Consider the following 119,284-nt stretch of genomic DNA (forward strand, 5'->3'; position numbering starts at 1 on the left):
GGACTTACTTATTTTCAATTCATTTAGGTAGATGCCCAGAAGTGGAGTTTTCTGGGTCGTATGGTAACTCTATGTTTAACTTTTTGAGGACCTGCCAAATAGGATTTACAGAAATTTTAAATTCTACCACCTGCAAATGTATTTTATCATTATTCTATCACTGTTACTAACATAGAAAGAAATATTAAACAGTTCCAAATTAGTTCATAGCTCTCAAATATGGATATATTTTAAATTAACATAAATCTCTCCATTATTTTTTTTGTCTTAAAATTGCCCCTCAGAATTTGATTTCATGTGAATAGCTCCAGTTTTGAAGTGAGTCACATTACTATTCTCTTTTTGGTGCAGTGAATCTATAACTCTTCTTTCTCTTCATTACTTTCCCATAATAATATTCCTAATAGCAATAACGATGATAATAGCTATTATTTATTCATGTAAGTACCTTAGGTATATTATTTCATTTAATTCTCATAACCTTATGGTTGTCAGATTGGGTTTTTTTGTCCCAAAACAGCAAAGAGCAGAATGTATATTCTGCATTTTGCTCATTGTTTGAGAAAATCACTGGCAGCAGTCTGTTTAAAACCACAATTCATTACTTGATATTCTACATTTAACCCCAGTTTAACTCAGTTTTTGCCTCCTCAACAAGGCTGGAGAATGAAACCTTAAGACTCCAATGAACAGTCTCAGACATATCATTAGCATTGCTTTTCAGTTGTATTGATTTTTATTTCTAATCAATGGTCAGCACGTCTGACATCTGGTACTATTCCTTCCAGATGTCTTCTGTATCCACTGACTTGAACATGATGCTTTCATGACCATGAGAAATGAATCTTCAAATATTGCTTAATTAGGTGCCTGTTTTGCTCTTTGGTTTTGTTTGTTTGCTTTAATAAGCTGCTCCAATGATCCTTCCATTTCTCAGTTATATCCCATTTCCGAGTCTGTTCTCTGAAGTGCTCACTCTTTGAACATTCTACTGGTTCCCTTAGTATTAAGTTACTCATCACTGACACATGCCCATATCAATATGTCTAAGAAATGCATTTCCCAGGTTAAGCATTATCATTACCCCTGTTGTGCAGATAAGGAAACTGAGACATAATGATGACACACCAAGGGACTAGTAGAAGATTTGCACACAAGCAGTTTGACTCTAGAGCATTATCCAATAGAAACATACATATTTTGAGCCACATATGTATAATTTTTAATTTTCCAGTAGTCACATAGAACCAGTAAAAATAGGAAATATCCATTTTAATAGTATTTTTATTCAACCCAGGGTATCCAAAATATTATCATTTCAAATGTAATTAATATAAAAAATGAGATATTTCTTTTCTTCATACCAAATGTTCATACCATACATGCTTTTCTTCACACCAAGTCTTTGAAATTCATTGTGTCTTTTATACTCAGGGCACATCTTATTTCACATTAACCATATTCAAGTGCACAGTAGCCACATGTAGCTCGTGGCTACTGAACTGGACAGCAAATCTTTGAAATATGCCTTTTTAACCTTTTATTCTGCCTCCCCCAGTATTCTTCTATACTGTTATATCTTCGTTATGAATTTTTAAAGTTTCTTTGTATTTCCTCAAATTTTATATATTGGAATTTAAATAATCCATAACTTGGGCATGGACATTTTTTTAATCACACCATTCAGAAGGAAAATTTTAAGTACCCCTTCCAAACACTTAGAATGCTATTATTGCATTTATAATTCATTTGTGGCGGAAAATGTAGTTTTTGGTATCTTTTAGTCTTTAAAACATCATAAAAAATTAATTAGTATCTATGGGTTCAAATTTAGTATCTGTGGCTTCCCTGCTGGCTCAGTGGTAAAGAATCCGCCTGCAGTGCTGGAGCCGCAGGAGATATAGGTTCGATCCTTGGGTCAGGAAGATTCCCTGGAGGAGGAAATGGCAACCCATTCCAGTAATCTTGCCTATAAAATCCCATGGACAGAGCAGTTTGGCAAGCTATAGTCCATGGGGTCGCAAAGGGTTGGACATGACTGAAGCAACTCAGAGTGCATGGGTTCAAACTGGAGTTTAACTCACTCAGCATCTGTTGGACATCTGCAGTGACACAAACTACCAGTCCGCAGAAGGACGACAAAGATTCCTTTGAAGGAAGGAATGCATACGGGAGAGATAGAACCTGAGTGTAAGCACATCTGTTGCCTGCTTCTCCCAAGTCTCCTGCAGAGGGAAATTCCAATCTTAATTGTCAGTGTGCATGGTAAGTCTTTAAAGTACATTGCAGGCAGACATTTTTCCCCTTCATTTTGAACGTATATTGTGTCTTTAATCAGAAGGTAAAAGAAAACCCAGATCCCCAAGAATCTATATAGCATAATTGACATAAGAAAATTAAGAATGTAACTGTTTCCTAGATTGCTTCTTGTAAGTCATACAGAAGAGGAAATTATTTTAACACAGCTTGTTTTTAGCCAGAATTTGTTTTGATAAGTGTATTAGTCTTTCAGGTTTTACATAAGCAATTACAACTACAGTTCATGTTATCAGGGACTTTAAACACGTACAATGGAAATGTCTTCATGCTGTCTAGAGATAGAAAAAATGGCATTCACTTTTACATAAATTTATAAACACTAATTTTAAAATTATAGTTCTGTTGAACTTCCGTTTGAGCAATTGTGTAATCATATAACTATAGCAGAAAAACTAAAGAGAACACTGAAGAATACTTTAGGGGGCAAAATTATTATGTTTTCCAGTATCAATAGAAGAGACTTGTTAAACAGCAATATCAAAAAATAGCATACTTTATGTAGAAATTGAAAAAAAAGGGAAGCAATTTACAAATAAAACTCCTATTCATACAATATATATTTCTAAAACATACTAAGAATTATATTGTGCTTCCATGTGAGCACTTCTATATCACCTAACTAATAGCAATGAAATTAAAAGAGAAACTAGTCAAATTATTAATATACTAGATTGAGAGCTGCTGCTGCTGCTGCTAAGTCACGTCAGTCGTGTCCGACTCTGTGTGACCCCATAGACGGAAGCCCACCAGGCTCCCCCGTCCCTGGGATTCTCCAGGCAAGAACACTGGAGTGGGTTGCCATTTGATTGAGAGCAAATGACTGTAAACACAAAAACCAGTGGCCAATGATAAACGCATGGAAATATCCAGCTCTTTACTTGGGGCTAAAAGAGATACTCTGAGGAGAGATCTAAGCATTAGGAACAAGTTTGACATTACAAGAGAGACTTGATCTTTGAAAAAATGCACCAGAACATACTCAGTTGCAAGTAGCTGCAACCAAAACAGCCTTAAAGTATACATTGGCTAGTGCATAATTCAAGGCGGCAATAAAAGATGGTTTGGATCAAAGCGCCTGTCCTTAGGAAAGCATACTGTGCTTTCATGGGAAGCTAAAGAATGATAAGAAAGAATAAAATAACTTAATTAACAGGAAAAGTTAGAGAAGATGAGAGAATGGACTGCTGTTATTGAAAAAGAAAACATGGACAGGCTATTGGGACTGAATATAATGAATGCTTCAGACAATGAGATTTCATAGTATATTGACAATTTTTTTTATTGAGGTAAAGTTCAAATAACAAAATTTAAACATAATTCAGTGTCTTTTACTGCACTGAAGTAGTAGTATCCTTTGCCCATCCTTTGCTGCAACAATAAATATCTCTTAGACAAGTTCTGGATTTTGGTTTTTGTCCACACAACTTGAAAACAGAAGTGATGATGCACCTTCTAATGAGTCTATTTTTGAAGGTCAGAATCATAGAAAAAATGCATCTTTGCTTTCTCCTAAAGTAATTTGTATATTTTCTCTTTTAGTATCATTCCTATTAAGCAGTCATTCTAAGACTCAAATGGAAGATAGAATTATAATAATAATTGTACTAATTCTTAAGGTATTGTTTTATCAGTTCAGTTCAGTTGCTCAGTCGTGTCCGACTCTCCGCGACCCCATGAATCACAGCACGCCAGGCCTCCCTGTCCATCACCAACTCCCGGAGTTCACTCAAACTCATGTCCATAGAGTCAGTGATGTCATCCAGCCATCTTATTCTCGGTTGTCCCCTTCTCCTCCCGCCCCCAACCCTTCCCAGCATCAGAGTCTTTTCCAGTGAGTCAACTCGTCGCATGAGGTGGCCAAAGTATTGCAGTTTCAGCTTCAGCATCAGTCCTTCCAATGAACACCCAGGATCGATCTCCCTTAGAATGGACTGGTTGGATCTCCTTGCGGTACATATGAAAATGAAGTGTTTACTTTTTAAATTTTACAAATTAAAATTTGTAATTTATAAATTAAAAGTTAATTGATTCCATTTCATTCCTTTTGTAGGTAGGGTAATTACAGTATTTTGTTGTTGTCAAGTTCACTAAAACAATCCAGAAACACAGACAGAACTTTACCTTCTAAAATATTGCTATTAATACATTAAAGAAGATTGAAAGTCTCCAAATTCTATCTGAATGAGACTAAGCTTGTAAAACTATTGATCTTTTCTTTTAGAGGTGCAAAAATTCCAGTGATCAGTCCTTTGTTTTTATTTGCATGAAGTTGTATTCTTAGTTGCTAAAAAAATCTATGACTGCAGTTCCTGTTGTATCTCATGGCGATTGATGGGTATCTGCTCCAGTATGAGAAGCATTGTTGCAGTTAACTTCATTCTTCAGCAAGCCCTTACCTCAGGAAGGCTTTTGTGAATTCACTTAACTCAGGTCCTTGATTATAAATTCCAGAGAAGCACAGTCCTTTCCTTCAGAGACTCACTGTAGTTTGTAATCACCTGCCTATTTCCACCCAGAGGTAGCCATCATCCTGAATTTTGTGTTAAGAACCACTGCTTTATTTTAGAACTCACAGTATTTGTGTGTGCTTCTGATACAGAGGTAAGCAGTAAAGGACAGGGAAGGGATCTAAGCACTAAACATTCTCAACATCCTTTAGATATTGGGATTCCTAGGATTCTGCCCTTGGTCCTCTATCTCATGTTTCTGGGTGACTTTAGTGGACAATTTCATCCATCTTCATGACTTTCAGCTTCCACTTTAGTAGTGATGATTCACAAATGTATGTCTTTCCTAAACTCCAGACCCACACATATAGCTGCTGATTAGACATTTCCACTTGTTCCATAATGCTTCAGACTCAGTTTCTCTAAAGCGTAACCACCAAGCAGACTCCCTCTCATGGTATAATTTTCCTGTATTTTATTCAGTTGCTCCTGGCCAATATTCAGAAATCACCCAACACTACTCCTTTCTTCTGATCCCTTTCCTGATTATAATCAATCACCCCAAATCCTGGCAAAGCTACCTTATTTACATCTCTCAAAGATGCACTCTAATAATTTATTAAACATATATTAAAAGTGTTAAAGATATGGTGTGGGTTGAATTGTGTCCTCTTAAATTTCTATGTTGGTTTTCACATCTGTTATCTAAATGTCACCTTATTAGGAAATAAGGTCATTCTAGATGAGGTCATACTGGAGTAGGGTGGCAGCCTAGTACAATGTGACTATTTGGACATGAACAGGCATGAAGGGAGAGTGCCACGTGGAGATTAATGCCAAGATTGGGGTGACGGAGCAGAAGCCAAGGAACACCAAAGATTGCCAGCAAACTAGCAGAAGCTAGGAGAGAGGCATGGAGCAGATTCTCCCCATGGTCCCCAGAAGAAACCAAGCCTGCCGACACCTTCATCTTGGACTTCAGGCCTCCAGAACAGTGAGACAGGACATTTATCTTGTTTAAACCATTCATGTTGCAATACTTTGTTTCAGCAACCCTAGAAAACGTATGCAGTATGTGTACCTTGGACCAGAATTTCACACCTGGTAGTTATTCATATGCAAATTATTGCACAAGTGAACAAAGGAAAACAATAATGTTTATAATTGGGTAACAAGGGAAACTGGAGAAGGAACTGCCAACCCACTCCAATACCCTTGCCTGAAGAGTTCCATGGATGAAGGAGCCTGGTAGGCTACAGTCCATGGGGTCGCAAAGAGTCGGACACGACTGAGCGACTTCACTTTCTTTCTTTCTATAGTTTATTTTGGAGAAGGAAATGGCAACCCACTCCAGTGTTCTTGCCTGGAGAATCCCATGGATGGAGGGACCTGTTGGGCTGTGGTCTATGGGGTTCAAAGAGTCGGACATGACTAAGCAACTAACACACACACACACAACAAGGGAAACAACCTAAGTGTCTTATAATGGAAACAACGCTCATAAATTATAGCATATTCAAACAGTGGAATATCATGTAGCTCCTAAAAATGCTGATGTGCATATAAAGCCTAAGAGAGAAAGACAGTCATAATATAGTTAAGGTGCTTGAATGTTGAGGGGCTTCAAAACTATATATAATTTTATGAGGCCATTTTGTCATTTATATGTTGTGTGTTATAAATGGGGAAAAGTCTGAAAGTGTATCAACATGTTTACAGAAGTGGAATTTCAGGTAATTTACATCTTTCTCTTTTTACTTATTCATATTTTCTTGAGATGTGGTTAAGAAAGTAATTTCGTTTGTTAATATGTGTTTATTTGGCTGCACCAGGTCTTTGACCCTTGGGGTCTTTGTGGCCGCATATGGGATCTTTAGTTGTGCCACATGAACCCTTAGTGCAGCTTTTGTGATCTAGTTCCCTGAACAGAGATCAAACCCGGGCCTCCTGCACTGGCAGAGCAGAGTCTTAGCCGCTGGACCACCAGGGAGATTCCAAGAAATTAACCTTTAGTCTTCTGTTTCCCAACTACCCTCTCATAAAGAGGTTGCTCCCTTTGCCTGCGTAGATTCACAGTCCTTCTCTACCTTGGGAGGGAGGAAGAAAGAAAAAGGAGGAGGAGATCAAGAAGAAAAGGGAAGTTAAACCAATCTATTAAAGAACTAAGTTAGATAGATTAGGGAATTTAGAAAGCGAAATATCAGTGCAAACTGTAGGGGAAAAGTTTTGGGTAGGTAGAGGTGTAAATGAGAGGATTCAGAGTACTATGGGGTGTGAGGAGCACGTAGAAAAGAGAGGAGGGCAGAGGAAGAATGTTCCTGGGGGTAGAAATGGATCCTCTGTGAAGATTTTTGAGCAGTGCAACTTAAAGCTCAGAATTTTATTTGCATTCTTTTTAGCTGTTTGCATTGTACTTCTTTAAATGAAGTATCATATAGAGAAGAGACCCAGTGAGTCTCAGATTTACGAAGTTTATGTTATTTTTCTATAATAATAGACAGACTCCATTTTACAGAGTTAAGTATGTAAGAAATGACTTTTTTTTTTAATACCTGGAACTTAATTTTTTTGTTATTATTCCACCTGGTGACAAAAGCTTAGATAATGTGAGTTTTTTCTGAGATTTAAGTGGAGGCAAGGGTCAGGGGCACAGTCTTAAGTAATATTGAGTCACACGTGAGGCACATCTGGGCCTCAGCCCTTGGAATAATGGCATCTTTGAAATGTGCCTCATCCCACCTGGTCTTTGGTCATTATCCAGGACCCTGTCTTTACTGGTCTGGTGAGTCTCTTTGCTGGGCACATGCTGTTTTTAAATCAAGGGGGACTTTCAGTGGGTTCTTGAACCACACTGGGTATGTCCACTTTACTCTCTTACACACTGGGCTGCGGGTAAACTCTGAGATCTTGTCACCTCCCTGGCTCAGTATGGGACTTGGGTAGCAAAACCGCGGATCCACTTAAGCCATACTATAAGAGTCTGTAATTCCCAAGTCCTTCTGGGGTTTTGCTGTTGAATTCCAACAGTCTAGCCGTCTCATCCCCCAACACAGATACGAGTTTGACTTCTTTCCTCAAGAACACTTGCTAATATTTAATTCTTTGGAATTATCTCAAGTTCTCTTTCTCCCCTTGGTCCTGGAAAGTCTTGCCACAATTTTGTGCCATCCACATTTCTTCTTAAGCCTCTGAGTATCCCTTTACCATCTCTTTCTTGAACCGTTGTTCCATCTTTTGCCTATGAAATATTCAGCTTCCCAGTGTTCCATCTTCAGCCCACTGTCTTTCTCAGTTTTCCCAGGTTACCTCTTCTACTCCCAAAGATGTGACTACCATCTCTAAGCTAATGATGCCCAAATCTTCACTTCCAGCCCGAAATCAATGTCCAGTTGCTGTATATCTCCTCTTGATCTCTCACAAGCTAATAACAACTTAAAGAAAGTGAAGTCGCTCAGTCGTTGTCCGACTCTTTGCAGCCCCATGGACTGTAGCCTACCACGATCCTCCGTCCATGGGATTTTCCAGGCAAGAGTACTGGAGTGGGTTGCCATTCTTTCTCCAGAGAATCTTCCCAACCCAGGGATCGAACCTGGGTCTCCACATTGTAGGCAGACGCTTTACCATCTGAGCCACCAGGGAAATGGTAATAACAACTTCAGTTCAGTTCAATCGCTCAGTCATGTCCGACTCTTTGCGACCCCATGAATCACAGCACGCCAGGCCTCCCATCACCAACTCCTGGAGTTCACTCAAACTCATGTCCATCGAGTCGGTGATGCCATCCAGCCATCTCATTCTCTGTTGTCCCCTTCTCCTCCCACCCCCAATCCTTCCCAGCATCAGACTCTTTTCCAGTGAGTCAACTCGTCGCATGAAATGGCCAAAGTATTGGAGTTTCAGCTTTAGCATCAGTCCTTCCAATGAACACCCAGGATTGATCTCCTTTAGAATGGACTTAACTAGTCCCAAACTATGTATGTATCTTCTAGAAGCCTTTCTCCTGCATTTTTGTTTCTCTGTCCCTTTCTCATTCATTTGATAGACTTGATAATAAACTGCTAAAGTTACCAAGGAAAAGTGCTTAATGTTCTGAGAATATTTACTGGATGGGATGGCGAGTGAAGATATAACAAAAGATCCTCTCACTGAGCTATTTTTGCCACCAGTATCTCGGTATCTGCACAGATCAGGAAGCTGACTATGTCACTTCCTGGCCCCAGATTTTCAGGAAAAACATGCAGAATGCATTCAGTGGGGGTGCCCACCTTGACAGAGGGGAGTGTTTTATTACTGTTTAGAATTGTTGTCGATTTAGTCATTATCGCTTTCAAATACCCCACAGAAAGTGCACTCCCTTTTTGCCTGCACCTGGGGCAAAATGCTCCAGTTGCCCTCTCCTTAGTATACCATTGAACATTTGGAAGTCTCCAACTTCCTCGCCTTATTCCCATCTATAATACCTTTCAGGTAAGGATCTAAAGCTGAGTTAGGGGCTACCTTGGTGGTCCAGTGGTTAAGACTGTGCACTCCCAGTGCTGGGGACACAGGTTCCATCCCTGATGGAGAGTCCCTGCTTGGTGGAGTGTGCAGCTAAATAAAAAATAAAGCTGAATCACTGTGCCACTTCTCACTTGTGTCTTGTCATGCTTTCCCTTCTGCCTGAAATTCCCTCACTCCATGCACACACTTCATCTGGTTTCCCCCTATCTGTTAAGCTTCAGATTAATATCATTCCCCCAGTAGCTGCCTCTATTCCTCCAATACTGAGTTGTGTGCCCTTCTTGAATTTCCATAGCATCTTCTAAATACTACTGAATTCCTGCATTGTCCAGTTTGTCCCCTAATCTGTTTTTGACTTTATCTGCCCTAGCTGGTCTTCCCCAGTGGCTCAGAGGTAAAGAATCCACCTTCAATGCAAGAGACACCATAGACATGGGTTTGGTCTCTTGGTTGAGAAGATTCCCTGGAAGAGGAATTGGTGACCAACTTCAGTATTCTTGCCAGAGGAGCCTGGCAAGCTATAGATTGTAAGATTGCAAAGAGTTGGACACCACTGGGCACACATGTTACCCCAATGACTGCCCAAGTTATTCACTTTATCTCCAGAATCTAGGGACTACTTGTCACATAGAGTGCCTTCAACAAAGGTTTGCTGAAAGAGTGAAAAATAATGAAATCATTGTTTTATTTCATTATTTTTTTTCCAGGTCCTTTGAGATATAGTTGACCCACAGTACTGTGTAAGTTTAAGGTGTGGAGCATGATGATTTGACTTAAATAATCATTAAATGATGACCACAACAAGTTCAGTGAGCATCCACATAGATGCAAAAGAAAAGAAGAAAAATTCCTTGTGATGAAAACTCTTAGAATTTATTCTCTTAGCAACTTTAATGTGATGAGCAGTGCTCATCATATTAATCACCTTGTACATTATATCCCTGGTACTTAGCTTATAACTGGAAGTTTGTACCTTTTGACCACCTTCATCCAGTTTCCCTTTTCTCCCTGCCTCTTGTAATTACAAACTTGATCTCTCTTTCCCTGAATTTCTTTATATTTAACGTGTACTTGATCTACCGCACTATGTTAGTTTCTGATGCACAACATAGTAATTCAACATTTCTGTACATTACAAAATGATAACCCTGATAAGTCTAGTTACCGCCTGTCACCATACAAAGATAATACATTATTATTGACTGTATTCCCCATGCTGTACATTTCATCCCAATGACTCATGTATTTTGTAACTGGAAATCTGTGTCTCTTAATTTCACTCACCTATTTCACTAAACCCCCTCACACCCATCTCCTCTGGCTACTACCTGTTTGTTCTCTGTATCTAGGACTCTGTTTCTGTTTTGTTATGTTTGTTCATTTGTTTTGTAGATTCCACATGGAAGTGAAATATTATGTTTGTCTTTTTCTGTCTTATTTTACTTAGGATAGTACCCTATGAGAGTCATCCATGTTTTTCCAAATAGCAAAGTTTTGTTCTCTTTTATAGCTAAGTAATATGCATATACCTATATATATAAAATAGGTATTATGTATACACACACACACACACACACACACACATATATATATAATAGGTAAAGGAGATGTGGTATATATCCATTCATCTATTGGTGGACACTTAGTTGACTTTCATATCTTGGCTGTTGTGAATAATGGTGCAACCCACAGGGATGCATATCTTTTAGAATTAGTATTTTTGTTTTCTTTGGATAAATAACCAGCAGTGGAACTGCTGTATTGTTTGGTGGTTCCATTTTTAATTTTTTGAGGAATCTCCAAGTGTTTTCTATACTGGCTGAGTCAACTTGCATCCCACCAACAGTGTGCGAGGATTCCCTTTTCTCGTCGTCCTGCTGCTGCTGCTGCTGCGTCACTTCAGTCGTGTCCGACTCTGTGTGACCCCATAGACAGAAGCCCACCAGGGTCCCCCGTCCCTGGGATTCTCCAGGCAAGAAGACTGGAGTGGGCTGCCATTTCCTTCTCCATTCTCGTCGTCCTAGCCAACACTTGTTTGTTGTCTTTGTGATAATAGCCATTCTGACAGATACGAGGTGATATTTCATCATGGTTTTGATTTGCATTTTTCTGATGATAAGTGATGTTGAGCATTTGGTGGTCACCTGTGTGTCTTCTTTGGAAAAAATGCCCATTCAGGTCCTCTGCCCATTTTTTAATTGAGCTGTTCGGGGTTTTTAGTCTGTTGTATGAGTTCTTTATATATTAACCCCTTATCAGATATATAATTTGCAAATATCTACTCCCATACAGTAGGCTGCCTTTTCAGTGTTTTCTTTTTTTGCTTGTTTGTTTTTTAATATTTATTTTTATTTATTTGTTTTGGCTGTAGTGGGTCTTAACTGTGGCATGCAGGACTTTCAATCTTCATTGCAGCCTGTGGGATTTTTTTAGTTGCAGCATGCAAATTTAGTTGTGACATGTGGGATCTAGTTCCCTGACCAGGAGTTGAACCAGGGTCTCCTGCATTTAGAGTGTGAGTCTTAGCCAACGGATGCTCAGGGAAGTCCCTGCCTTTTCTTTTTGTGGATAGCTTCCCTCACTGTGTAAAATCTTTTTAATTTGATGCAGTCTCATATGTTTGTTTATGAGTTTTTTCGCCCTTGTCTGAGGAGACATATCTAAAAAAAATATAGGTGAGGCTGCTGTTAAAGAATGTATTGCCTATATTTTCTTTTAGTTTTATGGCTTCAGGTTTTACATCTAAGTCTTCAATCCATTTTGAGTTTGTTTTTTAATTTTTTATATATTTATGCTTTCATATAATTACCTTTTTAATATTGATTGTTAAAGACATTTAGTACTTCTAAATGCTAAATGTATGAGCTTATAATAAAGGGTATTCAGTATTATTCTTGGGACATAAATTTTCAATCCTACAGACCACTTATTTTCATGTAAGAAATATATTTGGAGCAGTCCCTCAGTATCTCCTACTTTCTTTCCTGATGCCCTTTAGAAACCCTTCTGTGAACTTACCACACATCTATTGAAAGCCAGGGTTGGTCTCCACCCAGGCTGCCTTGATTCTGCAACGTTCACAAAGCGGAAGATGTTTTTTAGTTTTAAAGAATGTCCTTCAGATCTCTGAAGAGCTTTTGTTTTGGCAAGACAGTTACACTCAGTGACTGAGAGTTTGGGATTCAATGAAATTCCGTTTATTTAATTCCACTAATAAATAGTGATAGAATTCAGAGCTACAGTAATGTGGAATTTTAAAAACATACTTGAAATCCTTGACAGCTGAAGCAGGAACATTTGAAATACATATGACAGGGAACCAAATTGTGAAATGTTCTCTCTGCTATCTTCACCAAAGAGATGCACTCTGGATATGATTCCTTATTCCAGCAGAGAAAATACAATCTGCTCCTCTCTTCCCATTGCTGCCATTTATAAACCATCGGGTCCTACAGAGTTTTTTCTTCCCTGTCTTCATAACTATCTCTTTCATTTTAACTATAGCAGCCTAGTGAATGTTCCATAACTTCATACCATTTAATTTGCAGCAATTCTTTAAATAGTATTCTAGAGTTGAAACTTCAAAAAGGGCCAGTACTCTGGTAAATGTATCACAACCAGCTCTCTGGAGAAAGAAGCTTTCTTTGTAGCATTTGCCAGTTTTCATGGTTTAAATACTCCTACCAAGGCAGATTTCAGGCCATTAACTTGGTGTCACCGAATGATGGATTAGGGAGAGGTACACACGATCAGCTTTTATGAGCCTGCGCCTGGTACTGTAGGTTAGCTCCAGCTCACTGCTGGCTGGAAGACTGATTTTGCTTGAGCACTATTTAAATCAAGCTTCTCTCAGATTTAGGAATATACCTGAGCCTCTGCTGCTTACCATGGAAACAGCAAGCATGATCTTTCTGCAAATATTATGCTAGGCCACTTGATTGAAGATGGGATGAGCCATTTAAATGATCTCCCTGCTTCCACTCTGGCTATAATTCTTCTCTATGCAGCACCCAGAATCTTCTTTTAAAAATCTACTTTGGTGACTTCCCGGATGGTCCAGTGACTCGGGCTTCTCATTCCTAATGCAAGGGGCCCCGGTTCAATCCCTGATCAGGGAACTAGATCCTGCATGCCCTGCCACAGCCAAGTAAATAAATATTTTTTAAAAATCCTTAATTTGATTGTGTCACCTGCAGGGAGGCAATGTTATGCCACACTAGGAACTTTGTCAGCAGTGTCTCATGGAGAAATGCAGCCCCCATACTCAGGACCTACGATCTCTTTAAAATCCTCAGTGGTTTTCTGTAACACTTAAGAACTTGTGTCATATTTGTATTTGTATAATAGGTGACATAATATGACCTGTGGGGAGCTGTATGATCAGACCCAAGCTTCCTCTCCCTCCAACCCTGTCTGTGCTACTCTCGCTTTGATTCCTTTTGTTCCAGGTATTCACTGGACCCCTTCAGTTCCTCTATTGTATCAGCTCTTTCCAGGCTCCTACCTGAAACTCTTTTCTCTCCCTTGTTCTTCCCTTGGTAATCCCTTTTACCAAGAGAACTCTGTGCTCACCAGACACTTTCTTAGAAAAACTTCCTTAAACCCCTAATCGAAATTAAGTCCCTTCAGTTAGTCTCTTTCATGGCATCATATTCTTTGCCTTCAAGGTGCTATAGTGGGTACTGTCAATATGAGTTTTTGGTGGCAGTTTTTATGTCTGGAAAAGTTTAGCCATGATTCGTTTGGTTTTAAAATTTAATATTCTGCCACAGGTTATAATAACAAGAATCTATTCATTCTTAAGTCTATTGACTTAAGAAAAATGCACAACCTAAAAGTTGAGAGTTACGTTTTATTTGGGGACCTTCCTGAGAACTACAGCCTGGGTTGACAGCCTCTCAGGTAATTCTGAGGAACTATTCAGAAGACATAAGGGAGGAGCCAGGGTATATAGAGTTTTGACTGGAAAAAAATAAATAGTTGTCAAACATCAAAAAATTGCTGCTAATCTTAAAAAACCTCCAGACATTTAAAAAGTTGGTGATGTATGGTAAGATGCAAGAGTGTGAGCTCAGTGAAATCATTCCTTAGATACTTAGATATGCATCTTAACTATCTTGGGCTGGTATCCTGTTTATCTCCATTCTGAATTCCCCTTAGGGCATATCAGAGGCAACTACAGTGACTGATGGCTTGACAGTGACAACATTTGCAGTTTACTGGAATGGAATGGCAACCCACTCCAGTACTCTTGCCTGGAAAATCCCATGGATGGAGGAGCCTGGTGGGCTGCAGTCCATGGGGTCGCACAGAGTAGGACACGACTGAAGTGACTTAGCAGCAGCAGCAGCAGGAATGGCAGACAATATTTTTTATTCACAAGCCTCTGAATCCAAAATAAAAACTACATTGTTCTCTTTATAAGTAGATAATACATTTCACTTTTAAGGAGACCTTCATTAATGCATGAGGCTATTTACAAACTTAATTTTAGTTTCTCAAACATTTAAAATTGTACTTATAAATCTAATGTAATTGTCTTTAAGTCATTCAATTGTCTAACAAAAATAATTTAACTAATATGTTAAACACATAAATATGGTGAATATTAGATTCTCATAAATATGTCAATACTATCTTTAACTTCAGTAAAATATTCTTATTAATTGGACTTAAAATTGCAAATCAAGCGATTGTTCAATTTATAGTATAAATTGAAATCACAAGGCAATTCTGTTTGATTCTTCAAAACAAGCACTCCAAACAGCAAGCATACCTCTATTATTCCTCTACCTAAAGATCCCCTGGAGAAGGAAATGACAACCCATTCCAGTATTCTTGCCTGGAAAATCCCATGGACGGGGAGCCTGGCAGGCTACCAGTCCATGGGGTCCCATGAGTAGGACACGACTTAGCGACTAACCCACCACCACAAATATATCAATGTTATAAGTTTGAATTAGTTATCATCATTTACTCCATTATCTGTAATCTCAATTGTAAATCTTCTCAGTTAAAATGGACAGGTGAAGCAGACAGTGATACTAAACCAAACAACTCGGGGTTATCTTTCAGGCAGGATGGCGATGAGGATACACATTGACACGTGATTTGCCTGAAGATTAGTATTTTGTGTTCTCTCAACACACTAAGGCCTGTTTGTTCATTATAACAGGAATTCCATAGCCAGAAAGGGTCACATATTTACTTCACTAATTCTAGTCAAATTCACATCTATAATCCCTCACCTAGGTTGTTTAACTTTATAACTGGATTTATTTAATCTCTTAAATTATCTTCTAAGTTAAATTATTTCGAAGTTAGCTTATTCTTCCAAGCTAGTCCAGCTCATCTCATATTGATATTTAAATAGCATACAGTTGAATTTTCACGTATCTCTTATAGTTTCTATAGCCCTATTTAATGACAGAGATGGATCTGAAGCCACAAACTCAGTTCTGCAAAAACTATCACTTTTAAAAAATATAACTCACCTTAATTAATAATTTGAGCCTGCATTCAACCAGAAATTAAAAACAATATTAGAATTGGTACTCACTCTCATTTTCTTCCCGGGGTCCCAGGATACTTAGTACCATGACATTAGGGGAGAGGGAGTATGGTTCTTGATTGTCATTCATTCAAGCTGATGTCTGCTGTGAAGTCCCCTGTCCCCTCAGTTTCCCAGTGACAGCCTACACTGGCCTCTTCTGTCACCTTCTGGCTCTAATCTGTAGGACCCTCCAGGTACAGGTCTGCCTTGCTGCTTCCATTTATATCTTAGGCCGGGGGCAATCCATACTGCTGCTCTTGCACCATGTTGAGCTTCGGAAAACTCTATGTGTTTTATAATACAAAATATATATATTTGGTTTTTGTTCATGGTTCCTGGCACTGAATTCCTAAAACCCTGGGAACTTCCGATAGGAATGTCTTTTAAAAAAAACCCAAAACATTATTTATTTGTACTTCTGGCTGCCCTTGGTCTTGGTTGCTGCTCTCAGGCTTTCTCTAATTGCAGCTGGGGGAAGGAGGGGCGCTATTCTTTCTTGCAGTGTGAGAACTTCTCCTTGTGGTGGCTTCTCTTGTTGTGGAGCGTGAGCTGCAGAGTATGGGCTTCAGTCATTGTGGAGCACCAGCTTCCTGTCTCCCAGCATATGGGATCCTCCCAGGTTTGAACTGTGTCCCCTGCATTGGCAGGCAGACTCCCAATCACTGGACCACCAGGAGAGTCTAATCATGTCTTTTGTTATTCATAACAAGCCCCTTTCATTCAAACCTGAATTTATGCTAATGAGGTGATTCTTCAGTTCTCAGACATCTTCAGGATGGGGGCTGGTCACTAGAGGTACCAACCAGAATTGCTTAGTTGCTCAGTCACGTCCGACTCTTGTGACCCCGTAGACTGGAGCCTGCCAGGCTCCTCTGTCCATGGGATTCTCTAGGCAAGAATACTGGAGTGGGTTGCCATTTCCTTTTCCGGGGGGTTCTTCCCAACCCAGGGATCTAACTCAGGTCTCCTGCATTGCAGTCAGACTCTTTACCAACTGAGCTGTGAGGGAAGCCCAACAACATGATTAAAAGGTTGGAACTTCCAGCCACACCTCTACCTTGGGGAGGGGAGAGGGGCTGTAGATTGAGTTCAGTCACCAATGGCCAGTGATTTTACCAATCACAGCTATGTAATACAGCTTTAATAAAATCTTCAGAACAGTGAAGTCTGGGGCTCTTCTAAGTTGGTGAACAAATACATCAATCTGTTAGGAGGATGGTGCACCCACAGAGGATATGGAAACTATCTACGCTCCCTACCCACTTGCCTTGTATATCTCTTTAATTTGGCTATTTCAGAGTTGTATCTTCATAATAAAACTGAAATGCTAAATATAGCTCTTTCCTGAGTTCCATGAGTTGTTATAGTGAATTATTGAACCTAAGGGAGGGGGAATTGTGGGAACTCCCAAATGTGTAGTCAGCTAGGCAGATGCAAGCAGCTTGGGGATCCTGCTTGTGACCGACATGCAAAATAGAGGCATTTTTGTGGGACTGAGCCACAAACTCTTTTAACTTGTGTGTTGGCACTACTTGCATGTAATAGGATCAGAATTGGTTGAATTGTTGAATACCCTGTTGGTATCAGAGAATTAGAGAACTGGTTGTTGTTGGAAAATGATAGACTTGCTGTCAGCAAAACAATACCAAGCTTTTTTGGAATTTTACTCTTCTGTGCCCTTGGATCGCTTTACACTTTCTTTACCAAAGAGAAGCACTGGTGACTCTGTGGGGCTTCAAAGGTCAAGTGCCTAGACCTATCACAAATCCATTTTTACTCTAAGGCTGGTCGTCCTGCTGGGCTGCATGTGAGAAGCGAGCTCCATTCTCTGCTTTCATGCACCACAGGCCTACTTTGGATGCCTGTCATTCACTGGAGCATGGTATGGCAGTGAAAGAGGATAGAGGCTCCTTTGCCCAGAGATCCAGCAGCACCTAAGCTCTAATCACCTCCCTTTTGACACTCCTCTTCTCCAACCTGGAAATTTACTAGTCTCTGGGCCAGGAAGATTTGTTCTGACTCATCGGGTATTTTCCAAAAGTACTCTCCATGCCAGAGTTACATTCTGTACCTCCTAAAGACTGGGATTTTAAAGTCAAGAGCTGGGGCAAGATTCCTATTAGTTATTTATTGGGTTCTGCAGTGTTGTACTTTTCTGAGTCATTACATACAGAATACTAAGCTGAGTGAATGAGTAAGGGCCAGAGGGGGACAGTAAATACTGGAAGCAGAAACCACATTAATTCATGTTACGAGAATATTAACCCAGTACACACTTTGGTTGGAGAAGGAAATGGCAACCCACTCCAGTATTCTTGCCTGGAGAATCCCATGGACAAAGGAGCCTGGTGGAATACAGTCCATGGGGTTGCAAAGAGTTGGACACGACTGAGTGACTAACACACACACATTTTGGTAGTTTGCTTGGCAATAGCAGATGTTTCTGGAATATTATTATTTGATGTCCTTCTTCCACTAGATTGTAAACACCAGGGGAGCAGAGATTATATCTCTCTTGCTCATATTGTATGAAAATCACCTAGATTGTACTTAGCACCCAGTAGAAACTTGATAAATATCTGTTGAAGGTATAAATGAATTTAAACTTCTTAAGCTGACATTCAATATGTTTAACCAAATAATGATGACTCCCTGCTCTGATAAATTAATTTTACTCTGGTATTGACCAAGTTTCCACATCACCTGAATTAGTATAGTTACTGGCCTCTGCCCCTTATTCAAGACTGGATCATTTTGTTTATTCAAGACTGGATCATTTTGTTGACTATATTCTTTGCTAAGTGTCCTTTCTCCTCTCTAATAATTTATCATCTCCTCTACTTTCAGACTGTGTCTTAAAACTGACCTCCGAACAGCCTTCCATGATTGACTTTACTTGTGTATTCACTCATTTTCATTCATTCATCTATTAAAAATACATACAGAACAATTGCTATGTATTGGATACTCTTGGCATTGAGGAAATAACTGTAATTAAGACAGAAGTCTCTGCTCAAATAAATGAATACATAAATAAGGTATTTTCAAACAGTGACAAATGCTATTAAAACACAAACATAGGGCAGTGTGATAGAAAGTGGTTGGGGAACAACATTAAATAAGGGTTCAGAAAAGGAATCTGAGCTGAGACCTGCATAATTAGATGATGTGAGGGTGGAGCATTTATGACAGCATTTCCAGCTTGAAGACGAACAGGTACAAAGGACCGTACAGGCACAAGGTTAGGGTATTCTGGGAAAAGCAGACGCGAGGTCATGTCCAGAGCTATGTGAGCAAAAAAGAGAGTGGGAGGAGTGAAGGCAGAGAAGTGAGCAGAGCCAGATCAAGCAGGGATTTGTGGACTAAGAACCAGAGTATGCATTTTATTCTAAATGTAAGCAGGTACTTTGAAGGCTTTGAAACTGGGTGTGTCATTCTGATTTATGTTTCCAAAAAACTCATTTAGCTGCTGGGTTACAGATAAACTACAAAAGAGAAAGCAGAAAGACCAGGTGGAAGGTAATTGCAGTAACTTGAGGGATGATGCTAACTCAGTGTGAACTAGGATGGTAGTGAAAATGGAGAGAAATGGGCAGATTGGGGATTTATTGATTTATTAATTGGCTCACTGATGGATTTGTTGGGGGTGGGAATAGAGGCAAGGATGGATGAAGGAAGAGCAGAATCAAATTTGATTTCTACACATTTTAGTTTGAACAACTGGGAGTTGGTGGTACCATATACAATACTAAGGTGTTGCAAACAGGGAAGGAAAGATTAAGGTGGTAGTTTAAGATTAAGGGGTATTCTGTTTAGTTCATGTCCAGACGTTTATCAACATCTAGTTGCAGATATGAAATATGTAGTTGAATATGTGATCCTGGAGCCCAGTAAAAAGCCAGAGTATAAAGTGGTCAAGAGAGAAGGCTTTGGACCCAGTTTACCCAGTTTCAAATCCTGGCTCCTCTTTGCTATGAGGGCTTGAACAATTTACTTAACTTCTTTGTGCTTCAGTTTGTTCATCTGTGAATTAGGGATAAAAACAGTGCTCAGCCTGTAAGCTTGTTGTAAGAATTAAATGAGTTAATACATATAAAGCACTCTCTACGTGGCCTGGCACATGGTAAATATTCAGTGAGTGTTAGTTATCATTATCAGTGTGTGGCTAGAATTTGAGTGTAGGTGAGGACTGGAGCATAAATTTTGGGAGTCATCAATGAAATTTCAAAATCATGATATTATTAGATATTATTATTATCTCCCTCAGGAGATAGTGGGTTTAGAAAAGGCCTGAGGACCCTGAACAAAACCTTGGGTGGTTGCAACATTTTGAGGGAAGGCAGGGAAAACAAAGGAGCTACCAAAGAAGAGAGAGGAGGAGCCAGCCAGGAAGCAGGAAGAAAGCCAGCAGTGAGCCATCACAGAAACTGTACTGTGCTGAATAATGTATTTCCTGCTCCCTGGCCCCTACCCCCTGGATTCATGTCTACCTGTAATCTCAGAATGTGATTATATTTGGAAATAAGGTTTTTGACATATAATTCGTTAAATTCAGATGACATCATTACTGGGTTATGGTGTACCCTGGGTCTAAAGACTGATATTGTGTATGGATGCCATGGATGATGGATGCATCATCTATAAACCAGGGGACACCAAGGATTTCTGGGAACTGCCGGAAGCTAGAAAGAAGCAGGGTATGAGTCCTCCCTAGAGCCTTCAGAGGGAGCATAGCCCTATTAGTACCTTGATTTTGGACTCAGCCTCCTAAACTGTTAGAAATAAAATTTTGTTGTTTCAGTTCAGTTCAGTCACTCAATCAAGTCCAGCTGTTTGCGACCCCATGAACCGCAGCACGCCAGGCCTCCTTGTCCATCACCAACTCCCAGGGTCCACCCAAACCCATGTCCATTGAGTCGATGATGCCATCCAACCATGTCATCCTCTTTCGTCCCCTTCTCCTCCTGCCCTCAATCTTTCCCAGCATCAGGGTCTTTTCCAGTGAGTCAGCTCTTCGCATCAGGTGGCCAAAGTATTGGAGTTTCAGCTTCAACGTCAGTCCTTCCAATGAACACCCAGGACTGATCTCCTTTAGGATGGACTGGTTGGATCTCCTTGCAGTCCAAGGGACTCTCAAGAGTCTTCTCCAACACCACAGTTCAAAAGCATCAATTCTACTGCGCTCAGGTTTCTCTTTATTGTCTAATTCTCACATCCATACATGACCACTGGAAAAACCATAGCCTTAACTAGACGGACCTTTGTTGACAAAGTAATGTCTCTGCTTTTTAATATGCTGTCTAGGTTGGTCATAACTTTCCTTCCAAGGAGTAAACGTCTTTTAATTTCATGACTACAATCAGCATCTGCAGTGATCTTGGAGCCCCCAAAAATAAAATCAGCCACTGTTTCCGCTGTTTCCTCATCTGTTTGCCATGAAGTGATGGGACCAGATGCCATGATCTTAGTTTTCTGAATGTTGAGCTTTAAGCCAATGTTTTTCACTCTCCTTTTTCACTTTCATCAAGAGGCTCTTTAGTTTTTCACTTTCTGCCATAAGGGTAGTGTCATCTGCATATCTGAGGTTATTGATATTTCTCCTGGCAATCTTGATTCCAGCTTGTGCTTCTTCCAGCCCAGCGTTTCTCTTGATGTACTCTGCTTATAAGTTAAATAAGCAGGGTAACAATATACAGCCTTGACATACTCCTTTTCCTATTTGGAACCAGTCTGTTGGTCCATGTCCAGTTCTAACTGTTGCCTCCTGACCTGAATACAGGTTTCTCAAGAGGCAGGTCAAGTGGTCTGGTATTCCCATCTCTTTAAGAATTTTCCATAGTTTATTGTGATCCACACAGTCAAAGGCTTTCGCTTAGTCAATAAAGCAGAAATAGATGTTTTTTTCAATGATCCAGCGGATGTTGGCAATTTGATCTCTAGTTCCTCTGCCTTTTCTAAAACCATCTTGAACATCTTGAAGTTCATGGTTCCTGTATTGCTGAAGCCTGGCTTGGAGAATTTTAAGCATCACTTTACTAGCGTGTGAGATGAGTGCAATTGTGTGGTAGTTTGAGCATTCTTTGGCATTGCCTTTCTTTGGGATTGGAATGAAGACTGACCTTTTCCAGTCCTGTGGCCACTGCTGAGTTTTCCAAATTTGCTGGCATATTGAGTGCAGCACTTTCACAGCATCATCTTTTAGGATTTGAAATAACTCAACTGGAATTCCATCATTTCCACTAGCTTTGTTCGTAGTGATGCTTCCTAAGGTCCACTTGACTTCACATTCCAGGTTGTTGTTTAAGTCACCCAATTTGTGGTAATTTGTTACAGCAGGCATAGGAATTCAATGCAGAAAACAAGAAATGGAAGTGTTTTATGAAGGAGGTTTAATGGACCCATGGTATGCTGGCTGAGAGGGAGACTTAAGGTGAGGACGGCAAGGGACCATTGGATATGACAGTGAGGAAGACTTTGATGACCTTTCTGGGAACAGTTTCAGCTGAATATTTGGGATAGAATTCTTATTAGAGTGAATCGGGGGGAGAAGGGGGAGGAAGGAGGTTTAGGTAGTGGCTATAGACAACTTTTCAGAACATGTTCAGAGTGTGGAGGATGGTTGTGAGGTACAATGTCAGGGGAAGTTTTTTTTTTTTAACGATTACCATCCTAAGTATGTTTATATGCTAGTGACAGTCATCCAGTAGGGAGAAAAGTTGATGGTACAAAGGAGAAAGGGAATTACTACAGATTCAGGTCTTTGAGAAAGCCAGAGAGGGTGAAATTCAGATCACCCAGTGGAGGATCTGGTCTTTGATAGAAGAAGGGAACTTTCTCCTACTGTACAAGAAGGAAGTCCCAGAATATCATTCTAAATACCGGTAGATTCCCTGTGGAAAGATGAGGAATTTGACAGACTGCTTTTGTTTTCTCAGCTACTCACTCAGCTAAAAGTGAGTGGAGGAGAGAGAGGATGGGTGTTATTGGAGGTTGGAGTAGAAAGTAGAGTGAACCACTCTTGGGCATGGAGAACAAACTCATCAGGACAATGCAGCAGTTTTGTGGAGCAGTGCTGAGGGCTAAGCTCTGAGATTTGTGATCAGTTGTGTGGTTTATCCAGCCATACCAGCCGTGCAGGTGCAGGGCAGATAGAGGGGAAAGAAAGTTAAGGACATTTACAAGCAAGTACATTTAAATGGTAGACTGTAGAATCTGTGGGCTTCCCAGGTGGCTCAGTGGTAAAGAATCTGCCTGGCAAGCAGGAGACGTGGGTTTGGTCCATGGGTCAGGAAGATTCCCTAGAAAAGGAAATGGCAACCCATTCTAGTATTCTTGGGAGATCCCATGGACAGAGAAGCCTGGCAGGCTATAGTCCATGGGATTGCAAAAGAGTTGTACACGACTTAGAGACTACACAACAACAACAATAGAATCTATGGTGTGTAAAGAGAGATGTAAAGACCTAAGAGAGATATGTAAAGAATTGGTAGTTTCAGTGAATTGGAAGCTTGGTGCTGAGAAGAACATGAGTGTGGGCACCATAAAAAACAGAATCAGCATATTTGTAGGAGAGACCAGAGAGAAAGATGCTCAAAATAGAAATTTTAGAAGTTGATGTTAAAAGACAGTTTGAGAGGTAACTATGAACATAGGTGAGTTGGAGGAAAAGATCGTTTAAGTGAGAGGGTTGAACTAGGAGACTGGGAAGAATGGGAAACATTACTTAATGGGTACAGGGTTTCCTTTGGGGTGATGAAAATGTGCTGGAACTAGGGAGAGATTAGTTGTACAATATGGTGAATTTACTACATGTCACTGAATTTTTCACTTTAAAATAATTGATTTTATGGTATGTAAATTTCACCTCAATAATAATAAAGAAAGAATAAAAAAACACATGGATTTTCTATGTGGTTGCTGAAGTCACCAAGAATGAGGACACAAGCAGAGATAGAGAACTCAGTGAGCCAGGTAGAAGGTTGTTAGTGAACTGGGGAGAGTGACTAAGCATGAAGTCATACCATGCATACTGCTGCAACAGTGTGTCATCCTGTAAATTTGTTTCTGGCTTGCTCCATGTTCACTCAACCAGATTTTAAAAGACTTAACTATATAAAGTATGCTAAACAGAAGGGAATGAAGGTGAGAGGGTAAAAGAAAAATAAACATTGACTCATACCATGAAAGCATTTATAATTAAGCAAAGGAGAAGATACACACAAGGCAGCTTTAAAGCAGGATAAGTAGTCCATCCATCTAACATCAGTAAGAGGTTTGAAGGCAGGAATTATCTGTTTTATTTATATCATACTTAACATCTTCAGAAACTATGTGTTCCGATTCATTTAGCATCTAACATCTATCTGCTGCTGCTTCTGCTAAGTCACTTCAGTCGTGTCCGACTCTGTGTGACCCCATAGACGGAAGCCCACCAGGCTCCCCCGTCCCTGGGATTCTCCAGGCAAGAACACTGGAGTGGGTTGCCATTTCATCTAACAAATGCTAAGAATGTGCTTTATAAATATTGACTGACATTTAGTCTCTTTAGCATCGTTAAATAGTGAAGTTATAAGCATGGTAAGCCAAAGTGAAAACAGCAATAACAATAGGTAATGTTGCTTTTCTTGTGCCCAGAATTGTTCAAAGCAATATATGTTGTGTGTGTGTTTGTGTGTGTAAATGTAATCTACGAGTAAGGTGTTATTACATGGGAAATTAGGCACAGGAAGGTTGAAAAACCTGCTCAAACCCACACAGCGAGGAAGTAGCAGGACCAGACTGTGGACCCAGACAGAGTAACTCCTGGCTCCACTCTTTTAGCTACCGTCTCCCTCTTCTATTTAAGAAAAGGAACTCTCCCACTGTACACTGAAGTCTGTGTCCCAAAGCAAACTTTCTCATTTTGTGCAGTCTTGTACAGACGTCAAAGAGTGCTCACAGGAAATATTTCTGAAGAATTATTCTCCTTCTTGTTTGTATAGGTAAGTTCAGGGAAGAATAATGACAATGTATTCATTACCAAAGGGAGACCAGTGGAGTTTGAGTTCTAGACTCTGAGAGGTGGCTCTTTGTACAAACTCATTACCTCTCTGGAATGGTCAGTCTGACAGAGGGCAGGGTACAGTAGTCAGGGACGCAGCGCAACCAACCCAGATGTGTCTGAGTTGAATCTGAGCTCTGCTCTTGACTAGTTAGTTGTGTGACTTCTGGTAAGTTACTTAACCTCTCTCTACCTCAGTTTCCTCATTTTAAAGATGGAGATAATTATTCTACCTACTTCCTAGGGTTTTTTGTGAGATTAAGTGTGATGATTCATGTAAGCCACCTCGTACAGAACCTAGAGCAGAGTGAAGGCCCAACACAAACTCCTCTCCTGCACACACTCTTCAGTGCTGCTCCATTTCTTTTTAAAGTCTGAGCTCCTTAGCATGGCCTGGAAGGTCTTTCCTTAACTCCTGAACCGACTCCAGTTTACCTCATCACTCTCCACTTTCCCTCTGTAAATCTGTGTGTATGTGCGTGTGCGTGTGTGTGTGTGTTAGTCGCTCAGTTCAGTTCAGTTCAGTCGCTCTGTCGTGTCCAACTCCCCGCGACCCCATGAATCATATAGCACACCAGGCCTCCCTATCCATCACCAACTCCCGGAGTTCACTCAAACTCATGTCCACAGAGTCGGTGATGCCATCCAGCCATCTCATTCTCTGTCGTCCCCTTCTCCTCCCACCCCCAACCTTTCCCAGCATCAGAGTCTTTTCCAGTGAGTCAACTCGTCGCACGAGGTGGCCAGAGTATTGCAGTCTCAGCTTTAGCATCAGTCCTTCCAATGAACACCCAGGATTGATCTCCTTTAGAATGGACTGGTTGGATCTCCTTGTGGTACAAGGGACTCTCAAGAGTCTTCTCCAACACCACAGTTCAAAAGCATCAATTCTTCGGCAATCAGCTTTCTTCACAGTCCAACTCTCACATCCATACATGACCACGGGAAAAACCATAGCCTTGACTAGACGGACCTTTGTTGGCAAAGTAATGCCTCTGCTTTTTAATATACTATCAAGGTTGGTCATAACTTTCCTTCCAAGGAGTAAGCGTCTTTTAATTTCATGGCTGCAATCAGCATCTGCAGTGATTTTGGAGCCCAAAAAAATAAAGTCTGACACTGTTTCCACTGTTTTTCCATCTATTTCCAGTCATGTCCAATTTTTTGCGACCCCATGGACTGTAGCTGCTCAGGCTCCTCTGGAGTGGGTTGCCATTCCCTTCTCCAGGGGACTGTAAAGCTGAGATCCTACCAAAACTGTATGCTTGTCATTCTTGCATGTACTTCTTACTCTGGGGGTACCTAGCAATATCCCTAATGTAGTCAAAACACAATACAATTCTGTCACCCACTAGCCCTTAGCATTTTTATTCAGAACAGGTAATTTTGCCCTGCCTTCCAGTGTAAACATGGGCAGATCCCAAGACTTCTCAATTAGTGTGGAGTGCTACTCATTTTATAAGTCACAAATAACAGTGACTTAATCCCTGGTGGCTCAGAGGTTAAAGCGTCTGCCTCCAATGCGGAAGACCCGGGTTCGATCCCTGGGTCGGGAAGATCCCCTGGAGAAGGAAACGGTAACCCACTCCAGTATTCTTGCCTGGAGAATCCCATGGACGGAGAAGCCTGGTAGGCTACAGTCCACAGGGTCGCATAGAGTCGGACACGACTGAGCGACTGCACTGAACTAATTTGTAGTAAGAATGTGTCTAGTTAAGGAATTAGTTGAACGCCTTCATCTCTGTTCAAAGAGTGAGAGCTCTCTCCATGCGTGAAGGCCTGCGGTCACCTTCTGTTCTCTCCTCACTCACTTCCTGCCTGTGCAATAGCAGCTGCATCAGACTCCACCTGCGTGGAAGCCACCTGAAGCAGGGCAGGTCAGGGAGAGGCTATTCTTACTTGTTAACATGTCTTCAGTTTCTCTGGATCTGGCAGGTGGCTAAACTTGAATCTTTCTTTTCTAGTGCCTCATGCACATCCTTTTTTTAAATTATAATTTATTCTTTGCTTTTTAAATAGCAGCGTATTGAAAAGGATATTTGCAGGGGTCCTCAACCTCGGGGATCTAATGACTGATGATCTGAGGTGGAGCTGATGTAATGATAATAGAAATAGAGTGCACCACAAATGTAATGCACTTGAATTGTTCCAAAACCATCCCTCTACCCCAAGTCCGCGGAGAAATCGTCTTCCACAAGTTTTTCTGTCTTCCACAACCGAAAAGGTAGGTGACCACTGGATATATAGCAGAAAGTGATATAATTGATAGCAGAGGACCCACAATATCTAATTACTCTAATTGCTCTGAAAACTACTCCATACAGTGACTAGAATGGGGCCCTCATTGCAGAGTGCACAAGTTCCTTCCACACTGGCTACTAGTTATTTTATAGAATCTGAACAATCACACCCTACTTCAAGTAGTGGAAGCTAGCTGACTTTTTGGTTTTGTTTTTTAATTGAAGTATAGTTGATTTACAATGTGTTAAATTCAGGTGAACTGTGCCAAGTCGCTCAGTCATGTCCAAATCTTTGCAACCCCATGGACTGTAGCCTACCAGGCTCCTCTGTCCGTGGGATTCTCCAGGCAAGAATACTAGAGTGGGTTGCCATTTCCTACTCCAGAGGATCTTCCCTACCCAGGGATCAACCTGGGTCTACCGCATTGCAGGCAGATTCTTTACTCACTGAGCCACCAGGGAAGCCAAATAATATAGCAAAGTGATTCAATTATACAAATATATATATATGTACATATACACACATACATATACATATACATATATATATATATATATATATTTAGATTCTTTTCACTCAGCAGTGGCCAAAGGACTGGAAAAGGTCAGTTTTCATTCCAATCCCAAAGAAAGGCAATGCCAAAGAATGTTCAAACTACCGCACAGTTGCACTCATCTCATACGCTAGCAAAGTAATGCTCAAAATTCTCCAAGCCAGGCTTCAACAGTACATAAACTATGAACTGCCAGATGTTCAAGCTAGATATAGAAAAGCCAGAGGAACCAGAGATCAAATTGCCAATATCTGTTGGATCATAGAAAAAAACAAGAGAATTCCAGGAATACATATACTTCTGCTTTATTGATTATGCCAAACTTTTGACTGCGTGGACCACAGAAAACTGGAAAATTCTTCAAGAGATCGGAATATCAGACCACCTGATCTGCCTACTGAGAAATCTGTATACAGGTCAAGAGGCAGCAATTAGAACTGGACATGGAACAACAGACTGGTTCCAAATTGGGAAAAGAGTATGTCAAGGCTGTATTTTGTCACCGTGCTTATTCAACTTATATGCAGAGTACATCATGCGAAATGCAGGTCTGGATGAAGTACAAGCTAGAATCAAGATTGCCAGAAGAAATATCAATACCCTCAGATATGCAGATGACACCACCCTTATGGCAGAAAGTGAAGAGGAACTGAAGAGCTCTTGATGAAAGTGAAAGAGGAGAGTGAAAAAGCTGGCTTAAAACTCAACATTCAGAAAACTAAGATCATGGCATCGGGTTCCATTGCTGCTGCTGCTTCTAAGTCGCTTCAGTTGTGTCCAACTCTGTGCGACCCCATAGACGGCAGCCCACCAGGCTTCCCCATCCCTGGGATTCTCCAGGCAAGAACACTGGAGTGGGATGCCATTTCCTTCTCCAATGCATGAAAGTGAAAAGTGAAAGTGAAGTCGCTCAGTCGTGTCCGACTCTTAGCGACCCCATGGACTGCAGCCCACCAGGCTCCTCGGTCCATAGGATTTTCCAGGCAAGAGTACTGGAGTGGGGTGCCATTGCCTTCTCCACCCGGTTCCATTACTTCATGGCAAATAGATGCGGAAACAATGGAAACAGAGACAGACTTAATTTTCTTGGGCTTCAAAATGACTGCAGATGGTGACTGCAGCCTTGAAATTAAAACACGCTTGCTCCTTGGAAGAAAAGTTATGACCAACCTAGACAGCAAAAGCAGAGATATAACTTTGCTAACAAAGGTCTGTCTAGTCAAAGCTATGGTTTTTCCAGGAGTCATGTATGGATATGAGAGTTGGACTATAAAGAAAACTGAGTATGGAAGAATTGATGCTTTTGAACTGTGGTATTGGAGAAGACTCTTGAGAGTCCCTTGGACTGCAAGGAGATCCAACCAGTCCATCCAAAAGGATATCAGTCCAGAATATTCATTGGAAGGACTGATGCTGAAGCTGAAACTCCAATACTTTGACCACCTGATGCGAAGAACTGACTCATTGGAAAAGACCCTGATGCTGGGAAAGATTGAAGACAAGAGGAGAAGGGGATGACAGAGGATGAGATGGTTGGATGACATCACCGACTCAATGAACATGAATTTGAGCAAGCTCTGAAAGTTAGTGATGGACAGGGAGGCCTGGAGTACTGCAGTCCATGGGATCGCAAAGAGTCGGACACGACTGAGTGACTGAACTGAACTGAGTATGGATATGTTCTGGTTTATCCCTCCCCTGCCCTTCCCCTTTGGTAACCATAGGTTTTCTATGTCTGTGGGTCTATTTCCGTAAAACGCTAGCTGCCTTTTTATTACTGGTCAACTATGGTAAGAAGCTGGTGGACCTCCATGTGTTGTTTGAGAATTCTTAATTCTAGTATGAATGACCTGGGTGGGTACAACTCTGTTCTGGGTGATCACATGTGACCCTATGAATAGGATCTTTACCTCCAGCTTCTCACTACTGGGTCCTTCTTTCCTTGTGTTTAGTCCTATGGTATAGGACCCTGGACAAGCAGAACCAGCCCTGTTTCTCATACATCAGGTCCCTGGGAAATACACACACTAACAAACTCGGGCAATGCTCATGCATCCCAAAGCAGCCACTTCTCTTCGGTAGCCATGGTAGCTTTCACTTTCACAGGGGGGCACCAGGCACCAGCCGTATGCAGGGAATACATTTTAGCCTCTGTGAATGGTCCCTTGAAAGATCATGTCATCCCTAGACTACAGCAGGAAGTATTATCTCCACCTCCCCCCCTCGCCAGAAGCCTGCTTTCCTCAGAAGTACTGACAGCAGCAGCTCCCTCCAAAGAAACCTTCCTAAAATTCTATCCCCACTCACCCTTTTACACCATTTGATAACCTTATCTAGCTAAAGGAGCCCAGGAGTATTGGAACTAGTTTGCTCACATTCCTTTTATAAATTATGGCCACTGGGGAGCTTGCCTCATACTTATACAGGTCTCTGAACCTGATTTTTTGGCACTTCATTTGACACTGAGATTCCATCTTATCATCTGAAATGTGTGTGTCACGTGTGTGCTCTCCTCCCCTCTATTTGCTTACTCTTGACTCACCTAGCTGACCCTTGTCTATTTTCAACACTTAGAATGTCTCTCCCTTCCTCCCACCCCATAACCCCATAAAATGGGTTGATCTCTTCTATTTGTATTTCCATGGTAACCTTTGCCCACCTTTATCATAACCAGTCCAGTTCATTCTGTATTAAAACCATTTCTATGTTCGTCTGTAACCTCATGAGACTGGAAGTTCTGGAAGACAAGCGATTCTTGAAATTTACTGTTATATCCTCAAAGGCTAACAAAATACAATTTAAATTCCCATTAGCAATAGCATAAATATCCTCAAATATCTTAGGAATTTATGTAATAAAACAGATATGCAAGACTTCTATGTCAAAAACTAAAAATCTCAGTGGAGTCTTGGAAAACTCAACAAGCCAAAATTCCAAATCTGATTCCATAATCGATCAGAAAATGCAAAGAGCCAGGATCCTCTTGAAGAAAACAAAACAAAAGAGAGAAAACCAGGAGGGGAGACTTGCTCTACCATATATTAAGACTTCTTATTTAGTCAGAGTAACTGAAATTGTTGTTATTGGCACAAGTAAAGACAAACACATCACTGGTTTGGAATAGAAAGTTCAGGAACAGATCTCCTCAGACACATAGATTTATGACAGTGAAGGCACCACAGAGCAGTAGGAAAAACAGGCTGAAAACAACCATTAAACATAAAAATACGAAATTTAAATTAAGAAATTATATTCATAAAAAAAACCCCAAAACACTAGAGAATGAAAAGGGAAGCTGTAGAATAAAAGACTTTTGCAGCGTATGTAATTGAAAAGGGTTTGCAATTCAGAATATATTGGATTGGCCAAAAAGTTCATTTGGGTTTTTTGGCAATAGGTGTTATGAAAAACAACTGGATGACCTTTTTTGGCCAGCCCGATACTAAGGATTACAAAACAAAAAGCAAAAGGTAAATAAGACAGGAGAAAATTGGGTAACAGACTAGAGCGATTCACAAAAGAGGAAGTACAAAAGGCCACCAAACATGAAAACATACTTGACCTTGTCAGCAATTAGGGAAATGCCAAGTTAAAAACTCTACTAGAATGGCTAAAATTAAAAGGACTGACAATCTTCATTGCAGGCCAGAATATAGAGCAGTATGAACTCTGATAGATTGCTAATGGGAGTGTAAATTGGTATGAACATCTGGGAAGACGTTTTGGAGTTCTCTGAGAAAGTTGAAAACAGGCAGACCCTTAGGCCAGCGGTTCTCTTCACGAGAACTGTCTGCACACGCACACCAGGAGACAAGTGCAGAAGTGTTGATGTTAGCATGCATGGTAGCCTCAAACTGGAATTTGTTCATGAACCCAGAGGTTCACAGATAGAAGATGGAATAAATGACTGTGTTCTATTCATAAGACTGATTCTAGACTGTAGTGAAAATGAACTGCAGTTTCACACAAGAATGTAATTGAATCTCAAACACAATATTAAGCAGAAAAAGCTCATCACAGGACAGTTACCATATGACTTCATTTATATAAAATTCAACAACAGGCAAAAGAAAATATAATATTTAGGGATTCATACGTCGTCAAACAAATTTAAAAAAAAGTCACTATATTAAATCAGAAAAATGGTTGCCACAGTGGTTAGTGAGACAGTTGTGAATAGGAAAGAGTATGTGGGAGACTTCTGAGCGTATTATCAAACTTTTATTTCTGGATAGTAGTTAAATTGGGTCCCTAACCTCTAGGATCTAATGCCTAATGATCTGAGGTACAGCTAATATAATAATAATAGAAATAAATGCAATGGGCTTGAATCATTGCGAAACCATCTCCCGACCCTGCCTACCTTGGTCCATGGAAAAACTGTCTTGCACAAAACCCGGCCCTGGTGCCACAAAGGGTGAGGACTGCTGAGTCGAAAGGTTGTGTTTTATAATAACTTGCTCAGTTGAACAGTTGTGTTTCTTTGTGCTTATCATCATAATTTTTTTGGTAATTACTTCCTCATCTTCATAACAGCATATTTTACTGACTAGCACACTGAAAGGATTGAAGGCCTTGGGACTCTTTAACTGCAGATAACAGAAAATGCAACCCAAACTGGCTTAAGGAAAAAAGATAATTTTATTGGCTGATATAATTAAAGATAGAGTATGGACATACTGGCTTCAGATGAGGCTTAGGTTGGGGCTCATACATGGTGACTGGGTCCTGGTTTCTTTTTCTCTCTCAGGTTCTTTTACTTCCTTTGGTAGATTTTCAAATTGGCTCTTCCCTTTTGGATCTAGGATGGCCTCCTGTAGTCCATGAAATTACAGGAAATAATATATATGACAATCAATAGCCATTTGTTGGGATGGCCAAAAAGTTTGTTTGGGTTTTTCTGTAAGATGGTATGGAATAGTTCAAATGAACTTTTTTGGCCAATCCAGATTTAGTTGGGTATCATCATGCTTGAAAAGCAACAAAGTTTTATTTTGCTAACCATCTCAGACTTAGAATCAAGACAAAGAAAGTGACGGCAGGACAGAGGGCCACCAGTGGAGCTTAAATCTGAAGACAACAACAGAACATTTTTTTCCTTTGCTGATGTGAGAGATTCAAAATAGTCATAGGCACTCAGACTAATTAAAAACAAAGCTGGCTTGTAAGACATAATAATAGCATAATGAGTGAAACTTGATTGGATCTTGGTTAGAAAAAGTCTGCAAAAGATATTTTAAGGAGAATTGGGAAAAATGGAGTATTGGCTGGACAATAAAAAGATTTAGGGAATTACACTTTGTTTTCTTCAGTGTAGTAATAGCATTTGGTAATACTGGAAAAAGCTCTTATTTTTATAAAAGGCAGGCTAGAGCATTTAGGGGTGCAACATGTTGATGTCTGCAACTTACTCTCAAATAGCTCAACAAAAGACACACATATCGATAAAGCAAATATTCAAAACTTTAACAAATGTTGAATGAATCTAGATGGTGAGTATATGAGTGATGATTCTAATATTCTTTTAATTCTTGTATGTATTTGAATCTCTTCAAAATAAAAAGTTGGTGAAATAAAAAATGTTTGGGGGGGAAAAGCTAAAAACTGCTGACTAAACAAAAAGCTAACATATTACTATGTTTTTTCTTCCTGCAGCCTAGGCATTACTTGCACAAGAGGAAGAAAAAGATAAATTAATTTTTGTATACAAGCAGTATACAAGATCTATTGCTTTTCCAATTATCCACGAAAATATTTAACACCAAATATGTGTACGCATATCTGAGGTTATTGATATTTCTCCCAGCAATCTTAATTCCAGCTTGTGCTTCTTCCAGCCCAGTGTTTCTCATGATGTACTCTGCGTATAAGTTAAATAAGCAGGGTGACAATATACAGCCTTGATGTACCCCTCTTCCTATTTGGAACCAGTCTGTTGTTCCATGTCCAGTTCTAACTGTTGCTTCCTGACCTGCATATAGGTTTCTCAAGAGCAGGTCAGGTGGTCTGGTATTCCCATCTCTTTCAGAATTTTCCAGTTCATTGTGATCCACAGTCAAAGGCTTTGGCATGGTCAATAAAGCAGAAATAGATGTTTTTCTGGAACTCTCTTGATCCAGTGGATGTTGGCTATTTGATCTCTGGTTCCATGATCCAGTGGATGTTGGCTATTTGATCTCTGGTTCCTCTGCCTTTTCTAAAACCTGCTTGAACATCTGGAAGTGCATGGTTCACGTATTGCTGAAGCCTGGCTTAGAGAATTTTGAGCATGACTTTACTAGCGTGCGAGATGAGTGCAATTGTGCGGTAGTTTGAGCATTCTTTGGCATTGCCTTTCTTTGGGATTGGAATAAAAACTGACCTTTTCCAGTCCTGTGGCCACTGCTGAGTTTTCCAAATTTGCTGGCATATTGAGTGCAGCACTTTCACAGCATCATCTTTCAGGATTTGAAATAGTTCAACTGGAATTCCATCACCTCTACTAGCGTTTTTCGTAGTGATGCTTTTAAGGCCCACTTGACTTCACATTCCAGGATGTCTGGCTCTAGGTGAGTGATCACACCATCGTGATTATCTTGGTCGTGAAGATCTTTTTTGTACAGTTCTTCTGTGTATTCTTGCCACCTCTTCTTAATATCTTCTGCTTCTGTTAGGTCCATACCGTTTCTGTCCTTTATTGAGCCCATCTTTGCATGAAATGTTCCCTTGGTATCTCTAATTTTCTTGAAGAGATCTCTAGTCTTTCCCATTCTGTTGTTTTCCTCTATTTCTTTGCATTGATCGCTGAGGAAGGCTTTCTTATCTCTCCTTGCTATTCTTTGGAACTCTGCATTCAGATGCTTATATCTTTCCTTTTCTCCTTTGCTTTTCGCTTCTCTTCTTTTCATAGCTATTTGTAAGGCCTCCCCTTACAAATAGCTGTGAAATAGCAATAACCTCAAATAGCTATTTGTAAGGCCTCCCTTTACAAATAGCTGAGAAATATCAATAACCTCAGATATGCAGATGACACCACCCTTATGGCAGAAAGTGAAGAGGAACTAAAAAGCCTCTTGATGACAGTGAAAGAGGAGAGTGAAAAATTGGCTTAAAGCTCAGCATTCAGAAAACTAAGATCATGGCATCTGGTCCCATCACTTCATGGGAACTACATGGGGAAACAGTGGAAACAGTGTCAGACTTTATTTTTTTGGGCTCCAAGATCACTGCAGATGGTGATTGTAGCCATGAAATTAAAAGATGCTTACTCCTTGGAAGGAAAGTTATGACCAACCTAGACAGCATATTAAAAAGCAGAGACATTACTTTGCCAACAAAGGTCCGTCTAGTCAAGGCTATGGTTTTTCCCGTGGTCATGTATGGATGTGAGAGTTGGACTTTGAAGAAAGCTGAGTGCCAAAGAATTGATGCTTTTGAACTGTGGTGTTGGAGAAGACTCTTGAGAGTCCCTTGGACTGCAAGAAGATCCAACCAGTCCATACTAAAGGAGATCAGTCCTGGGTGTTCATTGGAAGGACTGATGCTAAAGCTGAAACTCAATACTTTGGCCACCTCATGCGACGAGTTGACTCACTGGAAAAGAGTCTGATGCTGGGAGGGATTGGGGGCAGGAGGAGACGGGGACGACAGAGAATGAGATGGCTGGATGGCTTCACCGACTCGATGGACATGAGTTTGAGTGAACTCCGGGAGTTGGTGATGGACAGGGAGGCCTGGCGTGCTGTGATTCATGGGGTCGCAAAGAGTCGGACACGACTGAGCGACTGAACTGAAATGATGTGTATACATCTCATTGTTAATAGGGAGTTATAATTTTATCTCTGTCTGACGTTATTACAGATTAACTGTTGCCAACCAAATACCAAAGATGGGAGGAAGGAAACTTATAATAACATTTACTAAGGGCTTACTTTGAAAATAAACATTAGCCTACATCGTTTATTTTTTGTTATAATCCTGTGAAGTAAATACTGTCGTTATCCCTGTTTACAGATGGTAGATGGAGTCATTTGTATACTTGGCACAGACAGGATCCTGCATCTAACAAGTGGGGGACATCAGAACCTAAGAGTAAATCTCTCATCATACATTGCTGGTTGGAATATAAAATGGAGCGGCCACTTTGGAAAACAGTCTGGCAGTTTCTCAAAAAATTAAATATTGAGTTACCATATGCATGCATGCTAAGTCGCTTCAGTTATATTCCATAGATCCTATGAACTGTAGCCTTCCAGGCCCCTTTGTCCATAGGATTTTCTAGACAAGAACACTGGAGTGGGTTGCCATGCCCTTCTCCAGGGGATCTTCCCAACTCAGGGATCAAATCTGCATCTCCTGTGGCTCCTGCACTGCAGGTGGATTCTTTACTGCTGAGCCACTGGAAAAGCCTTTGAGTTACTGTATAACCTGGCAATTTAATTCTAGGTTTATATCCAAGACAAATAAAAATATGTTCACACAAAAGCTTATAGTACATAAATGTTCATAGCAGCACTATTCATAAGAGTAAAAAAGTGGAAACAAACCAAATATCCATCAGCTGATGAATGGATAGACAAAATGTAATATATTCTTACAACAGAATTCTATTTGGCAATTAAATGAAGTACTAATACATGCTACAACATTTACGGAACTTGAAAATACTATGCTCAGTGAAATCAGACATGAAAGATCGTGTCTTATATTTCTTCATTTATATGAAACATCTAGAATAGGCAAATCTGTAGAGACAGAAGTGGTTGCCTAAAGCTAGAGGAAGGGAAAATGACTGCTAATGGATACAGGGATTTTTTTCTTTAAAAGGGAGATGGTGAAAAAATGTTCTAAAATTGATGGTAGTAATGGTTGTACAATTCTGTAAATATACTAAAACCCACTGAATTTTACAATTTAAAATAGGTATAACGTATGGTAGGTGAATTATATCTCAATTATATTTCAAAAAGAGTGACTCTACTAAACCATGTTGCCTAAGAAAACTATAGATTTTCTCTCAGAAATGACTTTCAAAATCAAACCATGGAGGTAGCCAGGTTGAATAAGATTTTATATCTCATTAAGGCTCTTCTATTCTAGAGAGTTAACTCTTTTTGAACTGGACAGAGAAAACCCTCCAAGTGCCCAGAAAATACTAGGAATGAACAGATGAGTGAATAAATGAATTCATGAAAATGCTCCTTTCCCTATATTTCCAATGTTGGCTCTCCAGGTTCTTTGGATTTTGGCCCCATTCTGTGAAGTCTGGTATATGAGATTTTATCTCTGGATCTAAAAGGCGGTGCATAACTGGCCACCGTTATCTGCAGATTCAAAAACAAAGGACTGTTTCTATGTAATCATTCAGTTCAGTTCAGTTCGGTCACTCAGTCGTGTCCGACTCTTTGTGACTCCATGGACTGCAACACACCAGGCCTCCCTGTCCATCACCAACTCCTAGAGTTTACCCAGACACATGCCCATTGAGTCGGTGATGCCATCCAACCATCTCATCCTCTGTTATCCCCTTCTCCTCCTGACCTCAATCTTTCCCAGCATCAGGGTCTTTTCCAATGAGTCAGATCTTTGAGTTTCAGCTTCAGCATCAGTCCTTCCAATGAATATTCAGGACTGATCTTCCTTAGGATGGACTGGTTGGATATCCTTGCAGTCTAAGGGACTCTCAAGAGTCTTCTCCAACACCACAGTTCAAAAACATCAACTCTTTGGCGCTCAGCTTTTTTTATAATCCAACTCTCACATCTATACATGACTATTGGAAAAACCATAGCCTTAACTAGATGGACCTTTGTTACCAAAGTAATATCTCTGCTTTTCAATATGCTGTCTAGATTCATCATAACTTTTCTTCCAAGGAGTAAGTGTCTTTTAATTTCAAGGCTGCAGTCACCATCTGCAGTGATTTTGGAGCCCCCCAAAATAGTTTGCCACTGTCTTCACTGTTTCTCCATCTATTTGCCATGAAATGATGGGACCAGATGCCATGATCTTGGTTTTCTGAATATTGAGCTAGCCAACTTTTCCACTCTTCTCTTTCACTTCCATCAAGAGGCTCTTTAGTTCTTCGGTTTCTGCATATCTGAGGTTATTGATATTTCTCCTGGCAATCTTGATTCCAGCTTGTGCTTCATCCAGCCCCATGTTTCTCATGATGTACTCTGCATATAAATTAAATAAGCACGGTGACAATATACAGCCTTGATGTACTCCTTTTCCTATTTGGAACCAGTCTGTTGTTCCATGTTCAGTTCTAACTGTTGCTTCCTGACCTGCATACAGGTTTCTCAAGAGGCAGGTCAGGTGGTCTGGTATTCCCATCTCTTTGAGAATTTTCCAAAGTTTATTGTGATCCACATAGTCAAAGGCTTTGGCATAGTCAATACAGCAGAAATAGATTTTCAATGATCCAGCGGATGTTGGCAATTTGATTTCTGGTTCCTCTGCCTTTTCTAAAACCAGCTTGAACATCTGGAAGTTCTTGGTTCACATATTGCTGGAGCCTGGCTTGGAGAATTTTGAGCATTACTTTACTAGCGTGTGAGATGAGTGCAGTTGTGTGGTAGTTTGAGCATTCTTTGGCATTGCCTTTCTTTGGGATTGGAATTAAGACTGACCTTTTCCAGTCCTGTGGCCACTGCTGAGTTTTCCATATTTGCTGGCATATTGAGTTCAGCACTTTTACAGCATCATCTTTTAGGATTATTCAGTCAGTCAGTCAGTTCAGTCGCTCAGTCGTGTCCGACTCTTTGCGACCCCATGAATCACAGCACGCCAGGCCTCCCTGTCCATCACCAACTCCCGGAGTTCTCTCAAACTCATATCCATCGAGTTGGATCATTCAGTTCAGTTCAGTTCAGTCGCTCAGTCGTGTCCAACTCTCCGCGACCCCATGAACCACAGCACGCCAGGCCTCCCTGTCCATCACCAACTCCCGGAGTACACTCAAACTCATGTCCACAGAGTCGGTGATGCCATCCAGCCATCTCATTCTCCGTCGTCCCCTTCTCCTCCCACCCCCAACCTTTCCCAGCATCAGAGTCTTTTCCAGTGAGTCAACTCGTCGCATGAGGTGGCCAAAGTATTGCAGCTTCAGCTTTAGCATCAGTCCCTCCAATGAACATCCAGGATTGATCTCCTTTAGAATGGACTGGTTGGATCTCCTTGCAGTATAAGGGACTCTCAAGAGTCTTCTCCAACACCACAGTTCAAAAGCATCGATTCTTCGGCGATCAGCTTTCTTCACAGTCCAACTCTCACATCCATACATGACCACGGGAAAAACCATTGCCTTGACTAGACGGACCTTGGTTGGCAAAGTAATGTCTCTGCTTTTTAATATACTATCAAGGTTGGTCATAACTTTCCTTCCAAGGAGCAAGCGTCTTTTAATTTCATGGCTGCAGTCAGCATCTGCAGTGATTTTGGAGCCCAAAAAAACAAAGTCTGACACTGTTTCCACTGTTTTTCCATCTATTTCCCATGAAGTGATGGGACCAGATGCCATGATCTTTGTTTTCTGAATGTTGAGCTTCAAGCCAACCTTTTCACTCTAAGAGTTAATTCTGTAAGGAACTCAGAAACTAGCCTTTTGGAATGGCTGAAACTGTAACAAATATACACTGTTGCAAACTCTGAGCTGACTTCTTCCTCAATGTTGAATGTGGTTAGTGGACAGTAAGATAACCTTAGGGCTTCCCTGATGGCTCAGTAGATAAAGAATCCTCTTGAAATGCAGGAGTCTTCCTGCAAGGCAGGAGACCCAGATTTGATCTCTGGGTGGGGAACATCCCCTGGAGAAGGAAGTGACAACACAGTTCAGGATTCTTGCTTGGGAAATCCCTTGGACAGAGGAGTCTGGTGGGTTACAATCCATGCAGTCCCAAAAGAGTCAGACAGGACTGAGTCACTAAACTGCTACCAAGATAACCTTCAGAATCCTGAACTGCCTGCCATTCCACAAACATAAACACTCCACTTATTTCCTTCTAGCACATTAAGTTAATTCCTTTTATGACCAAGATATGGCATTTGGGTATATCCTTAAGCTTGGTTCCAGGTACTTACCATGTTTTTCTCCTGACCTTTCCTGATTTGTGGGCTTTTGGGTGTCTCTCGAAAGTACTTGCTCTCTTTTATTTGAGATTGTAAAAACAGGAAAAATGTCACATGAGATTGCCTCATTTATTTGAACAGTCCTCTCTAATACCCCACCCCCCACCCCCTGCTCTTTATCCCACTGCTTTTCTCTTCAGTGTGATTTGGTTACCTGTTTCTGGCTCTTTAGAGCTTTTTCAAAACTAGATTAGCAGCAATGTAATAGCAGTAACCCTTTAATTACGGGAGTAATTTTCTTTGCTTGTTTTGAACCCCAGCATTTATAGGCAGCTGCTATAAAAACCAAGTGTGACTTTTTTCCTGCTTTTACAAGTTCAGGGAACTTACAGTAAAGGTTATAGGACTTTGAACCCAATTTTTCCCTTTAAAAAAGGAAAGGTCAGAGCTGAGGTAGACTTTGCTTCCATTTAAACAAAACACACAAATCCAGTATCAGTGCTGAAGTAATACTTTCAAGATTCTATCATTCACCTGGGAAGAATAAATAAATCCAGTTAGAATCTGTTTATGTAGTTTTGCCTTCATGGTAATCTTGTTTGTGGCCTTACATTTTCTTGACTGAGTCAGTAGTAAAATTGTGAAAACAGGAGGAAATCAAAGGAAAGGCCTTGCTGTCCTGGGCAGTTTCCTATTCCAATCATTAGTCATGTGGCCTCTGTAATTCTGTGTGTGTGTAATTTCTCATTTACCAGGCTATATTGAGAGACTCATAAAACTGCCTCTTTGCCATGTAGCAGGCTTAATGATTATTCTTAAGTAGTCTAAGTTGCCAATTCCCAGAAATTTTAAAAACTTAAATTTCTTTAGAGATATCAAACTGTTTGAAGGGAAGTTACTCTGAATTTGATTGATTGATGCCTCCAGAAATTACATTTTCTAAATGTAGAGCTTGTGTTTAGTTTTAGCTAGATACAGAGGTGGGCTTCCCAGGTGGTGCTAGTGGTAAAGCACCCACCTGCCAATGCAGGAGACATGAGAGATGCAACTTCAATCCCTGGGTTAGAAAGATCCCCTGGAGGAGGGCATGGCAAGCCACTCCAGTATTCTTGCCTGGAGAATTCCATGGACAGAGGAGCCTGGTAGGCTACAGTCCACAGGGTCGCAAAAGAGACAGACAGGACTGAAGTGACTTAGCATGCAAAGGTGTCTCAGAATTGGGGGTTTACCGTTTAGCATACCAATGCCAAAGGCTTGAATTTCCAAGGAGGGCCTCCAACACAAATCTAGGTGGAAGGACCTTAGTTTCTTTTCTAACAGGCAGGGGTTGAGACTTTACAATTTCAAGATGATTCAATCTAGTGGCAACATTTTATCCACTACTGAGTGTGTGATCTTATGTGTGTGTAGGCATTGCCAACCTTAAAGTGACTGTCTAGGAACTAACCAAAGACGAAGGAACGATGTAGGACTTTTCTTTCTTTCATTTTTTGGAAGGGGCTGAGGGCCAGGGAATTTGTTGAGGGGTCATTGAGGCAAGGAAGTAAATAAAGCCCAGAAGACCAGTAACATTCTTGATTCATTCTTGGTACAAGCAATGTGTTTCAGGTTTTTTACTGTGGGTAAATGGGGAACAGTTCCTGCCCCACAAGGTATGTTAACATTTGTCAGTTCTAGTGATTTGGACAGAACAAATGGATTTCCTAATCTTGGGAAGTGCGACGGTATGTTAATCTTGTTTTTAACCTTAGACTAAAAGACAGGACACACACGTACCATTTAATTACATACTACAGTAAAATTCTTTGAACAAGTTCTTTAAACCAGAGTTGGAATTCTTAAAGATACCCAATGCATAGTTCCACTTATTCATATATCCACTCACTTATTCAACAGACGTTTTATTGGGCGCCTGTTCTGTGCTGGCAGTGCTGAGCCATCACAGATACGGTCTCTGACGCCAAGAAGTTGACAGTCTAGACCAGTCAGTAGGGAGTTAAAAAAAAAACAATCTGGCCTCTTTGCTACTGCGGTTGCATCGGGTTAAGGATCAGCCTCTCCAATTCTCCCATGTGGTCCTGGCAGGTAAGTGTGGGTGTGAGCGCGTGTGGCTCCCGGTGTTTGGGGAGTGTGAGAGCTCACGTGTGTCAGAATGGTGCGTGTCACAGTGCGTGTGCAGATGTCGGCGTGGCACGCGTCTCCATAGCGGCGGGAGCCTGGCTGTGTAGGCTGCGGGAGGCGTGTGTCTCGCCCGCGTGTACCGGAGGCGGCGCGGGAACCACCCGGCGGCGCGATTGTGAGTGAGCGCGCGCCCGTGCGGGGGAGGGGCGCGCCGCGCGCAGGCGCAGAGCGCTGAAGCCGGGCCGCCGCCGCCGCAGAGCGCCGGGGGCGGGAGGAGTGAACGCAGAAGGCCATGGCTGCCGCCGGCTGCTGAGGAGCTCGGCCCGCGAGCGCCTGCCGCCGCGGACGATGGTGACCGCACGGGTCGGGCTGCCGCCGCCTCCGCTGCCGCCGCCTCCCGAGACGCAGCATCCAAGGCCCGGCGCGGAGAAGCCGCCGCTGTGAGCCGCGCCGTCCCAGCCCCTGCTGCCGCCGCCCGAGAAGAGTGGGAGGGCAGGCGAGCGAGAGCGCCGGGGAGTTGCGGAGCCCGTCTGTCCGCCGGCGGCGCCTCCCCGCGGGGAGGGAGGCCGCAGCCCGAGGTGAACGAGCCGTCCTCCCGGGTCGGCCCCTTCTTCTCCCGGCGCCCTCGTCCGCATCCCGCATCCTCTCTCCTCCCCTCCCCCGGCCTCCTCACTCCCTTCCTCCATCCCGTCGCCCGCTCCGTCCCCTTCGCCCCCTTCGCCCCTTTCCCCGTTCGCCTCCTTCCTCTGCTCCCATCCCCGTCCCCACTTCACCCGCAGCGCTCCCTCCTTCCCAGCCGCCAGCCCCTCCCTCGGCCCTCCTGGCCCCCGCTTCGATGCTCTCCGCCTCTGTCCTCCCCTCCCGGGGCCCCGCTCAGAGCCCCCTTTCCCTGCTCCCGGGCCTTGCCCGGCTCCTCTCCAACCCCACCCTCCTGGAGAGGGCCCTCGTCTCCCCAGCATTCCTAAGATGCCCTTGCTCCGAACGCTGCCCCATCGCCCCCCAGGACCCCATTTAGGGCCTTTTCCAAGCCCCTTCTGTGCTGCCCCTTTTCCAGCTGCTCCTTTCTAGCTCCTTACCTCCAGTTCCCACTTCCAACTTTCGGTCTTTTGCGTCTTTGTCCACTTGGCTCACGAGGTTCCCTCCCTCTCTTATTTCACCCTACTCTTCTTTGCTTTACGCAGCCCCAAACTCAGCTTCCCCCCTTTCATTCGGTTTGAGGTGGTTTTGGGGTGCAGAAAGGCCTGCCAAGTCATTCTTCAAATGGGGACCCGTTTGCACTATATCATGTCTGTCAGCCCTTTTTTTACAGTATGAGCGGTCCTCATCCTTTCCTTTTTGTTCCCATCGCTGCTACTCTCGTTCGCTAGGCCTTCTGCATCCCTCTCCACTTTTGCTTTTCTCAACCAAGGATCCCAAGACCCTTGCCCGCCCTTTGGGAATAGATCCCCTTTCTGTTCAGGGATGAAGAACTTAGCCCGCGTCTTCCTTCAGAATCTTTTTGGTGCGTGGCACGGCGGAGCCAGCCTCCTTGGCCAGAGGGGAGGGGAGCTCCCTGGCACGGGCCTCTTTCCTGGCAGAGTTTTTGTGGACGTAATCCCCTAGCCCCGCGGCGGCAGCGGCCCCGCTGCTGCTGCGCTGCTTGCTGTGCAGCGAGCTGGGCTGGGGTTACTATAGTTCAAACGCAGCTGAGATCAGCAGGCGTAGGGGGCGGGGGAGGCGGTTCGGGGAGAGAGGAAGGGGGCTCTGCTGTGAGAAGCCATCAAAGATTAATGGATGGCTTTGCATCGCAGTCTGCAGTAAACAGGAAACTAGTTTGAAAGGAAAGGAGAGGGACTGTGTGTCTTTTTATTTTTTAAAATACGGACTGTGCAGTTCTGGTGAATCTTGAATCCTGCCCAAAGGATGAGCTGTCGGTGCTGCAGTCGTGACCCAGGCTGAGCGCCCAATGGCAGAGATAGCAGTTTTCTATTTCCTCTGGCTGCTTAAGTTGAAAGATGGCCCTTGTATTCAGAGTGGATTCCCAGAGTGGATGTTTGCTGATTTGGAGATGACCAGAAACAGCAGAATCGCTAGTAGTTTACGTGGAAATCAGGTACATACACAAAGTTAGCTAGCAATGAGTGGGAGTGGGAAGGATCAGCTATATTTAAAACGTGTGCCAATGCTTATGTAAGAAGTGCGTTCTTCTCCCCGGTATCTGAGTTTTTGGCTGAGTTTACTTATGATTTTAGGGCTTAGCTGTGCCCTCTAACATTTTCAGGGATTACCATCCTAACATCCGGACAGCCAGAAAATGTCTTTCTTATTAAGGTTGGCTTTAGCTGATGGTAGAGTTTTTTCCCCTCCAAATTGGATTGGACAGAGAAAGGAGACTGATGATGAATGATAGTTTTTTGTTTTTCTCCTTATGCTGAGGAGGAAAGGTGTAAAAACTTTCCGAGTTATCTAATATTGTACTGAATAATTTTAAATCGGGTTATAAGGCGTTCTTATTTTTGTTTTTTCTAGGAGATGTGAATTCTGTTTCCTTTTTGGGTAAGAACATTTTCATTTCTTATTTTTTAGAATAATTATTCAGCTGATGAGAAGAGCTCTGACGTTAAAAACTTAATTTTTCATATTGTTGATGATTTGTTTGATTTCTTCATATTCAAAACTAAAATGTAGTATTTTCTGAAAAGTGTAGAATGAGGTTCCCCAGTGTATCCTAAACCACAAAAGTGAATGATGAATTGTGCAGCGTTATGCTGGTACAGGACATTCTTGTGTTCCTAGGTAGCAATTTGCTGCTTCCAAGCCTAGGAATGTTATTTAATGAAATCCTGTGGTCCTGTTTTTGGTTAGCTTTTGTTGAGCCTTTCTTTTTCTGTTACTGGAAAGGGATGGATTTTTTTTTTTTTTATATAAAGCTGTTTTACTGTGCAAAGCATCTTTGAGTCAAATTTAGTTTTCATTACTTTCAGAGACAATTTGTTGGAATGTTACTTTCTCAGTTCTTTCCACATTTCAAGGAGGAAATCTAAAAATTATGCCCAGAAGGCAAAATGTACATAACTGAACAAAGCAGGAAGTATCTTATATATTTGGTTTTAGAGAGTGTCAAGCCTTTGAATTTTCTTTGCCTTCAGCTCTTCTGTTTATTTTTGAGGGTTGGTTGATATTGTTTGGTTTTAGGAGAATTTTGAGCTTTCTCTGACTTAGAGTATGCTCCCTAGCTCTGTTTAACAAATCTTAGAAAAAGATAAATTAGGCTTGAACCAAACATCTTAGAGGTATAGCAGTCTCTTCACCCCAGGAGAGAAGGCTCCATTTTTATTTATTTCATGTTTTTAATTTAGTCTTTTAGCAGATGTGAGTGATTTGGCACATGTGAGTAATTTCAGGTTTCAGTAAATAAAATATATTTCAACATTTTGTTTATCTGTTTAGTGTGTGGAGCTCCAGTGTAGTGTATGGTATTTATTTGTAATGGTCACACCCTATCATGTGGCATTTCTATGAAGAATGATCCACAGTGGTTCCCCTCCACCCCCGTCTTTTTCTTTCCATAGCTCTTCCAAAGCTCTTAGATTGAGCTTTCTATGTATTAAATTTTTTCCTCCACGTCCCTATACATGGCCAGCTTGCCAATGACTTACTGAAATGTCACTCACATACAGAAATATGAAATATTTAGTAAGCAATATACTTGTTGTTAAAGGGGATATTTCGTTCCATCCAGGCAGTAGAGTTTAGATGTCTGTCTTGGATGTTCTTCTGTTATCAGTAGGTTTAGGAACCCAAGATTTTCTTTTTATTCTTGTTCCTTTTGTGTTCTGTTCTTGTCTGTTTGTGAAGTAGTGGTAATTTAAGGGGAAGCATATACTATTCTGCTAATGGCTTTCTTTTGTAATAGAGATATGGTCCTTTGTAAGAATTAGGGAGTTTTTCTTCCCTTAGCATTTCGGACCTTGATTGGTTATTTTGTTTAGTTTTTTTTTCCTTTACCCCTTTAAGAGCTATGATAAATGGTGAAACTGGGCACATTTAAAAACAAGAAAACATTAAAAACATACGAAGGCTGTAAGTCAGATGAATATGGACCACAAATGTTGACTCAATAATTGTCCCCTTTTTTGTTGCTTACAAAAGCAGTATTGATTCATATTGGAATACAGAATATGGAAAGATGGTTACTCTTCCGTTACTGAATAAAGCCTGTCAGTGATATTTTTATCTTGGTACATGGTAATTTTCACACGTGATTGGTGGTTTGTGAGAAAAAAAAATCTATCATTTGTGTACTTTGAAATGAACTCCCAAGAGTGCACTGAGTTATCAGGTTGACCACCAGAGTAAGTAGTTACTTCCTGTGTATTTCCTTAAGGTATCTAGATAGCTTAGGCACATTATATTACACTTTTCCTTGTAATATATGGGTATGCTGAAACATTTGTCAAACAGAAAAAGATAGAGGGGAATAAAAATCACCTCAGGGCCACTGTTGAAAAGCTGTTAATGTGAATATTTCCTAGAATTTTTTTTCTTAATAATATCATGAACTTTGAGAAATGTAGGCTCCTAAATGGTATAATTTGTCATGTTGATTCGAGATTATTTTTCAGTGCTTTTTTTTCACGTTCAGTTCAATTCAGTCGCTCATTCGTGTCCGACTCTTTGCGACCCCATGAATCACAGCACGCCAGGCCTCCCTGTCCATCACCAACTCCTGGAGTTCACTCAGACTCATGTCCATCAAGTCGGTGATGCCATCCAGCCATCTCATTCTCTGTCGTCCCCTTCTCCCGCCCCCAATCCCTCCCAGCATCAGAGTCTTTTCCAGTGAGTCAACTCATCGCATGAGGTGGCCAAAGTATTGGAGTTTCAGCTTTAGCATCAGTCCTTCCAATGAACACCCAGGATTGATCTCCTTTAGAATGGACTGGTTGGATCTCCTTGCAGTCCAAGGGACTCTCAAGAGTCTTCTCCAGCACCACAGTTCAAAAGCATCAGTTCTTCGGCGATCAGCTTTCTTCACAGTCCAACTCTCACATCCATACATGACCACTGGAAAAACCGTAGCCTTGACTAGACGGACCTTTAGGACACAGCTATTTGGTTATGATTCTCTGACAATATTCTGTTTAAAAAATTTTTTTTCTTGAAGTAGAGTTGATTTATAATGTGTTAGTTTCAGGTGTACAGCACAGTGAATCAGTTATACATATATGTAAATTCACTTTTTTTAGATTTTTTTCCCCAAAAAAATCTGTTAAAGAATTTTGAGAATATAGAGTTCCCTGCGCTGTGCAGTAAGTTCATATTAGTTATCTGTTTTATATGTAGCAGTGTGTCAGTCCCAATCTCCCAGTTTATCCCTCCCCTCCATTTCTTATGTATAAAAATTATTAAAGCAGTCGTGTTCATTTAAAGTAATAAGAATTACAGTATTTATTTATAAAAATGTTAATTTTGCATTATTGGTAGGACATACATAATATTTGAGTAGTGGGAATGATATATATAATAAATCAGTTCAGTGATGGGAAAACTTATATTAATGGTGTGCCAAACTGAGCAGCATTTCCCCTCCAACTATCTGAGCTAGGAAGCTATGAAAATTAGAGGGTGAAATGGAAATACTGACAAATATTTAACCGTAGCATAGCAATCTGTCACTATAATTTTCTTTGGAAATAAATGTTTTCATTTGTCCTGTAATGTCTGAAATTACTGCCAAAGCTAGAAGTGTATTTTGCTTTCTCAGCAAAGTTCTTAAAAGGATATTGTCAGAGCCAACAATCTAGAATTATCGTTACTCCTAAAATTATCCTTTACCACTTTACTTCTATCTTTTTTTCTGTAATTCCTTGGATTAATTTGCAGCTCTGTCATATAAAGCAGTATTGCACTAAGTTGTCCTTTATATAGTAGATTGTCTGGCAGATCCTTCGTTGCCTCCCTTCCTTTTTTTTTTTTAAGCCCCCAATTCACCACTGCTAATCAACAGCTAAGCAAAGACAGAGGCTGCAGACTCACAATGCCTGACTTCTTCCATGTGCCAGCATGTCTGTGTGTCACAGGGAAGAATTTGATGAGCTTTTTCCTAACTTGAAAGCAGATGGTGGGAATTTCAGACTAAAAGGTTTTTTTTTTCCCCCTTCAAGATTTATTTATTTATTGGGCTCTGTTGGGTCTTTGTTGCTGTGTGCAGGATTTCTCTAGTTGCAGTGCATAGGCTTCTTATTGTGGCAGCTTCTCTTGTTGCAGAGCACAGGCTCTAGAGCGCAGGGGCTTAGTTGCCCCATGGCATGTGGGTTCTTCCTGGACCAGGGATCAACTGGTGTCCCCTGCATTGCAAGGTGGACTCTTAACTACTGGGCCACCAGGGAAGCCCTAAAAGTTTAATTTTGTTTATTTTTTTTAATTAATTAATTTATTTTTTAAAGTTTAATTTTAATGATACAAGGAAGCAGTATTGCAAATCAAGTTGCCTTTACCTGTATCTTGAATTCTCTGCATTGTATCTGTATCATGTAAATTAAGTACTTCAGTTTTGATTTTAAGTAATAAGGAACAGGGTAGACTGTGAGATGCTGTGTATACTCAATGTGCACTTATTAAATTTTTATTAAATAACTTAGGCTTTTTCATGTAATAACTTTAAAATTTGCTCTCTTTTAAAAAAGCTGCATGAATCTCAAAGAATTTTATAGGAGTGAATTTTTCTCAAGATAATTGGACAAAGGCTACAGTATTCTTACAGGCTGTTTTGTTGAGTGCCTAGATTTGGAATTAGAAGCTTTTTAAAAAACAAATTTTGAGGCCCGAACATTTCCTCAGAGCCTGAAAGTTGAGCAGACCCAAGAGAGTCCATGTGAAAACATAATAGAAAGCTTATTTCCTAAATATCTGGAAGTAGTAAATGCGTCTAAGGAGCTTTTTACATTATAACATAGTTTTTGTAGTATGTGATCCGTTAGACTCATAAAAGCATATCTAAAAGCTATTTGAGGTGACTTACTCTTTTATATTGTATCTCCTGAATTTTAGGTCTGCTCCAAGAAAAAACATGGCTGCAAAGGAGAAACTGGAGGCAGTGTTAAATGTGGCCCTGCGGGTGCCAAGCATCATGCTGTTGGATGTCCTGTACAGATGGGATGTCAGCTCCTTCTTCCAGCAGATCCAGAGAAGTAGCCTCAATAACAACCCTCTTTTCCAGTACAAGTATTTGGCTCTCAATATGCATTATGTAGGTAAGTGTCTACATCCTGTTTCCTACGCTTTTAGTGAGCATTCTGATTTATGTCTTTGTATTTTGGGTAAAATCATGTTCTTTTACATTGAAGTGACAGTGATACAGCTGTTGATAAATGTTTATGAATCATGTTTATAGTCTTATTTGTCTCACAATTGCATATGAATTATTAGGGGTAGAGGAAAATAGAGTTGGATTTATTCTGCTGTGAAATAAATTTTGATGAACCCTGGAAAGCAGAAGAAAACATTTGTTTTTTTAAATTTATTTTTTGCTTCTGGTTTATTACATGTAATTGACATGTATAAAAGAAAACATGTATTAGATTTTAATAAAGTAGAGTTAAATAATGGGAAATAACCTTTCCAGACATTTGCTGTGCTGTGCTCATTTGTGTCCAACTCATTTGGTGACCCCATGGACTGTAGCCTGCCACGCTTCTCTGTCCATGGTATTTTCCAGGCAGGAATACTGTACTGGGTTGCCATTTCCTACTCCAGGGGATCTTCCCGACCCAGGGATCAAACCTGTGTCTTTTGGGTCTCCTGCATCGGTAGTGGATTCTTTACCACTGCGCCACCTGGGAAACCCTTTCTAGTTATTTGGCCTGTTAAAACTTGTCATTAATTTGGGTTTTGGTAGTAATTCAGAATGTAAGCTTTTTTTTTTTTTAAGATTATTTATTTATTTATTTTTGGTTACGCTGGGTTTTCATTGCTACATTCAGACTTTCTCTAGTTGCACTGAGCAGTGGCTTCTCTTGTTGGGGGCCACATGCTCTAGGCGCATAGGCTTCAGTAGTTGTGGCTTGTAGGCTTTAGAGCTTGGTTGGGCTCAGTAATCGTGGCTCATGAGCTTAATTGCTCCTCAGTATGTGGAATCTTCCCAGACCAGGGATCAAACCTGTGTCTCCTGCTTTGGCAGGCAGATTGTTATCCATTGTAGTACCAGGGAAGTCCAGAAAGTAAGCAATATTCTTTATTCTTCAAAAACATTAATATCATTTGAAGGTAAAGTATTCATTTTAGTTAAATGAAATGTGGAAAATTATATCATAATATTTTTTTAAAATGCTTGAAATATATAATTGATATGATTTTTTTGAATCAGTGGTAGAAGTAATATGAAGAAATTTAAGAAATTAAAGTCAAGATATACAGGCAGGGACTTCCCTGGAGGTCTGGTTGTTAAGATAATGTACTTCCACAACAAAGGACATGGGTTTGATCCCTGGTCATGGAAGATGCCACATGCTGTGGAGTATGGCCAAAAATAAAAAAATTAGGAAGCAGATAAAATCCATCTAGAATAAAAGTCATGACTCTTAATTTTTAGGTTAATTTTTGTTTTATATGTAATAATAGCGATAGTATAATTTCATTTAACATCAGTAACTCAAGATGTGGCTTGAATGATGTGCTGCAGTGGTTTTATTAATATTTTTGTTATTAGAATTGCCTATCAACAGTATATCTTTTTTAAAATTTGAAGGTTATCTTTTATAAAATTGTTAAGGGTTGTCCTGTCTCTGAGATTTATTTTTTATCTATAGAAGAACTTTCTAGGTTTCAAAGCTTAGCCCTGAGAACCCCTTGTAGCTCTGAGAGATTACCAAGTAAACCATTGTGGGAAAGAGTATGGTACAGTAGAAAAGACTGCACTAGAGATAGAACATCTGAGTACAGTAGACTTAAATGTCTCTTAGTAGGCAGTACCTTGGAAAGCCTCTGAAATGAGAAGGTTCTTTTATGCTGCAAAATACTAATTCTCAAAAGGTTTGTATGTTAGTCAGTTTATGGAAAATAATTCCAGTCTATTGTAGAAGAACAATTGGGTACTTGATTTAGATGTTTTTTCGCTTAATCCAGCAAAAGTAGTTTGTTCTGTGATCTTAAAAATGTACTTATCACATATATTATTTCTGAATATATTGAAGTATTTCTTAGAAAAACAGCTACCTAATAACAGAAACATTCATTTTAGAAGTTGTATGGGTTCTCGTACAGTTGCAGTTTGTACTCTTTGGCTTTGGGAACTCAACTGAGCCTTCTTAAATACACTTATTATATGCTATGGTAGAGTAAGCTCAGTGATTGCACAAGTAGATATTTTCAGCTTGAACAGATTTTTGGTTACAGTAACCTCTGTGTCGGAGCATTATGTAGTATTTATGTAGTGTTCCAATTTACAGAATTTCACCCTTGAATGGATTTTAGAAATTGTAATTTATGTTCAGAAACCAGAAAGCATAAATAGTATACATTGAAAAGTGCCGTCCTCCTGTCTCTGTTCCTCATCTGCTGAGTTCTCACTTTGAGTCTCAACAAGTAGCTGTTTCTATTTTCTTGTGCATAATTCTGGAGCTATTTTATGGATATGTAAGTAAATATAAAGATATATTGATATATAAATGATAAAAATATAAATATCTTTCCTCTTATTTAGTACAGATGATAACATAGTACATTACTCTTTTGAGCCTTTTGTTTCACTTAATGATGTATCATAGAGCTATGTTATTTTTAGATATTCACTGTTTTTTCATGCTGACACATTCTGATCTGCCAGATCTTAAGATTCTGATGAACTGTTGAGGCCTCACTTTCTTCCCCAGCCCTCCAGTTCTGTTTCATAGGGTCATAGTACACTTGTATGGCTGTACCATAATTTATTGCATGAATTACTTCAGTGGAGGACATTTTAGATAGCTTTTGTCTTATACGGTTTCATTCAGTGTTGTACTAGTTTTGTATAGCTATCATTTCAGCAGGTACAAAGATAGCCATGGGATGAGTTATTAGAAGTGATTCTGCTGGGGTAAAGAGTATACATACATTGCGACTATTGATTGATACTACTCTATAGACTATTTTGTACCTATGTAAGCAGTTGTTGACACTTCCTGAATTCCTACATCCTTATCCAAACAGTATTATCCAACTTTAATATTTGGCTGCTCAGTGGGTTTCTCTGATGGTTCAGCAGGAAGAGTCCGCTTGCAATGCAGGAGACACAGGAGACGCGGGCTTCATCCCTGGGTTGGGAAGAGATCCCCTGGATGAGGAAAATGGCATCCCACTCCAGTATTCTTGCCTGAAAAGTCCTGTGGACAGAGGAGCCTGGTGGGCTACAGTCCAAAGGGTTGTTGACTGAACTAGTAAACATGACATGGCATGTAGGTGAAAAATGGTTATTTTAACATGTAGTTTTAATTTGTGTTTCTCTTATGAATGAGATTTAATTTATTCATGTGTTTAAAAAATTTGTAATTTCCTCCTTTGAGAGTTGTTAGTACTTGTCCCTTGCTCACTTTTCTATGGGACTGTTAACCTTTTCTTACTAGTTGGTGGGGTTTGATATATGTTAGCGAAATAAGCCCTGTGTGATGAGTTGGTATTTTTTCCAATTTCAGTTCTTTTGATTTTGCTAAAGATATTTTTGACACGCAAAAGTTGTTTTTAATGTGATTGAATTTATCATTTTTTATTTCGTATATCTTTAGGATTTTTAATCAATTAAAAAAGCCTTCTCTGTTCTTAAGTTTATAAAGATGTATGTCATGTTTTATTGCATTCTTTTTGTTGTTTTGTTTTTGCATTTAAATCTTTGCTGCATTTAGAATTTATCTGCATTTACAGGGTGTCTTATTCCATTTCTGAACTTTTTTCCTATTCATTTCTTATTGAGGATTTAGATTTTATTTTACTGTCTGATAGAGTTAGTCTCTGTTTCTTTATTTCCCTCTCTGAGTTTTTTTTGGTTGTTGTTAGTTTTCTATGTGAACTTCACAGTTATTTAATCTTCCAAACACAACCCTGTTGACCTGTTTGCTGAGATTGCTTATTATTAAAAGTTAGCATGAAGAGAGAGCTTAAGGGTGCTAACTCTTCTTTAGGAAAGAACACAAGAGACTTACTATGTTCATGATTTCTTTTGCGTCCTTCTGGAGTGTTTTAAAGTTTTCTTTATATAGACCTTAGATTTTATTTTTCAGTTAATTCCTAAGTTTTTGTTTTTTTTTTACTATTGTGAGTTTTTTTCCCTTTTATATCCTCTAATTGTTATTAAGAGCTTAAAAATCAAGGTGGGGAGTGTTAGTAACTGTGTTAATGGAGTATAATTGTACCTTTGAAATTAGAAGCTTTCCAGTGCAGGTTCTGTCTGAGGACAGCAGAGAGTAACTATTCAGATGTTAATTATAGAACTGTTTTCAGGGTGTAGGATATATAAAGGAGAATAGAAATAATATTGAAAAGGAAGAATAGGGCCATTTGTGCAAACCCCTGAATGCAAATGTTATATATTGTACTTAACATGATAGATAGTGGTGGGTCAGTAAGGGATTTAGAGCAGGTGAGCTGCATCTTAAGATTGGTTGAAAAGAAAGTGAAAGTGAAGTCTCTTAGTCGTGTCCGACTCTTTGCGACCCCATGTACTGTAGCCTACCAGGCTCCTTGGTCCATGGGATTTTCCAGGCAAGAATATTGGAGTGGGTTGCTATTTCCTTCTCCAGGGGATCTTTCCGACCCAGGGATCGAACCCAGGTCTCCCACATTGTAGGCAGACGCTTTACTGTCTGAGCTACCAGGAAAGCCCTAAGATTGGTTAGGCAGTATTGAATAGGATAGGATAGTGGATTGGGGAGGGGAGAAACTGAGGACAGAAGGCCATTTAGGATTTTTGGCAACAGGTAATCAGAAAGTGAAGAGGAACTCAAAAGCCTCTTGATGAAAGTGAAAGAGGAGAGTGAAAAGGTTGGCTTGAAGCGCAACATTCAGAAAACAAAGATCATGGCATCTGATCCCATCTCTTCATGGGAAATAGATGGAAAAACAGTGGAAACAGTGTCAGACTTTATTTTTTTGGGCTCCAAAATCACTGCAGATGCTGATTGCAGCCATGAAATAAAAAGACGCTTACTCCTTGGAAGGAAAGTTATGACCAACCTAGATAGCATATTAAAAAGCAGAGACATTACTTTGCCAACCAAGGTCCGTCTAGTCAAGGCTATGGTTTTTCCTGTGGTCATGTATGGATGTGAGAGTTGGACTGTGAAGAAAGCTGATCGCCGAAGAATTGATGCTTTTGAACTGTGGTGTTGGAGAAGACTTGAGAGTCCCTGTACTACAAGGAGATCCAACCAGTCCATTCTAAAGGAGATCAATCCTGGGTGTTCATTGGAAGGACTGATGCTAAAGCTGAAACTGCAGTACTTTGGCCACCTCATGTGACAAGTTGACTCACTGGAAAAGACTCTGATGCTGGGAAAGGTTGGGTGCGGGAGGAGAAGGGGACGACGGAGAATGAGATGGCTGGATGGCATCACCGACTCTGTGGACATGAGTTTGAGTGTACTCCGGGAGTTGGTGATGGACAGGGAGGCCTGGCGTGCTGTGATTCATGGAGTCGCAAAGAGTCGGACACGACTGAGAGACTGAACTGAACTGAACTGAATGAGATCCAGAGCTAGCATGGGCTTGTAGCAGTTGCAAAGAAGAGTGGATATGAGAATAGTTCTGTTGTAACTATGATCACTAAAATCATTAGTGACCTAAAAGGGAAAACTCAAACTTCATTGTATCCCTGTTTTGCACACCTTTCCATGTTTATGAAACTGTTAACCACGATCTCCTTCTTAAAAATCTTTCTGAATTTTTCTAGATTATTAATCGTTCCTTCTGAGTCTTTTGCTGTATCTTTGGACTCCTTCTTTAGTGTTGATATTCCTAGGATTTGTGTTTAATTTTCATATTTTGTTGTTGGGGTGGTTTCACATAGTTTTGGCTACAAATGTCTATCTCCACTTTTCACTGCTTTTGACCACTTTAGTCCACTTTAGTCTCCTTTATTTTTCCTCCTCTTTGATGGCGTGGTATCCAATTCATACCTCCACCATGGTACTTACTATACAACATTCTAAGGGTCCATAAGCCTAGCTGTCTTCCCAACTAGATAGATAACTCCCTTAAGGTAGGAATGGTGTTGTCCGTTATCTCAGTATTATCAGTACCTAACTAGTGCCTGGTGATAAATAAATGATTTCTAACTATCATCAGTTATCTCAACCTAAATATTTTACAAGCATCTCAACTTTTCACTTATCTCATCACCTTTACTTAACCTCAAACCTCTGTTCCCTTATGTATTTCCTGTCTTAGTAGCAAAGCCATGCTCTCAGTTACCCATGCTGGAGCCATCAGAACCATCTTCACTTCCTTTTTCTCAACCATTCACCAGTAGATCACCATTAAGACCTATTTAAGTGTATATCTCATAAATGACCCTGCTAACTTCATAACCGAAGCTACTATTTTATTCCATGTCCTCATTTTTTTTTCCCTCCACTACTAAAATAACCCTTTAAATAGCAGAAATTCTTGTATTTTGTTAGGAAGTTTCACCAGTGTTATTTTAAGCAGATCATTATTTTTAAATGCTGCTAGTCTTGCTTTTTTTAATTACAAATTACTGTTGAGTTAGCTTTATCATGGGGGTAGCAGAGGATGAGATGATTGGATGGCATCACTGACTCAATGGACACGAGTTTGAGCAAACTCCTAGAGATAGTGAAGGACAGGGAAGCCTGGCATGGTGCAGTTCATGGGATTGCAAAGAGTCAGACACGACTTAGCAACTGAACAACAACAAAGCTTCATCATTATCAATTTAGTTTGTTTTGGTTGGTTCAGTTAATCCTCTGGTCTGAATAATGATGCATATTTCCATCAGCAGTAGTTTTGTATTTTTCAAATAATTAGATAATGTATACAGTTGACCCTTTTACTCTGTAGGGTCCTTGAGCTCTGTAGGTTCGGAAGGCTGACTGTAAAGTCATGCTTAGGTTTTATACCGTGAGGAGTGCTTGGTGCTCCTGATCCCTGTGTTGTTTGAGGATCAACTGTGTATTGTAGTTCAGATGACTTAGTCATACAGCTCTTAACATATCAGCATAAGTATTCATAATCTCTCAAAAATTTCCTTGTGCAATATATTTTATCACAGTTATTTTTTCACTGGAATGTGAAAATGGGGATATAGGTGAACCATAGGGGTTTTGTTACCATTTTGTTTTTCGTTTTCTTACCTCACCTATATGTTTTTCATTTTCTTACCTCACCTATATGTTTTTCATTTTCTTACCTCACCTATATGGTATTTAAAGGATCTGAGAACATAAGCCCATGCTAAATTCCTTAATTATTGTTGTTCAGTCACCAAGTCATGTCCAACTCTTTGCGACCCCATAGACTGCAGCACACCAGGCCTCCCTGTCCCTCACCATTTCCTGGAATTTGCCCAAGTTCATGTTCATTGCATCGTGATGCTGTCTAGCCATCTCATCCTAAGTTAGTTATGAGTTAGTCACTCAGTTGTGTCCGACTCTTTGTGACCCCATGGGGTGTAGCCTACCAGGTTCCTCTCTCCATGGAATTCTACAGACAGGAATACTGGAGTGGGTAGTCATGCCCTTCTCCAGGGGAATTTTCCCGACCCAGAAACCGAACCCGGTTCTCCTGCACTGTAGGTGGTTTCTTTACTGTCTGAGCCACCAGCTCTATCAGCAGCATCTTCCAGTTCCCTCCTAATACTCTTTCTACTTACACCAAAATCTAGTCTGGTCTACAGTTTCCTGTCTCCTGACAATTTCCTTTGTACTTCTGTGGCTTTCAGACCTGCTGTTGCTGTTCTGTTAGAATGTTTCCCCTTTCTCTTAGCCTGGTAAAGATCCATTTACCCTTTGAGGTCCAGGTCAAACAATCACCTATCCATAGCCCTTTTAATTTTTGTTTATGAAACTACCAGGGATGTATCACACTTTTGTCCTTGTTTGTTTTTTCACGAGACTGTGATTTATTTTTTCTTGTTCGATTTTCCATGCCTACAAGTGCATCTGGATCATACTTTACACATACTAATGTTGATTGATTGAATGAAATGAATATGTTCAGTCTAGAGAATTTGGCAGCTGATTTTATGAGATACACAGGAGAAGGGAAAGATAAGGATGTCTCGAAAGGAAATGATAGTTTATTAAATGTCAGAAAATCTAAGGAAACGTTTCATGCAATAAGTAGAGTGATTAGAAAATCCTTCAGCCACAAACTGGAGAAGGAAATGGCAGTCCACTCCAGTGTTCTTGCCTGGAGAATCCCAGGGACGGGGGAGCCTGGTAGGCTGCCATCTCTGGGGTTGCACAGAGTCGGACACGACTGAAGTGACTTAGCAGCAGCCACAAACAGTGAAAATGCTTGCTAAATATAATAAACATCCTTTTAAATAATTCTTAAGTCCTGTGAGAAAGAGATTAACAAAATTAATTGGAGGAAATTATTTTACAAAATGAAGAACAAATAGAAATATGTATCTCTAGCTTCCCTTGGATGGTTCTTAAAGTTAGGATGTGTGGAAAATATGCAGTGCCTAGCACAGCTCCTGTTTCTTAAACTTGAAGCATGATCGATTCAGCATGAGGGACACATTAGGTGCTAAGAAGGGATGTCTGTGCCTTAATGAAGACTCATTCATGAGAGGACAATAAGCCAGGGCCAGATTTTTGCAAGATGTTTAATGTTACACTGAGAGGTTAAAGAGGTTAAAGTGTCGCTCAATTGTGTCTGACTCTTTGTGACCCTATGGACTATAGCTCGTCAGGCTCCTCTGTCCATGGAATTCTCCAGGCAAGAATACTGGAGTGGGTAGCTATTCCCTTCTCCAGGGGATCTTCCTGACCCAGTGATTGAACCTGGTCTCCTGCATTGCAGGCAGATTCTTTAAAACTTTTGAAAGTTTTAGAGTGGGAGTTGTCTAAATGAAAGTGATGGTTTGGGGAATATTACCCTGGTAACAAAGCATAGGATGGATGATGAGGGGAAGAGACTGAAAGATAAATAGCAGTCAGCATATATTATTGTATTACAGAAAGGGTTAGGTAGGGGCATAGGGACTGGAAAGGAAGGGTAACATATGAGAGACTCAGTGGGATTGGGTGATCACAGGTGACTCAGATTTGAGTCAGAGTGAGTGGACGGGGAGGTGAGCCAGCCTGTTGAGGGAGGAGGATGGGAGCTTCGTTTGTACTCCTATATGGGAACATTTAAGCGGACTTTATCTCAGACATCATGAGCTATAATTGTCTGCTTGGAATTGGAAATGATTAAGGTTTTTATGCGTGTGCAGTAGGTTCTCAGAACTACTGTTGTATCATCTAGAATGGTATATGTGAAGCAGGAAAATAGATTCTTTGAGTTAGATACTTCCGTAAAGAGTAGAAGTTATTCAGAAACTGAATTTCCTATGTTCATTTGAGAAGGGTGAAAAGAAAGCGGAGGGGAGAATTATTTAGAGGGTGAATGGAAATCCATGTCACAGAGCCAAAGAATGATAGATTTGAGGGTAGTTGCTTCAGATGCTGGGGCAAGGATTTAAATAGGAGTCTTAGATTTGACTTAAATTTGAGTCTCAGATTTGACTCCTATTTAGTATGTAATTGTTCACTTCCAAGTTTCTTTAGAGAAAGCAAATGGGTTTGTAGAGGATCTCAGATTGTAAAGGGAAAAGAGGGAATAATAGAAATTAGAGGCTTCAGTACAGATAGTTTATAACATTTGTCACTGGAATGAAAGAAAGGTAATAGGAAAAGGAGAAATGAGTGTGGTGACGAGTTTTTCTTTACAACTGGGGAAAAGAGCCCTGCATGTTCTTTGAGAGATGAGGATGGTGTCAGAGGAATGCTTGAAGACATAGAAGATAGAGGGTCTTTCGGAGTTGGGTAAATAAGATCTGAGTCACACCGGAGGTGCAGTGGTAGAGGGACAGTAAGACCCCCTGTTCCTCCTCTGGGACTAGAGAATGAAACAGTTGGTGTAGAAGAAACAGGGAAAGGTAGTGATGAGGAGAATCCTATTGTACTTTTGTGTGATATATTCAATTTTAAAGTAGCGAAACCTACAAAGGAAGTGAAAAATGCTTTATATTTTCCATAGAAAAATCCAAGTGGTTTTACTATGCTAAGCTTGCTTTGGTAGTGAAGTAAAAAACCTCAAAGTTGTTGAAACCTAATTGGAAAGTAATTTACTTCAAGCTCTTTTTATTAGTGTAATTAACTGGAAGACTAAATTAGAATCGAATTTTATTTACATCTCTCTTCACTTCTACTACAGGTTATATCTTGAGTGTTGTGCTACTAACCTTGCCCAGGCAGCATCTGGTTCAGCTTTATCTATATTTTTTGACGGCCCTGCTCCTCTATGCTGGACATCAAATCTCCAGGTAAGGAGGTGACCCATTTTTGAAATGTATGACTGAATTTAAAGTTTTCCTTTACCAGTAAAATACTTTTCATGAACACTGTTAGGAAGCTGAGGCTTTGATAGGTATCCCAAACATTTTTAAAAAAAACTGATACTTGTTTTCTAAATAAATATCATACAGGATTAGTAGCTGGGGTTGTGTCTCAAATTTTATTTCTGCTTTTACAAATGGTCTTACTGTGAAATGGACCATAAGGGTATGTTTACAAAAATACCCATGAGCTTTTCTATATAACATGAGAAAAGAAATTTCCAAAGGCAGGCTGCAGGAACTAGAGCAATTATGGATTTCATTGCTTTCATTATTTTAGGAAGTTACTTTATGATGCATGAGAATCAGTGTAAGGTGCGACTTTGTATATAATTGATGATTGATATAAATTATTTCATGAGGTTAATTGTGTAGGTCAGAACGTCTGTTTGTCTTGGTCTGCTCGTCCTAAATTTGAAGACTGGTCTGCCAAAAGAATATGAGCTTCCAATTTTGAAACAATAATAATAAATTACAAATGTACCAAAAACCCGTACCATAAATGTAGTGGGGTATAATAAATTTTATGGGTATAATATTTCTTTTGTTTTGATTGAAATGTATAACTGTAACAAAACGTACTCCCAGTTATAAGAAGAGTGGCAATTACTTTACATATATAACAGGTTGTAATTTTCTAGAGGTTTGAAATACAGATTTTGGTGTAGGCTTGAAATTTAATCTTAGAAATAGCATTTTTATATTACTGGAATTGATTGGTTGACTTTTTAAAAACCTTTTTTCCCCCATGATTATAAAATACACTCATCGCTGTAGGCAGTTTATACAGAAAATTTAAAGGCAGTAGCAATCACCTGAAATTACATCACCATGTGACAAACTTGTTAGAATTCTGTTACTTTCTTCCAGTTTTTTAATAACCTCCAATTTTCTTCACTTCAGCAGATACAAAAGAGTGAAAATTACTAACAGTCACTGACTCTTGGTCCCTTTTGTTGAAGCAAGACCTCCACCTTCCTTATTTCATCTCGTTATGTCTTGAAGGCCCCAGAAACTCAGTCTTCTCACCTCCTCCTGCTCCTATCTGGTTGTCTCTGTGCTCAAAATGGTACTTGGAGGTAGGGAGGTCTGCCGCTATCCTTGCCCAGGGAATGTCCTTGGATGTCAGAATTTCAAAATAGGGAGCTGCAAGAGCGGTGCTGCATTTCTGTAATTGTCTCAGTGTTTCAGATCCAACTCTTCACTCTAAAGTGGAGACGCTGACTTTTCTGATTTTGTATCACGCAAATATTGTCCCTGGGCACTTAGCCACCTTCACAGGAACAACTTAAGCCTTTTCCCTCAGCATCTTTCTCCATTGAACCTAGAGTAGGAGTCCACGAGCCAGTATTAACTCAAAGAGGGTCCTTCCCATTCTAGGACCACTAGCTCCAAACCCTGACAGAATTTATTGCTATGGTCTTACCTAGACACTTCTGAATCTCAGCTCAAGCTTAGGGTGAAGACATTTCCCTAACTTCATTTATACATTTTTAAAGAAAAATGAAATGTATGGCGTATAATGCAATAGTTAGAGTGTAGGCTCCTGAGTCACCACATTAGTGTGTAAATAAGTTCCTGGGCACCTAAGGATGCCATTTGGAAAAGTGGATGGGAATTGGATAGATTTAAATCCTTTGTTTCTTATTTACTGCTCTGTAACCTTATTGTCATTTATCAGAAAGATTCATCTCAGTTTCTTCACCTGTAAAATGCTAATAGTATTTTAAGGAGCTGTTATAAGGATTTATTATGATTAAGCACAATTTCTGACATGTAAGGGCTCAGTGGATTTTAACTTATTCTATTATGTCTCATTTTTATTATGCAGCAATGTTTTGTGAGCATTTTCTTGTGCTGTTAATCTTTAAAAAAATTTTTTTTCATGGCAGAGTATTCCATGCTTTAGCTGTGTTAACGGTAGCTTTTTAGAATTGAAAGGATTTTGCTGATCAGTCAAAGAAATCTAAAAGTTGAAGGCAGAACTATTAAAATTAATTTTATTGGTTACTATAATTCTGGGTGAAAAGGCAATGAACCTGCTTTTTCCCTTTATGGTTTTTTGGTTTCTGTGTGGTTCAGTGATGGCCGAAACCATGTAGCTATATTTTCATCTGCAGTATCATCATCCAGGCTTTTCTAGAGAGGTCAAAATTCTATCATGTAGTGATAAAGGGGACCCTGCAGTGTCAGAGATAAAGAAAAGCCTTTTACTAACCACTCTTCTTTAGCAATTTCGACTTACTACTTTTAGTTTATGGGAATATTTTTACCAGTATTTAAAGTTTATTTTCATTATCAGAACGTTTGTATCTATTTTAAACAGTAAAAAGAATTGTAACAATTTTACAGTGTAGTAAAACATTTCTTATTTTTTTATGTTATTTTGATCCTTTGAGATTTACAGGTGAAAGAACTGAAATGTGCAAACAGCTAGGAGGGGATGATCCCAGACTTTAACTTGAATCCAAGTTTTCTGATTTTTAGTTCAATTTTCGGGAGAGGGCATGGTTCATGGAAAGAAAATTAGTTTTAGAATTAGTAGGGTATAAAATAGTTTCCCTACTTAGGAAATATGTTACCATGGCAAGTTATTTCTTTGAAACTATAAAGTAAGACAATGCCTATCTGATGGAGTTGGTTTTGATGTTAAATTAACAAATTTCAAGTTGGGGCATATTTTAATGTTTTTCTTTCTAGTGTAATTTACCCAAAATGGTGCTATCTCAAAAAGGTTAGCAAAGATGTGTTAATTCTTGAATCATTAATAAAATGTCAACGTTTTTAATAAAAATTGAGTCTTGACCAATCTCATAGAATCTTAAGGCTGAATTTTTTAGTTTTAAAAAGCTTAATAGTTCATATTTCATGTGGCAGCTTCATAAACAAGTATCTTTAAAGAAAATGACTTTATTAAGATATAATTCACATACCTATTTAAAGTATACAGCTCAGTGGTTTTGAATACATTCCCAGAACTGAGTAAAGCATCACCACAATTGATTTTAGAACATTTCCATAACTCCAGAAAGAAGCTCTGTACCCATCAGCAGTCACTCCCAATTTCCTACCAGCTGCTCTCCACAGCCATAGGCATGTCAATCTGTTTTCTATCTTTACGGGTTGGCTCATTCTGGACATTTCATTTACACTAAATTGTACAGTATGTAATCCTTTATGCCTAACTTCTTTCACTTAGCATGTTTTCAAGCCTCATCCACACTGCAGCGTGTATCAGGACTTCATTTTTCTGTCCAAATCATATTTTGTTGTATTTTTTGTTTATCCATTCATCTATTGATGGACATTTGAGTTGTTTCTACCTCATTGCCTGTTAGAATAACACTGTGAACATTCATGGTTTTGTGTGGACATACTTATTATGAGGGGGTACGATGCTTTTGAACTGTGGTGTTGGAGAAGACTCTTGAGAGTCCCTTAAACTGCAAGGAGATCCAACCAGTCCATTCTGGAGGAGATCAATCCTGGATGTTCATTGGAGGGACTGATGCTAAAGCTGAAGCTTCAATACTTTGGCCACCTCATGCGACGAGTTGACTCACTGGAAAAGACTCTGATGCTGGGAAAGGTTGGGGGCAGGAGGAGAAGGGGACGACAGAGAATGAGATGGCTGGATGGCATCACCGACTCAGTGGACATGAGTTTGAGTGAACTCCGGGAGTTGGTGATAGACAAGGGAGGCCTGGCGTGCTGTGATTCATGGGGTCGCGGAGAGTCGGACATGACTGAGCAACTGAACTGAACTGAACTGAACTGCTTATACATTGGATTGGGATTGCTGGATCATATAATATGTTTAAACTTTTGAGGAACTACTAGACTGCTTTCTAAAGTGGCTGCACTATTATATTTCTACCAGCAGGGTATGAGGGTTCCAGTTTCTCCACATCCTTGCTGATACTTGTTGATCTCTGTCGTTTTCAGTATAGCCATCATAGTAAGTGTGGAGTGGGATTTCATTTTGATTTTGTTTTACATTTCACTGATGGCTAATGATGTTGAGCATGTTTCATATGTTCATTAACCCTTTGTGAATCTTCCTCAGAGAGATATTTATTCAGGTTCTTTACACATTATTTAATTGGTTGTCTTTTTTAAAAAAATTGAGTTGTAGGAATTCTTTCGGAGAAGGCAATGGCAAGCCACTCCAGTACTCTTGCCTAGAAAATCCCATGGATGGAGGAGCCTGGTAGGCTGCAGTCCGTGGGGTCGCTAAGGGTCGGACACGACTGAGCGACTTCACTTTCACTTTTCACTTTCACACATTGGAGAAGGAAATGGCAACCCACTCCAGTGTTCTTGCCTGGAGAATCCCAGGGATGGGGGAGCCTGGTGGGCTTCCGTCTATGGGGTCACACAGAGTCGGACACGACTGAAGTGACTTAGCAGCAGCAGCAGCAGGAATTCTTTATGTATTCTAGATAGAAGTCCCTTATCACTTACATGATTTACAGATATTTTCCACATCACTCTAGTCTAGTTATATCAAAGCAGAGTATAGTATGGTCCTGAGAAGGAAAGTCAATACTTGGATATTTTAAATAGTTCATTTGATACTTCAAAAATTGGCTGTTGAGAAAGACATTTGCAAATATTAATTCCTTAAACAGAAGATTCGTACTCTTGAAAAGCTGGGTGTCTCTTTTCTTTAATTCATGTGCAGGCATACCTTGCTTTGTTAGGCTTCCCTTTGTTGTGATTTGCAGATACTGCGTTTTTTACAGATTGAAGGTTTGTGGCAACCTTGTATCAACCAAATCCATCCTGTCCTGTTTCTAACAGGGATTGCTCACTTCCTGTCCTGGTCAGGTTTTGGAAATTCTTGCAATATTTCAAACTTTTTTCATTATTATTGTATTTGTTATGGTGATCTACGATGTTACTATTGTCATTGTTTTTGGGGCATCGCAAACTGCACCTATGTAACATGGCAAACTTAACAAAGGCTGTGTGTGTACTAGCTGCTCCACTGACTGGCTGTCCCACATCTCTCTCCTGTTCCTTGGGTCTCCCTATTCCTTGAGACACACTAATATTGAAATTAGACCAATTAATAACCGTATGGTGGCCTCTAAGTGTTCAAGTGAAGAGTCATGTCTCTTGTTTTAAATCAAAAGCTAGAAATGATTTAACTTAATGAAGAAGGCTTGTTGAAAGCTGAGATTGGCTGAGTGTTAGGCCAGTTGTGCCAAACACTTAGCCCAGTTGTGAATATGATGAAAAAGTTCTTGAAGGAAGTTAAAGTGAACACAAGAATGATAAAGCTGAACAGCTTTATTGCTGATGTGGAGAAAGTTTTAGTGATCTGGATAGAAGATCAAACCAGCTACAGCATTCCCTTAAACCAGGGCCAGAGCAAGGCCCTAATTCTTTTTAATCCCTTGAAGGCTGAAAGAGGTGAGGAAGCTGCCTAACAGAAGTTTGAAGCTAGCAGAGGTTTCATGAGCTTTAAGGAAAGAAGCCATCTTCATCACATAAAAGTACAAGGTACAGCAGAGCGTGCTGATGTAGAAGCTGCAGCAAGTTATCTAGATGATCTAGCTAAGATCATTAATGAAGGTGGCTACACTAAAGAATTGATGCTTTTGCACTGTAGTGTTGAAGAAGACTCTTGAGAGTCCTTTGAACAGCAAGGAGATCCAATCAGTCCATCCTAAAGGAAATCAGTCCTGAATATTCATTGGAAGGACTGATGCTAAAGTGAAACTCCAGTACTTTGGCCACCTCATGCAGAGTTGACTCATTGGAAAAGACCCTAATGCTGGGAATGATTGAAGGCGGGAGGAGAAGGGGATGACAGAGGATGAGATGGTTGGATGGCATCACCTACTCAATGGACATGAGCTTGAGTAAGCTCCGGGAGTTGGTGATGGACAGGGAAGCCTGGTGTGCTACAGTCCATGGGGTCACAAAGAGTCGGATATGACTAGCAACTGAAGTGAACACTAAAGAACAGATTTTCAGTATAGACAAAACTGTTCTGTTGGCAGAAGATGGACTTTGTACCTAGAGAGGAGAAGTCAGTGCCGGGCTTCAGAGCTTCAAAAGAGAGGCCGAATCTGTTTGGGGCTAATGCAAGCCAATGCTCTAACCATTATGAAAATCCTAAGACCTTAACAATTATGCTAAGATCTACTCTACCTGTGTGCTATAAATGGAACAACAAAACCTGGATGACACCATAATTGTTTACAAAATGATTTGTTGAATATTTTAAGCTCACTGTTGAGACCTACTTCTCAGGAAAAATGATTTCTTTCAAAATATTACTGCTCAATGACAATGCATTTGGTTGCCCAAGAGCTCTGTCAGATGTATAACAAATTTGAATGTTTTCATGCCTGCTGATATAATGTCATTTCTGCAACTCATAGATCAAGGAGTACTTTTGATTTTGATTTTCAAATCTTATCATTTAAGAAATATACCTCATAAGGCTATAACTGCTGTAGATAGTGAGTCCTCTGGTGGATCTGGGCAAAGTAAATTGAAAACCTTTTGGAAAGGATTCACCATTCTGGATACCATTAAGAACATCTGTGATTCATGGGAAGAAGTCAAAATTGCAATACTAACGAGCTCGGAGGATGATTCTAACCCTCACAGATGATTTTGAGGAGTTCAAGTCTTCTGTGGAGGGAGTCACTACAAATGTGGTAGAAACAGCAAGAGAACTAGAAGTGGAGCCTGAAGATGTGACTGAATTGCTGCAGTATCACAACAGAAACTTTCTAACAGATGAGAAGCTGCTTCCTGTGGATGAGCAAACAAAGTGGTTTTTTGAGATAGAATCTACTGTTGGTGAAGATGCTGTGAAAAGTGTTGAAATGACAACAAAGGATTTAGAATATTATATATTACATAAACTTAACTGATAAAGCTCTGACAGAGTTTGAAAGAATTGACTGTAGTTTTGAAAAAAGTTTTACTATCAGTAAAATGCTTTCAAACAGCATTGCATGCTGTGGAGAAATCCTTCAGAAAGGAAGACTCACTCAGTGTGGTACACTTTTTTGTCATCTTAAGACATTGCCAGTCACCCCAGGCTTGAACAACCACCAATGTGATCAGTTAGCAGCTGATTGAGTCAAAACCCTCTATCAGCAAAAAGATTTCTTTTTTGGCAATGCAGTGTGTCATGTTGAATCCTAGTTCTCTGCCAGGGATCCAACCCATGCACCCTGCTTTGGAAATGCAGAGTCTTAACTACTGGGCTGCCAGGGAAGTCCCAGCGAAAAGATTATGCCTTTCTGAAGGCTCATATGATGGTAAGCATTTTTTAAATTAAGGTATGCACATATATTTTAGACATGAGGCTGCTGCACTCTTAGACAACAATGTAGTGTAGCATAACTTATATGCACCAAGAACCCCCAAAATTCATGTGATTCACTTTGTTATGGGATCCACTTTATTGTGGTAGTCTGGAACTGAGTGCACAGTGTCTACAAGGTATGCCTTTAATTCACACAATGAAGCTGATTCTTCTTAAGTGTTTAGAATATGTCTATAGAACGGTCATAACCTGTATAATACTGATTATATGTGGAATCTAAAAAATTGTACAAATAAACTTATTTGCAAAGGAAAAATAGTCACAGATGTAGAAAACCAACATGATTACCAAGGGGGGAAGGTGTGTGTGGGATAGAATTGGGAGATTGGGACTCACATATATACACTACCTTATATAAAATGGATAATTTATGAAAACCTACTGAATAGCACAGGGAATGCTACTCAGTGTTCTGTGGTTACCTAAATGGGAAGGGACTCTAAGAGTGTGTGTGTGTGTGTGTGTGTGTGTGTGTGTATATATGTATATATATATGTCTAACTGATTCACTTTGCTGTACAGCAGAAACATAACATTGTAAAATAACTACATTCTAAAAGACAAAAGACATTAATAAAAGACAAAATGGATGTAACTTTCACTTCAGAAAAATTAAACTTTAGAAAATCCCATGGGCTCAGTTAGTATAAAATTTAATATTACTATTCGGATTGAACTCACTAGAATCTGATAAATGTCAGGTTCTTTAATTCTTAAAATTCTAAGCTATGCTTTTCATTTTGAGTGGTCTAAGGCAGGGGTCTCCAACTTCTGGGCTATGAACCAGTACCTCCTGTCAGATCAGCGGCAGTGTTAGTTTAGAAATACAGTGCACAGTACATGTAATGTGCTTGAATCATCCTGAAATCATCACCCTACCCCTGGTCCGTGGAAAAATTGTCTTCCATGAAATCAGTCCCTGGTGTCAAAAGGGTTGGGGACCGCTGTTCTAAGGAATATATTTTCCAGTACCAATCCTACTTTAAAATTGAGACTCTCCAGCACTACTGTGGAAAAAAGAGAAACTGTACAAACTGATATGACCATTCCTGTGAGGATGTTTTGATGGTTTTCCTCCACAGTTAAGTGTTTTTCTCTAAAACTTTTTAGAGAAAAAGTTTTTAACTTCATTATTTTTTAATTCCTTGTTTTCTTGTTAGGTTTATGAACCAGTGCATCAGTTTTGTATGTGTATGACTTTAAGAGCCTATTGGATTCAAACAATAAAAGTTTATTGTCTTTCATCCTTGTCCTCAGTGTGTAACTGACTTCACATGTAAAACTTTCTCAGAAGTTACTTATATGTCTCATACAGATAACTAGCCCTCCATTTTAGGAAAGCTTGTGTCATTCAAAGCTACAGATGAGGGTTTCTCTGTATTGGAACTGTTAGCATGTTGGGCTGAGTTATTCTTTGTGGTGAGGCAGTCGTGTGATTACAGGATGTTATCAATACTGTGTCTCTGCTCACAGATTGCAGAGCACCCCTTCCCCACAATTGTAAAACCAGAAACTATCCCTAATTGCCAAATGTTATGACCTGGGGAATAAAATTTTTCCAGCTGACAACTACTGCTGTTAGATAACAGAAATGAAAAGTGAATTTTTTCATTATATATTTAACTTTTAATTTTGAAAGGAATAAAATTGACCCATTTCAGTGTGTGATATGTTTTCTTCTTTTGGACATTATCAGATCCAGGCACTAAATAGTTAGCAGGTAGTCAAAAACTGAAGAAAGAAGCAGGGTGGCTTTGTAGCACAGAAGATTTAAATACTAAAGCCCTGGGGAAATGAACTTTTAAATTGCTCTTCAGTGCTTAGGGTGTGATAGTACTCAGATCTGCAGTGTTGGAACATCTCAGGGTAATCCTTGGCCATCCAATGATTAAGTGAGCAGTGCGTTTTTGTTTGCACACATTGCGAAAGATAACTTGGAGGGCTCACAGCTTTGTTCTGTGTACAAATAGATTAGGTTTCTTTGGAATTAATATTGTTTGGAAGCTTTAAGTGGCCAGAATGTGCAGATTGTTCTCGGTTGTCCAGCGACCCAGCCAGGTTGCTTAAGAGACTTAGAAAGAAAGGTCTTTGATCTGCTGATGAATTGATAAGCTCCTAGGTTTTGTTGTTGTTATTTGTTTTTTATAACTCCAATGCTTCTGTTTATAGCAGAAACTTTTCCAGTTGTAAGCCATTCTTGGGGCTCTTGGTATATATCTTACACATTCCTTATTCCCCAAAACAGTTGCAGCCACAAGAAAGAAGGCTACCATGGGGAATGTAGAGAAGTGGGATTTCAAAGTGTTTAGTGTATTGGTGCTCTGTGTTAATTGTCAGCATTGCATAAGTTGTGTAAGTGAAAAAAGTGGTTTAAGAAGGGGAAAATATTACTCAGTTACAAGTAGAAAACAGTAATTCTTGCTTTTGACCAACTTGATACATTCTACTCTTTAAATCTTTAAATTGGAAGATTCTCATTCTACTTTTGAACTTCTCCTTTGATTCAGTCTTAAAATTTTTAAGTATAAAATTCTGTTAAAAATCTGAATTTCATGACTCTCGCCTCAGACTAAATTTTGGCCTAAAATGACTCATGGAATTTTGGATAATTCCTTCTCTGAATCCTTCTTCTTTAGGCTTACCGTTGTGTTTTTTTCAGGTTGTAAGTGACCAACTCTGTTGAGACTGAGTAATAACCAAGAGTTTTTATTGCCAGCATAAGATGTCCTGAAGTTATATGTAACTTAGATGTAGAGATCTTTGTTAATGTTTTGTTTTTTGATCTTTGTTTTATTTCTTCTTCCAGTTTTTCTGTAATAATAGTTTGGGAAACAGTGCCCAGATTCTTCTCTCAGAGGAGACAGCTCAGTAGTGGCGGCTTGGCAAGACCAGTTTAGTCCCCACCAAAGTCACTGCCCTGGCTCTGGCAAGCCAAGCTCAGCTTGCCCCAAGAGGACTATAAGCTTTCTGGTCCTGGGTGTCTTTATTGAAGTGGGGCTTATTGATGAGTCAGCCAAACAGAGAGATTCTGAAGGCTATCTTTGAGAGAGGGGAGCTGAGCAAAGGAGTGAGGGTCTAAGGTGCCTAGGAAAGATGTTAATTTCTGGGGTAGGATGATTGCTCCCCTGACAGGTCGGGCAGTCTTTGAGGGAGATTGAAGCATTGAGAGAGCTATTCAAGAGGGTAAAGTGGGAGAGCTAGTAGGGAGGAAACTGCTTAACAACAGGGTGTTGTCATTGTGGCTTAAAGGTGGTGATTATTCTGAAATGTAGACATCCCTTGTAGTGCTTCCCTGGTGGCTCAGCTGTAAAGAACTCGCCTGCCAATGCAGGAGACACAGATTCGATCCCTGGGTTGGGAGATCCTCTGAAGAAGGACGGCAGCCCACTCCAGTATTGTTGCCTGGGAAATCCCGTGGACAGAAGAGCCTGGAGGGCTCCAGTCCATGGGGTCACAAAAGAGTCAGACACAGTTTAGTGACTGAGCACGAGCATGAGACATTCCCTAGGGTCCTATAATCTCAACAGATCACAGAGTAGTGAAACATGGAATAAGAGAAAGAACCAGAAAGAAAATCATGAAAAGAATTGGAAAGTTGAGAGGAGACTTAGAAAACACCAAAACAATCAAAGGAATATAGAGTAGGTTAAAAGAAAAGGAAACTGTTGCTTTAAACCTGTTATAATAACCTTATGAAATAGAATGAGAGCTAAAAAGCAAGCTAAATAGAAAGTATAAATCTAGAAGTGAAGATAATAAAAGATAATTTTTAAATAAACAGGGCTGTGAATATAAAAATTTAAAAAACCATGACAACATTCTATATTTTTTTCTTCCAGCGTTTGTCACAATTGTAATTAAATAATTGTTAGGATAAGTGTTTAATTAATGTGTATCTTCTTCCTGGCTTGTGAGCTTCATCCTCACAACAACTGTGTTTTTCTTGTCTACTGCAGCGTTTTCAAGGCCTACCAATGTGCTAGCAACACAGGTATACAGCAGATTCCTTTTGAGTTAAAAAAGTGTAAAAAAGGTTAATTTGCCTTAGAAGTTTTGTTATGTGAAATTAGAATTTTGGATAAGGGACTAAGGAAAAACAAAGAGGCTTTTAAAAAGAGGATAAACTGAAGTAGGCTTGGAAATAATACAAAAACAATTAGCAAATGTCTCAGCAGTAAGAAATTCTTGATAATGTTGAGTTTGCTGAGTTTTATTATGAAACACCAGTAATATGACAAAAGCAAACGTGGGAGAAAACATGACAGGGAACCCAACTCTGCCATCTCCATCCCTTGCCCTCACCAGGAGAGAGCTCCTGGGACTGAGGTCCTCTTGGGCGGCCTTCTGGCTTTTCTCCTGCTTGCAGTTGGTGCTCCCGCAGGCTCCCCTTTTTTGTAGAGCTGAAATTCATGTAACAGATTTAACCTTTTAAAGTGAACAGTTCACTGGCATATAGTGCGATCCTAATGTTGTACAACTGTCACCATTATCTAATTTCAAAACATTTCGTCCCCCTAGAATAAAACCTGTAACTCTTGAGTACTGATTTCTATTCCCCCTCCCCACGTCCCCTCCAGCAGACACCAGTCTGCTTTCTCTTTATGGATTGTCTCTGGTTCCTTTTTTAAACTGGATCTATTTGAAAGAGATATGCTTTGGCCAAAAAGAAATTACTTGACTTTAAAGGTCTAGGTCCTACTGGGACTCAAAAGTTGTGTGCTGCGTGCTAAGTCACTTCAGTCTTGTCCAACTCTTTGCAGCCCTATGTACTGTAGCCCACCAGGCTCCTCTGTCCATGGTATTCTCCAGGCAAGAGTACTGGAGTGGGCTGCCATGCCTTCCTCCAGGGGATCTACCTGACCCAGAGATCAAACCCAGGTCTGTTATATCTCCTTTTATGGTAGGCACATTCTTTACACTAGCGCCACCATGGGAACTCAAAATTAGATCTCTTTTAAACATAAATTTATTTATTTTAATAGCATTTTCAAAACTTGATAAATGTAAATGGTACTTATATGTGTATTTTATTTAAAACTTCATAATTAACTTCTCATTCTTTAGCTTTCTATCCTAAAACTATATAAAAAATACTAATTATATTGATCTAATGATCAGATATTTATATGTAATTTGCACGTGTAGCGTTTGAGTCTCTTTACATTAAAACAGGGCTTCAACCACTGACCTTCTGGAGTGGGCAGTTCTTTGTTGTGTGGGCTGTCCTGTGTGCTGTGGGATGTTTTGGAGGCATCTTGACTTAGGTGCCAGGAGCATTCCTCCACCCTTTGAAGCTGTGACAACTAGAAATGTTTTCAGACATTGCAGAATATCCCCTCAGGGGCAAACTCATACCTGGTTGACAACTGCTACGTTAGAAGCATGCCTCTTGAGGATTTGATTTTCTCTGTCAATAGAAAGACTGTTAATACATTATTTGTTAGAAATAATCCTCAAAGAATGATAGAGAATTGCTAAATCACCCAAGAAGCCTAGTCATTCATTGATTTTTATAACTGTTCCAAAAACTGCTTTAAAATTTTTTAGTTTTTAGTTTTGATTTTTGGCTGTATTCCCTTGCTGATTATGTAAGGATCATTTCTTGGTTAGCTGTGTTATGCTAAAGGAATTCCACTTGATTGCCTAATAGGAAGTAATTTCATGGAAAAAGTAAATACAACCATATGAGTTTTTCAGAAATACTTGAAGTAAAGGAGAAAAGGAAAGATATAAGCATCTGAATGCAGAGTTCCAGAGAATAGCAAGGAGAGATAAGAAAGCCTTCCTCAGTGATCAATGCAAAGAAATAGAGGAAAACAACAGAATAGGAAAAACAAGAGATCTCTTCAAGAAAATTAGAAATTCCAAGGGAACATTTCATGCAAAGATGGGCTCGATAAAGGACGGAAATGGTATGGACCTAACAGAAGCAGAAGATATTAAGAAGAGGTGGCAAGAATACAGGGAAGAACTGTACAAAAAAGATCTTCATGACCAAGATAGTCACGATAATGTGATCATTGACCTAGAGCCAGACATCTTGGAATGTGAAGTCAAGTGGGCCTTAGAAAACATCACTACGAACAAAGCTAGTGGAGGTGATGGAATTCCAGTTGAGCTATTTCAAATCTTGAAAGATGATGCTGTGAAAGTGCTGCACTCAATATGCCAGCAAATTTGGAAAACTCAGCAGTGGCCACAGGACTGGAAAAGGTCAGTCTTCATTCCAATCCCAAAGAAAGGCAATACCAAAGAATGCTCAAACTACCGCACAATTGCACTCATCTTCCACGCTAGTAAAGTCATGCTCAAAATTCTCCAAGCCAGGCTTCAGCAATATGTGAACCGTGAACTCCCAGATGTTTAAGCAGGTTTTAGAAAAGGCAGAGGCACCAGAGATCAAATAGCCAACATCCGCTGGATCATGGAGAAAGCAAGAGAGTTCCAGAAAACCATCTACTTCTGCTTCATTGACTATGCCAAAGCCTTTGACTGTGTGGATCACAATAAACTGTGGAACATGCTGAAAGAGATGGGAATCCCAGACCACCTGACCTGCCTCTTGAGAAACCTGTATGCAGGTCAGGAAGCAACAGTCAGACCTGTACATGGAACAACAGACTGGTTCCAAATAGGAAAAGGAGTGCGTCAAGGTTGTATATTGTCACCTTGCTTATTTAACTTCTATGCAGAGTACATCATGAGGAATGCTGGGCTGGAAGAAGCGCAAGCTAGAATCAAGATTGCTGGGAGAAATATCAATAACCTCAGATATGCAGATGACACTACCCTTATGGCAGAAAGTGAAGAGGAACTAAAAAGCCTCTTGATGAAAGTGAAAGAGGAAAGTGAAAAGGTTGGCTTGAAGCTCAACATTCAGAAAACAAAGATCATGGCATCTGGTCCCATCACTTCATGGGAAATAGATGGAAAAACAGTGGAAACAGTGTCAGACTTTATTTTTTGGGGCTCCAAAATCACTGCAGATGCTGATTGCAGCTAGGAAATTAAAAGACGCTTACTCCTTGGAAGGAAAGTTATGACCAACCTAGACAGTATATTACAAAGCAGAGAAATTACTTTGCCAACAAAGGTCCGTCTAGTCAAGGCCATGGTTTTTCCCGTGGTCATGTATGGATGTGAGAGTTGGACTGTGAAGAAAGCTGATCGCCAAAGAATTGATGCTTTTGAACTGTGGTGCTGGAGAAGACTCTTGAGAGTCCCTTGGATTGCAAGGAGATCCAACCAGTCCATTCTAAAGGAGATCAGTCCTCGGTGTTCATTGGAAGGACTGATGCTAAAGCTGAAACTGCAATACTTTGGCCACCTCATGCGACGAGTTGACTCACTGGAAAAGACTCTGATGCTGGGAAAGGTTGGGGGCGGGAGGAGAAGGGGACGACAGAGAATGAGATGGCTGGATGGCATCACCGATTCTGTGGACGTGAGTTTGAGTGAACTCCGGGAGTTGGTGATGGACAGGGAGGCCTGGCGTGCTGTGATTCATGGGGTTGCAGAGATTCGGACACGACTGAGCCACTGAACTGAACTGAACTTGTTTTAAAGTACAGTGAATAAAGTATTCAACAATAGAAGAAAAGGAGAATTTTTTAACACAAATTTTCCTACTTTGATGTCAGAAGAATTTAAGACAACCATTTTCTATTACCACTGAACTTAACTGATAATAAATTCTTCCTTTCTGCCTCTACCCTAAAAGTTCTGTTTTCTCAGAGCGTAAAGTCTCTTTGACCACTAATTAAATCTCGTTATTTCTCAGTGATCAATGTTAAATGAATTATGTTTTATAAGAAATAATTTGATTTGATTTAAAATTTATCTCAAAAATTTGTAGCCTACTTAAATATTATAGTTCTAATTATAAATTTCCTGTAAACTTGAAAATGACATCTTTTAAGGATTGTCGTGCTACAAGCCAGTTTTCTAACTAGTTTGTTTTAAGTAGTAGGGTTGAGAGGTGGCATCTCAATTGGCTTTTTCCTGGGCATAAATTATTTAATGAGACCGTGGGAAGAAAGAGAATCCAACAAAGTGAAGTTTTGGCTGCTTCTCTGCAATTAAAAATCAGTTTCAGTGAATTCTGTTTTCATCACATGGGTGAAGGAGATGAAGGTCATCCCTCTATAATTTTTTGTACCTAAAATTTTCCTTCGTATAGATGTTAAGTGTTATTAACATAATATTTTTTTTATAAGAATACTGTGCGTTAGCTGCTTCTCTCTCCTCTATGTGCTTCAAATGTATCTAATACATTCTTATCATTTTACTTATTTAGGGACTATGTTAGGAGTGAACTGGAGTCTGCCTATGAAGGACCAATGTATTTAGAACCTCTCTCCATGAATCGATTTACCACAGCCTTAATAGGTAAGTATTATAAGAGAATTGAAAGTGTAGGTAGGAACCAACCAAGTATTAATTACTATCTTATAAAATTAGTTCATACTTAATACAAAAAAGTTGGAAAACTTGGAGTTTTTCTTGATGACTCTTTCAAAACACAGTTATTGTTAAATGTAACATTTTCTTATTAATCTTTTTCTCTCTAAATAAGGTGTTTCTTATTTTACATGTTTATAATTATATATAGCCTGTAGTTACTTCTGTTTTTTAAGGATAATTTAAGTATTTGGGAAGGTTAGTTTTTAAGTAAGGCCTCTTGATGAAAGTGAAAGAGGAGAGTGAAAAGGTTGGCTTGAAGCGCAACATTCAGAAAACTAAGATCATGGCATCTGGTCCTCACTTCATGGGAAATAGATGGGAAAACAGTGGAAACAGTGTCAGACTTTATTTTTTTGGGCTCCAAAATCACTGCAGATGCTGATTGCAGCCATGAAATTAAAAGATGCTTACTTCTTGGTAGGAAAGTTATGACCAACCTAGATAGCATGTTAAAAAGCAGAGACATTACTTTGTCAACAAAGGTCCGTCTAGTCAAGGCTATGGTTTTTCCCGTGGTCATGTATGGATGTGAGAGTTGGACTGTGAAGAAAGCTGATCGCCGAAGAATTGATGCTTTTGAACTGTGGTGCTGGAGAAGACTCTTGAGAGTCCCTTGGACTGCAAGGAGATCCAACCAGTCCATTCTAGAGGAGATCAATCCTGGGTGTTCATTGGAAGGACTGATGCTAAAGCTGAAACTGCAATACTTTGGCCACCTCATGCGACGAGTTGACTCACTGGAAAAGAGTCTGATGCTGGGAAGGATTGGGGGCAGGAGGAGACGGGGACGACAGAGAATGAGATGGCTGGATGGCATCACCGACTCTGTGGACATGAGTTTGAGTAAACTCCGAGAGTTGGTGATGGACAGAGAGGCCTGACGTGCTGTGATTCATGGGGTCGCAAAGAGTCGGACACGACTGAGCGACTGAACTGAACTGAATAATTACTTTGTAAGATTAAAATGAAATATGTAATGTCTTAATATTGGTTCAGTTCAGTTCAGTCGCTCAGTCGTGTCTTTTTGCGACCCCATGAACTGCAGCACACCAGGCCTCCCTGTCCATCACCAACTCCCGGAGTCCACCCAAACCCACGTCCATCGAGTCGGTGATGCCATCCAACCATCTCATCCTCTGTCGTCCCCTTCTCCTCCTGCCCTCAATCTTTCCCAGCATCAGGGTCTTTTCCAATGAGTTAGCTCTTCGCATGAGGTGGCCAAAGTATTGGAGTTTCAGCTTTAGCATCAGTCCTTCCAAGGACACCCAGGACTGATCTCCTTTAGAATGGAATGGTTGGATCTCCTTGCAGTCCAAGGGACTCTCAAGAGTCTTCTCCAACACCACAGTTCAAAAGCATCATTTCTTCGGCACTCAGCTTTCTTTATAGTTCAACTCTCACATCTATACATGACCATTGGAAAAACCATAGCCTTGACTAGACGGACCTTTGTTGGCAAAGTGATGTCTCTGCTTTTTAATATGCTGTCTAAGTTGGTCATAACTTTCCTTCCAAGGAGTAAGCGTCTTTTAATTTCATGGCTGTAATCACCATCTGCAGTGATTTTGGAGCCCAGAAAAATAAAGTCAGCCACTGTTTCCACTGTTTCTCCATCTATTTCCCATGAAGTGATGGGACCAGATGCCATGATCTTAGTTTTCTGAATGTTGAGCTTTAAGCCAACTTTTTCACTCTCCTCAAGAGACTCTTTAGTTCTTCTTCACTTTCTGCCATAAGGTTACTTAATATTGGTTACTGTTGTTGAAAGCCATTATCTTCTAGTCTACAATAAATTACCAGAAACATCAGGAACTTGAGATGTGATTGAAACATTCAGATAGCAGAATGTTTATAATGGATGGCTTAGGACCCCAGAACAACATAGATGCAGCCCAAAGTGAAGTATCAGATCTTACCATTCCAAAATTGCAAAAAGGAAGTGAGAGGAATCTTGTGTGTTTCTTAAACTCACCCATATAGAAGGTGTTAAGAGATTTAATGTTGGAATTTGTAGGAGAATTTCTTTGGATAGCTGTTTTCAGTGAAATACCTTCCCAGCCCTTCTCATGTAGAGAATTCAGTGGGGGACCATTTGGCTACTCACAGTTTTTGTGTGTGTGTGGCTTAGGAGGGATCCTGCAGACTGGTGTCTGACCTGGGTGTGCAAAATTAAAGCTGCACCATCCAAAACAAGCCACAAGTACCTTATGAGGCCTTGAAATGTGTCTAGTCCAAATCAAACTTAGTACAAAAAGGATGCAAAATGTTTTGTTCATTTTTTGGTATAGATTGAATGTCTCTATGATAATATTTAGGATCGTTGTTATTGTTCAGTCACTAAGTCGTGTCACACTCTTTTGCAACCCCATGGACTGTAGCCCACCAGGCTCCTCTGTCCATGGAATTCTCCAGGCAAGAATGCTGGAGTGGGTTGCCATTTCTTCTCCAGGGGATTTTCCCAACCCAAGGATTGAACCTGAGTCTCCTGCATTGAAGGTTGATTCTTTCCCACCGAGCCACCAGGGAAGCCCCTCATATTTGTGATGCATTAGGTTAAATAAGATAATTGTTAATCAATTTTACCTTTTTTTTTAACTTCATAAAATGATGCTACCAGAATACTAAAACATTGCATATATGGCTCATATTATAATTCTAATCTGATATAAAGGCCACTGCAGCAGCAGCAGCAGTGGGCTGGCTACTGTTGAGTTTCTGACTGTGGAGTGAAAATGTCTTGTGAGGTTCTCCTGTATCATCTAATCTCTGTAGGCAAAGAATGTTAGTTTCCTGTGGACTAGATAAGGGTCCCAAGAGTCAACGGAATTTTCTTAGGTCCTTCCAAGAGGGCCTTTAAAAAGATGAGAAGACTCCAACAGGCATTGTACTTCCAGATTCCCGGGAGCTGAGGAAAGATCCAAAAGCAGCCAAAGAAGGGTATATAACAAGCATGAAAAGTCATGCAGATAAGAGATCCATGATACTGGGAACAATCAGGAAAACACTTAAAAATGCCCAGGAGAAAGGAGATCCATTTTAAATATCTCAACTGCAGAGAGCACCAGTACCATATCATTGTAAGAAAATAGTCCAGTAAGAGTTTTCTACTTCTCTCCCTCTCCTTGCCTCCCTGCTTCAACTGTGGGTAAGTCAGTCAGGAAGAATGCAACTGTGCTAGCAGAGAAAGAGGGAGAAGCTTGCCATAAGCTCTCTACTCCCTCTCACAATTGCTGGTTTTCTGTGACCCCAAAGGAGGTCTCTTGCCCACAGTAGTAGATGTAATGGTCATCTGAATTAAATTCACCGTTCTTTTTAGTTCAGCTATTCCTAAAATATTGATAGTCACTGTTGACATTGCCTGCTTGACGAAGCCTGATTTACCTTGATTCATGGACCAAATAGTCCAGGTTCCTGTACAGTATTCTTTACAGCATTGGACTTGACTTTCACAACCAGACACATTCACAGCTTAGCATCATTTCTGCTTTGGCCCAGCCTCTTCATCCTTTCTGGAGCTATTTCTCTGCTCTTCTGCAGTAGCATATTGGACACTTACCAACCTAAGGTACTCATCTTCCAGTTGTATCTTTTTGCCTTTTCATACTGTTCATGGGGTTATTGAGGCAAGAATACCGAAGTGGTTTGCCATTCCCTTCTCCAGTAGACCATGTTTTGTCAGAGCTTTCCACCATGACTCTTTTTCTTGGGTGGCCCTGCATGGTGGGCTCATAGCTTCATTGAGTTACATAGGTCTGGTCCCATCATTTCATGGCAAATAGAAAGGGAAAAAGTGGAAGCAGTGGTAGATTTCATTTTCTTGGGTTCCAAAATTACTGCGGTTGGTGACTTCCACCATGAAATTAAGATACTTTCTTCTTGGAAAAAAAGCTGTGACAAACCTAGATAGCCTATTAAAAAACAGAGACATCACTTTGCCGACAAAGGTCTGTCTAGTCAAAGCTATGGTTTTTCCAGTAGTCATGTATGGATGTGAGAGTTGGATCATAAAGAAGGCTGAGCGCCAAAGAATTGATGCTTTTGAACTGTGATGCTGGAGAAGACTTGAGAGTCGCTTGGACAGCAAAGAGATCAAAGCAATCCTGAAGGAAATTAATCCTGAATATTCACTGGAAGGACTGAAGCTGAAGCTCCAATACTTTGGCCACATGATGTGAAGAGCAGACTCACTGGAAAAGACCCTGATGCTGGGAAGGATTGAGGACAGGAGGAGAAGGGGGCGACAGAGGATGAGATGGTTGGGTGGCATCATCAATACAACGGACATGAGTTTGAAGAAATTCTAGGAGATAGTAAAGCTCAGGGAACCCAGGCGTGCTGCAGTCCATGGGGTCACAAAGAGTCAGACACAGTGAGAAACTGAACAGCAATAGTAGGAACCTCAGCTGGAGTAAAGGAAAACCTTCAACTTTAAATCAGAACTTTGTTTGAGTCAACTGAGATTAGATCAGATTGTGGAAACTGTACTGGTTTAGAAAAGTTATGGGCCTTGCCTTATGGGGGCAGGAGAACACTTAGTTTCAAAGAGTGGCTTTTTAAGAGAGTAGAACACAAAAATAATGTTGCTTTATGGCCATATCCCATGGCTGTATTCGGTAGTGGTAACATCCAAATATTACCACATATTCAATAGTGGTAATATTTTCATCCAAGTATGAAAATATTTGCCTCATTCAAAAACTCAAAGTGTTTTCTTTCATTCCGTGATGGATATGATTTAGTGTTCAGTTCAATTCAGTCGCTTAGTCGTGTCCGACTCTTTGCGACCCCATGAACCACAGCACGCCAGGCCTCCCTGTCCATCACCAACTCCTGGAGGTCACTCAAACTCATGTCCATCGAGTCAGTGATGCCATCCAGCCATCTCATCCTCTGTCGTCCCCTTCTCCTCCTACCCTCAGTCCCTCCTAGCATCAGACTCTTTTCCAGTGAGTCAACTCGTCACATGAGGTGGCCAAATTATTGGAGTTTCAGCTTTAGCATAAGTCCTTCCAATGAACACCTCCTAAATTTTTCCCATCGGTACTTATGATAGTGTGTTCACCCAGCCAAGATTCAATTAACTGGAAATCCATAAATTATTAAGTAGCATTTTTTTCTTTAGACTTTGATTTTAAAGTAGCTTTCTACTCCTTTTCTTCCATTTCATTAGTAAACTTTTAATGAAAAATTAAGTAATATGAGTATCCCATTCTTAGGGTTATGGACTTCTTGGAGATAGTTCTTAAGGAATCATGAAATCCAGAGTACATTGTGATTTTGTTTTATTCAGAATTGTCAGTTGGAATAGGTATATCAAGTTGAACAACTTCCTATTCTTCTGGAGCTATCGGAAAGATTTCCACTAACAGTACTACTCCTTTCTTCTTTCACCTAAGTAAGAGAAGTGGTCTTCCCTTCAAGAGAATCGTAGCATATGAGTCATACTCTTCTGTGAAAGAGGATAATTGAAGTCTCAAACTTCAGAGCTGAGAACTGAATGTGCTGGCCTAGACTTACGGGAACTTTCAGAGCTTAGAGGAAGTTTGCATCATGCGGAACAAGGAACTTTAAATATCATAGCTATGAGTACAGTGAAAGTAAGACATGCCAAAATGAAAATTCCTAAATATTCCTAGTATTAAAGCACTTTCTCTTAAGTATTTTTTCAGAGTTTCAGCTAAATTTTTAATGAAAGAAATATACTTACTTTTAAAAGTCAAGAAATAAACACAATTTAAAAAAATTATTGGGGATGATACCACAGTATTATGATGAAAATCTACTCTTTCCTGTACCACTCCTCTCCTGTCAGGCATCATTCTCCAGAGGCTTCTCTCCTTTCAACTTACCATAATTTCTTCCCTGCTGTTTTCTCTTTTGTCCCTTTCTGGAAATCCTTTTAATTGGATAAGCTTTCTTCCACATTGAACCCCTAACTTTCTTACTGTTCTATTTTCCTTTTTCTCTGTCTCTCTCTTTGTTTTTTGTTTTACTTTCTGAGATTTCCCAACTTTTTTTTGTTATATATTTAATATTCTGGGATTTGTTTTCTTTCGATTGTGACAGCCTTTTTAATTTCTTAGATATATTATTTACTTTGAAGCTTTCTTTTATTCCTTGCATTCTTTCCATTTTCTCTGAGATTCTTTTTGTCTTTGTTTTGGTCTTTGCCTTACATGGGACAGCAGTAGTTCTTAAGCCTGAATTAGAATCACCTGGTTATTAAATGTCCTTCTGTTGTCATTTGTATTAAAGTAAATTATTAAGTTGCCAGTTGTAATCTCTTTAAGGCATACCAACTGGTGTTTTTCAGAGTTGATGTTCGGGTGCGACTGACCCTTACTGGGGGGACCCCCTAAGTGTGCATATTGGTAGTCTTTTCACTGGACTTGGGTCAGTTTCCTGAAGAAGAATCTATCTCCTGTAGCGGGGACTGGTGCCAGGGACAAGAGCTGAACGGCAGTAAATGTGGCTGCAGTGTTTGGAGACCTAGGGAGCTGTCATCTTTGTGGGTGCAGACTTTTAATCTCCTGTTTTCATTTGGGCAACGCACCTCACTTCTGCCCTTGGTGTGCACAGTGTCCAGGAGCCTGTTTCAGCCTTTCCAAAGAGCAAACTTCAGTCTTCCCGGGGTGGGGAAAGACTAGTGGCCTAATCATTGTTTTCTATCCCCTAAAATTTTGTTAACTTACTAAGTGACCTCTCTTCTCAGTTTTCTTCATTGTTATGAGTTTTTCTCTTTTTTCATACCTTTATGAATGTTTTTTGTGATTTGAGTATCGGTTCTTTAAAGACTAAAATTAATACTTTGTGGGAGAAAATACCACATATGTTGTATTCAGCATAGTAGATTGTTAAGAAATTTTCAGCTTTGTTTAAAAATGGTTGCCAATTTTTTATTCTTCTAACAATAATTTGAATAGAACGCAAATTAAAATATAAAAATGTTGATTTGAAATCAACATGTTCCAAAAAAATGTTTTTTTAATGGAATAAAGGATTAATAAGGACTTCACTGGTGGTCCAGTGGTTAAGATTCTGTTCTTCCAGTGCAGGGGGTGTGGGTTCAGTCCCTGCTCGGGGAAGTACCACATGCTGTGCAATGTGGCCCCCTCCCCCCAAAAAAAAGCATGAATCAGATGGTAAAAAAGATATATTTTGTTTTGCTTTTCATTGGCAAGAAGGAAGAGAATTTGACTAATTCTTAATTTGGAAGATAACGTGTTCGAGAAATTCTGAGAGGAGTAATGAGAGACTTGTCCAGTCAATGAAATGGAATAGTGTGTACTGTCATTAGAGAAGATCACTGAAAAAAGAAAATAGCAGATGCCAACGCAGACACAAATACACTGATGATTCTGCAGTATACCAAAATGGCATTTCAAATTAATGAGAAAAGAATTGGTTGATTCCAGTAGCTAGTTTTGAGACAGCTAAGTGCCCATCTGAAAAAACAAACTTAGAGCTTTGCTTTTTATCTTATTGTTAAACAATTTCCAAATATGTTAATTTTTTATTAAAGAAAAAAAGAAAATATAGGTGGTTACCTGTATAACCTTGAGTAGGGGGAGCCATCTAATTAACCATGGCAACAAAAGTAGAAACCATTAAAAAGGTGGATAGATTTGACTCTTTATAATAAAAACTTCTATATTATAAGAGAAAAAAGTTACTAAAACATTCCAATGTCAGATAGGGAAAATACAATTATATGATAAAGGAGGTTAGTATCTTGTTCAAACAATAGAAGTCTACATATTGTAGTAGAATAGGCAAAGAATGTGACCAAGCATTTTGTCAAAAATTGCAAGTGCTTTTATATACTTACTGGTATTGTTCAGTGCTACTGGTGATGGACAAAAGACAAATTTAAAAAAAAAAGGAAATATTTCTATCCTTCCTTTTCTTAAATTATTTTCACTGTTGGCAGATAGGTGGTAAAAGGGGCACCCTGTACACTGGGTGTTTTGTTTCTGTAGAGCAGTTGACATGTGTGTCAAAAGCTTTAAAAAATGTGTGTTAGAAGCTTTAAAAATTACTCTGACTCAGTAATCCCGCTTACAGGAATTTAGTTTAGAAAACATTAGGAAATGTCCTCCAAGTAGTTTATACAAGGATGTCATAAATGCACAAGCTTATTCATAACAAAGCATTTTATAATTGTAAAATATTTGAAGGTAGTCAAGTGCTAATATTATCATATGTGTTCAGTTTTTTTAACTAAAAAAAGCCCATATATATTTACATACACACACACACGTATATATTTATTAGTTTGGTATATGCATAATATGTTTTAAATGAAAAAAGATGATTTTATATACATTATAATATTTATGTAAAACATTTGTGTATAATCACATGCATAGAATAAACTGAAAAGGTAATAAATAATATGGATAGCTCTTTTTGAGCACTGCCTAGATTTCAGATAAAATACTATAACTTTGCATGCAATGTTTTATGTTATAAACCGAAGACCTTAACAGTGCTAACTTGGGTGACAGGATTGTAGGAGATGGATTGTTTTTTTCCTTTTTACTTCTCTGTACTTCCTAACTTTCTATAATCATGCACAGTCCTCTGTAAGAATTTGTTGTTTAAACTTTTTGAGTTTTAATTTTGCATTATTGAGCCATACAAGAAGGCTTGCATGGTAGATTGAAAACCTCAGAATAAGTCTTGTCACAGCATGATTTTAGACAAGTTATTGTATCTCTTGGGTTTTATACTTTCACCTCTAGACTAGAACAGTTAAATATTGAGGACCTTTGTAAAAGGAGCTATTATATTTAGTAGTAACTGAATTATTGTAATATTGAATTAGAAATTTAAAAGAATTTCCATGTTATATATGCCATCTGGAATGTGATAAAGACCAGTGGATATTTGTGCTGCTTTTCTCAGATCAGTCTTAGGGAATTGGTGCTCAAAATTCACAGGACGTGTGAACATTTAATTACGGTCAAGTGAAGTTAAAATTTGATTAAAACTATTATCTAAGAGATCCTAATTAGACTCCTTCAAAAGCTGTGTCATCATCATTATCGACAGTGTTTTTATTTTGTGGATACCAAGTCTCAATGCCTTCTATCCCCCTCGTTTTAGGTCAGCTGGTGGTGTGTACATTATGCTCCTGTGTAATGAAAACGAAGCAGATTTGGCTCTTTTCAGCTCACATGCTTCCTCTGCTAGCACGCCTCTGCCTTGTTCCTCTGGAGACAATTGTTATCATCAACAAATTTGCTATGATTTTTACTGGTTTGGAAGTTCTCTATTTTCTTGGGTCTAACCTTCTAGTACCTTATAATCTTGCCAAGTCTGCATACAGAGAGTTGGTTCAGGTAAGACTGTAGATAAAATTCTGTGTAAATATTAAGTATATTAAAGATTTAATTCACTTTTATTTCACAGTCATTGTTGTGATAACATTATGTTTGACACTTGGAAAATAGTAACTATTTTCAACATAATTAGGAGCATCTGAGATTCTTAAGTTCTGTTGAGAAGCAGTAAAGTGAAGTAAGTTCATCGGGATGCAGTCAGAGTTTTCACTCTGATGCTGCTGTTTACTAGCTGTGTAACCTAGGGTTAGCCACTTACGTTCCCTTATCTGAAAGTTAGAACTAATAATAACTGTTGTAGCTAACATATAGAGTAGCCATTAGGTTTGAATGAGTTCAGTGCCAGGCAGATGACGTTTGGTAGTAACTCCTATAACAAAGACAAGAGTGATATAGAATTGAATATGTAGAGGTCAGTTCCTTTTTTTTTCCTGATATAGTCCTGCTGTGACTAATGTATTTTCCTTATGTTTATCTGTTTAAACTGAGACGTTAAGTAGTTCTGGGCTGTGATATGACAGGTTTCATTTAGATGTGGTGCTTGGACTGATTTTGCAACATATGCTTCTGTCTCTCCTACTCTTTTCAGTCTTTGCTCTCAAACGGATTATTTCTAGTCACAAACTGTTGGTATTCAGGAAAGAAATAGTTCTATTTGATTTAATCAGTAGGTTTCAGTATATAGAAGAGCTCTTAAAATTGACATTGGTATGAAGAGAGAATTAAAATGAGTATTCTCTTCTGCCTCTTTACTTAAAGTACAGGAAGCTTTCAGACTGACAATTCTGATACTGCTAAGTGAGTCCTTTCCTTATTGTTGTGGCCCCAAGGGCAGATTTCCCAGGAAAATTCTGTAAGCTCTTGACCTTAGCCTGGTTCTCCTGATTTCTTCATCTTCCATTTTGATCAACTTGAGCAACTTTTCCTGAAAGTAAATCTTCCAAAGAAGATAAAATCATTTTCACAGTCTCATTAAAGAGGTTCTTCATGGGGAAGTTTTGTTGTATTCAGAATGAAGATGACACATTTATGTATTTTTTATTTGAATTCAATCTTGTGGTGCTGCCCTAGTTTGTGAAGAGCAGTAGATATTCAGTAAATATTGCTTGGATACTCACTGTTTATTTAATTACCCTAAGGACAAAGCCTCCGTTTTACAGTGTCATGTTTACCTTCTTGTTTGTCATAAGGTTCATGTATCACTAAGCGTCAGAGTTGGAAATAAAATACAGGTTATGAAATTCATGACCTAGAAAGAATAGATAGGCAAGAAATAGAAACTGTCAGATTTTTTGGTGGTCTTTTCCTTGAATGGAAAGGAGAGAAAGTACTGTGCCTCTCAGTAATCAGTTTGCTGCAAATAAATAATTTTGCAGCAAGCTAGACAGTTTGTTTTCATTCAGTATCTTCCAGAGGAGGAAAAATAGGGGTTACTCTTGATTCAGTTTTAGAGAAAACATTTGATTTACAGATGAAAAAGTCTAAATTTAGAATATTCTGCAAGTCAGTGTATTTTCATTTAAGGTCTTTATAGTTATTGAAACATTCTGGAGTCACACTGAGCCTTCTAGCAAGACTGTTGGCTGCTTAGGTTAGAGTTTGTAATCTACCTGGCAGAACTCTGTTGTGTTACCAGGATCTGGTCCCTGTCTTGGTAACTCCAGAAACTTGGTAACCATCTGTATGTACTCTTAGGCTGAATCAGGTTATGAGAATTCCTTCTAATCAATCTCATATGAGATTGTTTTATAAACTAGACAGCTAATTTATTAACTTATAGTAACTTAGTAAACTTTTTTTTTAGGTATACCTTTTTTCCTGGTGTTAGGCAAACCAGATCATTTGAGAAATGTTGCTTGATAAATACACAGTAGGAGCAAGGGGAATTACTTTGTCTGGGGGAAAAGACTTTATAAACTGTCTTTGCTGCAAGAGAGTAAACTTCTCCAGTGATTATTCTGTCTTCCGTCAAACTACTCATCCACGATATTCCTGAATGAACTCTGGAAGATTCTTGTCTATTTCCCTTCGTCCTAGCCCCTCAAGCAGTATTGCGTTTTTCACACTATGCTCTGTTCTGTGTTCCATCGCTTAATCGTATCTAGTTCTTTGCGTCTCATGAACTGTAGCCTGCCAGGCTCCTCTGTTCATGAAATCTTCTAAGCAGGAATACTGGACTGGGTTGCTGTTTCCTATTTCAGGGGATCTCCCCAACCCAGGAATGGAACCCAAGTCTCTGCTGTCTCCTGTATCGGCAGGCAGATTTTTTAGCACTGTGCCACCTGGAAGCCCATTGTTCACACTAGTTCTGATCATTTTGATTCAACCTAAGTTTGCCAAACCTCTTCAAACTGCCTGTGATGTAGTTTTCTTCCAAATATGACTTTATTTTGACAATAACCCTGAACTGTTAGGGCAGTTTGCTGTTGCCATTTGATGGTTGTGTGTCAATTCTAATAATAATGTAAAATTAGTAGATTAAAAAAAGACATGCTGTTTTCTAATTGTATGCAGACAGCTAACGTTGAAGGAATTTATCTTAATATGCAAGAAAAGAAAAGCTATTCAGTTTTTATGTACTGCAGGTTAAACACTTTTGTGTTTAAATGTGTTTATTGAAGTGATAAAAGATGTTTTCCTGTGTTATTTTCTTACTCAGGTAGTGGAGGTGTATGGCCTTCTAGCCTTGGGAATGTCCCTGTGGAATCAGCTGGTAGTCCCTGTATTGTTCATGGTTTTCTGGCTCGTCTTATTTGCTCTTCAGATTTACTCCTACTTCAGTACTCGAGATCAGCCTGCCTCACGAGAGAGACTTCTTTTCCTTTTCCTGACAAGGTAATTAATTAGAGCGTATGATCCTGTATATAGCCTTAGGAAGAGAAAACTTTGATCCAGGAATAGTAAGTTTTGCAAATTAACTTTTGTCAGTCTTTTTATAGTGCTTCATGTGTAATTAAAACGGGATTTTCACTCAGCAGATGCCTAGGTCTTGCAGTGCAAGGAAGTGATAATACAATAATGGTGGTTTATTTGGCCACACTGTGGACCATAGTACAGCAAATTATTTGGGGAAAGGGACTTTGCAAATTGTAAAAATGTTTTTTCAATTTCATGTTCAGTTCAGTTCAGTTGCTCAGTCGTGTCCGATTCTTTGCGACCCCATGGATCGCAGCATGCCAGGCCTCCCTGTCCATCACCAACTCCTGGAGTTCACCCAAACTCATGAGCATCGAGTCAGTGCTGCCATCCAGCCATCTCATCCTCTGTTGTCCCCTTCTCTTCCTGCCCCCAATCCCTCGCAGCATAAGGGTCTTTTCCAATGAGTCAATTCTTTGCATGAGGTGGCCAAAGTATTGGAGTTTCAGCTTTAGCATCAGTCCTTCCAATGAACACCCAGGACTGATCTCCTTTAGGATGGACTGGTTGGACCTCTTTGCAGTCCAAGGGACTCTCAAGAGTCTTCTCCAACACCATAGTTCAAAAGGATCAATTCTTTGGCGATCAGCTTTCTTCACAGTCCAACTCTCACATCCATACACGACCATGGTAAAAACCATAGCCTTGACTAGATGGACCTTTGTTGGCAAAGTAATATCTCTGCTTTTTAATATGCTGCTAGGTTGGTCATAACTTTCCTTCCAAGGAGTAAGCATCTTTTAATTTCATGGCTGCGATCACCATCCGCAGTGATTTTGGAGCCCAGAAAAATAAAGTCAGCCACTGTGTCCACTGTTTCCCCATCTATTTGCCATGAAGTGATGGGACCAGATGCCATGATCTTAGTTTTCTGAATGTTGAGCTTTAAGCCAACTTTTTCACTCTCCTCTTTCACTTTCATCAAGAGGCTCTTTAGTTCCTCTTCCCTTTCTGCCATAAGGGTGGTGTCATCTGCATATCTGAGGTTATTGGTATTTCTCCCAGCAATCTTGATTCCAGCTTGTGCTTCATCCAGCCCAGCGTTTCTCATGATGTACTCTGTATATAAGTTAAATAAGCAGGGTGACAGTATATAGCCTCGATGTACTCCTTTTCCTATTTGGAACCAATCTGTTGTTCCATGTCCAGTTCTAACTGTTGCTTCCTGGCCTGCATATAGGTTTCTCAAGAGGCAGGTCAGGTGGTCTGGTATTCCTATCTCTTTCAGAGTTTTCCACAGTTTTTTGTGATCCACACAGTCAAAGGCTTTGGCATAGTCAATAAAGCAGAAATAGATGTTTGATGGAAAAGAAATATGTTCTAAAAATAGCTGTTACTTTTATGATTTAATATGTAAATGGACATAGGAATACCAGACCACATTACCTGCCTCCTGAAAAACCTGTAGGAGGACAAGAAGCAACAGTTAGAACTGGACATGGAACAACGGACTGGTTCCAAATTGGGAAAGGAGTATGTCAAGGCTGTATATTGTCATTCTGCTTATTTAACTTATATGCAGAGTACATCATGCGAAATGCTGGGCTGGATAGCTCAAAGGCTGGAATCAAGATTGCTGGGAGGAATATCAACAACCTCAGATATGCAGATAATACCACTTTAATGTTGGAAAGTGAAGAGGAACTAAAGAACCTCTCGATGAAGGTGAAAGAATAGAGTGAAAGAGCTGACTTAGAACTCAACATTGAAAAAACTAAGATCGTGGCATTGGGGTCCCATCACTTCATTGCAAATAGATGGAGAAAAAGTGGAAACAGTCAGATTTCATTTTCCTGGGCTCAAGAATCAGTGCAGATCCATGATAGTAAAAGATCCTTGCTCCTTGGAAGAATAGCTATGACAAACCTACACGGTGTTTTAAAAAAGCAGAAACATCGCTTTGCTGACAAAGGTCCATATGGTCAAAGCTATGGTTTTTCCAGTAGTCATGTATGGATGTGAGAGTTGAACTATAAAGAAGGCTGAGCACCAAAGAATTGATGCTTTTGAACTGTGGTGCTGGAGAAGACTCTTGAGAGTCCCTTGGACAGTGAGGAGATCAAACCAGTCAATCCTGAATATTATTGGAAGGACTGATGCTGAAGCTGAAACCCCAATACTTTGGGCACCTGATGCAAAGAGCTGACTCATTGGAAAAGACCCTGATGCTGAGAAAGATTGAAGGCAGGAGGAGAAGGGGACGACAGAGGATGAGATGGTTGGCTGGCATCCCCAACTCGATGGACATGAATTTGAGCAAGCTCTGGGAGTTGGTGATGGACAGGGAAGCCAGGTATGCTGCAGTTCATGGGGTCACGAAGAATCAGACGTGACTAAGCAACTGAACAACAACAGTATGTGCCAGCCACACTATTAAACAGTTACTCATGCTCGCTTTTATAGCCACCCTCTAAGAAAGGTGCTTTTATTCTCATTACCATTTTAGAGCTGAGGAAACTGTACCAAGAATAACTTTCCCCAGGTGACAGTGCCAGAAGAAGGGGTTTTGACATTCAAACCCCATCTGAGTCCAAATCCTACGACTGTGTATACACTTGCACTATACTTCCTTATTTGTTTTTGGCCACACCGCTCAGCTTGTGGCATCTTGGTTCCCCAACCAGGAAGTGAGCCTGCACCCTGGGCAGTGAAAGCACAAAATCCAAACTCCTGGACCGCCAAGGAATTCCCTGCCCTGTTATTTTTTATGTTTTTCTTCATTATTGAGAGAGAGTCAAATAGTGAAAATGAGTATATCATAGTACTTTGCTGTTTAATTGAAAGGAATTCTAACACTTGGTTTTTAAGGTAAATTATTTTTTTTTTAAATCTTTAGTCTTTAGAATCCGTTTTCCACCTGTCTTTGTGAGCTTATCTAGACATTTAGACATTTCTGAATTTTCCATCTCAAGCCCTCAGAACCTGGCAGATGGGTCTACATCTTCATACCCTGACTCTTTAAAAGGAAACACTTTAAAAGGCAAGAAAGAAACTCCTCCTGGGAAGTAAATATAGGCGAATACAAGTTTTGAATTTTAGTTAATAGAGCCATTGTTTCCCAGCCATCCAAAATGATGGCGTACTGTGCACTAAGTGGTATAGGGGAGGAGAAGCTTAAGACAGATTTATTCTCTGTAAGGAGCATGTTACTTGTTAAGATTGAAAACTTTACGAAGTTAAATGACAATATAGATGACATGGGGTGATACCTATTTTGACAAATATATAAAATAACTTATTGAGTCAGATTTTGTGCTGAGACTTTTAATTAGAAAGTAGCTTCTATAAACCTGGAATAAATTGGTATCAAATATGTTTTAATGGCCAGCACATTATTAAGCTGCACTGTTACTTTTAAGTATTATGGAAATTTTATGCAGAGTTTTAAAATAATCCAAAAAATAACTGAATTTAAATGGAAAGAGAGATATACAGTTCTGTGGTTAGGATAACCTAAATGTGGGCTGGGATTGGTCTTGTTTTAAACCAGATTATTCTCCATTGTGAAGCACGATCAAATGAAGCATAGTATAGTGTAAGAGGCTTAACAAATCAAAAAGCTGTGAATGCGTTTGGGCTTATGGAGTAAGAAAATAATGCTGAGATTCTAGGTGAGGCTTAGACATCTTGCCAAATAATTTTCTTCTCTGTTCCTTTTCTATACATAGGATAGATTGCTGCTTCTCAGTATAAGAATGTTTTAATTTGTAATAGAGAAGTTCCTGTGTGGTTCTTTAACATGTATCTCTGTAAGCATTGTTCTTTGTCCTTCTTGATGGTCATGTGTGACTGTGTGTGTGTGTGTGTGTGTGTGTGTGTGTGTATTGCCTTGCCAAAGAACAAGTTAACTTACAAAAAGGATATAAAGTTTATCGCAATACCCTGACTAAAACAAACCAACAAAACACAGCAAACAAACTGAAAAGCAAAAAGAAGGGATTTTTTGCAGCCAAGAAATAGAAACTAAAATCAGTAGAATGTCTCATTGACGAGAGAAGGGAAGAAAAATTTTATAAATTTCCCGACCTCTTTCACTTCCCCAAAGTTAGGTTTGAAACCTTTTGTGTTCTTTAGTATACTCTTTTGAAAAATGACACCACACTCTTTTTTAAAGTAAGACTGAGAGAATGTGCTCCTCTTGAAATGTAATTAAGTCATACTATTGGGTGTAAAAGATTTCTTTAAATATAGATGGACACAAGAAAAGAGAAACTGTATGAACTACAGTAAAATTTTCAGACTTTTCCAATAGGAATGAAGTAAAATTTTTCGTGTTATTTATAGCCACGATCCTCATATTTTTAAATTACTGGGAAATTTGTTGAAACATGTTATGTAATGATTTTTCTGAGAAAAATATCAAACATTGCAGAAATTAGATTTATAAGAATGCCATAAAATTTTTTATTCTTTAGCTGTGAACTATCATGATCAGCTCCTAATGAAAAAACCAAACTTTTTTTTTTTTGCATCATAATGCACACTGGTCTACATGAAATTAGATGTTTTCACATAAAAAGTAACTTAAAAACAGTTGTGTCAATGTAGCAGAGGCAAGGAGCTACATCGTGAAGGGCAGATACTGATTTGCCTGAATGAATTCCTCATCAGTGCAAATGAAATTCTTCACTGAAATTTTGAAACTTGAGATACTGTGCTTTGAACCTTTTTTATTAGTTACTCTGTAAATGCTAATTCCAAATTAATGGTATATAATGTTACATATATTTGCAAAATACTTGTTAAATTATTTTCTAATGTGTTTAATGAAAGTATTGAATGTATTTCTGTAAAACATGAAAGTATTTTCGAGGTTTAGTGTAAGTCCAGTTCTCTTTATTAAAAAGTGGTATTAAAATTATTTTTAAATGGTCTTGGGCTGTCTTCTTGGACATAACTTTTGAAATAACCCAGAAAAAGAATGCATTTACCTAAACATAAGTTCAGGTGTAAAGGACCAGTAGTATGGAAGCCACTGTTGGAGTGAGAGGTGTTGGGAGCTGCAGTGTCGACACAGGCCCCGTAACAGTGTGATCAAAGAAGGCGTTTTGATGAGTAACCACGTTAGCAGTACAGCCTGATCACTTTGAACAGCCAAAACTTTTCTGAAGGAAAAATGGGCAATCATATGAGTTTCCTTTGAATATTCTCAGAATGTTAATTAAATATTTCTTAAGCTTTGAACAAGGTTTAGGCCCTTCAAGTTTTACTACCTTTGAAGGAGCTGATAGAGCAATAAAAATAAAAGACTGTTTAAGATTTGGTGCTATATACAAATATTTGCCAAAGAGAAAATGAGGTTAGGATAATAATGAGAATGGATTTCAATTATTGTAACAGAGTGGTTAGGTGATCTCATCTCAGATTTTGGGTGTTTTCATTGAGAGTCAGATCAAACTTTGTGGTTATTTAAAGGCCTAAGATGTTTTACCTTTAGGTAAACAATGTTTATCTGTCAATATCCCCCCCCCCCCATTTTTTTCCCAGTATTGCTGAATGCTGCAGCACTCCTTACTCACTTTTGGGTTTGGTCTTCACGGTTTCTTTTGTTGCCTTGGGTGTTCTGACACTCTGCAAGTTTTACTTGCAAGGCTACCGAGCTTTCATGAATGATCCTGCCATGAATCGGTAAGTTCTTTGCTCTGAACAGCTCTAGAAATTTAAATCTTATCTAACTTAAAGAAATAATGATGAATTTCTTTGTTGATGAATTTTAGAGGAAATGGAGTTTTGAGGACTTTTTTGGGGGGAAGTGGTTGCTATATTTGGGTTAACATGCTATTAAAAAACTCCTAAATTTCTATGTATAAAAGATTATATTTTTATTATATGTACATAACATGTATATTAGATACTTTCCTTTCTTAGATTTATTTAATAGATTTTTGATAGCTTTTTCCCATTTTGAATTTGTGTCACTCTGCTAAAATCAGATTTCTATATTAGATATTCCCTTAAAGATTTTTTTTTTTATGTTTGAACATAATTTTTATACCAATTGAAGTTTCAAAAGACACATTAATGAGGATGCAGAATAGTTATTCCAATTGTTACTAAATCACTTGAGATCTGGTATTAGGAAACTATCTCTAGAACTTGTCACGATTCCTGTTATCTTAATTAATATAGAGGTTTACTGATTTTATTTATTTAAATTTACATAACCTCTTGAAGTATTTAAATCTTTATGGGGTATTTCAGAAGTGGTAGATGCTGAGTACCTTGTAAACTGAGAGAAAATTTTTATTTTGTTGTATATTGGTTTTTTGATGACAGAAAAGAAAAAACATATGCTCCATAATTTTCCTGCCAGTCCTAGCTAACACCTTTATAATGGAAAGAGGGGGTGGGAGCAAGAAAGAAAAAGAATTCTTGTTTAAGTTGACAAAATTCATACCATTCAAAGATCACTAAAGGGAAAGTGACAGCTTTCTCCTCCTACTTCCCATTTCCTCTCCAACACACACACACACACACACACACACACACACACTTTTCCAGTTCTGTACACACACACACACACACACACACACACACACACTCTTTTCCAGTTCTGTACCTCAGTTTGTCGTGGGTTAGATAGGTTTTCTATATTTTGTTTTTATGTCAATACATTCAGATACATGTCATTCTTTTTGATGAATGTATATTATTACAAAAATAATGTATCTTTTTTTTGCTGTTTAAATAATGCTACTATCAGTATCTTTGTTCATGTCTCTTTTTTTAAAAACCCTTACATAGGAAAATTTTAAACCAAAAAAGTTGAGAAAATAGTGAAGTGAACCCCCATGTATGTACCTAGCACCCATCTCCAGTGATGTGACCAGGGTCATGTGCTGTGTATCCCATCCATTCCACCTGTTTTGTCCCATAACCTGGCTGCATTTGTTTGAAGCAAATTCCAGATACAGTATTATTTTACCTCTGAATCTTTTAGAAAAAAAATGTATAGAGCATTCATTTCTAATAGAAGAATTCCTTGACATCAAATACCCTGTTGGTGTTCATATTTCCTTAATTATCTGCCTGAATTTTAAAAAACATTTTGTTTGCTCAACTCAGGATCCAAATAAGGTCCATATTGCAGAGGTTGGGTATACCTCTCAAGTTTCTTTCAATATTTAGGTCCCTGTTATCTCTATATTTTTTCCCTTTAATTTTATTTGTTGAAGACATAAGATTGCTTGTCCTACTTAATTTTTCAGTCTGGATTTTACTGATTATATCCCCATAACACATAACATGTTCCATTATTCACTTTTTCATATCTGTATATCCTAAAAAATCTTTATTTATATATCATAATTTTTGTACTACATCCATAGGGTAAATTGCCAGTAAGATTATTGAATTGAAGGGTATGTAATTTTAAATTTATTAGCAAATTCTTCTCCAGAAATGTCTTACCTATTTATATCTCAACATTAGTCTGCTCATATTTTTTTACATTCCTTGTCAGTACTTTGATCATCAAACTTTGGAATATTTGCCAATTTGTGGATTTGAAAACTGTACCAGTCCTTTGCTCATTTCTCATTTATTTGCCAGATCCTTCACAATTCAAGTCATTAGGATAAAAAGGTCTTAGGACTTTGTATATATATTCCATAAGGAAATTGAATTTCAAAAAAAGTATTTGTATTTATGTCTCTGGTTCTTATGGACTTCTTAAAGAGACATTTCCTCCCCAAAGATTATACAGACATTCACCTAATGGTTCTGTATTTTATAATCAGGAGATAGTTCATAATACACGTGCTAAGTTGCTTCAGTCACATCCAACTGTGATCCTGTGAACTGTAGCTGGCCAGGGTCTTTGGAGTGGGTTGTCACTTCCTCCTCCAGGTGATCTTCCTGACCCAGGGATGGAACCTGTGTCTCTTACCTCTTCTGCATTGGCAGGTACCATTAGCACCGCCTGGGAAGCCCAGTTCATAATATAAGTGTGTATAATTCAGTGGTTGGCTAGCTCAGAATGGTAGGGGTATCTGGCTCATTAGCAAAGCCTGGTTAGAGCACTTTTACTTATCTTAGACATTGCTTTAGTTCTCCTCACTATATGCTGAAATTATAGCTATTACGTTTTGCATATGCAGTGATACATTATGATTGTATATTTACTACATTGACATTTATATTCTGATCAGGTGTTTTGTCTAAGAACAGAGCAGAAATATGTAACAATAGTCTAAGCCTTTGGATTGTTTTCTCTCAAATGTGGTTCTGATTACTGTTTGTTTTTCTGAAAATGTACCCTTTTCCAGGGGCATGACAGAAGGAGTTACGCTGTTAATCCTGGCGGTGCAGACTGGTCTGATAGAACTGCAGGTTGTTCACCGGGCATTCCTGCTCAGTATTATTCTCTTCATTGTTGTAGCTTCTATTCTTCAGTCTATGTTAGAGATTGCCGATCCTATTGTTTTGGCGCTGGGAGCATCTAGAGACAAGTAAGAAGCTTCCTAAAAGACATTTTTGTTGTATTCTTTACATGCGTTCATTGCCTGAAGATTTAGATATTGTTTAGATGCAGAAGATAATATGGATAATTGGTATTAGCTTATTAACAAATTTTACATTTTTAGTTTTTATGTGTTTCACTTTTCTGTTTTTCCTTCAACATTGCTATAGTTAAAAAATCACATTAAAGGCCAAGTAATTTACAAATCAGCTTTTCTTCAGAGAAATGTAATACTTTTTTATATTTATCCAGTTTTGAAATAAAGAATATAGAGCATAAAATTTAGTCCAGTAAATGTAACAAATAATATACAGTTTTATTCTCTGTAGTACTAAAGGAGAGGAAACACTGAGGAACTGCAAACAAAGAAGAGAAAAATAAAGGTTGTCAAACATTAGTGAAAATTTTACAGTCTTACCTGATGGCTCGTTTGCAATTAACTGAGGTTATAATGGGGATTCTTGACACCTTATGGGACCAACTGGATTCAAATTCATTCATCTCATATTATAAAAATTTTCTTAATGAATAAAAGCCAATTATGATTTGGTCTTTAAGATACCATTTTGGCTTATGGTAATTTATGTAAGGATATGCTATAAGGAATTGCTTAAATTCAGTGCCATTATTTTTTTCCAGCATCCTTCTGTACATTCTGATTATTGATTATTGAAATACCTGATTTAATTACTTCTTTGGTGGTACGTTTATGAGTAAGGGAGCAGGCAGCCTTGGGGGAGATAGAATTTTGACAGAAGAGTTTAAAAACACTCCAAATCAGTTTTACCTTTCTATCCCCATATCCCATATTGTCAAACTTTCTCAAGTGGTAAAATGGCTGAAAGAGTCAATTTAATTTAAATAAACTCTTGGATATGTTTCAGATAATTTTAATCATTATAGTTATTTGAGATTTGGTTTTGAGGTTTAGAATTTCTCAATAGAAGCTTTAAGATGTTGAATTCAATGGTGAACTCAGTTAAATAGTCATTTAAATTGTTTTGACCAAAGTTCAGTTACTTTTTTGTCATCTCTGGCAGTATCCTTTAGTATTGTTAACTGTACTAGTTAGAAGACTAATACAATACTATAGAAAGTTTGGGAAAGAGGGGGAAAAGATCATATTTTCAGTGCCATAGGATCAGTAAATCCAGTTCTGGGTCTTTCCAGGATGCTGAACTAGCGTCGTTACTGGCTTCTTCCTCTGAGATCAAATGCAGAGGAAATTTAGAGGGAAAGGAGCAAGACTGAGAAGCCCTATGTGTGGGTGTGGATTGGTGATTTTGGATGGGTGTCACTGTTACTCTTGTATATAGCAGCATTATTAACCTGAGGCAAGTAAGGCTTCTGGCTGTGAGAGGATGAGATGGGAATGAACAGTTGGGTTCTGTTCTTTCCCACGAGTTAAATGGCAGTACTTTTTTTAAAATAAAAAACAAATGAAATGGAAAAGTTGTAAGAAAAATATAACTTACCAGAGCTGACTCAAGTATTGAAAAGCTCGGCTAGTTCTATAACTTACAGAAATGGAAACAAAAGGTAAACATCCTGACCCAAGTGGCTTTACAGGTGAGGCAAGTGCTACCAGACATCCAAGGAGCAGATATCCATACTTTAAACAGAGACTTCCAAATCACAGAAAGAACCTTCCCCCAGCTCTTCCCCTTCTTTGAAGCCAGTATAAATCCACATTGAAATCAAAACAGACAACTCAAGAAAGATAAAGTTTATTTCACTCACAACAAAAGATACTATGAAGTTTTTATAGTAATTGACTCAGGTACAGACAACTTGACCAATAGAATGGGGCCCCCAAGCAAGTCCATATATGTATGGACCTTTGGTACATGACAGAAGGGGCATGTCAGGTGATGGGGGCAGGTGGTCGTGTAATGTAGCTGGAAAAAGATGATTTCTATTTGGAAAAGGATGGAATTGGATTCCTATCTCATAACCGTAAACAAAAGAATGAGCTCCAAAATTGTAGAGGCTTAAATGTCAAAATAAATTAAATCTGCATAGAGTAGTATATTTTAGACCTTCAAGGAGGAAAAAAATTTGTTAAACTGATGGAGCTGGTTGTGAAAAGACCGACTAAGAATGACTATGATTATGAAAAAAAAGTGATAAATCTAATTATTAAAATTAATAACATTTTCTAAACCTAAAGGTAACTTAAATTAGACATGATAGTTACAAACCGGGAGAAGATATTTATAGTATTCACACTTGCCCAATAATCAGTATCTAGAGTATATAAACAGCTCAGATCAATGAGTGAAGTGGCTAAAATACACCATTAGGCTTTTCGTGAAAGAGCAAACAATGAATATGAAGAGAGCTTCAGTGTCTTTAGTGGTCAAAGAAATGTGAATCAAGACCTCTCTGAGTTACTATTTTTAACCCATGGAAGTGGCAATGAATAAATAACAGAAAGGAAAAAAGAAAGGGGGAGGGACTTCCCGGTGGTCCAGTGTTTAAGTCCCTGCGCTACCAGTGCACAAAGTCTGGGTTCAATCCCTGGTCAGGGAACTAGATCCCATATGCTGCAGCTGAGACACAGAGCAGCCAAATAAATAAATAAACTTTGTTAAAAAGTTGAAAAGAAACGGGGAGAGAGAGAGAAGAATGTCAGCTGACACCTAAGGTAGAAGAATATATAGGTCCCAGGATGTTAGGTTTCTGGTGGGAATGTAAATTAGTGTAATCACTTTGGAAAACTAGCATTTTCTCCTATGTACATACTCAAGACATTTTGCACACGTTCAGGAAGGACATGCAGAAGAATGTTCATAGCACAGTTTCACAATAGCAAAAACCTGGGAGCAAATCATACACTAATCAGACAGGAAAGGGGGTGAATCAAAATGTTAATAGCCACAGTGGAATGTTGAAAGCATTAGTGACACATTAAACATTATGAATGATTCATAGCAGCATATAAGTAAATCAAGAAAGATGACAATATAGAATGTCATTTCTATGTTAAAAACAATTTTAAAATACACTCTTTAGGAATACATGTGGATGAAGCAGCACTATAGAAAAGGAAGCAGTCAAGTGAGTGAAGAGCACAGGATTCATGAAGTGGTTTCATTGGGTGAAAGGAGGCAGGTCCTGGAATAGGCCAGCTGCCTCGTGCTTAGAGTTGATTATGGTCCAGGCCCTCTCTTTTTTACGGAGAGATGGGTTCATGAATGCTTGTTACACTTTCAGTTCAGTTCGGTCTCTCAGTTGTGTCTGACCTTTTGCGACCCCATGGACTGCAGCATACCAGGCTTACCTGTCCATCACCAACCTCCAGAGCTTGCTAAAACCCATGTCCGTTGAGTCGGTGATGCCATCTAACCATCTCGTCCTCTGTTGTCCCCTTCTCCTCCTGCCCTCAATCTTTCCCAGCATCAGGGTCTTTTCCAGTGAGTCAGTTCTTCACATCAGGCGGCCAAAGTATTCAGTCCTTCAGGTGTAAATACTTAGGGTGTAAATGCCTTTTAAAATTTAGGTATTTAAAATCACTGATTGAATTATTATTAATAACTAATGAAAAGAGGGACTTGCACAGACCAATAAAGATAGTGCATTCTGAATCGAAGATTATGATTAATTCAGTTAACTGCACTGGGAATTGAAAAGGGAAAATGAGGAATGTCCTAATTCTCCAAGTTAGAAGGACTGTTAAAAGGTAATACTGAAACACTGCTTGTCTCTGTTACAAAGGAGGTAAATATTAGGGGGACTCCTCAACGTGTCTGGCTTTGGTTGGACTAAAGGTAATTTCCAGTGTTTAACTTAAAAAGGTGCCTCTGATAGTTTTAGCTATACATATAATTGTTACTTTTATCTGTAAATTTGATTACAGTTGTTAGCATGGAATTTTACAACTATAGTCTATTGTATTCAAATTATATAGCAAATTTTTAAGTGATCAACATTTAAATGAAATGGATTGAGGTGAATTAAAAAAATTATTTTTCACTGTGTAGTACTTAACCTGTTAATGGAACGAATTTCCAGTATCACTTTATGCTATACTTTTTATTTTTAATTTTAAATTAGATTTTTAATTTTAATTGAAATAAGGATATATATGTACATAATGTTTGTGTGTATATAAAACAGAAATGAGACATAGGTTAAAACTGTTGGCATAGTTTTGTATTTACTTTTCTATGTACATGTATAATATGTAAATATATACCTACATTATGTAAGTGGATCATAGCTAGCTTGATTTTGAAAAATACGCTTAAAGTTTTCAGGCCAATTGCCCTATTATAGCTATTGTTACAATAATTCCTTTCTGTCTGCTTTTTTTTTTTTTAAATAAAAGTTTGGAATCACAAAACAGAGCTACAGTGGCAGTTTAAGTTTGTCCCTTAACGTCTCATAAGAAAAATGTTTGACAGGAAAAGCTGTAAAACACTTTCCAAAGTACCTAACTTTAATTTTAACCACACTGATAATTTACTTTCTTCTAATTAGAATTGGTGATTGTGGACAGTCCCACACACTACAACATTTACCTTTGTGTGGTTTCTTTTCCTCTCCCGCCCCATGTTATAATAAAGGTAGGAGGATGATTTATGCTACTTCTCTGTCTCCCTTGCAATACTTCAAATGGATTTGAGAACATCACAGATGCTGATATTTAATTAAAACAGCATAATTTTGTTGTAGCCATGAACTTTAAACGATTTTGGTTTAAATTCATGTTTTCTTATAATGTTTTTAAATAATCTGGGTTTGTTTTATAGGAAATCATTAAATGATTTAAGTCTCAGTGTTCAGTTTACATAGATTATAATTGAGTTTTGTTTTTAAGAGAGGGGACAGCTGTTTGGGGCTCACGCTGATTTCTAGATTTGTGATTCTTAGGTTACAAAATTACTCCAACTTTGGCTTTTATTTGCCCAGTAAGTGGAATTACCCAGCATCTTCTTAAATCCCTTGTTGGAATAATAAGTCATTCCATCATCAAATGGCTTATAAATTGAATATATCGGGTTGGCCAGAAAGTTTGTGTTCGGATTTTTCCATAATGGCATAAAAAAAAACTGGGCTGAACTTTTTGGCCAACCCAATATAAAGTAAGCAATAAATTTGTAGGAGGTGAAAATCATACCTTTCTTTTTTTTTTTTGCATAAATAGAGTTTTTCAAAGTTCTGCTTAAGGCAGTTGTTGTGGGAGGGTTGTGTCATTTTTCTTTTAGAAATTGATTTACAATCTGTATTAAATTTGGAATATATTTAAGGAATTATCTGTTAGAATATTACAGTCTGTGAGATGTAAACAAAAGAAAAGATTATGTTCCTTTTTCTGTGGTAACCAGGGGGCTCCTGCTGTGTATTCCACTATTGATAGTAAGGAGGGTTCAAATGGAACCAAAAGCTGAAATCTAAGGAATCTCTTAATAGGTTGTGTGTGTTAAAAGCATAACATTATATGTATAACTATTCTTGTGTGTAATACTTACGGTTAGCTTTTGTCCTGCTTACATCATAGGGCTTTGCACTCGAGTGGATAGATGGGTAGGTAAGAAAAGGTAGTAACAGATGGACAGTAATTTGAAAAATTTCAAGCAGAAATAATTTTCAGGTTTTATTTGGCACTTAACTTCAAACATGCCTTTGTGCTCAGGAGCTGGAGTTATCATATTTTTCAAGCAGTTTAAATTTGGACAGTAAGACTTTTTTAAAAAAATATGCGTACATATATAAAAATATGTGTACTTAAATAATATAAAGTAAAAATATAAATAAAAGTATTTAAATGTATATGATATATATAAAATATGTATTATGTATAAATATATATTGAAAGAAACAGTGCTTCAGTTCATTGTATGATTGTTTGGTACAGGTGTTAAGAATTCTGAGAAGGTAAGTAATTCCTGGGGGAAAAATTACGTTACCTGTATAAATACATTTGTTTAGCTTGAACTGGTTGAAAGGGTTTAAAAACAAGATGGGATGGAGACTTTTCTGGTGGGATGTTTAAGACTGCTTGTGTTTTTCTGGGAAGACAATTAGCCGTTGTTTATAGTGAAGGACAGATGTTTGAGCCAACAAATTGGGAGTGGAGGCCCTCAGATGCAAGGCTAGGAAGTTTAGAGAAGGTATTGACAGTATTATGCTAGTTGAGCTTTAGGACGATTAATGTATTCAGGAATACCGGCTGGAAGGGAGGACGATCAGCTAGTAGGTCTTAGATTTCCATGGTTCCTAGTTTATCCTCATCCTCAGCACACATAAGGGGTAATATGCCTGCTCTTCGAGGGCCATTCCTTTCAGTAACACTGCACTTAGGGCCACACAGATGGCTGCAGAGATTTTCATCAAGGGTGTTGCGGGTGAGGAGAGGATGTCATGACTTAACAAAGCAAATTATGGTCAAACTTGTTAAGGTTTAATGCTGTGAAAGCCTGAAATTGCTTTGAAATTGCTCGGAGTGGGAATGAGACTGAAAGCAAACTATTGAGGAAAAAAAAATGAGTTGGTAGTACTTGGCAAATGTCTGAGTGCCCCAGGTTAAGGGAAAAGAAATCAGTCATGTCCTTTGAAGTACGATGCCTTGGACATGACTTGCCCTGAAATCTAGCCCTGTGACTGGCATGGAGAAGGGTATGTGGTAAAATGTTGTGAAATTGAAGCATGGCACAAGACCTGTGGGTCTGCTAGGTGACAGACACGTTAAAAGAATACTTTTCTTTCTTTAGGAGTTTATGGAAACACTTCCGTGCTGTGAGCCTTTGTTTATTTTTACTGGTATTCCCTGCTTATATGGCTTATATGATTTGCCAGTTTTTCCACATGGATTTTTGGCTTCTTATCATTATTTCTAGCAGCATTCTCACCTCTCTTCAGGTAAGTCCAAGATTAATGAATTTTGTATAATAAATAACTTTCTTATTTTTCCTTCCAGAAAAGGAATTACAGACTTTTTCAAGATTAACAATTATAAGTGGCCTTTTTAGGTGATTCCTTTCCATGCTCTTTACTAGAGGTTATTGAAGTACTAGGCCAATCTATGTCACTGTATTTTTTTAACCAAGATAATTAAACTTTGCAGTATCTCTTTTTCAGAATGGTATGGCATAGAACTGTCATGAAAACCTTAAATAGATAAATAACTATAAAATATTAAGACTTTAGTGCTTGTTTGGAACATATTTTAAAGTAAATGCCTATTTGAAAATATCCATAATTTCATAATGTATATAAATGTATGATATCTGTGTATGTATTAAACAGATATGATGATATACACAGACATGATACACAGACATGTACTTTACACACATACACAGAAACTATTACCATGGAATGGATAAGCTTATTGGAACTTGCAACTGGAGCTTGGTTGCCTACTCAGTAACAAATAAGAATGCAGCACTGGTGATACAGATTTATTCATTGTTCCTTGTAGAAGTAAAGGTTCTTCAAAAGTTGAGAATCAGGTGTGAATACAGAATTAGGAAAATTCAGATAGAATTTTGAGGGCTTGGGGAGCAGGGAAAGGATAAGTCAGAGAAGACTGATTACTAATCAGAATCATCTTTAGGAAAGTTAACTCAGGGTCCTTTTCAGTATCAAAGATCTGCACTGCTGAGATCACCCACATTTTAATTACACCACTGTCTCCTCTGCACATTAAATCTAACATCCTAAAGGTATTAGTAATATGTTATTGCTTAAAGTCTGTGAAAAACTTTTTGTAGTGAAGATATGCATACCTTTTTTTTTTTTCCAGGTTCTGGGAACACTTTTTATTTATGTCTTATTTATGGTCGAGGAATTCAGAAAAGAGCCGGTAGAAAACATGGACGATGTCATCTACTATGTGAATGGCACTTACCGCCTGCTGGAGTTTCTCGTGGCCCTATGCGTGGTGGCCTATGGCGTCTCAGAGACCATCTTTGGAGAATGGACAGTGATGGGCTCAATGATCATCTTCATCCATTCCTACTATAATGTGTGGCTTCGGGCCCAGCTGGGGTGGAAGAGTTTCCTGCTCCGCAGGGATGCTGTGAATAAGATTAAATCATTACCCATTGCTACAAAGGAGCAGCTGGAGAAGCACAATGATATTTGTGCCATCTGTTATCAGGTAACTCTTGCAGTAAGAAGCCATTTGGGTGGGCCTGCGGGACTTTAACCACATCATCCAAATTCAAGTTAAATTCCCTGGGTGAAAAATAGTGGGCCTCAGAAATTATTAAAGACCTGATAAAATATTTCCAGTTTATTTCTAAAGTAAGTTTTAAATTTAGTCCCTAAAGTTCTAATTTACTGTTATTTTCAACATTATTGCTCACCCATAAATCAAGGAAAAACAGGTCAGGTGTATTTTATATTTACTCCTGAATATATATAAATATATATAGTATATACACACTCACACATATATATGTACTATCAAATATATACTATCAATCAGGAGTCAGCAACTTCTGAAAAGTGGTGTGCCAAGATTCTGACTCTTTCCCTTGTGGTATTTCCAGGGTAGAGAATAAATATTCATTAGTACAGTTAGTGTAGGTGGAAAGAGTAGTGCCTCTCTATAGTTGAGGGGTGTCTGAGGTGAGCGCAGGCTTTGTGTGGAAGTGGGGGCGGGAGATACAGTAGAGGCATCCAGTTGGTGGACATTACAGGTGGCCTCCCTGAATCTTTGGCACAAGAGCCCTCCATAGAGGATGACTGCCTTCTATCAAGAACTGAAAGATAGTATTTAAATCATCTTGGAGATACAACAATAACATACAACAGGCCTAGACTTGAGTCAGCAGTCACCTGTGCAGGAGGGTGACAGCAGCTTCACAACTTAAACTGTACTGTAGGAAATGTGGACAGAAATCCTGGGTGACAACACAAGCTGTTCCTTTACAGTCACTCTTAAAAAAGAGAGTAGGCTGACGGAAGAAAACTATAGATAGTATCAGGGGCTTCCTTCATGGCTCAGATGGTAAATAATCCACCTGCAATGCAAGGGACCTAGGCTCGATCCCTCAGTTGGGAAGATCCCCTGGAGAAGGGAATGGCAACCCACTCCAGTATTCTTGCCTGGAGAATCCCATGGACAGAGGAGCCTGCTGGGCTACAGTAAATGGTGTCGCAAAGAGTTGGACATGATTGAGTGACTTACGATGTCAGTGAGTGTACAGGGGAGGGACTTGCTCCAAGCTGCTTTATAGTGTAGATGTTATGTGCTTGTGTGTTAAGACTGTCGGGAAGAGGAATTTTTCCCAATAGTAAAATTCAGCTGTCACTTTTTGATTGTTACTAGAGCATATTGGGGTACTAGCAGAAGAATATCTTCCTGGTTGGTTTTACATCTGAGGGGATTGAGGAGCAGTGTAGATTCCCCCCAGATTAAGTGGCCATTGTCTTTGTTCTGGCTCCTTTGTGCTCAGTAGCCTTGTAGGACGCAGGACAAAGCACGGCAGAGACAGATTTGGGGCACACTGGCTTCAGCCACCGGTGTCTAAGTACACCGTCTCTGGGACTCGAGAGTCCTCTTTTTGTGTTTCCTGTTGTCACATCACTTTTTTTGAGGTGCCTGGACTACCTGCTGATGCCACACAGAAAACGAAACTCGAATTGCTTACCCTCCCAGCTGGCTGCTCTTCCTTGGATGGCTTTCTGCTTCAAAGTCCACTCCCAGGTGTTACTGGTTCTTGGCAAGGAATTTCTGCGATAGCCACAACTCCATGTTTTGGGACTTTAGACAAAATTAATGGTTGATTCACCAAATGTGTGTTGTTACAAGTTAAACTTCATATCCTCAGCTTTCCCTCCCCAAATATATCTTACACAGGGACTATTAGTGCAAAGTATACCACTGCTTATTCCAGTGGTTATTGAGCTTAAATGTGCATTAAAGTCCCACGGGTGGCCTGCTGTACCTGTGGATTTGTGAACGCCATCTTCAGATAGCCAGATCAGAAGGTCTGGGATGGCCCCAGAATGTGCATGGTTAGCAAGCACTCTGATGGTTCTGATGCATGCCCAGAAACACTGGCTTGTATTGTGAAAACTGGGATGTACATTGTCTCTGATGAAGCCACTTCCTTGCCAATACCCTGGTGTTATGTGACTGATTTTGTCTCCTTGCCAATAATCCCATCATGGAATAATCTGTTGAGCTGTGTAGAAGCGAAAAATGGAGAAAGTCCCATCTTCATCATATTTCCTGAGGTTCTAATTATACTTGTGGAAACCCAGTTAATTGTACTGCTACAGTTCTATACCTTTGTGTTCACACTAAGAACTCAGTTACATAGGTCATTTCTTCCTCATGTTTGGCTTTTACTTTCTTTTAGAAATTGCTTAGCCAGTGGTTCTTGTATTGTTTGTATAAAGGGGCCTCTGATGGCAAGAGGATTATTACAAACATACACAGTGAGTTTTATTGTAAGATCTGTGTTACAGATTTTGTGTGGAGAATTTGTAGGAAAGAGAAGTTGGAACTAGAACGCATGCGTAGCAGCAAAGATTTTAGATAATAGACATTCATGAGGTATCTCTTTCCCCCATTTTTAGGACATGAAATCTGCCGTGATCACACCTTGCAGTCACTTCTTCCACGCAGGCTGTCTCAAAAAGTGGCTGTATGTCCAGGAGACCTGCCCTCTGTGCCACTGCCACCTCAAGAACTCCTCGCAGCTGCCTGGGTTAGGTGCTGACCCGGTTCCACAGCCTCCCGCTGGAGCCGAGCATCACGTGCTCCAGGGAGGTACTGAAGCCCCAGGCCAGGAGCAGGCTCAGGGGCCTGGGGCACAAGAAGGTTCTAGGGATAAGGACGAGGGCATTGCCAGAAGATCAGATAGCCAGGAAGGGACTTGTGATCCCAAGGAAAATCCTCCTGGTGCAGAAGATGAAGCTCTTCCTGTTCAGGTCCGCCTAGAAGAGAAGCAGCAGGAGTAGCACTTCACTCTCCAGAGATGAAGTTAACTCATGGTGGAATCTGTGCTCAGATTTGAGGAGCAAATGTATGAGGTGATTAGGCAGGAAACTTGACATTCCAAGGATCTAATCCAGGAAATCCTTTCAGTGGAGACCACCTGCTTTCATCCCCTTGACACTGGGGGAGAAAGTTTGCAGTGTATGCTAATCAAAATGTATATATCCTATGCTGGTGTTCGGTAGAGGTTTGCCAAGAAAATTCAACCTCAGGAACTTCAGAAACAGCCCCTGATTTGTAAGGGATAAATAAAATCAGATTTGCGCATCTGAAAGGGGCTAAAGGAAGGAGGATGACAAGCGTGAGGACAGCACAGGAGGCAGCAGGCAGAGGTGGAGCTGATCCTTCACTTTCTACGGAACAGGACCGTTCTTGTTACAGAGTATGAGTGGTGACCAGCCCTTTTTCTCCGCCCCCTTTCCCCTCAGTTAATTGGAACTCAGTCAGGTGATTATCTGTACAGCACTGAAATGAAATCAAAGATGTAAAAGCATTGATTGTATTCAAAGATTGAAGTACACTCATACTTCGTATGTGCTTTGGGGGAGGGGGTGGGAGGGCACGTGGGCCTTGCGGGTGCATTCGTGTAATCTGAGACTCTTGAACTTTATGATGGAGTCTTCGATATTTTGATGTACATGAAACTTTTGTTAATACACTGTATACTGTGTTGGCTGTGTGAAGTAAACTAAAACTCTAATGAACACTTTGGAGTCCACGTTAGTGTAGGAGACCAAAGTGGGAAGGGCTTTAGGGCACTGAGAAAGGCCCTGAGTGTACTTTCCAATCCTGTGTAATGTTTAATTCTTGGCAACTGAATCAAAGCAGTGTTAAATTATGGCAATATTTGCACTTGGGGAATGAGTACATAACGTATGATCACACTCTGCAAATGCCACTTTTAAAACTGTTAATAGACTTTGCACCTTTTCTTTGACAAGGATGTGTCATATTTAAATTTTTACATTCATCATGGCTACAGGTAGAACTAGGGAGGGGGGAATGTAATTTTTTATGGGAATTTTGATATGAAAAGAAATTAGTCATTTATTTATACAATAGGCTTGGCTCAAAAAGTGTTTTTCAACTTGGTATTCCTAATGTGGGATGTGACTTTATTTTATTTTTAGTAGCAGATTTGGATGTAGACTGACATAGCTGAATGTCTTAATAAATTTAAATTTGAAGATAACAGTGTTTTATTCCTGTGGTGATTTTTATTATAAAGTGTCTTGCCGAAATTCTTTTCTTAGGAAGTTTTGGTTATCCATCTGGGCTTCTAATATCTTGATCCCTGTCAGAAAATGCCCAGCTGATGGCAAAACTTTCTGACTGAAAAGGATCAGTTCTTTGCAATCTTCTACACTGCTGGCTGGATGAGTTACAAGCATTAATCAAGACAGGCAGGAGAAACATCAACAACCTCAGATATGCGGATGATACCCTCTCATGGCAGAAAGTGAAGAGGAACTAAAGAGCCTCTTGATGAGAGTGAAGGAGCAGAGTGAAAGAGCTGGCTTAAGGCTAAATATTAAAAAAGCTAAGATCCTGGCATCCGCCTCCATCTTGCATGGCAAATAGAAGGGGAAAAGGTGGAAGTAGTGATAATTTCCTCTTCTTGGGCACCAAAGTCACTGTGGATGGTTACTGCAGCCATGAAATCAGAAGTCGATTGCTTCTTGGCAGGAAAGCAATGACACACCTAGACTGTTGAAAAGCAGAGACATTACTCTGCTGACAAAGGTCTGTATAGTCAAGGCTACAGTCGTCCCAGTGGTCATATATGGTTGTGAGAACTGGACTGTAAAGAAGGCAGAATGCCAAAGAATTGATACCTTCAAACTGTGGTGCTGGAGAAGACTCCTGAAATCCCTTGGACAGCAAGATCAAACCGATCAATCTTCAGTTCAGTTGCTCAGTTGTGTCCGACTCGACTCCATGGACTGCATGACGCCAGGCTTCCCTGTCCATCACCAACTCCCGGAGCTTGCTCAAACTTAGTCCTTCCAATGAATATTCAGGACTGATTTCTTTTAGGATTGATTGGTTTGATCTCCTTGCAGTCCAAGGGCCTCTCAAGAGTCTTCTCTAATGCCGCAGTTCAAAAGCATCCATTCTTTGGCGCTCAGCTTTCTTTATAGTCCAACTCTCACATCCATACATGACTAGTGGAAAAGCCATAACTTTGACTAGATGGACCTTTGTTGGCAAACTAATGTCTTTGCTTTTTAAAATGCTATGACCAAAAGGTTGGTCATAGCTTTTCTTCCAAGGAGGAAGTGTCTTTTGATTTCATGGCTGCAGTCACCATCTGCAGTGATTTTGGAGCCCCCCAAAAATAAAATCTCCCAAATCAATCTTAAGGGAGATCAACCCTGAATTTTCACTGGAAGGACTGATGATGATGAAAGTCTAGTATTTTGGCCATCTGATTCGAACAGATGACTCAGTGGAAAAGTCCCTGATGCTGGGAAAGATTGAGGGCAGGAGAAGAGGGCGTCAGAGGATGAGATGGCTGGATGGACGTCACCGATGCAATGAACATGAACTTGGGCAAACTCTGGGAGATGGTGAGAGACAGGGAGGCCTGGCATGTTGCAGTTCATGGTGTTGCAAAGAGACAAGACTGGGCAACTGAACACCACCACCACCACTGGTAGCAAATCTAGCTCTGCATCAGAAGTATCTAGGGTGAGATTTTTTTTTTTTTTTAATCTATGGCGCTTTTAAAAACATTCTGAACCCTGCTTCCCAGGTGGCACTAGTGGTAAAGAAGCTGCCTGTCAGTGTAGGAGATGCCAGAGACAAGGGTTTGATCCCTGGGTTGGGAATATTCCCTGGAAGAGGACATGGCAACCCACTCCAGTATTCTTGCCTGGGGAATCCCATGGACAGAAGAGTCTGGTGGGCTACAGTCCATAGGGTCGCCAAGAGTCAGGCACGACTGAAGCGACTTAGCATGCATCCACAAACTCCACTTCAGGCTTACTGAGTCAGCAACCTTTGGGGTACCTGAGAACATACATTTCATAGCTTCCTTCGTGATTCTATCCAACTGGCCCAACACCAGCATGGTTTTAGAAAGGAAGTGGCTAGACAAGAAGGAATTTCTCTCCAGGTGTAGCTGGAGGTTTCTCACTGTCCTGGCGATCCTGGTGAGGCAGAAAACAGAGCAGATGGCTCCCTCTGGTGGTGTAGTTAGGCTGTTGAACGTAGAGGCGATCTCGAATTTAAACCGCTTTCAGCCCTTGTGTAAAAGGTATGTATTCAGATGTTAAGCTTCCTGATGCATTGTTTGAAGGAATAAGATTGCATATGAAACTAAAATTATTTATGGCACAGTGAACTCGGCCATCCTTTGGCATCAAAGGATGCTCTCATGTAGACATAAAGTTCTCAGGTGTTTTCATGAAAATGTGGACTTCTTTCTCATCAGTTTCACAATACAATACACTTTTTAACCTCCTAAGAGCACAGAGACCCCAGTTCTACTTACCAAGTCACATGAGCCACTCAGTTCAGCAGGCTGGTGGACAACACAACAAAGCAACAAATAATAACAAATATCAGTGCATATCCTTTGGTTTCAGTTAGGAGAGCAAGATTATGTTGCAGTAAAAAAATAAAACCTTCAAGATATCAGTGCTTCAGAACAAAGGTTTAGGACAAACACTGCACGAGTGTCTGGTAGTGCATAGGTGAGGCTGCTGTGTCTGGTACAGGTGCTCAGGTATCTAGGCTGAAGGAACCATCACTGTCTTGAACCTGCCTGATGGTGATGGCAAAGCGAAAGGCTCTGGAAGGCTGTCCGTGCTCCTCCTGGCAGTCGACCCACGTCTTTTCTGCTTCCCACCCCATGGCCACAACTGTGGTCCCGTCCACACAAGAGACTGTGGAAGTTAAGTCTTCCTCCTGGGCCTGGAAAGAGAAGGCATCAGTTGTGCTGATGACTGCCACACCTTGGTTGAAGCATTATTTACACATTATGTAAAATTTGGGAATACACCTGTGAATGGTTCAAAATATACCCATTGAGAACCTCTCTGACGTAATTTGTTCCTTGTTCTAATATGCTGGGACAGTGGCACTGTGTGATGCCATCTGTATTTCAAATTTCTATTTTCCAGTCATTTTTTAAATGTGTCTTCAGCACACAGCCAGACATGTGACTTAGGAAGAAGATATATAGTTTAACCACCTACATGGTACTACTGAGGAGAAAACCAGAAAATTAGATTCAATTTCCCTTCTATGATCCTTGATCAAATTAAGTGAGAAAATGGATCTTGTCTGCTTGATTGCCATTGTTTTTTAGACAATGCATATGTCTTTCCACTCATCTGTTTTCTCTTAATAATGTTATCACCTTATGAACTTGGACATCAAAATTAGTACTACACAACTGAAACTGTCATACTAGGTATCAACATATATTTCCACTTTGTGTTGCTTTTTGTTTTTTTCATGTACAACTGTTGTCCTAATGGTCTAAATCATGCTATTTGCACAGTGTGTCTCTAGAGGCCTGGTTTTCAAACGCTGAACATGAGGGTCCCTGATTTCACTCATTAAGTCTTCTGTGTTTTCTCTTAAGAACACGCCCTGTTTTCATGAGCCTTTTATGTTGGAAACACTGCTTTTCCAGAAGGTTTTGACATATGTCAAATTTTGAATAGAAATGGTTAATGGAGAAGGAAAAAAATTTTCAGTTTCCATGTTTAATTGGGAGAGCTTTTTTCTTTGCCTGTGGTAAAGGGATAAGAACCTTACAGAGATTTAAGTATTACTACAGAGATTTAAGTATTGCTAAATCATGGGCCGGGCTAGGAAGTTGGGGGGATGTTAAAGAAAAAGTTTTGCATTCTAGTTGCTTCTTTTCTGGCTTTCATAAAAATAGAATTTTTCCAGTTTTAGAAGCCTGGCAAGTTGAAAACAGGAATTAATTACAAGGTTTTGATTGTTCTTTAAAAAAAATGCTGCATGATTAAAAAAAAAAACCTGTTTCCTGATTTTTTCAACACTATTTGGAAAGTAAAGAATTTAAAAAGAACAAAAGTCACCCATAATCTCACTTTTGGAATTAGTCTCTTCAAAGTTGCCTTTACATTCAGTGATAGCAAAACTAGGGGCATTGACAAACACTGCCTACCTAAGAGTCTCTTTCACTTCTCTTTTTGAAGTCCACTACCTGTCATTCAGGCTTCTGAAATTAAAATACATTCCAAATAATTTTGTAATTTATCAGTTAAGGCACACCTGTTTCTCCCACCTCTGAAGTAGAGCATACCCTTTTAAAAATAGGCTTGTATTTGTAGGTAGTACTTAGAAAATAATAAAAAATACTAACAGCAGTTTATAGGACCAGTGATTGTGGCCACTCAGAGAAGTGCTTTCCTCCAGTGGACTGGGCATTTGACTTCAGTATGGTTGAGAGTAAACGGTAGGATGTTTCCAGTGAAGACAGTAAACCCTGCTGTTAACCACACTCCTGGTGTCCCGTTTCTCTTCCCTGTTCTTACTGTCACTAAACTGGGTGTTCTTCTCCTAAGCTGTTTTTTTAATAAATGTTAGCTCATTGACCCTTAATTTTTATTTCTAAATAGATATAATTAACTCTTTGCATTGCTATTGTGTTATATATTCTAAGGTAAGAGAGAATGGCCTCTGACGTGCAGGAAATAATCAGCTCCTTGAATGCAGATGAAATTCTGAGTCAGTTCTAGATGGAATAGTCTATTATTTTCCAAATGACAACTTGCCAAACTGAAGCCATCTCTCCAGTTGGCATTAAACCTACTAATTTCCTTTGATGATCCTTTATCATCCCTCCTGGATTTAGGGAAGTATGCAGCAGAAGCAGGGAGAGGAGCCTAGAGTAAAGACAGACGCTCGGGCTTTAATTTTTACTCCATTTCCAGGTGTGTGATCGTTGGCCAGTGTTTGCTTTTTTCTGGTTTTCAACCTCATCTGAAAGAATCATCATTCTGCTCTTAAAGTTTTGCCCATCTGTATTTTTAATTTTTACCACTGATGGAGTGGTGAGCTTCATGTATTTTTTTTTTTAACGTGATGTGGCAAATATTAAACTTTAAGGTTTGGTTGACCGCTGTATTCTCAGTGCCTGGCACAGCACAAGAGCCTCGTCATATCTACTGAGTGAACAAAGCAACTTAGTATGTAGCACCTGTATAAGCCCCGTAGCTAGAAAATGGCAGAGAATTCTGTTCTAGAGGCAGAGAGCATTACGTTGTGTGTCTGCTAGAAGTAATTTCTGCAAGACAATGATTTTTGAGTAACTGAATTCAGATATAGAACTCAGAACTTGTAAGACAGGACTTCAGATATTCAGGTGAAATCTGGGCTGATGAATTTTGCTTTTTCTGTTGTTGTTGGGCCACAATGGTACATTTTTAGATGATGTTTTAAGAAAGCATTTGAATTATTTGCCAATCATTTAAAACTGACAAGACTATACATACAAACTCAATTTCTAGCTTCTTTTGGAAAATCGGAAGAACTGGCCACTTGGGGTTACAACATTCCCACTGGGCGGCAGTTGTAGGAAGCTGAAGTGGGTCGAGTGGCCTTTCTAATCCACCCCAGATACTCTCTCCACCACTACCCGCTCTAGAAAATTAGATTGTAATCATCAAACCCCTCTGTTCACATGAGAGATGCTGCGATGACTGGGCAAGTTTGGCTTCTTCTTTAAGAAAATCACACAGTGCAAATATTCTGCATTGATCAAAGAATCAGGATAAATCTGGAGTTCATTTGTGACAGTGTAGAATCTACATTTGCATTTTCCTTTAATTACATTAGTCAATAAGAAAAATGTTTCACTGGAATGTATTTTGAGTTTGGATCTACATCTGAATTTTACATTGTTGAGACCACCAAATTTTTATAGTGTCTCTCCATCTCTGTCTGGCATTAGAAGCATGTGGAAAGCTTATGAAAAATGTAAGTGCGCAGGCCCACCTCATAGCTTCTGATTGGGTAGGTTTGGGATGGAGTCTGAGTAGTTACCTTTTTACAAATTTTACAGATAATTTTGATCCCATTTTAAGATGAGAACTGTTGATCTGGAGCAAATACTCCTGCTTTTTTGGGGGGTGTGTGTGAGGGGGGGAGGGGGGTCCCTTGTTTTTGGAACTGCTGCTTTTACAGTAGAAGATTCTTAGAGAAGAAATAGACATGAAGACGTTTGTCTCTGAGGAACACTTGCGGTTAAGGCTCGCCGCCGATGTAACAGCCTACGGGGCTTCTGCAGTGAAGCAATAAAGTCTGGCGGGCGAGTCACAGGTGCACGCGTGAGAGCTGACCCAGGCTACCGACCACTTTGGTTGACTAACCACCCAGAAATGTCTGGAACTATTTATATTTAAGGTAAAACATCATCAAGTTTCTTTCCCACAAGCATACAGAATTAAAGAACCATAGAATTTTTGGAGGTAAACCAGCCTTCAGAGATTTCGATCATTTGTCCTATTTTATAAGAGAGAAAACTAACCAACCTGTCTAAGCCCACACAGTTGATGGCAAAGCTGGAAACAGTGTTTGGATCTCTTGAATTCTAGTCTGGGGCTCTTCCTATTATACCTGCTCACCTCAAAACAATATCCAAATATCCATATCTGTTATGTTGCATTCATAAGAGCTGTTTCATTACATTTGAAGGTGTTATATGTAAACTTTGATGAAAAGATGAAAGAGTTAGAACTTCAGGGGTATGATAAAATTTAAAACTATCAATGTGACATCAACATTTTGGTGAATTGCTTTAAAAGGGAAAAGAATGAATAAATAGAAGTTGGGGTGCAGGATAAATCTTTTTTTAATGAAGAACTGCTTTTTAAAGATTTTTAAAGTTTATTTCTGGCTGCTTTGTGTCTTCGTGTGGGCTTTCTCTGGTTACCACAAGCAGGGGTTACTCTCCAGCTGCAGTGTGCGGGCTTCTCATTGCAGTGGTTTTTCTTGTACAGTATGGGCTCTATGGTGTGTGGGCTCAGTAGTTGTAGCTCCCTGGCTCTAGAGCACAGCTTCAGTATCTACGGTGCATGGGATTAGCTGCCCGGAGGCAGGTGGGACCAGGGATCGACCAGGATTGAACCCATGTCCCCTGTATTGGCAGGCAGATTCTTAACCACTGGATCACCAGGGAAGTCCCAGAATAAATCTTAATGCATGGCAAGCCACAGTTCGTCAAGACATGAAAGTTGGAAGCTGCTGGCTATAAAATGTCCTTGTACCAGTTATTTGGAAAATGCTGTCCATGTAGTTAGAACCACAAATCATGCAGACCCTGTGATCACTGTTCATAAGAACAAATGGGAAATATTTGAGACTGGGAGTCAAGTCTGGGTTTAGATTTGAAATAACACTGCTTCCTTCCCAAGATAAGTATGACATCGCTCAGAGGGACAACACATGAAGGATAGACAGGTGTAAACGTTATAAATTCCTGTCTTCTCTCTAGTTGTTTAATAAACCTTTTCCAGAGCCATCCCTAAATTACCCTGAAACTCCTCCCTAAATGAAGCACAGTGTTTTACGTTTGTAAAAACCAAATGTTTTGCTTTTCTCAAATACAAGTGAGGGGAAGGAAGCCACTTAGCTGAGTTACTTTGTATCATAAGAACATTTAAAACTTTCAATCTGTTATCTCATACCACAGCCAGCCTTTACCAGGTAGGCTCTTAGGGGTTTCAGTTCAGTTCAGTCAGTTCAGTCGCTCAGACGTGTCCGACTCTTTGTGTGTGTGACCCCATGAATCGCAGCATGCCAGGCCTCCCTGTCCATCACCAACTCCCGGAGTTCACTCAAACTCATGTCCATTGAGTCGGTGATGCCATCCAGCCATCTCATTCTCTGTCATCCCCTTCTCCTCCTGTCCCCAATCCCTCCCAGCATCAGACTCTTTTCCAATGAGTCAGCTCTTCGCATGAGGTGGCCAAAGTATTGGAGTTTCAGCTTTAGCATCAGTCCTTCCAAAGAACACCCAGGACTGATCTCCTTTAGAATGGACTGGTTGGATCTCCTGGCAGTCCAAGGGACTCTCAAGAGGCTTCTCCAACACCACAGTTCAAAAGTATCAATTCTTTGGCACTCAGCTTTCTTTCCAGTCCAACTCTCACATCCATACATGACCACTGGAAAAACCATAGCCTTGACTAGATGGACCTTTGTTGGCAAAGTAATGTCTCTGCTTTTTAATATGCTATCTAGGTTGGTCATCGGAGAAGGCAATGGCAAGCGACTCCAGTACTCTTGCCTAGAAAATACCATGGACGGAGGAGCCTGGTAGGCTGCAGTCCATGGGGTCGTTACAAGTCAGACGTGACTGAGCGACTTCACTTTGAAGGAAATGGCAACCCACTCCAGTGTTCTTGCCTGGAGAATCCCAGGGATGGGGAGCCTGGTGGGCTGCCGTCTATGGGGTCGCACAGAGTCAGACACGACTGAAGTGACTTAGCAGCTTAGCAGGTTGGTCATAACTTTCCTTCCAAGGAGTAACTGTCTTTTAATGTCATGGCTGTAATCAGCATCTGCAGTGATTTTGGAGCCCAAAAAAATAAAGTCAGCCATTGTTTGCACTGTTTCCCCATCTATTTCCCATGAAGTGATGGGACCAGATGCCATGATCTTAATTTTCTAAATGTTGAGCTTTAAGCCAACATTTTCACTCTCCTTTTTCACTTTCATCAAGAGGCTCTTCAGTTCCTCTTCACTTTCTGCTGTAAGGGTGGTGTCATCTGCATATCTGAGGTTATTGATATTTCTCCCGGCAATCTTGATTCCAGTTTGCGCTTCTTCCAGCCCAGCATTCCTCATGATGTACTCTGCATATAAGTTAAATAAGCAGGGTGACAGTATACAGCCTCGACGTACTCCTTTTCCTATTTGGAACCAGTCTGTTGTTCCATGTCCGGTTCTAACTGTTGCTTCCTGACCCACATACAGGTTTCTCAAGAAGCAGGTCACGTGGTCTGGTATTCCCATTTCTTTCAGAATTTTCCATAGGCTTAGGGGTGGAGGTTTTGTCATTCTTTCACATTTAAGAAAAAAAAAAAAGCAAGTAATAGCTCAAAGAGATGATATCTAAGAAATGCATTTGTGTCTAGGGTGGGAAGGAACAGCCAAAGGACACTTGGTCATTTGGCAAGAAGAAATTTGTATATAAAAAGACAGAAAGCAGTATTATTTAGGACTTACCCAGTGGTTCACACAGATGGTAAAGTTAAGAGTCCTTTTACTGAAATATGGAACAGACACTTCCTGGGCCACAAAGTTTGAAAACACAAGATAACATTTTGCTTTGTTAGATGCACACATTTTACATTACACTCTGAAGACAGAGGTGGGGGTGTTCAGGGGGCTCAGGTGCTGTGTGATGTCTTCAGAATCCAATGTGGAGGCATAATTGATAACATGCCATGGACATCATAGAAGGTGGACTTTGACAGTCCCCTGCTAACCATGCCCAGGATGGCGGTAAGGGGATCCGTGTGTGCACAATCCCTTCACTGAACCACCCAGTCTTTTAGTGGCTGCTGCCTTGTAGTTATTTATTTAAATTTATTTTTAATTGGAGGATAAGGTTTTATATGCTGTGTTGGTTTCTGCTGTACAACAATGTGAATCAGCTATAAGTGTACATATATCCCTTCCCTCATGAGCCTCCCTCCCACTCTCGTCCTATCCCACCCCTCTAGGTCATCACAGAGTACCGAGTTTAGCTCCCTGTGTTATACAGCAGCTTCCCACCTGCCTTGGATTTAAAGAGACTTAGATAGGTCCTGAGAACCAGGGAACTGAATCCCCTCTCTTTCCCCTTAAGGTTTGTCACCCAAGTCCTTATGAATACCTGCTTTCTATTTAACTGAGCTCATGGTCCATGTTTTCTAAATATCTGACACGTTTATCCCTAAGTAGCACTACATCCTTTTTTCTCATATTCTCCAACAAAATAATGGCTAACTCTTGCCTTCTGTAGGATTCCCTTTTAATCCCTTTACATGAAATAAGCTCCTTAACTCCTTACACCCATCTGTTGGTGTGGGTACTGTCCTCCCCACTTTCCAGATGATGAAACTGAGGCACAGAGGAGTCCATTATCTGCTCAGAATTCAAAGTGCTAAGTATTTGAACACAGGCAGCTGGCTTCAGAATCTGCTTAACTATTACATTATGGCACATGCCTGTACACAGACACATGCTTTTGGAATTTTTTATTCTTATCCTTAAAATCAGTGGAGGTGATAAGGAAGACATCTCAAGGCCTACTTCCTGGACACTTCTCCGTGTTGGGTGCTTTGGAGGTTTCATTTGTTCAGATTACCGATGATCTCTATCAAACACCACCTGTGTTCTTTATTACGGACAATGATATTTTCTCAGTTCTGTGTAAGGTGTTGTAGAAACACAGTCCCAAACATTATCCCATCTTACCACACAGCTAGTAAGTTCTAGAACTGCAGTTCTAACACATGGCTGTTTAGTTACAAAGCCCAAAATTAATTTTTTACTTTTGTTTTTATACAATGCTCACATCAACTTCCCCCCAAACCCAGTAAGTCACTTGCTATGACTGTATCCTCACCAGTATTCATTTCCTGTTCCTTTAAAGAAGGGGATATTTATATTTCAGAGCAATTTTTTTCATAGCCAACTTCTTTTATTCCAAATTAAGAGTGATCACCACTGGCTGGTTGGATAAAATCTGGATAAAAATCTTTTTTACATGATGATATTAAGTGTATGAGCTTTTATAAAATACGTGTGTTTTTGAGGGATTCTTCAGACATCTGGAGAATTTAAACTAGTAATTTATAATAGATTTCCTTGACTGGCAAGATAATTCCCTAATGGAAAAAAGCAGGCATTTATCTCAAACCGTAAGCAGCAGTGGAAAGCAGACTGAGAATTTGAAATTTTCAAGCCTGTAGTGCAAATTTGTGTTTATTTTGCCCTCTTTTTTTGTTCATTTATTAATAAACAAGACATAAAAATTCCTTAAGGGCTTTCCTGTTGGCTCAGTGGTAAAGAATCCACCTGCCAATGCAGGAGACATGGGTTTGACCCCTGGTAGGGGAAGGTCCCCGGAGAAGGCAATGGCAAGCCACTCCAGTACTATTGCCTAGAAAATCCCATGGATGGAGGAGCCTGGTAGGCTGCAGTCCGTGGGGTCACTAAGGGTCGGATACGACTGAGCAACTTCACTTTCACTTTTCACTTTCCACTTTCACACATTGGAGAAGGAAATGGCAACCCACTCCAGTGTTCTTGCCTGGAGAATCCCAGGGACGGGGGAGCCTGGTGGGCTTCCGTCTATGGGGTCACACAGAGTTGGACACGACTGAAGTGACTTAGCAGCAGCA

General features: G+C 39.5%; 1 protein-coding gene across 3 annotated transcripts; it reads left to right on the forward strand.

Annotated features, from left to right (window-relative positions):
• Positions 1–42,271: 42,271 nt before the first annotated feature.
• RNF145 (ring finger protein 145) lies at positions 42,272–108,096 on the forward strand. Of its 3 annotated transcripts, none has more exons than XM_055430772.2 (12): positions 42,288–42,403; positions 44,334–44,360; positions 48,858–49,060; positions 59,223–59,331; positions 75,057–75,148; positions 84,332–84,567; positions 87,227–87,402; positions 92,971–93,111; positions 95,751–95,933; positions 102,661–102,808; positions 103,695–104,051; positions 106,484–108,096. In XM_055430772.2, exons 3-12 carry the CDS (start codon positions 48,877–48,879, stop codon positions 106,865–106,867), a joined length of 2,010 nt encoding a protein of 669 aa, XP_055286747.2. In that variant the 5' UTR covers positions 42,288–42,403; positions 44,334–44,360; positions 48,858–48,876; the 3' UTR covers positions 106,868–108,096. The 3 variants fall into 3 exon arrangements, with proteins under 3 accessions (XP_055286748.2, XP_055286747.2, XP_055286749.2); XM_055430774.2 differs by lacking the exon at positions 42,288–42,403 and adding an exon at positions 43,808–43,917; XM_055430773.2 differs by lacking the exon at positions 44,334–44,360 and having other exon boundaries at positions 42,272–42,403.
• Positions 108,097–119,284: the final 11,188 nt, after the last annotated feature.

The sequence above is a fragment of the Moschus berezovskii genome, chromosome 8 (assembly GCF_049115385.1).
Source record: "Moschus berezovskii isolate FMDL1 chromosome 8, NW_MosBer_1.0, whole genome shotgun sequence".
Lineage (NCBI taxonomy): Eukaryota > Metazoa > Chordata > Mammalia > Artiodactyla > Moschidae > Moschus > Moschus berezovskii.

What these genes read in the sequence shown, in the direction of transcription:
- RNF145 (XM_055430773.2), top strand. Translation starts at nt 48,877, where the DNA reads ATGGCTGCAAAGGAGAAACTGGAGGCAGTGTTAAATGTGGCCCTGCGG. An exon ending in GCTGGACATCAAATCTCCAG is followed by an intron (nt 59,332 to 75,056) that starts GTAAGGAGGTGA and finishes TTACTTATTTAG; the next exon opens with GGACTATGTTAGGAGTGAAC. An exon ending in CATACAGAGAGTTGGTTCAG is followed by an intron (nt 84,568 to 87,226) that starts GTAAGACTGTAG and finishes TTTCTTACTCAG; the next exon opens with GTAGTGGAGGTGTATGGCCT.